General features: G+C 36.8%; 8 protein-coding genes and 1 pseudogene across 28 annotated transcripts; 2 read left to right on the plus strand and 7 right to left on the minus strand.

The window, feature by feature from the left end:
• Positions 1 to 7,838: 7,838 nt before the first annotated feature.
• Positions 7,839 to 8,896, minus strand: LOC140802860 (uncharacterized). Its single transcript, XM_073158477.1, has 2 exons — positions 8,370 to 8,896; positions 7,839 to 7,956 (listed from the first exon to the last, which is right to left on the minus strand). Exons 1-2 carry the CDS (start codon positions 8,894 to 8,896, stop codon positions 7,839 to 7,841), a joined length of 645 nt encoding a protein of 214 aa, XP_073014578.1.
• A 16,068-nt stretch (positions 8,897 to 24,964) lies between these two features.
• On the plus strand, positions 24,965 to 45,600 carry LOC140802861 (uncharacterized). Its single transcript, XM_073158478.1, has 2 exons — positions 24,965 to 28,297; positions 44,899 to 45,600. Exons 1-2 carry the CDS (start codon positions 25,004 to 25,006, stop codon positions 45,598 to 45,600), a joined length of 3,996 nt encoding a protein of 1,331 aa, XP_073014579.1. The 5' UTR covers positions 24,965 to 25,003.
• Positions 45,601 to 54,929: 9,329 nt separating this feature from the next.
• On the plus strand, positions 54,930 to 58,364 carry LOC140803308 (hexosyltransferase GAUT11-like). 4 transcript variants are annotated; one of them, XM_073159126.1, is made up of 4 exons: positions 55,362 to 55,489; positions 55,648 to 55,794; positions 55,888 to 55,974; positions 56,777 to 58,364. In XM_073159126.1, exons 3-4 carry the CDS (start codon positions 55,972 to 55,974, stop codon positions 58,196 to 58,198), a joined length of 1,425 nt encoding a protein of 474 aa, XP_073015227.1. In that variant the 5' UTR covers positions 55,362 to 55,489; positions 55,648 to 55,794; positions 55,888 to 55,971; the 3' UTR covers positions 58,199 to 58,364. The 4 variants fall into 4 exon arrangements, with proteins under 4 accessions (XP_073015226.1, XP_073015224.1, XP_073015227.1 ...); XM_073159125.1 differs by lacking the exons at positions 55,648 to 55,794; positions 55,888 to 55,974 and adding an exon at positions 54,930 to 55,163 and having other exon boundaries at positions 55,327 to 55,489; XM_073159127.1 differs by having other exon boundaries at positions 55,648 to 55,974.
• Positions 58,365 to 58,985: 621 nt separating this feature from the next.
• Positions 58,986 to 60,493, minus strand: LOC140803907 (large ribosomal subunit protein eL42). Of its 2 annotated transcripts, none has more exons than XM_073159750.1 (4): positions 60,367 to 60,493; positions 59,567 to 59,746; positions 59,269 to 59,343; positions 58,986 to 59,201 (listed from the first exon to the last, which is right to left on the minus strand). In XM_073159750.1, exons 1-4 carry the CDS (start codon positions 60,367 to 60,369, stop codon positions 59,142 to 59,144), a joined length of 318 nt encoding a protein of 105 aa, XP_073015851.1. In that variant the 5' UTR covers positions 60,370 to 60,493; the 3' UTR covers positions 58,986 to 59,141. The 2 variants fall into 2 exon arrangements, with proteins under 2 accessions (XP_073015851.1, XP_073015850.1); XM_073159749.1 differs by lacking the exon at positions 60,367 to 60,493 and adding an exon at positions 60,282 to 60,314.
• A 731-nt stretch (positions 60,494 to 61,224) lies between these two features.
• LOC140803309 (transcription initiation factor TFIID subunit 11-like) lies at positions 61,225 to 104,378 on the minus strand. 13 transcript variants are annotated; one of them, XM_073159132.1, is made up of 8 exons: positions 71,126 to 71,235; positions 70,488 to 70,518; positions 70,298 to 70,372; positions 63,340 to 63,476; positions 62,519 to 62,838; positions 62,255 to 62,342; positions 61,994 to 62,093; positions 61,225 to 61,701 (listed from the first exon to the last, which is right to left on the minus strand). In XM_073159132.1, exons 5-8 carry the CDS (start codon positions 62,827 to 62,829, stop codon positions 61,574 to 61,576), a joined length of 627 nt encoding a protein of 208 aa, XP_073015233.1. In that variant the 5' UTR covers positions 62,830 to 62,838; positions 63,340 to 63,476; positions 70,298 to 70,372; positions 70,488 to 70,518; positions 71,126 to 71,235; the 3' UTR covers positions 61,225 to 61,573. The 13 variants fall into 13 exon arrangements, with proteins under 13 accessions (XP_073015233.1, XP_073015230.1, XP_073015232.1 ...); XM_073159129.1 differs by lacking the exon at positions 63,340 to 63,476 and having other exon boundaries at positions 70,450 to 70,518; positions 71,126 to 71,254; XM_073159131.1 differs by lacking the exon at positions 63,340 to 63,476 and having other exon boundaries at positions 71,126 to 71,236.
• On the minus strand, positions 74,665 to 104,359 carry LOC140803311 (transcription initiation factor TFIID subunit 11-like). Of its 3 annotated transcripts, none has more exons than XM_073159144.1 (6): positions 104,250 to 104,359; positions 78,139 to 78,458; positions 77,874 to 77,961; positions 77,613 to 77,712; positions 76,380 to 77,326; positions 74,665 to 76,283 (listed from the first exon to the last, which is right to left on the minus strand). In XM_073159144.1, exons 2-5 carry the CDS (start codon positions 78,447 to 78,449, stop codon positions 77,199 to 77,201), a joined length of 627 nt encoding a protein of 208 aa, XP_073015245.1. In that variant the 5' UTR covers positions 78,450 to 78,458; positions 104,250 to 104,359; the 3' UTR covers positions 74,665 to 76,283; positions 76,380 to 77,198. The 3 variants fall into 3 exon arrangements, with proteins under 3 accessions (XP_073015245.1, XP_073015244.1, XP_073015243.1); XM_073159143.1 differs by lacking the exon at positions 104,250 to 104,359 and adding an exon at positions 80,944 to 81,028; XM_073159142.1 differs by lacking the exon at positions 104,250 to 104,359 and having other exon boundaries at positions 74,665 to 75,102; positions 76,159 to 76,283.
• On the minus strand, positions 81,824 to 104,388 carry LOC140803312 (transcription initiation factor TFIID subunit 11-like). Of its 3 annotated transcripts, XM_073159146.1 has the most exons (6): positions 104,250 to 104,370; positions 103,421 to 103,804; positions 102,730 to 103,049; positions 102,472 to 102,559; positions 102,211 to 102,310; positions 81,824 to 82,326 (listed from the first exon to the last, which is right to left on the minus strand). In XM_073159146.1, the coding sequence occupies exons 3-6, from the start codon at positions 103,038 to 103,040 to the stop codon at positions 82,199 to 82,201; spliced, it is 627 nt and encodes a 208-aa protein (XP_073015247.1). In that variant the 5' UTR covers positions 103,041 to 103,049; positions 103,421 to 103,804; positions 104,250 to 104,370; the 3' UTR covers positions 81,824 to 82,198. The 3 variants fall into 3 exon arrangements, with proteins under 3 accessions (XP_073015247.1, XP_073015248.1, XP_073015246.1); XM_073159147.1 differs by lacking the exon at positions 103,421 to 103,804 and having other exon boundaries at positions 104,250 to 104,388; XM_073159145.1 differs by lacking the exon at positions 103,421 to 103,804 and having other exon boundaries at positions 104,246 to 104,386.
• A 3,596-nt stretch (positions 104,389 to 107,984) lies between these two features.
• On the minus strand, positions 107,985 to 112,224 carry LOC140803313 (cysteine desulfurase 1, chloroplastic). The gene is made up of 10 exons (XM_073159148.1): positions 111,987 to 112,224; positions 111,763 to 111,896; positions 111,499 to 111,658; positions 111,084 to 111,270; positions 109,980 to 110,125; positions 109,805 to 109,877; positions 109,594 to 109,657; positions 108,918 to 109,017; positions 108,523 to 108,681; positions 107,985 to 108,304 (listed from the first exon to the last, which is right to left on the minus strand). The coding sequence occupies exons 1-10, from the start codon at positions 112,170 to 112,172 to the stop codon at positions 108,134 to 108,136; spliced, it is 1,380 nt and encodes a 459-aa protein (XP_073015249.1). The 5' UTR covers positions 112,173 to 112,224; the 3' UTR covers positions 107,985 to 108,133.
• A 547-nt stretch (positions 112,225 to 112,771) lies between these two features.
• LOC140803315 (phosphoserine phosphatase, chloroplastic-like) lies at positions 112,772 to 115,614 on the minus strand (annotated as a pseudogene).
• Between the last annotated feature and the right edge of the window lie 28,565 nt (positions 115,615 to 144,179).

Consider the following 144,179-nt stretch of genomic DNA (forward strand, 5'->3'; position numbering starts at 1 on the left):
TGAGAAATTTGAAATATTTTCTGATCATAAGAGCCTGGAGTATCTGTTTTCGCAGCCCGAGTTGAATATGAGGCAGCGAAGATGGCTTGATTTATTGAAGGATTTCGATTGTGAAATCAAATACTATCCTGGAAAATCCAATGCAGCAGCTGATGCACTTAGTCGAAAGGTATGTTCTTTATCCTTATCGACGATTGGTGTTTCGAATTTGATAGAAGATTGTTGTTTGTCTGGATTAGCCTTTGAAACAGATTGTCATCCTCTGAGATTATGTGCTATTCGGGTCAAACCAGAACTGATATTGAGAATCAAAGAAGCACAGAAAGTTGATCAGAATGTACAGAATTCGATGCCTATGGTCAGAGCTGGACATCAATTGGAATATCAGGTTCATGATAGTGTTTTGTATGAGAATAACCGTATTGTTTTGCCGAATGTTTCATAATTGAGACAGCGGATACTTACAGAAGCGCACAACAGTCGTTTTAGCATTCATCCTGGTGGCAGGAAGATGTACAATGATTTGAAGACACAATATTGGTGGAAATAGATGAAAGCTGATATTGCTACATTTGTATCCAAATGTCTGAATTGCCAACAGGTGAAAGCCGAGAGAAATAAATCAGGAGGTCTACTGCACAGTTTATCTATTCCTGAATGGAAATGGGATCATATTTCCATGGATTTTGTGACGCAGTTACCGCATTTCTCCAGAGGTTGTGATGCGATTTGGGTTGTGATTGACAAATTGAACAAATCCGCATGTTTTATTCCATACAAGATGACGTACAGACATGATCAGATGGCCGATATTTATGTCAGAGAAGTGGTCAGATTGCACGGAGTGCCGAAGTTGATTGTATCAGACCGTGATCCTCAGTTTACTTCGCACTTTTGGCAGAGTTTACAGCAGGCTCTAGGTACGAAGTTACATCTGAGTACCGCATATCATCCACAGACTGAAGGACAGTCAGAACGGACGATCCAGACACTGGAGGATATGCTGAGAGCAGTAGTGCTTGATTTTAGTACTAGTTGGCAGGATGCATTGCCACTTTGTGAGTTCTTGTACAACAACAGCTATCAGACGAGTATTGAGATGACACCATTTGAAGCGTTGTACGGGAAAAAGTGCCGATCCCCTCTGTATTGGGATGATATCTCAGAAGTTCCTGAGATTGGACCTGATATGATCAGAGATATGACCGAAAAAGTGAAGAGGATTCAGAAGAAAATGAAGGCAGCTCAAGACAGACAGGCCAACTATGCCAAAATCAGACGACGACCGTTGGTATTTGAGGCAGGATTTCGGGTATTTTTGAATATTTCACCTTTCAGAGGAGTTGTCATATTTGGCAAGAAAGGAAATTTTTCTACTCGATATATTGGTCCGTATGAGATTCTCGATAAGATAGGAGATCGTGCCTATCGACTTGCCTTACCACCTTCTCTATCTGGGATACATGATGTCTTTCATGTATCATTATTGTGGAAATATGTGCCTGATGCTTCACATGTTATTCAGCCAGTAGAGGCCGAACTTTACGAGACATTGAGCTACTTTGAAAAACCGATTCAGATTCTCGATCGGAAGGAAAAGAAGCTCAAAACGAAGACTATTCCGCTTGTGAAGATTCAGTGGAGTCGTCATGGCATCGAAGAAGGTACCTGGGAGACTGAATCAGATATGAGACAGAGATTTCCCGAGATATTTCATTTATGTGAGTTTCTATTTAGCTTCTGTTATACATTTCTTTCTGATATGATTTGATTTCCTGTGATTTCAGGGACGAAATCGTATCTTGGGGGGGGGGGGGGGGGGGTGGGGGGGAATGTAATGCCCGAGATTTGCATTCTGTTAATCTGAGATTATTGATTTTGAATTGATATGATTATATACGGATCACTCCGAGACCAGATTGGGTGAAACATGCGAATTGCGTAAAATTTGGGAAAAAAAGTTTGGTGCCCGAGCGGTAGTTTTTGATCGCCCGAGCACCAAAGTTGTATAAGATGAACTCTTGGACAGAAGGTTCGACGCCCGGGCGGTAGTTTGTGACCGCCTGAGTGCCAGTGCACAAATATACATATATATATATATATATATATATATATATATATATACTACAAGATTCATTCTCCTCAGAAAAAGAAAAGGAAGAAACGGAAATATAGAGGAAAGCTTGACTTCTCGATACTAGAATTTGATTTACGAGATATCCGCCCGTTAGATTTTCAATCTGACTTCAGTACCGTGTTCCTATCGACAAGAGCTTCAACTGGACGTAAGTTTACTACGTTTTGTTATGTTTTGAAAATATGATGTTGAAGGAATTAGATATGGTTCATATATGGTGTTTCTGATATGTTAAACATCGTATAATCGAAACCGGATTGAAGAACGGATACCGTATGAAATTGTTATGAATTTTTTATTAGATATGATTGAGATTTGATATCAGATTTGTGTTGTTATCGATTGAGAGTTGCAGGAATTGATATGTACTGATTTGTATTGCTGGGTATATTCATATTGTTCCGTTATGCCGTTGATTTTGAGTTAGATTCAGATTGATCAGATTTAGTATTGACTTGAACATTATATTGATATTGTACTTCTTGATATTGTCATTGTCAGATTGAGTATTGACAGACTTCGACTTCCAGACTTGAATGTTTTCAGAACTGCAACTAAAGAAAGGTATAAGTCAATGTCGAACCAGGAGAATGACTCGAGTGTGATATACTTGATGTAGTGCCCAAATTTAATACACGTATAACCCATGCATTCATTTAATTATTAAATCATTTAAATTAATTTTAAATGAGTTTTGGCGATGCATGATTTATTTAAATGCATTATTTTAAATTATTTATGTTTATGTGATGCACGTTAAAATGTCTTTCGAGTTTCATGTTTCAGGCGATCATTCGAGGCGGGATTGAGGAAAAGACCCGGTGACGATTTTTGGCAATTTTAGAGATGGTATTTTATTTTAAGTTGAGTTTGGGGACATTTTAAATAATTTAGTGAGATGTTAGCATTTTGAATCCTAAAATAACTATTTTGTGAGTTTATGATTTTAGAACTTTTAAAGTCTAGTATGGTGTGTTATATTTTAATTGAAGAGTTTTATTTAAAAGTTGAGTGTGAGTTAGTGTTTTAATTAGTAGACAATTATTTTAGTAAACCAAAAGTTAGTCTCCCAAATATTTAAAACACACGCACACACACAAACACACTTTTACACACACCGATGCACGCACAAAACACACACACAACAATTCATTCAAGTTTTATTATTATTTTTTTGAGAGAAAGGTTAGGGTTCTTATTTCCCTAGAGTAGCCGCCCCCTTCCCTTCAAATTCCAGCAAGATTTCGGTCGGTTTTATTCAAGAGTAACGGTGCCACGTTCGTCCCGGATCAACCTCGCTCCTATCTCCGCTTCGGTGTCGTCTTTCGGTAACGTTATCATCAAAAAGGCACGTATATTCTGTTCTTGCTGTGTCGATCAAGTCATATTATGCGTTGCGTTGATTTTTATGCGTAAAAGTTAGGTATCATGATAGTAGTTTGAGCGGATCATGAATCGGATCAATTGCGAAGGAAAAATTTTAGATCTAAAACTCGTTTTTACTGTTCATGTCAAAACTGCGATTTTTCTGTTCATATTTTGGGAAAACTTTCAACGGAAAAAATGTAGAACTCTTCGATACCTTCGATTTGATATATGATTCGAAATTTTTGGACGAAAAATGAGTGAGTTATGATATTTTCCGTGCGACTGCGCAAACTGAAATTTTCAGAAAATTATGTTATTGATACATTTCTTGAAGTTTTAAGTTGCAGGCTTCGTTGGAAATCGACGGGCGATTGTTGGTGCGTACGGGTATGTTAGTAATGATGTTAAGAGTGTTTTTGAGGTTACGTTTCATGTCGATAGGCACTCGAACTAATGAGAAGTCGTAGGAAACAGTTTGATGTCAATTGCCGTATTTTGGGTCGTGGGTGTCGTAGAGCGAACATTGTTGTGTTGAAACGTTTGTACAATTTGGATTTATGTTATGGTATGCTAGGATGAGTCTCGAGGGGTCGGTGCTTGGCCCGTATAATCGAGTCTAGAAGAATAAGCATTGGGTGTTCAGAATTTTCGTAAGTTCGCGATCACAGTGGGTACACGGACCCGTACACGGACCCTGACACGGGGTCCGTGCCTTTGTTTTCTCCTCGGCGTCTTTTTCCAGTATCTACACGGACCCCTACACGGATGAGGGCACGGGGTCCGTGCCTTTGGGTTTCACTTAATGTCTTTTTCCAGTACCTACACGGACCCTCACCCGGACCCTGACACGGGGTCCGTGCCTTTGCTTCCTTTCGGTGTCTACTTCCAGTACCTACACGGACCCTCACCCGGACCCTGACACGGGGTCCGTGCCTTTTCTTCCTTTCGGTGTCTACTTCCAGTACCTACACGGACCCTCACCCGGACCCTGACACGGGGTCCGTGCCTTTGCTTCCTTTCGGTGTCTACTTCCAGTACCTACACGGACCCATGCACGGATGTAGGTACGGGGTTGTCCTTCTATTTTTTTGGGAAAAATAATATAGTTTGTTTTGAGGTTGATGTCATGATTTAGTGCAAGGGTTATCAAGGTCGTGTCATGGAAAATTTTAGAACGTCCTAAGTATCGATTGAACTTGAGAGTAAGGATGATATTTATGTCTAAGTTATGCAAGTTACGTATGTGAACTCACGTTAGTATGTGCAGCAACGACCCCCGATCGAAGTCCAACGAATCCCTCAACGCCAAGTAAGTATGTATGACGTGCAATAAAATATTTTAAGTTTTCGAGGTATGCTAAATGTCTTGTGACCAAATTATGTTAGGATTGGAAAGCGTTAAATTATGAACGGGGACCAATCCGCCCATTAAATTATGAACGGGTTAGATCGTGGTTGTGAAGCGTTAAATTATGAACGTGGATCAACTGGCCTGTTAAATTATGAACAGGGATCTTATGTATGCGGCAGTGGACACGTCCCTGTCAGCCCAGTACTGTGGTATGGTCTGATCAGGCTCTTTTACGTTATGGGTCACTTGCTTTGAAACATCCTCTACGCAAAATGATGAAGTTATGTATGTTTACGTATGCAGTATGTTTATGAAAGTTTATGTTATGGCACGTCGAAGTATGTATGTACGTATGTTCAAGTTTTAATGCGCAAGTTCAAGTTTCAAATTATGTATGTCCTATTTTAAAGTTGCAGGCGACCTTAATATGTAGTACTCGTTATTCCAGTTTATACGTGTTGAGTCTTTAGACTCACTAGACTTGATCGATGCAGGTGACTATGTTGAGGATACAGGAGGTGATGACCAAGGGGCAGGCTTGGGCTGAGTGGCAGGCTAAACCCGAGGACCGCAAGTTTATGTTTATGCAAATTGTTAAAATACTCTGATGTTTTGATTTGAACGTGAGACGTTTTGAGACAGTTTCTTTTAGCAAAATTTTATTGGTGACGGATGATTGTGAGATTTATTTTTATGAATGTTGAGTGACGACCGTATGAATGTTTTTATTTAAGAAAATTTTTAATTTTTCCGCAAATTTTAAGTAGTGTAAAATACGGTTCGTTACACTTGAGTTTCCCCAAACCACATAATTATTGTTATTGTGTGCATTGATTTGGATTGATATGCTTGTTCTATTGATTTATAGAAAGCATGTATTAGACAATTGGTCTTGTGACAGAAGGGTCAGATGGTGATGGAATCGTCACTGGCCCATTGCACATTGTCACAGAATAGTGATTGGCGGAGGTGCCAAAGTCTTTGACAGATAGGTCAAGACACTGGATGTTTGGTTCATATCGATGTTTGATTAGAAGTGGATTTACTTCTATTACTGAGATTCGATATAGTATGCCAACGTCTGGAAACCGGGATCCCTAGACTAGGAATGAGTCTAGTCTGAGATATAGAGTCATGAGTTGATCAACAGATTTATATTGAATTATGTTTTCAGATTTTGATACATATTACTGTTATCTGTTTCATGCTTTATATTGATTATATGATTTCATGTATCGTAGATTTATACTGGGATGTATTTCTCATCGGTGTTATCCGGCTCTTGTCGTGTTTGTATGTGTGCATGGCAACAGGTGGGACAGGATCAGGGTCGAGGAGATGAGGACAGATCGTGATTAGAGTGGAGACTACGGACTTGGATTGTAGATAGGGTTTGAACACTTGATATGTAGTTGTTAAACCTTAGTTTTAAATGTCTAGATATGGTACAAGATTTGTACTTTGTTTCGATGTAGATATTCGAATGAATTTGATTACGTTCCGCATTTGACACTTGTATTAAAAAAAATTAGACCTTATTTATTATAATTGATTTAATTAATCCCACAGACGATTAAGAAATGAATTAGCATCTGGGTCCCCACAGTTGCCCTCACGATATCTCTAACATTATCGAATTAGTCACGATTACTTCTTTTCTTTCAACATTTTACATTCTCATTACTTCATAAAAATTATGCATTTAATATCCTTTTCCTTTTAAAAACAAGCATGCCCATAAACATTTACAATGACATTTTAACCTCAAAACATTTAAAATAACATTTTGACATATTAAATCATGAACATATAAAATTCACTAAACTTTTAAAAATAATCGTTTTAACTTGTAAAATTTCATAAACATTTAAAATAATCATTTTAACATATAAAATTTCATAAACATTCATAATCATTGAAAATAATCATGTTACCACATAAAACAGCATTCAGGGCACTGCTATGACTTTTACTAATTTCTAGGTGTAAAATGACTGTTTACCCCTGGACGTAAAATTTCCGATTTTTGACTTTTTCTTAATTTCATTGACTCTAACATGTCCCAAATAATTATTAAGTCAACATGAATTTTCTCATAATTTTATTTAGCTTAAATCGAGGATTTTTAAATTAATCTTTAAATGTGACGTATTAATGCGTTTTAATCTCGAATTAAACCAAACCTTAATATAAATTTTCAAATTAAAAACTTAGACTTATAATAATTATTATTTGAGCTTAAATATAATTTTTCATAATTTTATAAAGCATAAAACTAGGTGTTTCAATTAATTCGTTAATTAGTGTTTCGTGCGGCGATTAAATCCCGTATAAATCCAAAACTCGTTATTTTGATCCCAAATTTTAAACATAACATTTTAAATATGTATTCTAACCTTCCAAGTCATGAGCCACACCCGTGGACCCCTGGATTCAATTTTAGTTCTTTAATTTTTGAAATTGACACATAATCGAACCACCCGAGCCATCTCCCACAATACTCGAGCCACGCCCGAGACACCTCGAGCCAAACCCTAGCCAAGCCACCTAGGGACCCTCCTGACCAAGCCCAAGCACCTAAACCTAGCCCTGGCTCGCGCAAAACCTGCTGGACAATAGACCCATTTGCATGAGTGTGTGTGTCCCATTTGCATGAGTGTGTGTGCGTGAGTCTCCTTTTAGTGTTAGGACTCCTACCTTGTCTAGGACACTTCCAGCTGGTTAACCATCGACCCCTCTCGACCCTTACTGACCCTAGACCAGTCCCATACCCGAGCCACCCCAAGCCCGAGCACCTGAGCCACACACGAAACTCCTGAACCAGGCAGCAGCCTCACGCGTACACTTGCTGCCCTGCCTTTTCCTCACGTTTTGCTCGAGCCACAGCGCACCCACTTGCACCAAACCCTAGCCCGACCCCTTCCCATGACCCTAGGACCCTTATGGATCAGCCTGGCTCGCGCCCAGGCCAGTCGCAAGCCGCTACTTCCTGCTGTCAAACCTAGCTACAGCTCGCGTGAAGACTCCAAGCTCTTCGGGACTCCTCCAATCAGGGGCGGAGCCAGGATTCAAAATTACCTGGGGCTGACTCCGTCTCATGCTGTATTTAATAAATAAATAATTAACTAAAAAATTCAAAATAAAAATATGTAAACATTGAATTCATGAAAACATAGAACAAGAGTATTTAATATTTCAAAAACATGGAGATAAAACACTACTGAAGTTGTGCTCTTCGATTCTTCTTAGAATAAAACTCATTAATTATTAAATCGTTATCAATTTGTTCAACCAAATCTCGTTCGATGTAGATTAACATAGAATCTCCGAAAAACTCTACTTCCATCTTGTTACGAAGAGCTGTTTTAACAAGTTTCATTGCTGAAAATGCTCGTTCCATTGTTGATGTAGAAACGGAGAGAGTTAAAACAAGACGAATCAACCTTTCATTTAAATAAATATATCCAATTCGATAAATAAGTAAACGACGTAGATAAAAATATATAAAATCACCTGTCAATCAAATCGTAGGTTCCTGACTTATTTGTCTCAACTGGTCTTCGACATAATTCAGAAATAGTTGATAAATTCTGAAATCTTTCATGTCCAGCAACATCAAGTTTATAGTGATCCAATTGCATTCTCAAGTGATGCAAATCTTGTGAATCAAAATCAAGATAATAGAATTTCTCAGCAAGTCGATAGATATGATCAACATTAAAAAGCTTAAAATTTTCTTTAGGTTCCAAAGCACAACTAAGTTTAAGAAGTTCAACTGCCTCATCTTTGAATCTATTATTAAGCTCTTCAACTTGAAAATCTATTGCAGCTGTAAATATATCAAATCGATAGTTGTGCTCAACTGTGATTGAATCAATATGTTGACAAGAACGGCATGTACCAGATTTATAACGAGCTTCCATGTGAGGCATCTCAATGTCATACTTGACACAAACTTCTTTCACATGACTAAGTAGGAGATCAAATCCTTCTTCTCTCAAAGTACGAAGCAAAGTTTTAGTCGTTGAAACATAATCCATTGCACTTAAAATATCTAGTGATTTCTCTTGCAATGCTCAACAAAGCAGATTTGTTATCCCCATTATCTTATGCATTAAGTGTAATATGAATATGAAATCAAAAGACTTCATCGCAATCAATGCACCACTAGCTTCACCACGAATGGAATTAGAAGCTCCATCATTCACCATATTTTCTAACACGGTAGTAATAGAGCTATCCATATCAATCATGCTACAAAGTGAGTCGAAATTAGAACTCCAACGAGTATTTCCAGGGCGTAATAAATTTCCAATTTGGTTACATCCTCTACCTGTATCACGTTCACCAGCAGCTACCATATGTGCAACTTCAATTCTTTCAGCAGAATGTAACTCGTTGTGCCGTTTAGGAGATGCATTGATGATATTTCAAATGGAATTCAATTTCTAAAAGAATAACCGAATGGATACCTCTTTTTCAGCAGCTGCAGTTAATGCTAGTTGTAGTCGATGAGCAAAACAATGTACATAATATGTACACGAGCAATCTTTCAAGAAAAGAGCCTGCAATCCATTCCAAGAACCGCGCATATTGCTAGCACCATCATATCCCTGTCCACGCATGTTGCATATCCAAGTCATAACGACCAAGTGCATCAGATATTTCTTTCTTAAGTGTTGCAGCAGTTTTATCTGTCACGTGTACAACGACAAAAAACCGCTCACGTAAAAAGCCTTCAGTATCCACAAATCTTAGTACAATAGTCATATGCTCCTTATTAGATGCATCTCTCGCTTCATCAACTAAAATGCAGAATTTTGCATCCCCAATTTCTTTACGGATCTTGGCTCTCACTTGGTTGGAAATGATATTCAAGACATCTTTCTGAATAACTGGTAAAATATACTTTGCATTCTTAGGAGCTTTCTCTAAGACAATGTAGTGACCCGTTCCAGAATCACCTACTAATCAAGAACTAAGCATGCACTTAACTTAATTAATAATAATCAGAGATAACAGCGGAAATATGGCCGACGACAATAGTTATACAACCCAATCGAAATCAGAACAACTCAAAATATATTCGGTACAACCATATCGAATCAAAAAGATACCAAAGAACTAAACCAACCAGCTACTCAACGTCCTCCTCCTCCTCCTCCTGAGCTGTCCAACCTGAGGCCTGCCCCGCGGGAATGGGGTGTCCAAGATAAACAAAACCGAGGACGTGAGCGATAAGAACGCCCAGTACAAAAGCATGAGTATACAAACCTATATGAAATGCACATGCTATGATATGATACCAGGGTAGGTCAAGAAACAGGAGTAACAAAGGATCTCAATATGCTCAGTCTAGAGGCGCCAAGTGGATAGTGCCGCGCGGTACTCCTCTGGGTCACTGCATCCACTACAAGAACAGACGTGGACCAAAAATGTCCCGGATCACCGAAGCCCTCCCGACCCGTCGGCCACTGTGTACTCTCGGTGTCCATGCGTCCACAAGACAAGACAGGGCTGAGCGGCCCCACAAGATATAGCTTATCTCGAAAGAGATACAGCTCAACAATAAAGGCTATCTCGAAGGAGATACGGCTCAACATGAAATGCAACATGCATCATAAAGCGTGACATAATAGCATGCATCATATGACATATATCAATGCACCACATAATCATGCAACACATATAAGAATGTATACTCGACCAGGATATCTCGGATAGTACTTTCGTACCTCTATCACAGCAAGCCTAGCCTTATGCAACACCGCTAATCAGGTCTAGAACAAGCCTACGCATCAAAAGCATACCCAATGAACAATACTACCATGCTCGACTAGCAAAACCAGTACTACCAAAGGTTTAGGGTTTACCTGCGTCCGTCGACAGCCCTTTGATGTCGATTGCCTCGTAACTCAGGCGTCGCTACGCTACCAATCCTGGCAGCTCTTGGCTATCGCTCGACCGACAACTAACCCTAGAAACCTTCCAAACCTCTCAAATATGAGACACAACTCAAGAACTTGCCATCCAAAATGAGGAATTTCGAGCACTATTTATAGGCTATGTTCGGATCCACCGAACCCACTTCGGAACGTCCGAACTCCCACGTGTCCATCGGCTCTTGACACCTCATGATCGGATCCACCGAACTTACACTTCGGATCATCCGAACTTGCATGTAAACCGACGTGTCGATCGACTCTTGACACCTCATGATCGGATCCACCGAACTTACTTCGGATCGTCCGAACTCTTCGGTGCTACCGAACCATCTTCGGTCCGTCCGATCATGACCACGGTCAAAATTACACATTAAACCTTCTTAATCACCATTAATCCGTTAATTACCCAATTTGGAATTCGGGCTACTACATTCTCCCCCCCTTAAAAGATTTCGTCCTCAAAATCAGGCTTAGAGGATGAACAAAACGAAATAACAACATCGTTATTACATCTCAATTGTTGTTGAACACAACTGATCTTTCGATTACTACTGAAAACACAAACATATACAAAGCACAACTTAAAAGAGCTCTGGATGCTCTGAACGCATACGACCCTCTAACTCCCAAGTGGCTTCTTCAGTGCCTCTGCGCTGCCACTGAACTAAAACAAGAGGAATTATCTTATTCCGCAACACCTTGTCTTTGCGATCGAGAATCCGCACTGGTCGTTCCACGTAAGACAAATCCGAATCTAGTTGAACTTCAGAGGGATGCAAGATGTGAGACTCATCTGCTACGTATCGTCTCAACAAAGATACGTGGAACACATCATGAATACTTGATAGGTACGGCGGTAATGCAAGTCTGTAAGCCAAATCCCCCACGCTTTCCAATATTTCAAATGGACCAATAAATCTCGGAGACAGCTTACCCTTGAGACCAAATCTCAAAATCCTGCGAAAAGGCGAAACTCGGAGAAACACTTTCTCACCTGGCTGAAAATAAAGAGGTCGCCGCTTGGTGTTCGCATAACTAGCCTGTCGATCCTGAGCAGTCTTAATCCGCTTCTTGATTACTGCAACCTTATCAATAGCCTGCTGGACTAACTCCGGTCCTTCAACATGTCGTTCCCCAACTTCGTCCCAGAATAATGGAGTACGACAACGTCGCCCATACAACGCCTCAAATGGTGCCATACCAATACTACGATGATAGCTGTTGTTGTACGCGAACTCAATCAAAGGCAAATGATCCTGCCAAGCGGGTCCGAAATCCATAACACAAGCTCGCATCATATCCTCAAGTGTACGGATAGTCCTCTCTGTCTGACCGTCGGTCTCTGGATGATAAGCCGTACTCAAACTTAGTGAAGTGCCCAATGCTGACTGGAAACTACCCCAAAATCGTGAGGTAAAACGAGGATTTCTGTCACTAACAATACTGACTGGCACTCCATGCAGACGTAAAATCTCTTGAATATACAAGCGAGCCATACGATCGAAAGTGAAATCACGGTTATATGGCAGAAAATGAGCAGACTTGGTGAGTCGATCCACCACTACCCAAATAGCATCACTGTTCCTCGAAGACAATGGCAAGTGCGTAATGAAATCCATCGCGATATGCTCCCACTTCCATTCGGGAATAGGTAAGTTCAGCAATAATCCTCCCGGTCGACGGTGCTCTGTCTTAACCTGCTGACAAACAAGACACTTGGAAACAAACTGATAAACGCTGCGCTTCATCCCTTTCCACCAAAATCGTGTTCTCAAATCTTTATACATCTTATTGCTTCCCGGATGAACACTTAACTTGCTTCGATGGGCCTGAGATAAGATCTCTTCCCTCAAAGTATCATCCTCTGGTACTACAACCCGATTAGACAAACACAGAAGACCATTAGACTGATAATGGAAATTACTATCTCCACCAGCCAACCGAGCTAATCTCTGAGTCTTGAGGTCAGACATCTGAGCATCTCGAATCCGAGCGAACAAAATTGGCTCAGATAAAATGGTAGCAACACGAATGCTCTCCATACCTTTCCGATGTTTGAAATTAAATCCCAACGAACAACAATCCTGGATAGTACTAATCATAGCACTGGTTTGAAGTGCAGAGGCTCTCACCTTGCGACTAAGAGCATCGGCTGTGAGATTCGCAGAACCTGGATGGTACTTAATCTCGCAGTCATAATCTTTAAGTAGATCCATCCAACGACGTTGCCTCATGTTCAACTCAGCCTGAGTGAACAGATACTTCAGACTCTTATGATCAGTAAAAATTTTCAAACTTAACCCCGTACAAGTAATGACGCCAGATCTTCAGTGCAAACACAATAGCTGCCAACTCTAGATCATGAATAGGGTACTTCTCCTCGTGAGACTTTAACTGTCTAGAAGCATAAGCGATCACATGACCATTCTGCGTCAACACACACCCTAAGCCTTGAAAAGAGGCATCGGTGTAAACACTGAAACCATCAGATCCTGACGGTAACGCCAAAACAGGTGCAGAAGTCAGAAGTCGACGAAGCTCTCTGAAACTATCTTCGCACTCAGATGACCACTCGAATGGAACATCCTTCCGAGTAAGTTGCGTCAATGGTCTAGCTACCTGAGAGAAATTCACGATGAAGCGACGATAATACCCTGCCAGACCTAGGAAACTACGGATCTCAGCCACCGTCGTAGGACGTGACCAATTCAGTACTGCCTCAATCTTGCTGGGATCCACAGAAATTCCTTCCTTGGAAATCACATGACCAAGAAATAATACACGATCAATCCAGAACTCGCACTTACTCAGCTTAGCATACAATTGCTTCTCGCGAAGAATCTGCAACACAATCCTCAAGTGCTGGATATGCTCTTCCACACTGTGAGAATAAATCAAGATATCGTCGATGAACACCACAACAAACTGATCTAGAAAATCCCGAAAGATTCGGTTCATCAGATCCATGAACACTGCTGGCGCATTTGTCAATCCGAATGGCATAACTAGAAACTCGTAATGCCCATATCGAGTACGAAATGCAGTCTTGGAAATATCATCATCTCTGACTCTCATCTGATGATAACCCGATCGCAAGTCAATCTTGGAGTAAACAGAGGTACCCTGAAGCTGATCGAACAAGTCATCTATACGAGGTAATGGATACTTGTTTTTGATCGTCATACGATTCAGCTGGCGATAATCAATACACAATCGCATCGATCCATCCTTTTTCTTGACAAACAAGACTGGAGCTCCCCAAGGTGAAACACTCGGGCGAATATAACCTTTATCAAGAAGATCTTGTAATTGCTGCTTCAATTCTCTCATCTCTGATGGAGCGAGACGATAAGGGGTACGAGAAATCGGTGCAGTCCCTGGCACTAACTCGATGCCAAATTCCACCTCTCTAATCGGAGGAAAACCAGGAATCTCATCTGGGAAAACATCAGGAAACTCACAAACCACTGGAATATCATCTATACCAACACTACCTGTGGATGAATCAATCGCATAGATGAGGTAGCCTTCCCCGCCCGACTCTAAAGCACGACAGGCTTTTAGAGCAGATACCACTGGCATCGGAGGTCGCGCTCCCTCACCATAGAAAAACCAACTAGAGCTCTCAGTCGTACGAAACTGAACAAGCTTCTGGTAACAATCCACGGTAGCTCGGTATGTAGTCAATAGGTCTATACCTAGAATACAATCAAAATCTTCCATCTCCAGGATCATAAGATTCGCAATTAATTCGTTACCCTCAAAATCTAAGGAACAACCCATCACTAGACGCTTCGCTAACACCGAATGGCCCATCGGAGTAGAAACGGAAAGAATGACGTCTAGAGAAACATACGGTAACTTATGACGCTTAACAAATCGTGCAGAAATGAATGAATGTGATGCTCCGGTATCAATAAGAACAAAAGCAGGAATACCGCATAAACAAAAAGTACCTGCTATGACTCTCCCTGTCTCATCTGCAGCCTGATCCTGGTTCAACGCAAAAACCTGACCTTGGGCACGAGGTCGAAGATTTGAACTACCCACTGCCTGACCCTGCCTCCTCTGCTGAACAGTCGTCTGAGATCCGGAACCAGATCCTGCTCCACCTCGCAACTGAGGACAATTCTTCTTGAGATGACCCATCTCTCCGCACTGAAAACAAGCTCCCGCGGCTGATCGGCATTGCTCCGATGGATGGTTCTTCCAGCAATGCACACAAGAAACCTTCTTCTTACCAAAGCGAAAAACACCGCTAGACCGAGATCCAGATCCAGAAGAAGAAGAACCAGATTTCTTGAAAGACTGAGATCGAGGGCTCAAAGTACTCGGAGGTCTAGAAGAAAGAATAGCCCTACCACGCTGGAGACTGATCTCTGCCTGGCGACACCGGTTCACTAACCCATCATAAGAAGTAGGATTATCACAGACAGTGACTCGATCAAAAATCTCCTGGTTAAGACCCTGGAGGAAATGGTCATACTTGGCCTCAGAACTGCCACTGATATGAGGGGCAAAGGGTAACAACTCGAAGAACTTCTACTGATATTCATCAACAGACATACTCCCCTGCTTAAGATTCAGGAGCTCAATCGTCTTTGCCTGACGAAGGGCTGGAGGAAAATATAGCTGCATGAAAGCTGCACGGAAATCGGCCCAAGTCACCCTACCCTGAGACTGGACTATCGGCGCAGAAGTCGATCGCCACCACTTGCGCGCACGGCCCTCGAGAAGAAAACTAAGGGTCTCCATCCTCTGCTCCTCGGTGCACTGGAATGCACGGAAACAACTCTCCATGCACTCTAACCAATCCTCAGCATCATCGGGAGTCTCACCACCGACTAAAGGCTTAGGCCCCATCTGAATGAAACGATGCAGCTCAAAACGCCTAGGACCATCCCGACGATGACGATGTTCACGATGACGCCTACGATCGTCCTGGTCACCCCAACGACCTACACTCCCCTGACTACTCTCGTCACCAAAGTGGTCAGCCATCGCTACAAGATAGAATGGGGAAAAATGGTAAAATGGTCAACGAAAATCCCAAAACAGAATCTATATCCCAAAATCGTAAGCATGCTCTGATACCATAAATGTAGTGACCCGTTCCAGAATCACCTACTAATCAAGAACTAAGCATGCACTTAACTTAATTAATAATAATCAGAGATAACAGCGGAAATATGGCCGACGACAATAGTTATACAACCCAATCGAAATCAGAACAACTCAAAATATATTCGGTACAACCATATCGAATCAAAAAGATACCAAAGAACTAAACCAACCAGCTACTCAACGTCCTCCTCCTCCTCCTCCTGAGCTGTCCAACCTGAGGCCTGCCCCGCGGGAATGGGGTGTCCAAGATAAACAAAACCGAGGACGTGAGCGATAAGAACGCCCAGTACAAAAGCATGAGTATACAAACCTATATGAAATGCACATGCTATGATATGATACCAGGGTAGGTCAAGAAACAGGAGTAACAAAGGATCTCAATATGCTCAGTCTAGAGGCGCCAAGTGGATAGTGCCGCGCGGTACTCCTCTGGGTCACTGCATCCACTACAAGAACAGACGTGGACCAAAAATGTCCCGGATCACCGAAGCCCTCCCGACCCGTCGGCCACTGTGTACTCTCGGTGTCCATGCGTCCACAAGACAAGACAGGGCTGAGCGGCCCCAAAAGATATAGCTTATCTCGAAAGAGATACAGCTCAACAATAAAGGCTATCTCGAAGGAGATACGGCTCAACATGAAATGCAACATGCATCATAAAGCGTGACATAATAGCATGCATCATATGACATATATCAATGCACCACATAATCATGCAACACATATAAGAATGTATACTCGACCAGGATATCTCGGATAGTACTTTCGTACCTCTATCACAGCAAGCCTAGCCTTATGCAACACCGCTAATCAGGTCTAGAACAAGCCTACGCATCAAAAGCATACCCAATGAACAATACTACCATGCTCGACTAGCAAAACCAGTACTACCAAAGGTTTAGGGTTTACCTGCGTCCGTCGACAGCCCTTTGATGTCGATTGCCTCGTAACTCAGGCGTCGCTACGCTACCAATCCTGGCAGCTCTTGGCTATCGCTCGACCGACAACTAACCCTAGAAACCTTCCAAACCTCTCAAATATGAGACACAACTCAAGAACTTGCCATCCAAAATGAGGAATTTCGAGCACTATTTATAGGCTATGTTCGGATCCACCGAACCCACTTCGGAACGTCCGAACTCCCACGTGTCCATCGGCTCTTGACACCTCATGATCGGATCCACCGAACTTACACTTCGGATCATCCGAACTTGCATGTAAACCGACGTGTCGATCGACTCTTGACACCTCATGATCGGATCCACCGAACTTACTTCGGATCGTCCGAACTCTTCGGTGCTACCGAACCATCTTCGGTCCGTCCGATCATGACCACGGTCAAAATTACACATTAAACCTTCTTAATCACCATTAATCCGTTAATTACCCAATTTGGAATTCGGGCTACTACAGACAATGTCCCCAATACTCTTATTCATTTTTCCTATAAAATTTATCATCTCGATAAAATTTCCACGATTATTAGAAGATGGAGATTCATCATGCCCTCTAAATGCGCATGCTTGCAAAGTGAGCCATTGAATGCTTTCAATAGTTGATGTAAGCCGCAATCTGTTCTTCTGTTTTTCTTCTGAAGATTGTGCATTTATCACTTTGTCAATATGACGAGGTATATACATCAAATTAGCAAGATATTCCACAGCATTGTTATGTAGTGAAGTACTGCATCCTATATGCATAAAAAATGCAATCGCCATCATTAACTCGCTTCCAATATTTGAATCCATCCATTGTAAATGCAGGATTACGAGGATGTTTATGTTCAAACAAGAAGCATAGAAAACAAAATTCAGCATCTTTCGAAGGAGAGTACTCTAACCAAGTAAATTTTGTAAACCAGTGACTTTGGAATCGTCGATTTTGACTTCCAAATTTGGTTGGTGGATACTCTTTCTTAATTGGTTGATATGGCCCCATCTTGATATAAGCTCGTCTAATTTCATCCATTTGATTAACAGGATATTTCTATATCGGAGTACGTAATGTCGGATCAGGTTCAAGAGAACTCACATCAACATCAATTCTATGAGATTTGTTAAGCTGTTGATCACTGGGATTTGGGACATCAATATTGGATGGAGAATGGTCCTGACTTGCCGATATCTGCTCTTTTTGTTTAAAAAATGAGTCAATGGTTTTTCTTTTCTTCATTCTTGAGTTTCTTTTTTCCTTGGTGCCGTCTACACCATAAAATATCACTTTAGTTTAACTTATTATGGCTAACTGAATCAAATCAACATTACCAACACTAAATAATTATTATTTTAATTCAATAAACCTCGAACAATTATAATTATTCCAAAACAATTCCGAAGTTAGGGATGGCAATGGGTCGGGGCGAGGGCGGGTTTGCCATCCCCATCCCCGCCCCCGATTTATGTCCCCTCCCCCATCCCCGGCCCCATACCCGATTCTACCAATTGCCTAACTACAAGTGTGCCCCAAAAATTTCACTTGCTCAATCTTTAGTAAACTATATATATATATATATATATACACACGATAACTATTTAAAATGTAAGTTCATCAGTTAGTGTATATGGATTAATGCATAATATTTAAAGGATGCATTATTGACAATTAATTCGTTAACTGGCGCATATACAATTATGACTCTTAAACAAAATCTCACCAAACACTATAAACAAAAGATAGTATCCATTGAGTATTGGGAAACACAAACATCGGACATAATTTGCATTATCATGAGTTGAGTGGCAGAAATTTTGTATTTTCGATTTAAATTAGCATATTTAATATATAGTGTAAAAGCTTAATCATTGATAATACCTTTCTTGTGTTGGTTGGCCCTTGAGAATCGAGAGTGGAACTGGATACTGGATTATCAGACCACTGGAGCCTGGAGGCGTGAATTGTGAATGGGAGAACCGAGAATGGGATTTGGGAATTGAGGGGTTAGGACGTTAGGTTAGATATATTTTTTTATTTTGTATATTATTATTATTATTAGTAATATTATTAATATTATTTTATTTTGTATATTATTATTATTATTATTATTATTATTAGTATTATTATTATTATTATTCCAACCATTTACCATGTTCGTTCTCTTTCTTTTTGATAACTGTGTAGCCAAAAATGAAAAACAGATAAAAATGTAATGGGGCTAATCAACAAATTTTTAAAATAAAACATATTTATTTTTAAAAAAAAATTAGGTGGGGCTGGAGCCCAACCCAGCCCCACATATACCTCCGCCCCTGCATCCAATGCCGCGAGCAAGGGGTCCTAGCATGACCCTAACCCGCGTCCCTCAGGACCCAACCCCCATACCAGGTCGAGCCCAATACCCCATGCATAGTGATCGAGTCTTATGAAATTTGCACAATTCTTACAAACTCACGGCTTTCTTCTTTTCTTACCACGGTGGTTCTAGCTTTTTATTTTCATGTTGTGCAGTGTTTTCATGTGTTCTAGGAACCTTTAAAAACATGTACAAAGATCCCATAACAATTCCTAATCATGGCAGCCCCTTATGCACATAAAAATCATGCTTTTTGGATCAACAACATACTTTAAAAATTCACCTTTGATGCATAAACGAAATTATTTGAAAGCTTCACTTGTTTTCATGCAAAACATAATTAAATACATAATATGGTGTGATGATGTGTGAATGAAGAATATGACGTGCTTTTACGTAATTACGCACGAATAAACGTTGACGGTTGCGAAGAACGATGACGAGAAAAAGACGGCTTGAAACCCTTGAAAACTTTCAACTTTTTCTTCAAAATCGTGGTGTGTGTGTGTCGTGTATATTGGCTGATGGGGAGTGTTTGAATTTCTTGTGGGTATGTGGCCGTGAGTATGTAGGGTTAAGGGTGGGGTTTAACATATTTTATAGTCTAATCAATCCTTAATTAGGCTTTAGTCCATTAAGTAGGTAATTTAGGTCCATTAGTGCTTAATTAGAATTTTAAAAATAGTTTTGTTTAAGTTGTGAATTTATTAGCCCGTTTGCCAAAACGTTTGCATTTTTAATAAAATTCCAATACCGATAAAATTTATGTCTCGGCGTATAAAATCACCTCAAAACCCCTTATTTTCAAAAATAATAAAAAGCATCGCCCATATTTTAAATAATTAAAAATAATTATTTAATAAAATCATTTTCCACTTTCAGCCATCGGTCTTCGTTCCTCGATAGCAACTCGAATAACCTTTTAAAAATACATTTTAATGCAACCATGTAGAAATGTATATTTAAACATGTCAATATGCACAACATAATTAATTAATGCAATTAAACCATTTAATTAAAATACAGGATCATTTAATAATTCAAATGCATGTGGTTCGCGTGCACCTTTAAATTTTCGGGGCGTTACATTTTTAGTTTGGGAAACCCAGATCAAGTTTGTTTATTAAAGAGGTCACTCTATGGCTTAAAGCAATCATCAAGACAGTGGTATATTCGGTTTGATCAATTCATGACAAAGATAGGCTATTCAAAATCAAAATATGATAGATGTCTGTATTTTAATTTGCTGGAAACCTCAGCCAAGTGTACCTGATGTTGTATGTGGATGATATGCTCCTAGCTAGCAAGGATACAAAGGAAATACACCAGTTGAAGCAACAACTCAGTGAGAAATTTGAAATGAAAGATATGGGAGCAGCTAGTAAGATCTTGGGCATTGATATTCTGTGTGACAGGAAACAAAGGAAAATGGTGCTGTCTCAAGAAGATTACATAAACAAGATCTTAAGCAAGTTTGGGATGTTAACCTCCAAGTGTGTGAGCATTCCTCTGGCACTACACTTCAAGCTCACGGCCTCACAGTCACCACAAGAAGCTGAAGAGATTCAATACATGGAGAGAGTTCCCTATGCCAATGCTATTGGAAGAATCATGTGTTGTATGGTTTTCACTCGTCCTAACTTGGCATATGCAATTAGTGTAACCAGCAGGTTCATGGCTAACCTTGGGAAAGAGCATTGGACTGCTCTAAAGTCGGTTCTCCGATATCTGAAAGGACCAAAAATGTTGGAATTAGTTACATGGTAGAAATAAGTCCATCTAGATTGGTTGAAGGCTATGTGGACTCAAATTTTGCAGGTTGTATGGACACCAGAAAATCTCTATCTGGTTACATCTTTACAGCATTCGGTGGAGCTATCAGCTGGAAGGCCACTTTACAAAAGGTAGTTGCCTTGTCGACAACTGAAGCGGAACATATCGCAGCGACAGAGGCAATAAAAGAAGGAACATGGCTTTTTGGTTTCATAAAGGAAGTGGGAATACAACAAGGAAACATAGTTGTATATTTTGACAACCAATGTGCTATACATCTCATGAAAAATCCAATGTATCATGAGAGGTCCAAGCAAATTGATGTAAAAGTCCATTTGATATGAGAAATCATTTCAAGAGGTGAAATCCATATTGAAAAAGTTGCTCCAGAAGACAACCCTGTAGATGCTTTAACTAAGGTGCTATCTGTCTCCGAGTTTAAGAAATGTCTAAACCTGGTCATGGTTGGAAAGACTTAGCAAAAAGGACTGGAGCAGCCAGGAGCAATAGGAATAACATAAGACAAGGGGGATACAATAAGCACAAACTGAGCCAAGGTGGAGAATTGTTAAAAAGTTGGCCCTTTGTGTGTGGTAGGCCTTGGAAAGGATTATCAAGAAAAGGGAACAAAGAATAGAAGAAAATATCCCTGGCTCAACTAGTTGATAACGACTTTGACAGTTAGCTTTTCATATATATAAGAAAGTCACACTTGTAGATATATGAGTTAGTGAGTGTTCGTAAGTGAGAGATGATTTATTCTGTAAAATACTTTACTTGATTTTCATAGTGGAATCATATTGTTTCCGGATGTCGTGGATGTAGGTTGAAAAATCGAATCACGTAAATTCTTGACTCGTTATTTTGTGAACGATTCTTGTTGCTTGGTTGCGGTGAATAATATCATCAAGTGCGTAAAAACAAAAGTGTCAAATAGATTGAGATATAAAAGCTTCGGTCAATTGTTCAATCCATACTAGAAAGAGTGTTTTGATTGTGCGATCATGAGTCAATAATCACTACAGTGTAATTGCTGCAAATATATCCTGCAAACAAGCAAATGAACTCATAAATGGGTGCCGGAGGGATGTCCGATGTGAGGACCGGATTTTATCCACATTATAATTAAATAATTGTAAGAAAATGTTAGCATGAGATTTTATTTTGTGCATGGGAGAATATTTTATGGGATATGTGGAGATACTATTGGACATGCAATATTATAGTGATATATTGTGATTAAGCATACAATTTTCGAAAATTAGGAAGGAGATTTTCTTGCAAGAGTTGAATATTACATAAGTTGAAGAATTAAGGTATAATATGATACAAGAATTTCGAAAATTTCCCTAGGATAAATGCCAAGATTGGTGAGGATTATATGCTTGGTTAACTTGGACAAGAATCATCAAGACATTGCACCACAGCCGTTGGATCGGGTAACCTAGATTTTTCGAATTAACCTAGACCATTGGATTAGAGTGTGAATCTCCTAACTTAAGTAGATATATTTTCGAAATATGGAAGATGAATCAACATCTATGGCAAGGGAATGAGAGTCAAATATTGAGAGATTATGCAAATTATGGTATGATTTGAACACCATATTTAACACCCTTCCCTCCACCTATAAATACCCCATCACCCCACTCATTCCCCACCCTTCAAATTCTCGAAATTTGAGCTGAAAACCAAGGCGAAACCCTGCTGAAAAATCGTCTCTAAACAGTCCAAAAATTTAAGCCGAGGCACCGCCCGATCGAAGAACGAGTAGCGATCCAAATCCTGAAGCCGAGTACCCACGTTTTAGCAATCAATATATACAGTAAGTGGGCTATTTTCAAACTTTGAAATTTCAGATTCGAGTATGCATGTTTTCGATTTTAAAAGAAAATAAATAGTCGAGTACAATCTTCTTTCTACCTTTCTTGTATTGTCATACGATTTTTTAAACGCACTGTGAGGAGTCAACCGTATATGGGTGGGAATCCCAACCATGACGTACCCTTACGCGGTGGGGGATATAACCGCTATACGGCCTCGCCCCCTTAGAGGAGTAAAAATGAGGGACTGACGTCAGTAAACCATAGAAGGTCGATAAATTGCAGTGCTTGATATATGTTTATGCATGTGGTACGAAAATGTTATGCAAGTCATATGATTAATTCGAAATTTTACATGTTGATTTATATTGTGCTCGATATCCCCCACTTGCTGAGTATTCCCAAATACTCACCCCTTACAACCTTCCCAGATAAGTCGTCCGAAGAACAGGTTGAGGACGAAGAGTCCGAACAGTTTTGGGGATGGTGATCCACGCGACCAGTACTAGCAGTAGTATATTTCGAATTTTATGATTTAATAAGCTGTAAGACGTTTCCGCACTTAATTCTGTCATTTGTTGATTTTCGGATGTAAAAGACAATTGTTTATTTCGTTTGAAATTATGATATAAACTGGTTTGGTTTATACTGTGCTACGAGAAGGCTTGTCGTTTTAAATTGTGTGATTGTAAACGACGCCGGTGTCAACTCCGAGTTTCGGGGCGTGACATTTAAGTGGTATCAGAGCCGCCAGGTTCATAGTCCGGTTGGGAAAAATCGATTTTCAAAAAAAAAAAAAAAAAAAAAAAAAAAACCCTAAAAATTTTCGGTGGAATTTTAACTCGAGGCCGATGCTACCCCCTCCGAAACGGCCCAACGATCAAGACTCCCGACCCTAATCGGGAGCCCCAGCGAAAAATCGCGAAATTCCTTCGTTTAGGCCTCCGAAACCTCGATTTTGCCGTTTTAGGAAAGTTTGGTAACCCCTAGGACTTTTCGTAGGAAACTCCAAATTCGATTCCGTCAACTGTTCTGGAATCCTCTCGACATATGCTTCGAACCCATATGTCTAATTCCAAACTTTCCATTTTTGGAAAAAAAAAAAAAAATTTTTTTTTTTATATATTCATTTAAATTTCGAAAATTTCATATGTATTGCATATTTTCACTTGTTATATACTGTCTATTTCGGATTCTGAGCATTTCCGTTTTTGATTTCAGGAAATGGCTCCATCTACTCCCCTGCGACCCCGTACTCGTTTCCAAGCTGCCCTTCGTCTGAAGGAGCTTGCCCTTCACTACCAGTCACGCCAGATTCGGCGACTTAGAGCCCGATTAAGCGAGAGGAGGAGTGAGGTCGAAGCCTTAACCGCCGAGAAAGAAGAGATTCAAGTCCGCCTTAATCAGTCTATCTATCAGGGGGAACTAGTTAGGGGAGATAACATGGATCTACGGGATGTCATAGAACAGTGTAAGTATCAAAATGGGAAGCTACAAGAGGATGCGGATCGCTATCGCAAGGAACTTGAAGAGGAGAAGCAGCAGAATGCCAGAGGTAAGAGAAGGCTAGAAAATTCTTGTGAGGCCATGAACAGTCTAGCATATGTGAACCAGCGCTTGGTCCAGCAAGCTGAAGCTCTAAAGAATAAGATCAAGGAAAATAAGGAGGGTTACGAGCTACGCTACCAGAGTACCGTAGATCTGTTGGACGAGGCAGAGGCAAATGCTCATGAGTGGAAGATGCAGGTGGCCCAGCTCAACGCAGCAAACGCACAGCTCAGTACAGAAAACGCTAATCTTACTCACATGGTTGAGGTACTGCAGGAGGAAGAGCCGGAGGAAGAGCCGGAGGAAGAGGAGCCTATTGAGATAGATGAGCCGATAGCTGCAGTAGGAGATGGAGAGTTAGACGATTAGATCATCTTAGTGACTTTTCCTTATTACTAGGAGTTTATCCTTCCATTGTTGCTATTTTATTTTCAGTCAGCAGTACTTATTTCCATTCAGTACAATTTGTTCAGTCAGTTGTTTCTTCGAATTCAAAAATTAATAAAGTATGATTATTATTTATCTCAGTCGTGCATTGATATTCAAATTATGTTTGCTTATTTACTCAGTTGTTCCAGCATAACTTATCTATTCAATCTTGTTGATTTATACAACAAATTCTTAGAAGCGTTTAACTTGTAGGAAATGGCCGGTAGACCACCGAGACAGAACCGCAACCCCCGTTATGCTAACAACAACAACAACAACGACAACACTAATGAAGAAGGCAACGGGCCTCCACCCCAGTTCAACCTCAACCAGGCAGACTTAATGGCTATAGCCACGATCGTGGCAACTACACTTCAGGGGTTGGTGAACCCCAATGCTAATCAGCAGCCCCCACCTCCACCACAGCATGGGGTCAAGTTTCATTACGAGTCTCTGCGCAAGAACAGGTGCCCAACCTTCAGTGGCGCTGCTGACCCGGAAATTAGCCAGAGTTGGCTAAAGAGTGTGGAAACTCAGTTAAGACTGTTGGAAGTCCCAGATGCACTAAAAGTGGACGTAATAGTGCCTTTCCTGGAAGACAAGGCAGCTAAATGGTGGGAAGCAGTCTCTCCAGCCATGACCGCTGCTGGACCAATCACATGGCGAATCTTCCGGGAAACATTTCTGAAACAGTACTACCCGGCGGAAGTCAGACTACAGAAGTTAAGTGAGTTTGAGAGTCTCAGTCAGGCCCCGGATATGTCAGTAGTGGAATACACCTCTCAATTCAATGCCCTTGGTTCTTATGCTCCTGCAATTATGGCAGATGAAGTTCTGAAATTGCACCGATTTAAAAAGGGGTTGAACAGCAGAATCCAATCCGCTCTGGCAGTCTACCAACCTACCAACTTTTCAGACTTGATGGGTGCGGCTATCCGAGCCGAAGCTGATATTCGTCGGAGAGAAGGGGAAAACAGGAACAAGCGACCCCCTGTCGGCCAGCCCTCCCAGGGAAAACCAATGTTCAAGAGGCCCAATCAGTCAGGTGGACCTCCCTCAGGGAAATTCCCCGTCAATAACTACCAAGGACTCAAGCCATGCTCAACATGTGGCTTCAAGCACTCTGGGGAATGCCGAAGGGCAAGCGGTGTGTGTTTTGGATGTGGGAAAGCGGGGCACCGAATTGCAGAATGTCCTACAGCTACCAACCGACCAGCAGGGCCAAACAGAGGAACTGGGCCAAATCCGGGAGCAGGCCCGAGTAAACCAAAAGAGGATAAGCCCAATGCTAGGATCTTTGCCATGACACAGGAAGAGGCTGATGACGCAACTGAAGTCGTGTCAGGTACCATTCTAATTCAATCAGTACCTGCCTATGCATTATTTGACTGCGGTGCTACCCATTCCTTTATGTCTAAGAGATTTGCTAAGAAGTTAGGACGTAGGCCTGACAAGCTAACTGAACCTTTCCGAATAGCCACACCTACGAGTAGAGCTATAGAAACTGAGGAGATTTACAGAGACTGTGAAATCAGTATCAATAATCAGACTTTTAGCGCCGACTTGATACAGTTGATCATGGTCGATTTCGACATCATCTTAGGGATGGATTGGTTAGCGAGAAACAATGCAGTAGTAGACTGTAAGGGAAAGGAAGTCAAACTCCGAACCCCGAATCAGGAAGAAGTCGTGTTTCACGGGAAATCCAAGGGGCGGAAATCACTATTGTCCGCATCTCAAGCTTGGAAAGCCATGAAATCCGGAGGAGATATCTACCTAGCAATGATCAGTGAGGTAACAGAAGAAGTCGAACTGAAACTGGAAGACATCCCGATAGTGAGAGAGTTCCCCGATGTTTTTCCAGAAGAACTCTCAGGGACAGTCCCGGACCGCGAGGTGGAGTTCGAGATCAACCTGGTTCCCGGTGCGGCACCAATCTCTAAGGCACCATACAGAATGGCACCAGCCGAACTCAAGGAGCTGAAGGAACAACTCCAAGAATTGCTAGATAAAAGGCAGATTCGACCAAGTGTGTCCCCGTGGGGAGCTCCAGTACTCTTCGTAAAGAAGAAGGACGGTAGTATGAGATTATGCATCGACTACAGGGAATTGAACAAGATCACAATCAAGAACAGGTACCCTCTACCTCGGATAGACGATCTGTTCGATCAGCTTAAAGGAGCCGCCGTCTTTTCTAAACTGGACCTGAGGACCGGTTATCATCAGTTAAAGGTCAGGGCTGAAGATATTCCCAAGACAGCCTTTCGAACCAGATACGGGCACTACGAATTCACAGTGATGCCCTTTGGTCTGACCAACGCACCAGCAGCATTCATGGACCTTATGAACAGAGTATTCAAGCCATTTCTGGATCAGTTCATAGTGGTATTCATCGACGACATTCTCGTCTATTCTCCTGACGAGGCAAGCCACGAAGAGCACCTTCACCTTGCTCTGCAAATCTTAAGAGAGAATAAGCTCTATGCTAAGTTTAGCAAGTGTGAATTCTGGCTAAGAAGTGTGTCATTTCTAGGACACGTGATCTCGAGAACAGGAGTGTCAGTGGATCCAAGGAAAGTAGAGGCAATTACAGAGTGGCCGAGACCGAAGAACGCCACTGATATCAGAAGCTTTCTTGGATTGGCAGGATATTACCGAAAATTCGTCGAAGGGTTCTCCTCGATAGCCGTGCCACTGACGAAGCTCACACAGAAAAATTCAAAATTCACCTGGAGTGAGGATTGCGAGAAAAGTTTCCAGACGCTGAAAGAGAAACTCGCATCCACACCAGTGCTGATCTTGCCCGCAGAGAATAAGGATTTCACGATTTACAGTGACGCCTCTAAGGACGGTCTAGGATGCGTACTAATGCAAGAAGGAAGAGTGATCGCCTATGCGTCTAGACAGTTGAAACCGCACGAGCAGAATTATCCTACTCATGACCTGGAACTAGCAGCGGTTGTCTTCGCCTTAAAGATTTGGAGGCACTATCTCTATGGTGCTAAATGTGAAATCTTCACAGACCATCAGAGCCTCAAGTACTTGTTCACCCAAAAGGAACTTAATATGAGGCAAAGGCGATGGATCGAACTTCTGAAAGATTATGACTTGACCATAAGTTACCATCCGGGTAAAGCAAACAAAGTGGCTGATGCGCTAAGTCGGAAGGGCCCAGGAAAAATGACTCTAGCTTCCCTCTCGGCCCGGCCATGTCTGCAGGAGACCGTCAAGTTAAACCAAGATCAAGACCCGGTACTGACTAAAATTAAGGAGCAGGTCAGAGAAGGGAAGTCTCAGGATCATCAAATTGATGACAAGGGAATCTTATGGATGAAAGGAAGACTGTGTGTGCCAGACAGTGATAACCTTCGCCGAGAGATAATGACAGAAGCGCACAAGTCAAAATTCTCAGTCCATCTAGGCAGTACGAAGATGTACAGGGATCTCAAGAATAGCTTCTGGTGGAATGGCATGAAGAGAGATGTAGCTGAATTCGTCTCTAGATGTCAGGTATGCCAGCAGGTCAAAGCAGAACATCAGCGACCTGGAGGATTACTGCAACCTTTGGAAATCCCCGAGTGGAAATGGGAGCATATCTCCATGGATTTCGTGGTAGGATTGCCAAAGTCTAGGCAAAGCCACGACGGTATATGGTTAATCGTGGACAGACTCACCAAGACTGCACACTTCCTACCCGTCCGCATGAATTACAATCTCGACAAGTTGGCTTCACTGTACATGGACAACATTGTCAGACTTCATGGAGTACCAGTGAGCATCTTATCTGATAGAGATCCGAGGTTCGTCTCGCGCTTTTGGAAGAGCTTTCAAGAGGCCATGGGGACGAAAGTAACCCTAAGTACTGCCTATCACCCCCAAACCGATGGGCAAACGGAGAGGACCATACAAACTTTAGAGGATATGCTGCGAGCATGCGCTCTGGAATTCAATAGCAACTGGAGCACTCATTTACCCCTAATTGAGTTTGCTTACAACAACAGCTATCACAGCAGCATCGGAATGGCTCCATACGAAGCCCTGTATGGCAGAAAATGTCGATCACCACTTTACTGGGATGAAGTGGGAGAGAAAGCTGTAGTGGGACCCGAGCTAGTACAGATGACAGTAGACAAGGTTAAAATTGTCCGAGAGAAACTCAAAGCAGCTCAGGACCGACAAAAGAGCTGGGCAGATCTGAAAAGAAGGCCGGTAGAGTTCAACGTGGGCGAGAAGGCGTATGTGAAAGTCTCGCCTATGAGAGGAGTTGTCCGATTCAGTAAGGCCGGAAAACTGAACCCTCGCTATGTTGGACCCTTTGAAATCTTGGAAAAAGTGGGCACACTAGCATGCAGACTGGCATTGCCACCAAACATGTCAAGGATCCACAACGTATTCCATGTTTCTCAACTAAGGAGATACGTCCCAGACCCAAGCCACATCCTGGAAGTAGAACCACTCATAATGGAAGGAAACTTGGGAAAAGAACTGAAATACGAAGAAGTTCCTATCAGAATTGTGGACACCAAGGAACAAGTGCTTAGGCGACGTATCATTCCCTACGTCAAAGTGCAGTGGTCTAACCACACAGAGAGAGAAGCAACTTGGGAAGTTGAAGAGAAGATGCGAAAGGAATATCCTTATCTGTTTGGAGACCAAGCCGACTCAAGTTTCGAGGACGAAACTTCTCATAAGGAGGGAGGGATGTGAGGACCGGATTTTATCCACATTATAATTAAATAATTGTAAGAAAATGTTAGCATGAGATTTTATTTTGTGCATGGGAGAATATTTTATGGGATATGTGGAGATACTATTGGACATGCAATATTATAGTGATATATTGTGATTAAGCATACAATTTTCGAAAATTAGGAAGGAGATTTTCTTGCAAGAGTTGAATATTACATAAGTTGAAGAATTAAGGTATAATATGATACAAGAATTTCGAAAATTTCCCTAGGATAAATGCCAAGATTGGTGAGGATTATATGCTTGGTTAACTTGGACAAGAATCATCAAGACATTGCACCACAGCCGTTGGATCGGGTAACCTAGATTTTTCGAATTAACCTAGACCATTGGATTAGAGTGTGAATCTCCTAACTTAAGTAGATATATTTTCGAAATATGGAAGATGAATCAACATCTATGGCAAGGGAATGAGAGTCAAATATTGAGAGATTATGCAAATTATGGTATGATTTGAACACCATATTTAACACCCTTCCCTCCACCTATAAATACCCCATCACCCCACTCATTCCCCACCCTTCAAATTCTCGAAATTTGAGCTGAAAACCAAGGCGAAACCCTGCTGAAAAATCGTCTCTAAACAGTCCAAAAATTTAAGCCGAGGCACCGCCCGATCGAAGAACGAGTAGCGATCCAAATCCTGAAGCCGAGTACCCACGTTTTAGCAATCAATATATACAGTAAGTGGGCTATTTTCAAACTTTGAAATTTCAGATTCGAGTATGCATGTTTTCGATTTTAAAAGAAAATAAATAGTCGAGTACAATCTTCTTTCTACCTTTCTTGTATTGTCATACGATTTTTTAAACGCACTGTGAGGAGTCAACCGTATATGGGTGGGAATCCCAACCATGACGTACCCTTACGCGGTGGGGGATATAACCGCTATACGGCCTCGCCCCCTTAGAGGAGTAAAAATGAGGGACTGACGTCAGTAAACCATAGAAGGTCGATAAATTGCAGTGCTTGATATATGTTTATGCATGTGGTACGAAAATGTTATGCAAGTCATATGATTAATTCGAAATTTTACATGTTGATTTATATTGTGCTCGATATCCCCCACTTGCTGAGTATTCCCAAATACTCACCCCTTACAACCTTCCCAGATAAGTCGTCCGAAGAACAGGTTGAGGACGAAGAGTCCGAACAGTTTTGGGGATGGTGATCCACGCGACCAGTACTAGCAGTAGTATATTTCGAATTTTATGATTTAATAAGCTGTAAGACGTTTCCGCACTTAATTCTGTCATTTGTTGATTTTCGGATGTAAAAGACAATTGTTTATTTCGTTTGAAATTATGATATAAACTGGTTTGGTTTATACTGTGCTACGAGAAGGCTTGTCGTTTTAAATTGTGTGATTGTAAACGACGCCGGTGTCAACTCCGAGTTTCGGGGCGTGACATCCGACGTGATCACTTCGATACTTAAGTCAGCAGGTGAAAAAGAGTTTGAGAAAGGAAATGGTGAATATATGTGTGAAAATATATGGATCAAGATCCTTTGTTGTGGGTTGTGGGAAACCCACCGCGAAGGACGCTATGCACCTAGTTTTAGTCCACAACACTATTAAAAAAAAAACTTATTTTTTTTTTAAAAAAATTGATATTTTTATATTTTATTTATTTCAAAATCAAAATTATATTTTTACATTAAAATTTGTGATTAATAATCCAATTTAAAGTTACAATTTTATTTTTGGTTACAAACATATATGTGCGGTAAAATGACATCTCTCTTATTATTTTTTCTTTTATAATTTTTAAACTTTTTTTAAAAAAATGTTAATAAAAATTTATTTCTTTTGTTACAAATATGTGATTCTGAACGAAAAAAAAAACGACGGTACATTCAATTTTTTTAATATTATAGTTCATTTTTTTAAAAAAAATTCTCTTTTTTTATCTTGTTAATTTTTTATTTAAAAATTAAAAAATTTTATCAATCACATATTTGTAACAAAAATAATAATCTTGTTGGCTTTTTTATATTCTAATTCTTTTGAAAAACTATTTTCTCTTTTTTTGTATTGTTAATTTATCTCATTCTTTTTTAAAGTTTTAAATACAAAAAATATTTTTTCCTTTCTTAGAGATTTAAGAAATAATCCAATTTTAAAAAAAATGTAAAAAATTTTAAAAAAACTAAGCGTTCGAACAGGAAAAAATTATATAAGATAATTTTCTTTTTATATCGTGTCAATTTTTGGGTATTATTTTTGTAAGATCGAGACTTGCCGCTTTACCAAAAGCTATAGGTTGTGGTAATGGTGCAACTCAAATCTTTTAAATCACACATCAACTCAAGCACCACGGTTCTATCGCTCTACTAAACAGGGACAATTATTGCACCCAACAATCTCCCTCCCAATAATTGCGCTCCTTGCCATCAATGGGTCGAACCCGTGACCTTGGCTCTGATATTAATTGTAGGATCGAACGCTTGCCGCTTTACCAAAAGTTATAGCTTAAAGTAATGGTGCAACTCAAATATTTTAAACTGCACAGCAGCTCAAACACCACGATTCGATCGCTTTACAAAGCATGGACAATTATTGCACTCAACAATTTTTTATTGTTCGATAGATTCAATCTTTTCTAAATTTTTTGTACATTTACAAATATGTGTTTAATAAAAATTTTACTTCTAAATAAAAAATTAACAAGATAAAAAAAAGAGAAAATAGATTTTTAAAAAAGAACTATAATATTAAAAAAAAATTGAAGGTACCGTCGTTTTTTCTTGTTCATTCGGAATCACATTTTTGTAACAAAAGAATTAAATTTTTATAAACATTATTTTAAAAAAGGAGTTGAAAAAATTATTAAAAAAATAATAAGAAAAACGTCATTTTATTCTTACAATATATATTTCTAATCAAAAATAAAATTTAAATTTAAATTGGACTATTCACATATTTTAATATAAAAAATATAATTTTGATTTTGAAATAACTAAATACCAATTTTTTTTAAAAAATTTTTTTTTTAATAGTGTTGGATTAAAACAAGGTGCATAGCATCCTTTGTCGTGGGTTTCCCACATCAGAGGATCTTGATATATATGAATCCAATACCCTAATGTAAAAGCAAACCTGCTATTTAAAGGAAGAAAGTCAACTTGGTAACCTTGTTTTCAGTGTCTACTTACTAATTATAGCAATGTGATTGCTCATACCCTACTTTCTGATAGCTTCTTTATCACGCCAAATCCTTATAGCGCTGGCAGATAGAGTATATCATACTTACACACTTGAATGCAGTGCTAGTATCGAGGTAACCCGGGTATAGAGTCAATCACCCGAGAACTCGTCTAGAAGCTCGGGTTGCTGGTAGCTCGAGGTATATGCCCGGATGTTAATAGACCGGAGAAATGATGTCTCAGGCACTTACCTGCCCGACTGCTAATGAGTTCATGATACAGCCCTATCACGATCTTAGCTATCCATTTAATATTCCGAATCATCCATGACCCGAGCTCTTCCAAGGATATCACTAATTCAACTTCATATAAAAACAAATATAAATCACCGCATTGCAAAACCAAACAAAAACTATAATTTACTATGCAAACCATAGCCAAAAGGATATCTGTTGTTGAAAACAGTACTCCAAAAGGAAAAGTAACCCAAAAAGTTTCAAAACGAAGCAATTAAGAATACTGGATCAGGACACAAAATCCCCTGACACAAAAGGCGTTAAAAATCAGAGCCAACAAAAAATTATAAACTCAAAACGGGCCAATGAATCTTACAAAGCAATCATCATCAATAGAATAATTCCATAATTTTTATTCCGAGAGTATGATATTTTTTTGTTATGATATAATTTTTAAATAATTATAAATTTATTCTTATACTTTTTAACTCATAAAATAATCTCGTCAACGTAGTATCATTCTTCAACACCGAGAGTTTAGATTTTTGTTATCTTCAACATCGAGACATAAAAGAAGCATTTTCTACATGTTATCAAAACCACCAATGAAGAATAAGAGGATAGTAAAGCGCCAATTGCACGCCAAGCGCATGCAGAATCGTGGACCAAGGTCCTATTGGGGGAGGAATCTCCACGCACAATCCATTGCTTCGATCATCCGGTCCGCCATACTAGTTCTAGGGGGCCTCAGGTCCCTCAGCAGAAAAAAGTCATTACACATGCATGCTCCCAAAAGTTTCAGTACGCTCTTGCTTTACTAAAAATGTGTATTTAGTTGAATTTAATAGCCGCGTTTAAACTTCGGATAAAATCGAAAAAATCAAAAATCCAAACTTAAAAACCGAACACTGAATCAAACCGAAAACCAAATTTTATAATTCGGATATAAATGTTAAAATCGAAATTTATTTGGTTCGGTTTCGGATTATATATGTCAAAACCGAATCGACTGAAAAACCGAAATTTTATTATATATTTTTTGATATGATATCAGTGAATAATGAATTAGTTTGAATAATATTTAGTTGATTGTTGTTTATGTAATTCATTTAGACTTTGTATTTAAATGTTTTACTAAGAAATAGTGTAAAAAGATAATATATTATATTTTACAATATATTTATCTTATTAATTTAAATACTTTTATCAAAACCGAAATAACTGAATTATTTGGTAGAAAACCGAACAGAACCGCAGAAAAATGGTTCGGATATCGGATTATATATTTATAAAACCGAAAATCGAAAAAATCGAAATAAAAACCGAAAACCAAACCGAACCGACCGATGAACACCCCCAGAATTTAATATATCGAGATTTTAAAATTTTTAATTAAAGATATAATAGACGGATTACGTACTATTTAAGATATTTATAATACTTCATCTATCAATTGTCAATTTATCAATACTTTGTATACCAAAATTTATTTTTATTCAATTATTGAAACCCAATTAAATTTTTGTTATTCCCGAAAAAATATATCATATTAAATTTTTAATTATTCTAACGAATTACTAAATTTTAACATACATTCCCCTAGAAATGAACAAACGGTAATAAAAAATAAATAAAAAAAGGGGACAAAAGGCAACACAAAGGCGGAAGAATCCTCTTTAAATGTCACTCCTAAACAAAACTTCAAAAAATTCGACGTCAATTATTTTGGCTAGTTTTCATATCAAATTTAAGCATAATTCTTCAACATTGTAGGGATTGGTGGGTTGAAAATCAACTTCTGCCATTGCTTTTGTGCGAGATAATCCAGGTTTCCAACTCCATCCATTCCTATGGGTTTTGTGAATTTCACCCTTTTCAGCCCATATATTTTGTTATAAAATTTAATTATGAGGTATTTTTTTTAATTATTTTTTGGTATAAAATTTAGAGTGTGATACCGTCTCACGGATCATAATCTGTGAGACGGATTAACCCTACCCATATTCACAATAAAAAGTAATACTCTTAGCATAAAAAGTAATACTTTTTCATGGGTGACCCAAATAAGAGATTCGTCTCACAAATATGACCCGAGAGACTGGCACACACAAGTTTTTGCCTAAAATTTAATTATGAGGTATGTTATTTAATTTATTGGTTCTGGTTCTACTACTAAAATCGGAATTTTTTATTTATACGGTGGGTTATAGTTAAACCGAAGTTGACTTTCATGTGATTGGGCCAAGAAGGTGGAATCCCCACCCCATGCGCCTTCCACTGCCGCCCATTTATCCCACAGGACTCGAATCTTGGTTAATATTGGGCCATATATTGATATGTGTTGACTATCTTATTATAGCTTGCAAAAACGTGTTTAAGTCATCTACAATCCATTGCACCATATTTTGCATTATATTCTGCATTTCTTTAGTGCTATACCAAAATCATCATCAACCCATTGCATTATATTTTGCAATACAGTATAATATTCTCATAATATTCTTTTTTTTAAACATTAATATTTATGTTTTCTAATAACTATTTATAGTGTGATAATATAATAATAATTAAATCTTATAATTTGTATATTAAAATTTGAATTAATTATTTCGTATAAAAAAATAATCATTTGATCTATAGGCAAATTTTTAATAAAATACTCTTTTAATAAAATAAATATATCATTGGAATTAAAAAAAAAAAAAACACACAATCATTTGATATTAATTAATAATACAACACAAACACAACATTAAATATTCAAATTACAATATTTCTCCCACAAAGGCTCAAGTAATGCATTTCGTAGTTCATAGTGAGTATATTTATTTTTCAAGTTTTTTACAACGAACAAGAAATTCTTAAAATCTTGTATTTTCGTCAATGGCCATCATTTCAACGTCTCGATTCGGTGCTTTTATTACATCCTAAATTGGTGTCGTGAGGTCACGTTCATCTTCAATAATCATGTTGTGTATGATAATGCAAGCTTTCATAATGTAATGTACATCATTTGTACACCAAGACCATGCTAGATATGCCACAATCGCAAATCGAGATTGAAGAACACCAAATGCACGCTCCACGTCTTTTCTATATGACTTTTGTTCCATAGCAAAATATCTTTTTTTGGGCCCAAGTAGGTCATGAATAGTTTGCACAATAGTTGATCTGTAACGTCCCGAAAATTTGCACAAATGGGCTTGATGAGTTTGTTTTAGAGAATAATGGCCTCAAAAACCTTTTTAAACAATTTAATTATAATTAGAGGATGCATTTTTAATTAAACTAAACTACATTTAAAATTAACCTAAACATAATTAGCTCACAAAAACCGCCCCTCCCCTCCATTCAGCAGCCATCCTCGTGAGAATACCAAAAACAACATTTTCCTCCATTATTTTTCAAGAAAAACTCCTCTCCGCTTCTCTGGTGCCTCCCCGACGCGCGTTTCTTCAAGTTTTTGAGCATCTACACATCAAGGCACGCCTTGTATCATTATTTTCCTCATCAGTCATGCTATGTATGCTGATATTTATGTATTTGCATGAGAACTCTTTTGATTTATCACGTGGTGCCATTTTTGCAAAGGTTTGACACGAAATACACTTTCTATTGTTTTCCACTCACGTTTTTGTGATTCATGTGCAAGGGGCTGGCGGTTTCAGATGTTAGGGGGCTGAATATGTTGGGAGTTAAGGTGTCAAGGGACTGGAGTCACGAGTTAGTCACGTTTTGGTGAGGGCCGATCGGTCTTCTTGAGGGAGATATGATTTTTATCGTAAAACCGCACAAGCTGTGAAATTTCTGTGTCACAAAATCTGTCACCCTATGCTATTTTGAATTCTGCAACTTATAGGTTGGTTTTCTAGAAATGTGTTCAACATATGATTTGTAGCACTCTTTTTTATCTTCGATTCGATAGCAAATTCGTAATTTGCTGATAAGAAACGAGGGAGATATGATTTTTATCGTAATACCGCACAAGCTGCGAAATTTCTGTGTCACAAAACCCGTCACCCTTTGTTATTTCGAATTCTGCAACTTATTGGTTGGTTTCTAGAAATGTATTCAACATATGATTTTTATCACTCTTTGTTATCTTCTATTCTATAGCAAATTCGTAATTGTCTGATAATAAACAAGGGATATATGATTTTTATCGTAAAACCGAACAAGCTGTGAAATTTCCGTGTCATAAAACTCGTCACCCTCTGTTATTTCAAATTCTGCGACTTATAGATTGGTGTTCTGGAAATGTGTTCAGCATATGATTTGTAGCACTCTTTGTTATCTTCGCTTTGATAGAAAATTTGTAATTTTCTGATAAGAAAAAATGGAGATATGATTTTTATCGTAAAACCGCACAAGCTGTGAAATTTTTGTGTCATAAAATCCGTCACCCTCTATTATTTCGGATTCTGCGACTTATAAGTTGGTTTTTTGGAAATGTGAACAACATATGATTTGTATCACTCTCTGTTATCTTCGATTCAATAGCAAACTCATAATTTTATGATATGAAACGAGGGAGATATGATTTTTATCGTTCAAGCTGTGAAAATTTGTGCATGTTTTTCACGTTTTCTCAAGTTGCAAAGTTAGGATCGGCCAAGGAGGGTTGAACCAGGCCATGGTGTGGTCCAAGAGGGTCCAGAGATGGGCTTGGAAGAGTTGGTTCATGTAGTGACCCGTTCCAGAATCACCTACTAATCAAAAACTAAGCATGCAATTAACCTAATTAACAATAATCAGAGATAACAGCGGAAATAGTCAACAAAAATAATGGTTATACAACCCAGTCGAAGTCTAGAATAAAATATCCAATACAACCATATCGAATCAAAACAATACCGATAAACTAAACCAACCAGCTACTCAACGTCCTCCTCCTGCTCCTCCTGAGCTGTCCAACCTGAGGTCTGCCCCGTGGGAATGGGGTGTCCAAGAATAAACAAAACCGAGGACGTGAGCGATAATAACGCCCAGTACAAAAGTATGAGTATACAGACCTATATGAAATGCACATGCTATGATCATGATACCGGGGTAGTCAAGAAACAGGAGTCACAAAAGGATCTCAACAATGCTCAGTCTAGAGGCGCCAAGTGGATAGTGCCGCGCGGTCCAACCTCTGGGTCACTGCATCCACTACAAGACAGACGTGGACCTAAAATGTCCCGGACCACCGAAGCCCTCCCGACCCGTCGGCCACTGTGTACTCTCGGTGTCCATGCGTCCACAAGACAGGGCTGAGCGGCCCCAAGATATAGCTTATCTCGAAAGAGATACAGCTCAACAGTAAAGGCTATCTCGAAGAAGATACGGCTCAACATGAAATGCAACGTGCAGTAATAAACGTGACATAATAGCATGCATCATATGACATATATCAATGCACCACATAATCATGCAACACATATAAGAATGTATACTCAACCAGGATATCTCGGATAGTACTTTCGTACCTCTATCACAGTAATCCTAATCCACTGGAACCACCAGACAACAGGTCTAATCCAAGCCTATTCATCAAGTGAAAACCATCACTAAACTTATCTACCAGACTTAACTAGATAATCCTGAGATAAATACTGATAAAATTCCAAACCTTCGTCCGTCGCTAGCCCGCTGATGCCGCTAGCTCCCAACTAGAGCACAGCTCTGCTACAAGACCAGCAGCTCCCCGCTAGTGCCCAAATCTCGGAACAAGACTAGAACCTGTCAGAAACGACTGAAATGCTATGGAATTCTCTGAATTGGCGAGTCAAAATGAGGAAATCCGACCACTATTTATAGGCCATGTTCGGATCCTCCGAACACCACTTCGGAACGTCCGAACGCTACGTGTCCATTGGCTCTTGACAGCTCATGATCGGATCCTCCGATCATACACTTCGGACCGTCCGAACATGCACGTGTCCAGCTGCTCTTGACACCTCATGATCGGATCCACCGAACCTACACTTCGGAACGTCCGAACTCCCACGTGTCGATCAACTCTTGACACCTACTGGTCGGATCCACCGAACCCACTTCGGACCTTACGAACTCTTCGGTGCTTCCGAACCATCTTCGGTCCGTCCGATCATGACTCGGTCAAAATTACACCTTAAACCTTCTTAATCACCATTACTCCGTTAATTACCCAATTTGGAATTCGGGCTACTACATTCTCCCCCCCTTAAAATGATTTCGTCCTCGAAATCTAGGCAAGAGAATAAAACACCATTGTAATACACTGCAAATATTCTTCATTACAACTGTATAACAATTACATCCCAGGCTGATCCTGGTTCAGCGCAAAAACCTGACCTTGGGCACGAGGTCGAAGATTCGAACTACCCACTGCCTGACCCTGTCTCCTCTGCTGAACAGTCGTCTGGGATCCAGAACCAGATCCTGCTCCACCTCGCAGCTGAGGACAATTCTTCTTGATATGACCCATCTCTCCGCACTGAAAACAAGCTCCTGCTGCTAATCGGCATTGCTCCGATGGATGGTTCTTCCCACAATGCGCACAAGAATCCTTCTTCTCACCAAAGCGAACAACACCGCTAGACCTTGATCCAGATCCAGAAGAAGAAGAACCAGATTTCTTGAAAGACTGAGGTCGAGGGCTCAAAACACTCGGAGGTCTAGAAGAAAAAATAGCCCTACCACGCTGGAGACTGATCTCTGCTTGACGACACCGGTTCACCAACCCATCGTACGAAGTAGGATTATCACAGACAGTGACTCGATCAAAGATCTCCTGGTTAAGGCCCTGAAGGAAATGATCGTACTTGGCTTCAGAACTGCCACTGATATGAGGCGCAAAGGGTAACAACTCGAAGAATTTCTGCTGATACTCATCAACAGACATACTCCCCTGCTTAAGGTTCAGGAGCTCAATCGTCTTGGCCTGGCGAAGGGCTGGAGGAAAGTACAGCTGCATGAACGCTGCACGGAAATCGACCCAAGTCGCTCTACCCTGCGACTGAACTATCGGCGCAGAAGTTGATCGCCACCACTTGCGAGCACGGCCCTCGAGGAGAAAACTAAGAGTCTCTATCTTCTGCTCCTCGGTGTACTGGAATGCACGGAAACAACTCTCCATGCGCTCTATCCAATCCTCAGCATCATCGGGAGTCTCACCGCCAATTAAAGGCTTAGGCCCCATCTGCATGAAACGATGCATATCGAAACGCCTAGGACCATCCCGACGATGACGATGCTCACGATGACGTCTATGATCGTCCTGATCACCCCATCGACCTACACTCCCCTGACTACTCCCGTCACCAAAGTGGTCAGCCATCGCTACAACATAGAATGGGGAAACTAGTAAATTGGTCAACGGAAATCCTAAAACAGAAATCTATATCCCAAAATCGTACGCATGCTCTGATACCATAAATGTAGTGACCCGTTCCAGAATCACCTACTAATCAAAAACTAAGCATGCAATTAACCTAATTAACAATAATCAGAGATAACAGCGGAAATAGTCAACAAAAATAATGGTTATACAACCCAGTCGAAGTCTAGAATAAAATATCCAATACAACCATATCGAATCAAAACAATACCGATAAACTAAACCAACCAGCTACTCAACGTCCTCCTCCTGCTCCTCCTGAGCTGTCCAACCTGAGGTCTGCCCCGTGGGAATGGGGTGTCCAAGAATAAACAAAACCGAGGACGTGAGCGATAATAACGCCCAGTACAAAAGTATGAGTATACAGACCTATATGAAATGCACAGGCTATGATCATGATACCGGGGTAGTCAAGAAACAGGAGTCACAAAAGGATCTCAACAATGCTCAGTCTAGAGGCGCCAAGTGGATAGTGCCGCGCGGTCCAACCTCTGGGTCACTGCATCCACTACAAGACAGACGTGGACCTAAAATGTCCCGGACCACCGAAGCCCTCCCGACCCGTCGGCCACTGTGTACTCTCGGTGTCCATGCGTCCACAAGACAGGGCTGAGCGGCCCCAAGATATAGCTTATCTCGAAAGAGATACAGCTCAACAGTAAAGGCTATCTCGAAGAAGATACGGCTCAACATGAAATGCAACGTGCAGTAATAAACGTGACATAATAGCATGCATCATATGACATATATCAATGCACCACATAATCATGCAACACATATAAGAATGTATACTCAACCAGAATATCTCGGATAGTACTTTCGTACCTCTATCACAGTAATCCTAATCCACTGGAACCACCAGACAACAGGTCTAATCCAAGCCTATTCATCAAGTGAAAACCATCACTAAACTTATCTACCAGACTTAACTAGATAATCCTGAGATAAATACTGATAAAATTCCAAACCTTCGTCCGTCGCTAGCCCGCTGATGCCGCTAGCTCCCAACTAGAGCACAGCTCTGCTACAAGACCAGCAGCTCCCCGCTAGTGCCCAAATCTCGGAACAAGACTAGAACCTGTCAGAAACGACTGAAATGCTATGGAATTCTCTGAATTGGCGAGTCAAAATGAGGAAATCCGACCACTATTTATAGGCCATGTTCGGATCCTCCGAACACCACTTCGGAACGTCCGAACGCTACGTGTCCATTGGCTCTTGACAGCTCATGATCGGATCCTCCGATCATACACTTCGGACCGTCCGAACATGCACGTGTCCAGCTGCTCTTGACACCTCATGATCGGATCCACCGAACCTACACTTCGGAACGTCCGAACTCCCACGTGTCGATCAACTCTTGACACCTACTGGTCGGATCCACCGAACCCACTTCGGACCTTACGAACTCTTCGGTGCTTCCGAACCATCTTCGGTCCGTCCGATCATGACTCGGTCAAAATTACACCTTAAACCTTCTTAATCACCATTACTCCGTTAATTACCCAATTTGGAATTCGGGCTACTACAGTTCAGGTCTGGTCCCCGTTGGTTTGGTCTAGGGTCGAGAATTCGAGGGTTTAGTGCAATAGGGTTCGGCTCGATTTGGTGCAGAAAAATCCAGCAACTTTCAGGTGATGTTCAAAGGTCTTAAGTGGGTTGGTCTAGATGGTTTAAGGGCTGGTAGGGTATGGTTGAGGAATGGTTTAAACTTGGAGAGATATGATTAAGTTTTGGGTTGATTCGGGTTAAAACCGAGACCCCGGTCCAAGTTTTAAAACGAATCATGTAAGTTGTGAAACAAGCTCGAGTTTACGTCTATGAAATGTTTATAATATGTTTTGAGGTGTTTTAAGGAATTTGGTAAGCTTCGGGTCGAAATGTTGAGGTCCAGGGGTAAAACGGTCATTTTGGGTTTCCAAGGGCAAAATGGTCATTTGTATCCGAGTCGAGATTTTTGTATTGGCAACGCCATGAACACAAAATTATCATGTTTTTAAATGTTATGTATCACGTATATGATTTTTATGAAATTATGAAAATACATTGTGAAACGTCCGCTACTCGTTTTGATTTTCCCTTCAAAACCCTTGATGAATTTGATGATTTTCCTTCTTGCTTTGGTGTGTGCCGTGTCTTATATAAAAGAAAGGAGTTTTGAGTGTTTAGGGGAGGTGGAAGTGAGTTTGTGATTTTGTAGGGTAGGATTTTGTATATTATATACTTAATTAAATTATTAACAAGGCTTAGGCCCATTAGGAAAATTAGTTAGGCTCAATAGCCTATTAGTGCCTTTAAAAATTATTTAAAATTATTTTGCTAAATTAAGTTTGTAAAATTATTTTAATTGCTTAATTGTTTTATTTAATTGATTTTAAATGCTGATATTTATTATATGATTAAATATATAATTTCATGATTAAATGATAATGTGACATGATTACATAAAATTAAAGAATTTACCCGAATATTCGATAATAGGCAGGGAAAAAGAGACCGGAGACGACCAAGACAAGAATATGTATTTTTCATTAATTAATGGCAAGGCTTCCTAATATGATTTAATTTTCCTAAAAATGTTGGAGCTCGAATTATTTTACGAGTCGAGCTCGATTTTTCCGGGAAGCCAATTTTGGGCAAACAAGGAGTTTTCAAAGATCAAAAATATTATTTTGAGAAACTTATTTTATAAAATTTTTATTTAATTAATTAAGTGTTATTGGGCCCAATTTAATTATTTAAAGTATGTCCAATTACCCTTAAGCTTGCAAACCCAAAACCAAAGCCCATTAATATGTTAATTAAAATATAAATAACTAAACCTAGGTCATTGAACACCACAATTCATACCCATCTCCAGTCGTGTAACACCTTGCACACACAATTCAGATTTTTGAAAAATAGGAGGAAAGAAAAGGGTTTGTGTTCTTCGTCGTTCGGTCGTCCAACGTCGCACCCTCGCCGAAGATTGAATAATCGAGCGTTATAAACGCAAAGGCACGTTTTCTAAACCCTTTTAAACATCATACAAATCATAATATGTGTGTTTTATTTGATTATACATGAAAAATACATGGGTTCGATTATTTTACGGTACGTTACGTATTTTCAAAGTTTTAACGATTTCGCACTTGTTTTGAAAATGTTTTGAATCCAACGAGTATGCTGCAAAATTAGGATGTTATATGAATGAAAATTGGTTGAAACATGATAAATTTAAAGGAAGAACAAGCTGGTACAACCATAGGAATCTATCACAGAAGAACAGTGAGTTATGGGTGGTGCAAATTCAAAGGGTTCGATTCTTATGCATGGGGCAAGAGGGCTCAACCAAGTCTGGAGGTTGGGTCCTAGAGGTCATGGTTAGATCCTAGGTAGAGTTCTAGGAGGGCTAGGGCTCGCGCTAGGTGGGCTGGAAGAGTCCTAGCGGGAGGGGAGTCTTCGTGTAGGTCCAAAAGGGGTGGCCGAGAGTTCCAGGGGTTGTGGCTCGGTTTGGGGCTAGGCTAGTGGTCCATCAGGGTCCTAGGGTGATGGGCAGGGGTCGGGCCAAGGGCTGGAGTGGTGTGGTTCGCTGCTGGCTCGAGCAGAAGTGGTGACCGTGAGACAGCAAGGGAACGCGTATGCAGTTTTTTTGAATCAGGTGCTTCGTAACTTGGGTTCTGGTGGCTGGGCTGGGTCTGGGCATGGTCCGGGGTTGGTTAGGGTCATGGTGGTTCGGTGGTGGCTCGGCTTGGAGGGTTCTAGACTAAATAGGAGTCCTTTTTCAACATGGAGACTCATGCACAGCACATGTAGAATCTAGGCCAAGTTTCAGGTGAGTTTGAGCGAGTTAGGGTCATGTTGTTTGGTCTGGGCTTGGTCAGGAGGTTGCCTAGGTGGGTTGTATAGGGTTTGGATCTATGTGGCTCGGGCGTGGCTCGAGTAAATTGGGAGATGGCTCGGGTTGAGCAATTAAGGGTCAAAAACGAGATTTTAATAACTAAAATTGAATCCATGGGTCCATGGGTGTGGCTCATGAATTGAAAGGGTAGAATAAATATTAAAAATGTTATGTTTAAAATTTGGGATCAAAATAATGAGTTTTGATTTATCCGGGATTTAATCGACGCACGAAACGTTAATTAAAGAATTAATTGAAAAGCCCAGTTTTATCCTTTATAAAATTATGGAAAATTATATTTAAGCTTAAATAATTATTTTAGGTAAGCCCATGTCATTAAAAGTGGTAAAAAGATAAATTCGAGAATGTATATATGTTATTTGCTATCCATGTTTAGAACGTGTTGAGTCTTTAGACTCACTAGGTTTGTATGATGCTGGATTAGATGATTTTTGGGAGGTGCTGACGCTTGAGTGGATCGAGTGCAGTAGTACACTCGAGGGCCTTTATGTTTCCGCACTAGCTAGATAGATTTATGATTTTAAAGATTATATTGATGATTTTTATTATAGATATTTTTATGCTTAATTTTATTGTTAGCCGATCTTTTTAAAGGTCGATTTAGGATTTTTGGTTAGTCGATGTTTTGGATTTTATTTTATGCACTTGAGGTTTCATATGTTAATATATTATGATTCATTATTATGTTAAATTATTTTATTAGAATTTATGATTTAAGGAGGAAATAAATAGAGGTCGTTTCAAGAAGACTTTTTCTCTTGTATCTAAGAAAGATTCTCTTCGTACCATTCTAGAATTAGTTGCACATTTTGACTTAGATTTACAACAAATGGATGTGAAAACATCTTTTCTCAATGGAGAACTAGAAGAAGAGGTTAATATGGAAAAACCTGAAGGATTCTTCTCTAGTAATGGTGAGCAATTGGTTTGTAAGCTTAAGAAATATATATATGGATTGAAACAAGCTTCCTGTCAATGGTATTTAAAATTTCATGATGTTATCTCTTCATTCGTATTCGTTGAGAACCCCATGGATCAATGTATATACCAGAAGGTCAGTGAGAGCAACATTTGTTTCTTTATTCTATATGTGGATGATATATTACTTGCAACCAATGATAAGGGTCTGTTATATGAGGTGAAAAAATTCCTCTCTAAAAACTTTGATATGAAGGATATGGGCGATGCATCTTATGTTATTGACATTAAGATACATAGAGACCGAATTAGAGGTATTCTAGGTGTGTCTCAAGAAACCTATATCAACAAAGTTTTAGATAGATATCGGATGAAAGATTGTTCACCAAGTATAGCTCCCGTTGTGAAGGGCGATAAATTCAATTTGAGCCAATGCCCAAAGAATGATCTAGAGCGGGAACAAATGAAAACATTCCTTATGCTTCTGCTGTCGGAAGCTTGATGTATGCTCAGGTTTGCACTAGACCTGACATTGCATTTATTATTGGGATGTTGGGAAGATATCAGAGTAATCCATGTTTAGATCATTGGAAAGCTGCAAAGAAAGTAATGAGGTACCTTCAATGGAAGATTATATGCTTATGTTCAGACGAACTTAGAATTTGGAAGTAATTGGCTACTCTGATTCAGACGACACTGGCTGTATTGATTCACGAAAATCCACTTCAGTATATATTTTCATGCTAGCTGGTGGAGCTGTATCTTGGAGGAGTGCAAAGCAGACATTGACTGTTACTTCCACTATGGAAGCTGAGTTCGTAGCTTGTTTTGAGGCAACCTCACATGGTGTATGGTTGAAGAGTTTCATTTCGAGGTTTAGAATCATGGATTCTATATATTCTAGTGCTATTTGGAAGAGAAACAAACGATCTAATCGTGGACTTGATAGAAATGAGATTTTAAGAAAGTTCGTAGGGAATTCATCAAGAGCTATCTCCGCTAACCACGGAATAGTTGGAGCCGTGTGAATCTTTTACCAAATTTATAAAGTTTAAACTCCCTATGAATGTTTGATAATAAAATGATACGAGTGTCCATATACATCTTGAATGTCAAGATCTAAAATTTTTAAAACTTCCACTGCATTTGGGCACGAGAAAACCGAGATCCAATATTATTAGCATTGTTTCTAACATGAATACCATCGTTGACCATAGCATGGTTTATGATACTTCTTGAAACCGAATCAGGAAGACTTGGAATCCACGAAATAGCCATTTTACCATAATTTGTGAAGAATTTTATTTAGTGAACATATATGTGTTTCGATAGTCTGATGGGTGTAACGAGGCATAACATAATGCGTAGTCTTGTTTTGGTTCGAAATGACCGTTTTATTTAACTAGCATGATGTACGTGCAATATCTATTATATTATAAAAATTTAAAAAAAATGATTTTCTAAAAAATAATTTGAATCATTTTATTATTTATCTGGGCTTAATTTTTTTATCATATTAGACGATTTATAAGAACTTATATAACGTACTTTCAAAATTTTTCCTAAATTAAATTTCAAGCTGTTGATTTTATGTTATATAATAAATTGTAATTAATATAATATATAGAACAAAATGAACAGAAACAATTTTTTTTAAAAAAAAATTATATATTCAAACTATAATAACCTAAAAATCAACTAAATTATGAATTTTATCAATGTATAAATCTAATCTACAAAAGCGAAGCATACTAAAGACAAATAATTATTAATTTAAGATCACTGTGACTAACTCATAAAAACAACATTAAAACATATGAAATAGTAATATTGATAGTAAAATATAATTCATAATATAATATTTAATTCAACCTCATAAAGAATTTTTTTACTTTCTATTTTTACAATTCTATATCATGGGTAATAACTTCTATATATAGATCTTTCGTAGACTAACATTGATGACTATTAATTTTTTGTTAAATAAGTTTTAAAATAATAAATAAATCAACATATGTAAAGAAATGCACATTCAAATAAGATCATATGTTAAATTTAAATAAACAAATATATTAATTATTAAATATAGATTTTAAACTATTGGTATGATTTTCACCATTAAAATTTGAAATATAATAAAAGAAATAAACTTTCATAAAAAAGTTATTTTGTATCTATTGAATTAATTAGTTTGATTTCAAAATAATTAAATAAAGATATTAAATATCATATGTAAAAATTATGATACTTTGACAAATGTTAATCAATGATCATTATAATTATATTTATCATAAGGATTATATCATATATTGTTTTTACACTAGAACATAACTTAGTTTCTTTTTATTTCTCATTCAATCTATTTTCATGAATTACATATTCAAAATTTTGATTGATGATTGATTTTACAAGCAATACATGTAATTTTTTAGTTATATAATTTAATAAAATAATTATGCCTATAACATATATATTCGTTGTGTTTTTACATTAGAAAATAACTTAGAGTCTTTTTATTTCTCATAATCTCTTTTCATGATTTACATATTCAAAATTTTGATTGATGATTGATTTTACAAATAATACATGTACTTTTTTAGTTATACAAAATAAAATAATTATGCCTATAACATATATATTCGTTATGTTTTTATACTAGAAAATAACTTAGAGTCTTTTTATTTCTCATGAAAAGAGAACATATTCAAAATTTTGATTGATGATTGATTTTACAAGCAATACATGTAATTTTTAGTTATACAATTTAATAAAATAATTATGCCTATAACATATATATTCGTTATAGATTATTTTTTCATATTTTTTTGAAATCGTATTATCTTTTAAAATCAAAATTAAACTCTTTACTTTCAATTATTTGTTAAAAAACCCATAAAATATGTTAGTTATTTATTCTATTATTGCACATATAGTTATAAATTATTCATAATCTTTTTGTAACACTATAATTTATTGCTTAATTAAAAATTGCAATAAAAATATAATAACAAAATTGCAATAAAATCATTGGAAAAAATGTAGAGAGAAAAATATTAAAAGGATAAAAATTTAAATGTAGTATAAAGAGGAGTTATTTGATAAAATTAATATAGGAGATACATTATATTCTTGAAATGTGTATAAAAGATTAATTTTGTCATTGCACAATTATCAAGATTTTCTAATTGCATATACCAAGGCACCACAAAACGGGGTTTTTATACCTGGTTTATTTACTGTTATCTTGAAGGCTTGCTGACATTCTTACAGTTCAAAGTTGCAATGTTCCACAGAAACTCTCGACTATATATGATTTTTCAAACGAGAAAACATTCTCTTTGTCATTCAACTCTATACCTTTACCCAATCTGCACGCATGTATTAAATAATTCTGATTTTTTTGGTTCTGGCTGGAGATCAGTTGCCATTTTCTTATAGTTGTGTCTATATTTTACACATGCACACGTGCTTACATTGTTTACTAGTTTGAGTATCTATTTAATGATTGATTTTTATCTGGTAATCCCACAGCACGAGCACAATTGAATTCATCGCGCAAGCTCCAAATTACAATCGACATGCTCTTAGTGCAATATGTATTGGAAATGGTATATGAATGAAACATTTGTTGGTCTCACGTGCGGAATTTGAGATAGTAAAAACTCGAAAATAAAGAATAAACTGGACACCGAGATTTACGTGAAAAATCCCTAAAAATTATTAGGATAAAAACCACGGGCAAGATGAAAAGAATTCCACTATAATATTTTGTGGTGTACAACTAACTCACTCACTGTGTTTCCAAAGAGAACACACACTCTCTTAATACAGGAGAACAAAACACCTCACAAATATTATAGAACTAAGCACTCAAATGCTTATAAGATGAGAGAAAACTCGAAGAAAGGATGATTTCATAATGAAGGTGGGAGCTCTATTTATAGAGCTTCTTGACCGTGTGAATACGCGTTAAAAACGCGTATTCAAACTTTCTACGAAATTGCATAGCCAACCACGCATCATCTGAATTTTCAACGTGCCTTATCATCACAGGAAATGCATTTAAGGCATTTCCTATTTGCCTATTTGCCGACATTTCTCCCACTTGGAGATTTGATTGAAAATCAAACACATCTCCACACATCCTTTCAATCTTACCATTACCTGCTGCTTACGTTTCTGCTAGGCCATTTGAGAATCTACACCACTCAAACTTATCAGTGTTCACTGGCTTGGTCAGAAAATCAGCTGTGTTATCTTTCGTATGGATCTTCTGCATATCCACGCTTCCTTCTTCTACTACTTCTCGAACAAAATGAAATTGTACTCCAATGTGTTTCGTCCTGGAATGAAAGGCTGGATTCCTTGCGATGTGCAAGGCACTCTGACTATCACAAAACAAAGGAACATTCTCTTGTTTGTGCCTGATCTCCTCCAATAACCTTTTAATCCATATTGCCTCCTTGCAAGCTTGAGTAGCTGCCATATATTCTGCCTCCGTTGTATATAACGCCACAACTGTTTGCAATTTTGAAACCCAGCTTACTGCTCCCTCTGCAGTGTAAACACATAACCAGTAGTAGATTTTCTTTTATCAGGATCACCTGCATAATCTGAATCGACATAGCCCCTGAGTATAAAATCCGATCATCCATAACATAATGCAACATTCGAGGTACCTTTAATGCATCTAAGGATCCTCTTAACAGTGCTCCAATACTCTCTTCCATGATTCGCCATATATCGACTAACTGCTCCCACTGCTTGAGCAATGTCCGGTATCGTACAGATCATGGCGAACATCAAACTTCCCACTGCTGATGCATACGGTACTCGAGACATCTCCATCCTCTCTGCTTCACTGCTAGGACACATCTCGGAGGATAACTTGAAGTTAACAGGAAGAGGGGTCGAGACTGGCTTACTATCTTGCATGTTGAAGCGTTGCAAGACTTTCTTCAAATAATTTCTCTGTGAAAGCCAAATCTTTCTGTTACTTCTATCTCGGTGAACTTGCATCCCTAGAATCTTGTTTGTTGGTCCCAAGTCCTTCATATCAAATTCCCTAGCCAACTGTGCCTTCAATCCTTGGACCTGATCTTTGTTGGGGCCTGCTACCAAAATGTCGTCCACATACAACAGCAAAATAATATAATCATCACCAGACCTCTTGAAATACGTACAAGGGTCTGCACTCAGTCTGTTGTATCCAAGGCTCATGATATAGGAATCAAATCTCTTGTACCAACACCTCGGCGCCTGTTTGAGACCATACAGAGATTTGTTCAACCTGCAAACCAAGTTCTCTTTGCCTTTTTCCGCAAAACCTTCTGGCTGGAGCATATAGAATTTTTCTTCAAGATCTCCATGAAGAAATGCTGTTTTCACATCTAGCTGTTCTAGATGTAGGTCAAACACTGTACACAATTCCAACACTACTCTGACTGTTGTAAGTCGACCACAGGAGAAAATATCTCATTGAACCCAATGTCTTCTTTCTGAGCATACCCTTTTACCACCAATCTAGCACGATACCGCTCCACTTGGTTATTGTCATCATGCTTGATCTTATAGACCCATCTGTTTCCAATGGCTTTCCTCCCTCGTGGTAGTGTAATAAGATCCCAAGTTTTATTCCTGTCTAATGCCTCCAACTCTTCTTGCATTTCTATCATCCACAAGGATACATCCGAGCTTTAAGTAGCCTCGTGGAAACTCGATGGCTCACCATCCTCTGATAATAGAATATATGCAATGTTGCTTTCAGTGACATAATCTGAAAGCCAACCTGGTGGTCTTCTGTCGAGTTGACTGCCTCACATTGGAAACCTCAGACTCAACATGTTCTTGTTCTTCGTGCTCTGGTACTGCTTCACAAGAAACTTGACCTTCGTCCGTTTATTTTCCACCTAAAAAATAGTAGTTTCTGAATTCGGTGTGCCTTTGTCTCCCTTTACTTTATCTTCCTCGAAGATAACATCCCTGCTGATGACAAGCTTGTGAACATTAGGATCCCACAAGCGAAACCCCTTTACTCCATCAGCATAACCCAAGAAGATACATTTTCTGGATTTCGAATCCAACTTTGATCTTTCTTGCTCATTGTACAGAACGTACACCGGACTTCCAAATGTATGCAAATGAGAATAATCTGTCGACTTCTCAGTCCACATCTCCATCGGAGTTTTAAGATCAATTATCACTGAAGGAGAACGATTGATAATATAACAAGCGGTTTTGACTTCTTCTGCCCAAAATGACTTTTCTAGACCTGCAGTCCGCAACATAGCTCTTGTTCTGTCCAACAAGGTCCTGTTCATCCGCTCCGCCACTCCATTTTGTTGAGGTGTGTAAGCCGTCGTGAACTGTCTCTTGATGCCCTCATGTTGACAATATGCATCAAACTCGTTACTGGTATATTCTCCTCCATTGTCAGTCCTCATACACTTGATTTTCTTTTCTGAATCAAGTTCAACCCGTGCTTTGAAATCTTTGAAGACCTGGAAAACATCTGATTTCTTCTTGATTGGATACACCCAACATCTCCTAGAGAAATCATCAATGAACGAGACAAAGTATCTCGCTCCTCCTAGGGATACGACCGGTGCTTGCCAAATATCCGAATGAATCAGCTCCAATATGCTTTTGCTCCTGGCAGTAAAAGTGCCAAACTTTAATCTGTGTTGTTTACTTGTAACACAGTGCTCACAAAAGGGTAGTGACACTTTTGTCAGTCCCGGCAGCAGCTTCCGTTCTGAGAAAATTTTCAACCCTCGTTCTGACATATGCCCGAGCTTTCTATGCCATAACACTGTTAATTCTTCTCCTGAACCAATTGATGCAACAGTTAGTTCTGCCTCTTTGTATATTTCTCCCAAAAATACATACAGATTTGCAGCAACTTTTTCCGCCTTCATAACCACAAGCGCTCCCTTCAAAATTTTCATGATCCCGTTCTCGATCCGAATTTTGCACCCGATGTCATCCAATTGCCCCAAGGACAAAAGATTTTTCATCAGTCCTTTCACATGTCGTACCTCCTGTATGGTGCGAATGGTGCTATCAAACATCTTTATTTTGATAGTACTGACCCCAGTGATTTCCAAGGTGATCATTTCCCATGAATACATATCCTCCTGAGACTGGTTCATAATGATCGAACCATTCTCTCCGAGACGTCATGTGCCACGTCGCTCCTGAATCCATAATCCATGTATCACAAAATTTGTGCCTACCTTCTGCAACAGTTGCTGCTTCGCTAAATAATATTTCACCACTGCCTAAAGTACTGGCCACATTTCCTTGAGAGCTTTTATCGATACTCGTACACTCTTTCTTGAAGTGCCCTTTACCGCCACATTTAAAGCAGTAAATATTTTTCTTCTTACTTCTTGACTTTGATCTACCTCGTCTTTGACTCCCACTGGAGTCACGGTCCATAACTCTTCCTCTTATCATCGGTAAAGCCTCTGCCTGCTTTGAAGTTACCAACCTGTCTTCTTTATTCTTGCGCCGGCTTTCTTCTCCGAGAACCGCAGTTAAGATAACCGCAGAATTTTAAGAAATTTTAAACCAAGGCTCTGATACCACTTGTTGGTCCCACGTGCGGAATTTGAGATATTAAAAACCCGAAAATAAAGAATAAACTGGACACCGAGATTTACGTGAAAAACCCCTAAAAATTATTGCGGTAAAAACCACGGGCAAGATGAAAAGAATTCCACTATAATATTTTGTGGTGTACAACTCACTCACTGTGTTTCTAAAGAGAACACACACTCTCTTAATACAGGAGAACAAAACACCTCACAAATATTATAGAACTAAGCACTCAAATGCTTATAAGATGAGAGAAAAATCGAAGAAGAGATGATTTCAGAATGAAGAGGAGAGCTCTATTTATAGAGCCTCTTGACCGTGAGAATACGCGTTTAACTTTCCACGAAATTGCATAGCCAACCACGCATCATCTGAAATTTCAACGTATCATCACAGAAATGCATTTAATGCATTTCCTATTTGCCTATTTGCCGACAACATTAATCTTTTTTGGATGTCTTAGATTGAGACTTGGATTCCCGGACTCTTAATTTCCTCGACAACATATGTACATGCAGGGAAGTTCTACACGTTGACAACAGGGGCGAACGAGAGGGGATGGGACAAGATTAAGGACAGGATGAAAACCGTCGTGGAATCCTTCCAAATTTTCAATGTGTAATGGTGAATCCTTTTTTGTTGATGGTCATTTTGATGGAAAAAACACTTGGTTTACACATTATCCAATTCTTCAATGTATTGGTGTAGATCAGGGCATATTTCTTTTTGGAAAACTTCAAATATACATATGTTATTATGAAATAAATATGGGGATAAACAACCAATCTGTTAATTATCACAGAATAATTACAGATGGATCATATGTAGGAATCCATCTTTCCCCGGGTTTTCGCTTCTCCCCGAGAGAAGATGAACTCATCAAGGACTATTTGAACAGGAAGATCATTAACCAGCCGGCCAAGTACATCTAAATCAGCGATGTTGATGTTTACAAACATAGTCCAGAGGAGTTGGCTGGTTTGTTTTCTTTATTTTCCCCATATGAGAATTAATGTTTACAAGTTAGTTTAATTTGCGTTAATGTATCTAAGTGTAAAAGATTTGATAGACTTTTTCAAGAATTTCAAAGTATTAGGCAGATTCGGAGACGATTCTTGAAGAAAGAATGACAGTTCAATGCGCAAGAAATTAATAAAGTGCAGGGATATTTTGAATCTTGAGTTCTTGATAGGATAAAGTCATTTCTATTGACTTTTTTTTTTTTTTTTGCTTTCTGATTGTTTCGAAATATTGAGGGATGTATTGGTGTTAGATTTTAATGACTTTAGTATATTTTAAAAGTTTACAAGTATTTAAAGATTTTTACATACTCTAATTTAGTTATATCCAAGATAAACTTTTTTAGAATTTTAAAAAATTATTATATTCAAACTTGACTTTTAAAAATTTTATAAAAATGTAAAAATATTAAAAATTGCAATAGATAACTCTACATAAAACGAGAACTAAAGCCTAAAATACAACTATAAAATGTCAAAAAAAGGTTCTTGATTCAACGTAAATAGTTGGATGCATATTTAAATGGAAATATATCAAATTCACACACTCACTTTCATTTTTATTAAAATAATGTCAATATAAACATTAATTTTCATTCTTTTCTTATCTATATGTTTTTCTTTTTATTTGAACTTTTTAAAACATATTTTTATTGCTAACAATAATTTATCAAAATTATTAATATCGATTATTTATTTTTCGGATTTCAGTCACAAAATCTCGTAAAATTTAAAATTATATTTATCAAAATTATTAACCTCATTTATTTTATTTTATCAACGGATATATAGATAATTATAATAAATTAAATATATTATAATCTTATAAGTTACATCAATCAAATATATTTTAACATACTTGTTCTTTATTTTCAGGTACAAATAATTGTTTTATTTAGTTTTTGTTAGACATATTGTCAAAAGAAAATTTTATATATTTTTATATAAAAAAATATTTAAAAGAAATTAAATTATTTTAAGTTTGATTATTTATTGATATTGGAAATCATTGTAATGTATTTTTAAAAAATATTAACTAATTAAATAAATATGTTGAATTAACTTAAATACTTGAAATTTAATATCACTAAATTTAGTACCAAATAAATAGTGTCTTTCATAAATAAAATTCATAAGTAATTTTTTTTATATTAATAAATAAATATATTTTAAATAAATAAAACTAGCACATGTTCATATCACACTCCAGCTTCCACTTTTGCCAAAAAACTGCCATGTTCTGCTTGATTATGAATGTTCTTGATATCAAAGCCAATATTCACTGTCGTCCTTAATCATCCCCACATTCGACACCGTTTATGCAACGCATGTGAGGCACGGGGCTTCTCTAGTTATTAGTTTCTCACATTTCAATCGCATGGGCAGACGCTTGGAGGCAACCAGATTTTTGTTCTGCCGCCTATCTTGATCGAGTCTCGTGCATGAGGTTTTCTTCGATTTCTTGATTCTGATATCGAATTGATAAAGGGTTTTTTTCAAGAATATTGATTTGAAGGTGAAGGATAAGTCTTCGTCTTTTTGTTGTTGGTTTGATTCAATATGATTCATGGGCTGTCTTGTTTTCTTGATGCGGCACTGAATTGTGGAAGATTCCGGTGAAGGATGCGGCGGCGGGTTGCCAGCTATCGCCGCCCTATACGGAGTAGGCTGTCATGGTGGGCACTTCTGTTGACCATTTTGTTTGCTGGTTTTCTTTTGTTCATTGTTCAGCATAACCATCGTGATGAAAATCACTTGGAACAGCCGGTTCTGGTAAGATTGGTCTAAAAATGCAATTTCCATGATAATTATTATGGGTCTTATTGTTTCTGGTTTTGTTATTTGGATTGTATGATTTGTATAGTTATTTTGATGTTGCATCCTTTTTATGATCCTCTATGTCGAATTCTTAATAATTAATGCGGTTTTAGACGAAGTGATTACTAGGACGAGCTTTGCGAGAATCAAGACTTGTTATCTGTAGATTTGGGAAGACTGTTTTATATGTGGATTCCATGGAGGCAGAATCCTTAAGAGAGCTGTGATTTTTGGTTGAAATAATAGTCAATTAAGGGAAGGTATTGTTAATTTCTAGACTGGAAAAGTAGGTTTTCAAATTATTTACAAGAGTATTCTAGTCTCATTCACCATATAAATAACTTTCAATGCAGCTTGTGTGCATATGAACCATTGTCGTCCGTGTAGCCAGGAATTTGGATCAGTCCCCTTTGCTATGTTAGATCGATCTCTCATAAATGGTTAGTTTTGTGGTTGTTAACATTGAGGCCAAAAATCATTTGTAGGTTAATGGAGCGTAGTACTTTTAGTCAAGATTTCACTCAATATGAAATTGAAAGCGTTGATTGGATACAAGTACACTTAGCCAACTAGCAAGAAACATCTTAAGTAAGAGGAACTGAACTAGTGCACATTTTTGCTGCTTAAGAATACACATTCTTATGTGACATAAGAAGCCAGTTTATTTGGTTTCTATTTGGTACCTGAATATGGCTAGAATTATGCAAATTTGCATCGCTAGGACAAGAAGGGAAGAGAACATTCGACACCTTATTTGTTATCTTGTTCAGCATGAATGAAATACTGCCTTATTTATCCTGTAACGACACATCATTATATTTTCATATTCTTATCACTTTTATGCTTCATGTGAGTATTTTTTGTTGGTCCTATTATTGCAAGCCCTTAATGTGTTCTGTATGAAATTTGGACCTTTATCAAGAAAAAGTTTTTTTTGCCTCCAAATAGAGCCTGAACCAGCCACTGAGTTTGCATATTTAACATATATATTTCCGAATTTGAGTCTCCATTATTAGGAAGAGAGCATTCAACATGCTTGCGTACCATGTCATTTGTCGGGTCAAACTTGCAGGCTGAGCCATTAATTTAATATTTTTTGTTCTTTAAAATCAATAATATGGTTATGCTTGAATTGGACCCTCTTGTTCTTAGCTTGTTTTACTTGTTTTTCGGAAATCAAATGGCACTGTCTATGATTTAAAGACTCGTAAGTTAATAAATACACACCTCCTTGTTTTTCAGGAGACAAATACTGTGAGTGGCCGCATGATTCATAAGAATCAAAATTTTACCGAAGAAATGACAAGTTCTAGATCATATGCCAGACAATTGGCAGAGCAAATGACCCTTGCCAAAGCTTATGTTATTATCGCAAAGGAGCATAATGACCTTCGTCTTGCTTGGGAGCTTAGTTCAAAAATAAGAAGTTGCCAATCTGTGCTGTCCGAGGCTGCAAAGAGAGATGAGCCTGTATCTCTGGAGGAAGCCGAACCAATCATCAAAAGTTTATCTTCCATCTTTTTTAAAGCACAGGATGCCCATTACGATATTGCAACTACAATAACGACAATGAAGTCTCATATTCAAGCCCTTGAAGAACATGCAAGTGCCGTGACTGTTCAGAGCTCAGTGTATGGACAACTGGCTGTCGAATCACTACCCAAGAATATTCATTGCATTGAGATTAGACTCACTGCTGATTGGCTTCAGATCAAGTCTATGCAGGTTCTTGCAGAGGAGAGCAAGAACTCGCCACGACTGACGGACATAAATCTTTACCACTTTTGTATATTTTCAGACAATCTGATGGCCGTTTCAGTCGTTGTCAATTCTACTGTTTCTAATGCCGAACATCCAAAACAACTTGTTTTTCATATTGTCACAAATGGAGTAACATACGGGGCGATTCAGGCTTGGTTCCTCAGTAATGATTTCAAAGGTGCTGCCATAGAAGTTCAGTCTCTCGAAGATTTCACTTGGTTGAATGCATCATATTCTCCTGTAGTAAAACAAATTCGTGATGCCGCTAGTCTTGAGCTGAAGTTTCATAGTCCAAAGAACCAGTCTTTACTGAACTACCTTCGGTTCTACATCCCAGAGATTTTTCCTCAGTTGGAGAAGGTGGTTTTCCTTGAAGACGACATTGTTGTTCAGAAGGATTTGGTACCTCTGTTTTCAGTAGATTTACACGGAAATGTAAATGGAGCGGTTGAAACTTGTCTCGAAGCTTTTCACCGATTCTTTAACTACCTAAATTTTTCAAACCCATTGATCAGCACGAAATTCGATCCTCAAGCATGTGGATGGGCGTTTGGCATGAACGTTTTTGATTTGATTTCTTGGAGAAAGGCGAATGTGACTTCAAGATACCATTATTGGCAAGAAGAAAATGCTGACAAGTCACTCTGGAAGGTTGGCACTCTTCCTCCTGGCCTTTTAGTTTTCTATGGAATGACAGAACAACTTGATCGGCGATGGCACATATTAGGATTGGGACATGACATGAATATTGATAACCGTTTGATCGAGACTGCTGCTGTGATTCACTTTAATGGCTACATTAAGCCTTGGCTAAAGTGGAGTATAGACAGGTACAGGCCCCTTTGGGAACAGTATCTGTATCAGGATCATCGCTATATCCAGGATTGTGCCACAAGTTCATGATGTTCTTTTAAGTTTGATGTGTATTGTTTAATTTTTGTGAAATGCGATGGCATCAGTGTAAAGTTAGAGCTGAAATTTTTGACATTTATGCAAAGGTTTTACCTTCACACATCCCATTTGAGGGAAATTTTCACATGATGGAAAGAAATTTTGCGGAGAATCACAATTGCTGCATTAATTTTTTTGGATAAAATGAAAATTGAATTCATTCCAAAGTTGATGAATAAATTCGATTCAATCTGTTCAGATTGTCTAAAAGTTTCGAAATAGGCAAAAACTTGTGTAAAACGATCTCACGGGTCGTATTTTGTGAGACAGATCTTTTATTTGAGTCATCCATGAAAAAGTAATATTTTTTATGTTAAGAGTATTACTTTTTATTGTGAATGTCAGTAGAATTGACCCGTCTCACAGATAAAGATTCGTGAGACCAACAAAAAAATTCTAAATTTATATTTTATGTATAATTTAAATTGTTATCTACTAAATCTCTATACAACTGCCACACATCCTGGATGTCGTCTCTATGTTTTCCCTTCTGTCACCATCTTCAGTTCCTATGCTCACATTGAGCATAAACTAGTTGAAGTCAAGGTTGAGGCAATTCATTACAGGGAAGTTCTTACGACATTAATCTTATTTATTCCTAGTTATTCAAACCAACTCGAGATCTTATTCGAAACGAATGAAACTCATCACTAACATGAAAGGACTGCAACTGTTAGGCTTCCCCATTTAATTAGCTTCACCCAAGTGAAAACTGAGAAGAGAATAAATTTGAATCAAATTTATCAGAAACTAAATCTTTTGCCAAAGCAAAAACTAAGTTACATGGCGAGTCAATTCCATTACTGATTAAGCCAAAAACAGCAAAAAGGCCATTGCAACAATAAATACGAAGATAAAAGCAAAAGCAAGGAGTCTCAAGTTCCATTTCACAGCATTAAAAGAGAGAAGTTCCTTTCCCCTTCTTATCTCCACCAATCTCAAAATGCTTGCACCTCTGCATGGTTAACTGCCTGTGAGTATACATGACAAACAAAAGTGAGCGCAAATAACAAGAAAATAACCTTAATCGGATGCTGAGAAACATGTTTGCAACCCTGGCATTGTAGCCTCAGCACAATCTTCTTAGTTGTTTTTGCCTGGATGGAATAGATAATAAACCAGTAACAAAAATGACACTAAAGAAGATATCAACCACTAGAACTCCAAATGAATCAAATTTGTTCGTATCCTAAAAACAATAGTTATCATGACTCAATGTACTTTTATAAATATTTGGTTATCACAAGCTATGTTGATAATATGGTCTTGTTTCCATTGTAAACAATATCTTAATGATAATATAGTGCGAGCATGTTTCACCTTCTTGTGGAAGACAGGCTTGGTCTGGCCACCATAACCTGACTGCTTACGATCATATCTGCGCTTCCCTTGAACAGCCAAGCTATCTTTTCCCTTTTTGTACTGGGTAACCTTGTGCAAGGTGTGCTTTTTGCACTCCTTTGACTTACAGAAAGTCTTCTTAGTCTTAGGAACGTTCACCTGCATATAGCAAATTACAAGTAAATAATACATATAATCAAGAAACAAACAAATTTGGCAAAACACGAACACTGAAAGTATATCGCTGAAACAAAAAAAATTCAAATCAATAAAGTCGTAATAAAAAAACCAAGCCTCCGAGATAGGAACCAGAGACATCCTTATTCATCTAACTAGATAAAATGAACAATATGTAGAAAATCCAAAGTTTTTTTCCACAAAATGGCCTGCCGGAACATGACCCATCTTTCAATTCATGATTCCAGATAGCAACAACCAAATATCTCTAATAAAAACAAGCCAGAGACGTCTAAAAAAACAACCGAATGAATAAAAATTAAGAACTATATAATACTGAGTAGGTAAAACCCACCGCTACAACACTTTATTCCATTTCAGGCCTGCTAAAAAACACTACCGATCAGATTGACTCAAGCTAAATCACCAACCAGCAATACTATACAAATGAATACCAAAGCTACTTACTACTTACGGTACATTAAACTTCGTGGATTTAAAAATAAAGTTCACATACACGTAAATCAACACGCATCCACCGATTAATCATTCCATTTACAAAAGAATAAGCATAGAAAAGGAAGCTAAAATGATAAAGCTACCATGGTCGGCGGCGGAGAAAAGGAGGCAGGAGAGGGGGCTCGGGTTTATGTTTAATGCCGTCTACCAACCCTAGCTTGAGTATTACTGGAGAGTCCACATTGCAAAGAACTATAACCCAATTTGGTCCTTAATCTTTTTATTTAGAACATTTGAGTCCCTTCATTAAGAAAATTACGAATTTCATCCTAAATAACTTTGTTAAAAAAATTGAGAAGCTTTGTTAAAAAAAATAAATAAATAAAGCATCGAGTGCGGTAGAATATCATTTTAGTTCAATAATTTTTTTCTTTTACTTAGGGAGAAGATCTCGATTTTCAAAATAGATATCGTATTTTGTTAGACAAATCTCTCATTTGGATCATCCATGAAAAAATATTACTTCTTATGCTAAGAGTATTACTTTTTATTATGAATATCGGTAGAGTTGATTCATCTCACAGATAAAATTTCGTGAGACTGTATCACAAGAAACATACTCCTATCAATAGTTCAATATTCGAGGTTTGTCATTATTCACATTTTATAAATTGTATTCTTCATAGATCTCTAATTTTTTATTTACTATATTTATATTGTGATTACTTATCGAATTTTAAAATAAGAGATATGATGCAAGTTTAAAATTGTGATTTAATCATTTGAAATCGAAATTATGTTATATATGTACACAAATGCCTCTGGATACCAAATTAATCATTTAAAATTGAAATTATGTTGCATACATGTATGCCTCTAGACACCAAACTTATCACAAACAAGCAAAATAACATTCTCTTTCCAGACCAAACAAGAATAGAGGGTGATTATTTGGAGATTTAGGATTGATCTATGATAAATATTTTTTGCAGGGTAGATGCAACTTTCAAAATCGCCTTCATAATTACTATCTAACATTCGGCCAACTTCCAACTTTCAATCTTGTTCAACAATCTTTGCTTTTAAATGTAAAATCAAAAAAAATTACAACTGTTCCAGAAAAATAAATCAGATTTATACAAAACACAGATTTCTCATGACAAGTTTTCTAGTCCCTTCAAAATAAGAAGCATAAGGAATTACCAGAAGTGAAAATTATGCTTGTGCTACAGAACACCAAACGAACATATAGATGCAAAATCTTGAGCTTTCATGCCGGATAAGAAATTTCACTGACGAGGAAATTGAAATTTAAAACGCTGTTTAGCGCAATGTACTTTCAAGATTCTGTCATCGGAAAAGCCTTGGAACTGATCTTTTTGGGATCTTGCCCTCAAGTTTTAATCTTCTATATGCTTCTCTAATGTGGCATGGCCTGATCGGTCCAGTCTCTTTTCTCTCTGACATTACCATTCTTGCTGCAATTCAATTGCGTTTCAGTACAACTTACAAGATAAATATTAACGTTCCATAACACATTACTACAATAACAATGTACATTTTAGCTTATAATTTCCCAAGGATGAGAAATAATTTCCAGGAGATTGAAAAAGAACCGAGGGGTATTAAGATTAACTTGGTATAGAAACATCACGTATGATTTGAATCTTCAATTAGAAAATGGGCACAATGAGAGGGATCCATGGCGACGATAAAGCTCCGGAATATTTCTATATCTTATATGGATAAGTGCAAGTTAAACTGACATACCTGTTTCAATAAGCTCCCCAACAAACATTTTTGCTATTCCAGATACAACAATAGTCATGGGTACTGAAATTTTTGCACTTCCAATTAAGCTTGTTAGCAGCTGCAAAATACGGACAAAAATGGTGCCACTAAAGAAATGAAACCAGAAGTTGGACACTTATTTCGAACACCAACAGCACAACTAAAAGCCCCTCAGTCCTCGTAACTGTTTTGCGATAAAAGTATTGGCTTGGATGGAAATAAGAAAAAGTTGATTCTTACCCGTTTCATATTAGATTTCTGAAATCCAGATCTTCTAAATGACTCGTACCGACTCATTTGCTCATCCGTAAACTTAGCTAAAAGAGCCCTAGAATGTCGGATGAAATTAAAAACAAGACAAGGAACGAAGTAATGCAAATAGTACATGTTATAAATAACAAACAATCAGCCAATTGAACCACTTGCAAGTGGCAATTAACTAACCCATCAAGAAAGCATCACTACAGAAAGGATATGACAAAAAAAAAGAATAATTCAACTCACTGCATCTTAGCCACTTTATCAGGATCGCCACTAGATGGCAGCTTTCCGAGCTCAACGTCCATGTTCTCTTCTTCCTCATCATCATCGTCTTCCTTAGGTTTTCCGACTGGACCGGCAGTGCCTATGGCTACTGTTACAGCTGAAGATGTTGACGCGTGTGAGGTATGAATATTAGCACTGGCATTAACATCTCCACGAATGTGACCCAATGAAGTTTGTGATTCATTCTCATCAAGACCAACAGGGGAATCTGGTGGTGATTCCTCTGGTTCCTCAAAAGCAATCTCAAATGGATCCTTTGATTTGTTCATGTCGGTGGCCTGTAAATGCCATCAACGGATATTCAAAATCAGGATGTAAGCAGTTTATGAAGTGCGAGATGCAATTACTATGATGTCAATTACATGATGATATTAAGGAATATGGAACATAAACATCACTTCACTTTTACACAATGTGGTACCTAAAACCAATGTTGTAAAAGGCGGGAGGCAGTCAAGCCAGTTACCGCCTCCCGCCTCTTCTTCCTAGACGGTTGAATTTTTTTTAGCAATTTTTAATAAGTAATTACATATAATCATGCAATATAGTTACAAAAAATTATCATTTTTTATGTAATATATATAATTAAATGATGTTTATGCATAAAAAACTTCATACAATATAATAAAATCTATACAAAGTGCAAATAAATATATAAATACAAACTAACAAGGTAATTAATGTGGCGCTGGCGTCGGCGGCGGGTGGTGGAATTGAATTTGACTAGTTGCTAAAATTATTTGACTTTGGCAGTTGACTAAGATTTTAAAATCATTTACCTCCTCGACCGCCTCCGCTGCCCGCTCGCCCGTCGGATAGCCTTGGACTGTCTATAGAGGCCGTCTTAGACAAAGGTGGAGCGGTCAAGGCTCAACCGGGTCGACCACCATTTAGAGCACAGTCTAAAACAACACCTCTGTATCAATATTAGAAGGTCGCCTATAAATATGTATCGACTTTATCCTGAGTTTTACATTACTCAATATGCTCAGAAGTTTAAAACTAATAATACTAAAATTATTCCATGAAATTCAAAACCCAGAGAAAGTAAAACGAGAGGGGTGAAATGAACTTCTCAAACACAGCCAATTTGTGAAAAGACGAAGAAAAACAAAAAAAACTGACCACGTTAATTGATAAAGTCGGTTGAATGAGATCAAACGTAATATGAAGAACAGAAAACACGTCAAAGTTAAGCAAAATATATCGTTTAAGCAACTTCTCGAACACCTAGGGTGCAATATAAAAGTGTTCATGTCAATTACAAAAAACATTTAAATTGAATCCTTCCAATAGATGCAATAGACACCGAGCATTAAGCAAAAACCATTTAACTTGAATTACTACGGTGATAAAGCAAAAAAGACCATTAGAACACGAAGTATGAGAGAGAATAACCAACAGTTGAGTTGCATATCGGGCTAAAAGCGTCAACGAAGAATTCGTTGAATCAAGGTCTGCAGCAATCCGCTGATGATCAAAGGCGTGGACGGTGGTAGCAGGCGACGGAGCAATGGAAGGTTAAATAATCAAGATTGGGGCTTTGGGCAATTTGAGGCTAGGCAAGATTTTGTTCACCCCACGGTTCCTAATAAGTTTTATGGACGTAATCATACAGGAGAAAGATTTGGGTTAATAACTTTGATCAATTTTTATTTTTAAAAATATCACGTCTATGGACTGTGTACTAGAAAGTCGTTTTTTAAAATAAAATTTTAAAAATATTTAATTAAAATTATTTTGTTAACTATTTCATAAAAATTTAAATAATTGAACCATACTAATTGCATAGTTTTTTTTTAACATTACTAATTGCATAGTTATTTTAACTAGACATGTCAAAACGGACTGACGGGACGAGCCAGCCCGCCACCCGCCATTAGGCGGGGCGGGCCTCTAAATGGCTGGATGGGTCGCGGGCTAGGCGAGCCGACCCGCTTATTTTTTAAAAAAAAAAAACACTACACAATATCACAGTAAACATAGAAAAAAATATATTTCAGTCAAATAGTTTCATAAAATACTTAAAAACATTGAAATAAGAAATTTAGAAATCATACAACATAATCCATAAAAAGTAAAGTGCTTAAAACAAACATGAAAAAATTAAACAAATATTATAAAGTCAATTTTCATTAAATTCCATTCAATCTTGATCTTCTACATTAGCACATAAATTTAGATTTTACCAAAGTGAGTGATGGAGGCGAGGCGCAGTAGAAAAATTAGGAAGAAATAAGATAAGAGAGTGATGGAGGCGCGGGAGACTTATTCTAATTTTATATAAAATTAATAATATAAAATTTTATCCTAATTTGGCGGGCCCGTTTAGGTCTGCCCCGTCTTGGCCCGCAACCCAAACAAACTCAACCCGTTTGGCCTGCCTCAAAGCGGTATGCTATTTTATCAACCCAACCCGCTCAATTTTTATAGCGGGCCTGACCCAATTTGACAAGTCTAATTTTAATTCGATTGTATTCGAAAATCGAGTCAAATAATAGAGGAAAGTAAAAAATAAATTTTTTTATTTCTCATTCCATATATCATGTGATAATTTAGATGTCACGTGCATATACATTGTAGTCGCTTTTTTGTTGATAAAATTTTCTGAAATCAAATAGGAAATTTTATTTTATTTTCATAGTTTATAATTAATTTAAGTAATGATGATTTTTTATTAAGATTTATTTACATAATTAGTTAGCCCGATTACAGTAATCATAAAGATAATTATTGAAATTTGAAGAAAATTATACTTTGTTTAAGTAGGGTGATTTGATATATTTTATTTTAAAAGTGACAAATTTTATAATATGTTATGAATGCGGGTGATTTGGTCATGGTCGATGTTCATACCAAGCGACCAAAATAAATGTTGAATATACTAAATGACAAAAACTTGTGTGAGACGGTCTCATGGGTCATATTTTGTGAGACGGATCTATTATTTAAGTCATCCATGAAAAAGTACTACTTTTTATGATAAAAATATTATTTTTTATTGGAATATCGGGAGAATTGACCGTCTCACAGATAAAGTTCGTGGGACCGTCTCACAAGAGACCTACTTATCCTAAATTAGATAAAGATGAGCATCTGAATTATTAGATAAATATTCATCTATTGTTTTGTGTTTTAAACTAAAGATTAAATTATGTTATCTATTGATTTGATTTGTACAAGTGTGGGTTGTATTTCTCGGTTCACTAAATGAATATTTAATTCATCGTATACTTTCTTATATAAAACTACATGGTATCTAAATTTGAATAGCTTGACGCCCTCTTCCAACAGTACCTCCTCATTGGTGACCACAAACCCGACCCTGGGTGATGTGTCTCCACTTTTCATCATGTGTCATAAACTCAATGGTCGTAACTTTTTGCTTTGTTCGCAATCTGTTTTGATGTTCATCTATAATCACGGCGAAGAAGACTTCCTTAGGTGTGTACAATGGGGGAGGAAGCCCACGTGTCGGGCCTCACATGGATTCCTTTGTCACGGTGAAGTCTGCCTGCAACATTTATATTTTGTTTTAATATTTTTTTAAAAAAAAGATCTAACCAATCTAACCGTTTTAAATTATTAAAATTAATAATAAAAAAATAAAAATTTAAAATTAATAACAAAATATTTTTAAAATATATAAAAGAGTAAATTAGATGATTTGTCTGCTGTATATAAATGACCAAGATCAACTAGCCTTTAAAAATAAAAAAAATAGGAAAAAAAAATTGCATAAAAATCTCCAACGGCTAATAATGGTTATATTCTTCAATCTCTTATGAATGGAAAAAACTTGTATGAGACGATTTCACAATTCGTATTTTGTGAGACGGTCGGTAGATTTGACTCGTCTCACAAATAAAGATTCGTGAGACCAACCTACTCCCAATGAATTCACTTAATTATAGTTTCAGAAAATCAAATTTCTCCCACTTTCGTTCTAAAAAAAATCCAATTTCTTTCAAATAATTAATAAAATTTCACTCACAATTTGTTTATTATGCGCACAAGAGTTCTACTTTTTCATCACGACCATCATCGAATGATAAGGCTAACTGAGCTAGAGTAGGAACCCATGGGTAAAATTTCCCATCTCATGGTCAATTTTTATTCACGACAAGATGACAACAAAGCTATCGATTTTTGGAGCACTCCACTTTTTTGCTTCAAATGGGAGAGTCAAGCTACAAATATGGTTACAAAAGGAAAAAAAGATCGAGAACGTATTGTCCGAACTGAGACGGATATCTTATTTGGGTCATCCATGAAAAAGTATTACTTTTTATAGTGAATATCGGTAGGGTTGACCCGTCTCACAGAAAAAGATGCTTGAGACTGTCTCACAACAGACCTACTCCCTATGAATTCACTTAATTATAGTTTCAGAAAATCAAATTTCTCCCACTTTCGTTCTAAAAACAATCCAATTTCTTTCAAATAATTAATAAAATTTCACTCACTATTTGCTTTTTATGCGCACAAGTGTTCTACTTTTTCATCATCACCATCATCGAATGATAAGGCTAACTGAGCTAGCGTAGGAACCCATGGGTGAAATTTCCAATCTCATTATCAATTTTTATTCACGACAAGATGACAACAAAGCTATCGATATTTGGAGCACTCCGCTTTTTTGCTTCAAATGGTTCTTGGTCAGAAGACAAATCATCCAATTTACTCTTTTATAAATTTTAAAAATGTTTTGTTATTAATTTTAAATTTTAATATTTTTTATTATTAATTTTAATAATTTAAAAAGGTTAGATTGATCAGAACTTTTTTTTAAAAAAAAAGTAAAAAAACTTTTTTTTAAAAAAAAAGTAAAAAAAATTGTTGCAAGCAGGCTTCACCGCGACGAAGGAATCCATGTGAGGCCCGTCACGTAGGCTTCCTCGCCCATTGTACACGCCTAAGAAAGTCTTCTTCGCCGTGACTATAAATGAACTTCAAAACAGATTGCGAACAAGACAGAAAGTTGCGACCATTGAGTTTATGACACGTGATGAAAAGTGGAGACACATCACCCAAGCTCGGGTTTGTGGTCACCAATGAGGAGGTACTGTCGGAAGAGGAAGTCAAGCTGTTCGTATCTAGATACCATGTAGTTTTACATAAAAAAGTATACGATGAATAAGATATTCATTTAGTGAACCGAGAAATACAACCCACACTTGTACGAATCAAATCAATAGATAACTACATAATTTAATATTTAGTTTAAAATACAAAACAATAGATGAATGTTTATCTAATAATTCAAATGCTCATCTTTATCTAATTTAGGATATTCAACATTTAATTTGGTCGCTTGGTATGAACATCGACCATGACCAAATCACCCCCATTCACAACATATTATAAAATACGTCACTTTTAAAATAAAATATATCATCCTACTTAAACAAAATAAAATTTTCTTCGAATTTCAATAATTATCTTTATGATTACTGTAATCAAGCTAACTAATTATATAAATAAATCTTAATAAAAAAGCATCATTACTGAAATTAATTATAAACTATGAAAATAAAATAAAATTTCTATTTAATTTCAGAAAATTCTATCAACAAAAAGCGACTACAATGTATATGCACGTGGCATCTAAATTATCAAATGATATATGGAATGAGAAATAAAAAATTTTATCTTTTACTTTTTTCTAATATTTGACTCGAGTTTCGAGTACAATCGAGTTAAAATAACTATGCAATTAATATGTTTCAATTATATAAATTTTGTATGAAATAGTTAACAAAATAACTTTAATTAAAATTTTTTAAAATTTTTATTTTCGAAAACGACTTTCTAGTACACATAGACGTAATATGTTTAAAAATAAAATTTGATCAAAGTTAAGTTATTAACCCAAATCTCTCTCTTGTGTGATTAGGAACCGTGGGCTGTACAAAATCCTACCTAGCCTCCAATTGCCCAAATCCCCAATCTTGATTATTTAACCTTCTATTGCTCCGTCGCCTGCTACCACCGTCCACACCTCTGATCAGCGACGGATTGCTCCCGACCTTGATTCAACAAATTCTTTGTTGATGCTGTTAGCCCGATATGCAACTCAACTGTTGGTTATTCTCTTTCATACTTCGTGTTCTAATGGTCTTTTTTGCTTTTTCACCGTAGTAATTCAAGTTAAATGGTTTTTGCTTAATGCTCGGTGTCTATTTCATCTATTGGAAGGATTCAATTTAAATGCTTTTTGTAATTGCCATGGCCACTTTTATATTGCACCCTAGGTGTTCGAGAAATTGCTTAAACGATATATTTTGCTTAACTTTGACGTGTTTTCTGTTCTTCATATTACTTTTGATCTCATTCAACTGACTTTCTCAATTAACATAGTCAGTGTTTTTGTTTTTCTTCGCCCTTTTATAAATTGGCTATGTTTGAGAAGTTTATTTCACCCCTCTCGCTTTACTTTCTCTGGGTTTCGATTGAATTTCATGGAATAATTTTATTATTACTAGTTTTAAACTTTTGAGCATATTGAGTAATGTAAAACTCAGGATAAAGTCGAGACATATTTATAAGCGACCTAATATTGAAACAAAAGTGTTGTTTTAGACCGTGTTCTAAATGGTGGTCGACCCGGTTGAGCCTTGACCGCTCCGCTCCACCTTTGTCTAAGACGGCCTCTATAGACGGTCCAAGGCTATCCGACGGGCAAGCAGGCGACGGAGGCAGCGGAGGCGGCCGAGGATGTAAATGATTTTAAAATCCTAGTTAACTGGCAAAGTCAAATAATTTTAGCAACCAGTCAAATTCAATTAATTTAAAAAACACTAGATATAATAAAAACATCTTTCACTCTCTTTGACATTTATTTTTGGTTTCGACTGTCCTCCACCACCTGCCGCGGCCATCAGCCACCACCTTAATTACCTTGTTAGTTTGTATTTATATATTTATTTGCACTTTGTCTAGATTTCATTATATTTTATGAAGTTTTTTTTTGCATAAACTGAAAGGAGATCGGTTACGGTGCTCGGATGCGCAACGGAATTTTCGAAAATCATATTTTCATAGCATGAAAAACAAGCACCCACTAGTATGTGTAGCAAATATGAAAAACACAAAATGACATTCATAGTGTGTTTAGTAATTTTATCTATCAATCATAAAGATTGATTATTGGCTCTCGAAGGGATGACCCAATCTACAAGCTTCCAAGAGCACACCTTGCTCAAATGGTTCTTTCCTTCAAAATTAGGTCCACCACTAACAATGTAGATCCACTCTAATTTGCACTAGAAAAAATTAGAGCATTTTTCTTTGAGAGTATAATGCTTTCCTCAACAATTGAAGAAGTCAAAATTGAGAGAATTGTGGTTCAAAATTTCGGCCATAGCATTGTGATGAAGAGAGAGGGTAACTTTTTCTTGGTTGTGTAAAAAATTAAAGTTGCATGTGCATGCCATGCCTTGTTTATTGAAAAAATTGTCTTCAACCCTTTACCTCCCAAACATGCAATTTTATTTGGGCATGTAACATTTACAAAGCCCATAGACTTTTATTTAAATATCTCAAACACATTTGAGACCATTTAAACTTTACTTGAATTTACTCAAGCCTACTAGTTGAATAATTATTTCCTATTGGGCTCTACAAGACCCAATACTATTTAATTAATTCAACCCTTGAATTAGTTTAATTATTTGGACTCTACTAGGCCAAATATACATGACAAACAAAAGTGAGCGCAAATAACAAGAAAATAACCTTAATCGGATGCTGAGAAACATGTTTGCAACCCTGGCATCGTAGCCTCGGCACAATCTTCTTAGTTGTTTTTGCCTGGATGGAATAGATAATAAACTAGTCACAAAAATGACACTAAAGAAGATATCTTTTCCCTTTTTGTACTGGGTAACCTTGTGCAAGGTGTGCTTTTTGCACTCCTTTGACTTACAGAAAGTCTTCTTAGTCTTAGGAACGTTCACCTGCATATAGCAAATTACAAGTAAATCAAGAAACAAACAAATTTGGCAAAACATAAACACTGAAAGTACATCACTGAAACAAAAAAAATTCAAATCAATAAAGTCATAATAAAAAAACCAAGCCTCCGAGATAGGAACCAGAGACATCCTTATTCATCTAACTAGATAAAATGAACAATATGTAGAAAATCCAAAGTTTTTTCCACAAAATGGCCTGCCGGAACATGACCCATCTTTCAATTCATGATTCCAGATAGCAACAACCAAATATCTCTAATAAAAACAAGCCAGAGACGTCTAAAAAAACAACCGAATGAATAAAAATTAAGAGCTATATAATACTGAGTAGGTAAAACCCACCGCTACAACACTTTATTCCATTTCAGGCCTGCTAAAAAACACTACCGATCAGATTGACTCAAGCTAAATCACCAACCAGCAATACTATACAAATGAATACCAAAGCTACTTACTACTTACGGTACATTAAACTTCGTGGATTTAAAAATAAAGTTCACATACATGTAAATCAACACGCATCCACCGATTAATCATTCCATTTACAAAAGAATAAGCATAGAAAAGGAAGCTAAAATGATAAAGCTACCATGGTCGGCGGCGGAGAAAAGGAGGCAGGAGAGGGGGCTCGGGTTTATGTTTAATGCCGTCTACAAACCCTAGCTTGAGTATTACTGGAGAGTCCACATTGCAAAGAACTATAACCCCATTTGGTCCTTAATCTTTTTATTTAGAACATTTGAGTCCCTTCATTAAGAAAATTACGAATTTCATCCTAAATAACTTTGTTAAAAAAATTGAGAAGCTTTGTTAAAAAATAAAAATAAAACATTTAAGTGCGGTAGAATAGCATTTTAGTTCAATAATTTTTTTCTTTTACTTAGGGAGAAGATCTCGATTTTCAAAATAGATATCGTATTTTGTGAGACATATCTCTCATTTGGGTCATCCATGAAAAATTATTACTTTTTATGTTAAGAGTATTACTTTTTATTATGAATATCGGTAGAGTTGATTCGTCTCACAGATAAAATTTCGTGAGACTGTATCACAAGAGACATACTCCTATCAACTAGTATTAGTTCAATATCCGAGGTTTGTTATTATTCACATTTTATAAATTGTATTCTACATAGATGTCTAATTTATTATTTACTATATTATATTCTTGTAGTAGATTGATTACTTATCGAATTTTAGATTGATTACTTATCGAATTTTAAAATAAGAGATATGATGCAAGAATAAAATTGTGATTTAATCATTTTAAATCGAAATTATGTTATACTAGGTAAGGGCACCTCAATTCTTGAGGTGTCTTACCCAGGTTTGTAGTCTAATATATGAGCATTTATATTTGTCTAGACCAATTAACCATGTGTTCATATTTGTATAAGTCTTATTTAATAATTTAATTTTAAAAGGCATAAGTATTTTGATTATATTAATTTTTATTTTCTTTTATATCCGTAGTCATACTATTAGTACTTCAAGTTGACATTGTGCTTAACAAAGTAAAAAAAATATGAAAAAAAATAAAGAATTTATAAAATTGAAAATAGTTAGAAAAAAGATTGAGTTGGTATTAAAAAGGAGAATTTTAATAACAAGTCTCGAATTGGACATAAAGTATTTGTTCATCTTAAAATTTAATCATATATCTACTCCATAAATATGTTATTATAAATTCCAAAATAGAGCATCCATATTTAAATCAGGGTAGTGGTTGTAGGGGTGTCACACTTAATGACATGGTTGACGCTGATGGATTTACGAAGTTTATATAGGGTAAGATGATGGGTGCTAAGTGGATTTTCATAACTCTCATTTACTAACCCAGACAGAACTAAGATTTAATAATTAACTCTTTCGAATTGTGGTGATATATAGCGAGTCACATTAGGTTGAGGTGTAAAAATTTACAATATTATTTAAAATTTTTGTAGCAAAAAATTTGCAAGATTGTCATTTTTGTGAAAGTTATAAATGAAAGAAAAGTTAGGAAATCGATCGAGTGTTGTGTTTTGTTTCCCTTGGATACAAAGGGAAAAAAATATTTGCTATGTTTTAATTTCTCAATACCCATCATTTGCTAATTACATGTTCAATATATAAACAAAATTCAATGGAAAACAATCTTTACTGCACATGTATCGACTCTGGATACTCAATTTTTGAATTTATAATAACTATTTACGAAGTAGATCCTTCGTTAGATTTTAAGATGAGCAAATATTTTGTATTCAATTTGAGATATGTTATTAAGATTCTCCCATTTGAACACCAATTCAATCTTTTTCGTAACTATTTTCACTTTCATAAATTCCTTGTTTTTCCATATTTTTTACTTTGTTAAACATAGTGCTAACTTGAAATACTAATCGTTTGAGTACGGATATAGAAGAACATAAAGTAAAATCTTCTTATTAGTTCTTCAATTTCTTTTTGAAATAGACAGTTGTATTGACATTGTACATAGTCAATACATGTACAATAAGGTTTGTTTTCCATTGAATTTTGTTGATATATTGAACATGTAGTTAGCAAAGGATGGGTATTGAGAAATTATAACATACCAAGTACGTTAAGCTTCAGGTAATTAAGCACATAAGTATATATAAAGTAAGATAGAGCGTGTCAAGTGAATTTTCATATATTTTATGAAATGTTGAGTCATAGATAATTTATATTAAATGTCTTAGTTGTTTTGTCAATTGCAATAAAAGCAAGTTAGTCATCTGTATCTGTTGATATGTGGTAAATTACAAGCTATAAATTTTACTTAGAGACCCGAGTCACCATAGCATTTGGTGTATTTTAGACACTTGTGATGTTCAAAAAAAAGCTAGTCATCATTTTTTCATGTCGCGTGTCAATGAAATGAACATTGTTATAAACAATAGAGTAGTTTTGGAAACACATGTATGTTTTTGTAATGAAATGAATTCATGTTCTTAACTAAGTTTAAAAATAACAATACTTGTGTGGTTAATAAGAAAGGGTAGGATAACAGCCTATGAACTTCGGAAGAAACAACAAATAATAGAATTATAAACTTTTTATATAAAGAGTGCCACACAACATATATATAATGCAACAAGGAAAAAAAACATTACTCGATCGATCTTTTAACTTTGTTTTCCTTTATAATGTTCAAAAAAATCTTGCAAAAATTTAATATAATATTGTAAATTTTTACACCTCAACTTAAAGTGACTCGTTATGTATCATCACAATTCGAAAGAGTTAATTATTAAATCTTAGTTTTGTCTGGGTTAGCAAATGGTAATAAAAACTCCACCAAAATATTATTGTCTGGTTTGCTAATATAAATTTTAACGTGTAAAAATTGTTATGTACAAATTTTATAATCAAGTCTAATCTTCTCATTACGTGGAAATAATTACATTTTCAATACTGTTATGTACAAATTTTTTATTTTTTGTTTTATTTTTTATTTTGTTAACGATCAATTACCATTTTAGTCTTTAACTTAAATATTTTTCAGTTCTAATAACTTCTTATTTAAATGTTATTGTAACACCGAAAAATACTGACTAACGACAAAATATATACAATATAACAAGTGTAAATATTCATTGTATTTATATGATTATTTGTCATTTAAGTAGAAGCTCAGATTTAAGATATTTTTGGTATTATATTTTTTTATCCAAAGAGTTTTTATGTACTCGTCATCTCATCCTATTTAATATTTGGTAGTAGATATATATGAATATTTGGTTTTGTTGAATTTAATAAATGGTGATTAATATTTTATACATTCATCAAGGTCATAAAATAATTGGATCGCCGGCACATAGTTCGGACATTTTACAGTGGATGGTTTTGAAAATAAGAAAAATGATTTTTTATAAAAAAAATCATATATTGCACTGCTACACAACAGAAACAAGGAACAAAATACCGTAAATTTGTACTTCATTTTTAAATATTTGGAAAAAATTGCTTGTTAGCCACACTGATGTAAATATGGAGGGTTTAATATTTTTTTTTCTGAAAATAATAAATTTAAAACATGGTTAAAATCATGTTTGCTTTCATTGGTTAACTTTAGGGAATCTCAAGAAATAATTCATTTTATGTATATATATATGTATATATATATGTTATATAAAGAAGTTAAAAAATAAGATGCTACCGTTAAGACATTACAGCGAGCTTGCATCTAAATAGTGTACATCTCTGCACCGAATATTTCACATTAATTGTCGATCAATTTCAGTTATTAAATCTTTGGCTCATATTTATATTTGACGCCAGTCACCTGCACAGTTGCGACAGCCACATCAGCAATGGCTGTCGCATCAGCAGCGGCTGCTCTTGTTTTGTTCCTTGTTTGTCTCAGCCATGCCGGGTTGGTGGCCGGATTAATAACCGGAATCTGACTCAGTCCACCCGAGACCTTGCTGGAATTTGCAGCGAAACTCCACCTTTTCTTCTCCTTTTTCTCAAACATAAATCGAGTTGTTCCCCACGTTTTCTTTGCCTTTCTTCATTCCAAGCAACCCCTGCAACCACTTTGCAGCCTTTCCCGTTGCAGGACTTCAAAATCAGAAGCAGAAAATGGTGTCACAATCTAATATTCTTACAGAAAATGTAATCAAGAACGTACCAACCGTAAATATGTTTTATTAAAAAAAACATGATCAACACATCAAGAGACCAAGCGGTTATTCTACACAACCACAATTAATATACTCGGAAATCATCAAGAATGTACCAACCATAAATAATGTTCCTATTATTTCTCATAGCATTTCTCAATAATTTTTTAAAAAAGAGTATCGATATATTTGGTCACTGCACCACAATCAACCTTGAGTCACCACAACGAAAGTGAATGTGAGAGCCTGGTCAATGTAAGCAACAATCTACCTGTCAAGTAGTGTTGTTTTCTTATTTGATAAAAACATATCTCATGTTGGCCAATTCGATCAAATTGGAGCAATTGATCCAACTTCATTGTAACGACATCCACATTTTAGACTCTCACAAACCTATTTCTCATTAATCTATTTACCCTCCAATTCACCTCATCGTGTGATGCAAGTCGCATGGAGTTCTACTGAGTACAGGAATTAGACTCGCTAATAAGAGTGGAAGAGCCCACTTTCATCATGCTCAAGCATTCTAGAGCGCAATCAAAGTTTTTTTTGCTTTATCTAGTCTAAACTGCATTTAGCTAGTGAGATCGATATCTCTAGGTTAAAGAAGTTAACAGTCAATAAGAGTAAAATAAAATTCCAATCCCGATGCGATGCGAGAAGGCCCTGCCCTTATAGTGGACATCTAAAGAAATCAAAAAACCCAAACAAGAACAAGGATTTTTTAAGCAAGACGGCAGTGATGAGACTGAAATTTTCGAATAATGAGGACAATAAAAGCAAAAAATCTCAAGAAATCAGAAACCCCAAACAAGAGCAAGACAGGAGCGCACACGAGAATGCTAGAGAAATCGAGAGAAACAAAAAAAAACAGTAGAAAAAAACCAACCCAACAAAAACAAAGCACCTCAAGAAATCGGGAACCCCAAACAAGAGCAAGATAATGAAGAAAAGTTGGAAAAAAGCAGAACAAAAGCAAGAGGGAAAAACTAACATGGTAGAAGCTTTCCAATGACAGCAAGGAGGAAAGCCGCGCACGAGGTTTGAGAGCGAAGAAACCGCAAGGGAAGTGGAGAACAAACCAAAACAACCTTCTTTCTTGCCCTTTGTTCGACGCCGCTGTGGGGAGAAGAAATCAGAAACTCGAAAGTCGAAACAGAAGCAAAGAATCTGGAAAAACAAAGAAAACAAACAAAAAAAAGAGAAAGCACCAACCAGTCGAAGTCTTCCAATCCCAAAAAAAGAACCCCGCGAGGAAGAGTCAAAGCCCAGGAGCCAATTAAAAAGTGAAGAAGATGCTAGAGACAAAAGAAAAGGCAAAAAAATGAGAGAGAAGATAATGACCGGTTCCACATCCTTGTTCTGGTTTTGTTTTGACGTGGATATCAAAAACATGTTACACATATTCATCTGTTTACCTCCTACCGTACCTAAACTGGCCATTTCAAACTTATTCATGCTTTCATATAAGTAGATATGTACACAAATGCCTCTGGATACCAAATTAATCATTTAAAATTGAAATTATGTTGTATGCATGTATGCCTATAGACACCAAACTTATCACAAACAAGTAATAACATTCTCTTTCTAGACCAAACAGGAATATAGGGTGATTATTTGGAGATTTAGGATTGATCTATGATAAATATTTTTTGCAGGGTAGATGCAACTTTCAAAATCGCCTTCATAATTACTGTCTAACATTCGACCAACTTCCAACTTTCAATCTTGTTCAACAATCTTTGCTTTTAAATGTAAAATCAAAAAAATTACAACTGTTCCAGAAAAATAAATCAGATTTATACAAAACACAGATTTCTCATGACAAGTTTTCTAGTCCCTTCAAAATAAGTGGACTTGTGATTAAGAAGCACAAGGAATTACCAGAAGTGAAAATTATGCTTGTGCTACAGAACACCAAACGAACATATAGATGCAAAATCTAGAGCTTTCATGCCGGATAAGAAATTTCACTGATGAGAAAATTGAAATTTAAAACGCTGTTTAGCACAATGTACTTTCAAGATTCTGTCATCGGAAAAGCCTTGGAACTGATCTTTTTGGGATTTTGCCCTCCAGCTTTAATCTTCTATATGCTTCTCTAATGTGGCATGGCCTGATCGGTCCAGTCTCTTTTCTCTCTGACATTACCATTCTTGCTGCAATTCAATTGCGCTTCAGTGCAACTTACAAGATAAATATTAGCGTTACATACACATTACTACAATAACAATGTACATTTTAGTTTTAATTTCCCAAGGATGAGAAATAATTTCCAGGAGATTGAAAAAGAACCGAGGGGTATTAAGATTAACTTGGTATAGAAGCATCATGTATGATTTGAATCTTCAATTAGAAAATGGGCACAATGAGAGGGATCCATGGCGACGATAAAGCTCCGGAATATTTCTATATCTTATATGGATAAGTGCAAGTTAAACATACCTGTTTCAATAAGCTCCCCAACAAACATTTTTGCTATTCCAGATACAACAATAGTCATGGGTACTGAAATTTTTGCACTTCCAGTTAAGCTTGTTAGCAGCTGCAAAATATGGACAAAAATGGTGCCACTAAAGAAATGAAACCCGAAGTTGGACACTTATTTCGAACACCAACAGCACAACTAAAGACCCCTCAGTCCTCGTAACTGTTTTGCGATACAAGTATTGGCTTGGATGGAAATACGAAAAAGTTGATTCTTACCCGTTTCATATTAGATTTCTGAAATCCAGATCTTCTAAATGACTCGTACCGACTCATTTGCTCATCCGTAAACTTAGCTAAAAGAGCCCTACAATGTCGAATGAAATTAAAAACAAGACAAGGAACAAAGTAATGCAAATAGTACATGTTATAAATAACAAACAATCAGCCAATTGAACCACTTGCAAGTTGCAATTAACTAACCCATCAAGAAAGCATCACTACAGAAAGGATATGAGCAAAAAAAAAGAATAATTCAACTCACTGCATCTTAGCCACTTTATCAGGATCGCCACTAGATGGCAGCTTTCCGAGCTCAACGTCCATGTTCTCTTCTTCCTCATCATCATCGTCTTCCTTAGGTTTTCCAACTGGACCGGCAGTGCCTATGGCTACTGTTACAGCTGAAGATGTTGACGCGTGTGAGGTATGAATATTAGCACTGACATTAACATCTCCACAAATGTGACCCAATGAAGTTTGTGATTCATTCTCATCAAGACCAACAGGGGAATCTGGTGGTGATTCCTCTGGTTCCTCAAAAGCAATCTCAAATGGATCCTTTGATTTGTTCATGTCGGTGGCCTGTAAATGCCATCAACGGATATTCAAAATCAGGATGTAAGCAGTTCATGAAGTGTAAGATGCAATTACTATGATGTCAATTACATGATGATATTAAGGAATATGGAACATAAATATCACTTAACTTTTACACAATGTGGTGTACCTAAAACCAATGTGGTAAATGGCGGGAGGCGGTAACGCCAGTGACCGCCTACCACCTCAGCTTCCTAGACGGTTGAATTTTTTTAGCAATTTTTAATAAGTAATTTTATATAATCATGCAATATAGTTAAAAAAAAGTATCATTTTTTATGTAATATATATAATTAAATGATGTTTATGTTAGAGTAGGTGCCCGTCGAGCCAAGTGTTGGCCGAGGGTTCACATTGAAACTCTATGTATAAACAATCTTTATTTTAATAATATTTGAAATTATTGTTTTGACGCATCTTTATCTGTATACACATGCTTGTTGCATAGATAAAGTCTTTGAATATACATATAGTAAAAAAAATATGAGATGCTCATACGATGAGTATCATGAAACTCGTATTTGGAATACTATATATTCTAAACAGTTCCTAGTCGATTCAACCGCCGCTAAGAAGGATAAAGACCACTCGAGTTTGCGACTAGTATCTGCGATGTGAGTACCATGTTTCATTGGTAGGGGACATTGTGATGTCCGAGCATGCAGATAGGTGCTCCTTGTAGAGTGCACTACACAAACCTCCATAAAGGACTTTCCAAGTGGTTCTCACTTATCGAGTGGAAACATCCTAGTTTATGGTTGTTCACCATTAGTCCTTATAACCCGGGACAACATTGAGACTCTATATGCTAACATTGCACTTTGACTTGTTTATCGACTAATATGGGGTCATCAGGTGGCAAGTTTTGGGTGTTTTGTCGAAACATATAGGAATCGATGCATTGTAGTCGGGGATTCACCGCTTACCTTCGGGTATGGATATCCTATGTGATCTCATTTGTATTTAGTTTGAAATCTCTGATCAGAGTGTTGGTGGTAATTAAGAAAGGGGTTTCTTAGATTACATCATCGATACAACTACGACATGACACATAGTATCGATTCTTTGACAGCTCTCGATATACCAATAGTTGTCGAATCGGTAGGGATATATGAGATGAAGGGGCCATAATGTACGCTAACCATAATAGATTGGTTCTTGCAGGCACTATCATTTGATACCTAAGGAATCATGTAAGCGATGCTGCTAGGCGTATAACATGATCGGTTGGGTACTATCAGACTTGAGTTCTGACGTTCTTATTATCAAGGAGTTGATCAGTAAGAATGAAGCAACTGGGGTATGCTCATATAAGGACATATTTAGTCCTGAATCACATTGAGATGTGATCCCACGGCTAGTTGTATCATTGAACCATTGAGGGTCACACAAGTGCTAACTTTCTAGATTCCGTTGAGAAGTAAAATAGTTCAATGTGTTGAACGGTTTATAAAGGAGTTTATAAGCGCAAAGAAAAATTGAAGTACGACCTCTATAAGAGGATTATGGGAAATGTAACTTTTAATTTGAGGAAGTGTTCCTAAATTAAAAGTTGTTCAAATAAATAATGTATTTGAAAATTGTGATTTTCATAAACATTGTTATGGACTAAATTAAATTAATTCAAGTGTTGAATTAATTAAACACTAGTTGGCCTAATAGAGTCCAAATAATTAAATTAATTCAAGTGTTGAATTAATTAAATAATATTAGGTCTTGTAGAGCCCAATAGGAAATAATTATTCAACTAGTAGGCTTGAGTAAATTCAAGTAAAATTTAAATGGTCTCAAATGTGTCTGAGATATTTAAATAAAAGTCTATGGGCTTTGTAAATGTTACATACCGAAATGAAATTGCATATTTGGGAGGTAAAGGGTTGGAGACAACTTTTTCAATAAACAAGGCATGGCATGCACATGCAACTTTAATTTTTTACACAACCAAGAAAAATTCAAATCAATAAAGTCATAATAAAATAACCAAGCCTCCGAGATATGAACCAGAGACATCCTTATTCATCTAACTAGATAAAATGAACAATATGTAGAAAATCCAAAGTTTTTTCCACAAAATGGCCTGCCGGAACATGACCCATCTTTCAATTCATGATTCCAGATAGCAACGACCAAATATCTCTAATAAAAACAAGCCAGAGACGTCTAAAAAAACAACCGAATGAATAAAAATTAAGAACTATATAATACTGAGTAGGTAAAACCCACCGCTACAACACTTTATTCCATTTCAGGCCTGCTAAAAAACACTACCGATCAGATTGACTCAAGCTAAATCACCAACCAGCAATACTATACAAATGAATACCAAAGCTACTTACTACTTACGGTACATTAAACTTCGTGGATTTGAAAATAAAGTTCACATACATGTAAATCAACACGCATCCACCGATTAATCATTCCATTTACAAAAGAATAAGCATAGAAAAGGAAGCTAAAATGATAAAGCTACCATGGTCGGCGGCGGAGAAAAGGAGGCAGGAGAGGGGGCTCGGGTTTATGTTTAATGCCGTCTACAAACCCTAGCTTGAGTATTACTGGAGAGTCCACATTGCAAAGAACTATAACCCAATTTGGTCCTTAATCTTTTTATTTAGAACATTTGAGTCCCTTAATTAAGAAAATTACGAATTTCATCCTAAATAACTTTGTTAAAAAAATTGAGAAGCTTTGTTAAAAAATAAAAATAAAACATTTAAGTGCGGTAGAATAGCATTTTAGTTCAATAATTTTTTTCTTTTACTTAGGGAGAAGATCTCGATTTTCAAATAGATATCGTATTTTGTGAGACGGATCTCTCATTTGGATCATCCATGAAAAAATATTACTTTATGCTAAGAGTATTACTTTTTATTATGAATATTGATAGAGTTGACTCGTCTCACATATAAAATTTCGTGTAACTGTATCACAAGAGACATATTCCTATCAACTAGTATTAGTTCAATATTCGAGGTTTGTCATTATTCACATTTTATAAATTGTATTCTACGTAGATGTCTAATTTTTTATTTACTATATTATATTCTTGTAGTAGATTGATTACTTATCGAAATTTAAAATAAGAGATATGATGCAAGAATAAAATTGTGATTTAATCATTTGAAATCGAAATTATGTTATATATGTACACAAATGTCTCTGGATACCAAATTAATCATTTAAAATTGAAATTATGTTGCATACATGTATGCCTCTAGCACCAAACTTATCACAAACAAGCAATAACATTCTCTTTCTAGACCAAACAAGAATAGAGGGTGATTATTTTGAGATATAGGATTTAATCTATGATAAATATTTTTTGAAAGGTAGATGCAACTTTCAAAATCGCCTTCATAATTACTGTCTAACATTCGACCAACTTCCAACTTTCAATCTTGTTCAACAATCTTTTCTTTTAAATGTAAAATCTAAAAAATTTACAACTGTGCCAGAAAAATAAATCAGATTATACAAAACACAGATTTCTCATGACAAGTTTTCTAGTCCCCCTTCAAAATAAGTGGACTTCTGATTAAGAAGCATAAGGAATTACCAGAAGTGAAAATTATGCTTGTGCTACAGAACACCAAACGAACATATAGATGCAAAATCTTGAGCTTTCATGCCGAATGCTAGGCCGTAAACTAAAGATAAGAAATTTCACTGAAGAGAAAAATTGAAATTTAAAACGCTGTTTGGCGCAATGTACTTCCAAGATTCTGTCATCGGAAAAGCCTTGGAACTGATCTTTTTGGGATTTTGCCCTCCAGCTTTAATCTTCTATATGCTTCTCTAATGTGGCATGGCCTGATCGGTCCAGTCTCTTTTCTCTCTGACATTACCATTCTTACTGCAATTCAATTGCGCTTCAGTGCAACTTACAAGATAAATATTAGCGTTACATACACATTACTACAATAACAATGTACATTTTAGCTTTTAATTTCCCAATGATGAGAAATAATTTCCAGGAGATTGAAAAAGAACCGAGGGGTATTAAGATTAACTTGGTATAGAAGCATCATGTATGATTTGAATCTTCAATTAGAAAATGGGCACAATGAGAGGGATCCATTGTTAGAGTAGATGTCCTGCAAGCCAACGGTTGGTTAGGGAATTTATTGACTCAAGTGAAATAAACAATCTTTATTTTAATATAATTTAACTTTTTATGGTCTTGTTATACTTTATCTGTATACCCATGCATACAGCATAGATAAAGTCCTTGATTATGCTTTAATACAAATGAATCGTAATTCGATGTTGAAACTCATTTGTAAACACTGCATATTCTAAATTCGTTCCTAGTCGATTTAGCCACCTAAAACAGGGATAAAAGCCGCTTGAGCTCGAGACTAGCATCTGTGATGTTGTGTACTGCGTTTCTTAGTAAGGGCATAGAGATGTCCAAACATGCAGATGGGTAGTCATATGATGATTATACCGAACAACCCTCCCTCGGACTTTCCAGTGGTTATCATTCATCGAGAGGATAAGTCCGTGGTTATGATTGTACACCATTAGTCCTTACGACCCGGGACAACACTGAGGCTCTATATGCTAGGGCTGTGCTTTGACTCGTTTACCGGCTCCAGGAGAGTCATCAGGTGGCGAGGTTGGGTACAGTTGCGACACATATAGGAGCCAGTGCATTGTAGTCGGGGATTCACCGCTCACCTACGGGTGTGGATATCCTATGTGATCTAATGAAATAATAGTGCATGGAATCTCTGGCCAGAGTACGAGATGTACGTTGGAGAAGGAGTTCTCCAAATAGTACACGCGATGCCACTATTATAGTTATCACATAGTTATCGAATTAATATGCAACCCTCGATGAACCAATGGTTGCAGATTCGATCGGGATATATGAGATGAAGGGATCGTACTGTACGTTAATCATAATCGACTGGTTCTTGCAGGCACTATCAGTAATACCTAGGGGATCATGGGGCGATGCTACTAGACGCTCTTACCATGATCCAATGGGTGCTATCAGAAATGAGTTCTGACATTCTTGATCAAGGTGTTGATAGAAAGAATGGGGCTAACTAGGGTAAGCCCGAATAAAGGATTCTGTCCTGAATCACAAAGAGTTGTGAACCCACGGCTAGCTGTATCCCTGAACCATTGAGGGTCACACAAGTACTGGATTGTTTGTTCCCGTTGAGAGAATAAATTCAAAAGTTGAATTTATATTATATAGTAAATTCAAGGAGTTGAATTCATGATAATTAAATTTTGAGAAAATAAATTCAAGGAGTTGAATTTATGAAATTTGAGAATTTAATTTATTAAACTCAATTGTTGGGTTTATTAAATATTAAATGTTGGAGGTGATAAAAATTCAAGGAGTTGAATTTATAATTTAAATAAAAAATTCAAATGTTGAATTTGTAATGTATTTAATTTATTAAGCTCAAAAGTTGAGTTGATTAATTAATAAATTAAATATGGTGGGTATTATGTTAATGGGCTTGTAGGAGTACAAGTCCAACATAATAAATAATTAAAGTTTTAATGGGCTTTGATTAAATTAATTAAACTAGTTGGACTAGCCCAATTAATTAAATCAAGCCCATTAATGTTAATTATGTAATTAAGTTATTATTTTATTATAAATAATAATTGAAAACACTAAACCTAGCCACCATAATAAACCACTTACGTGAGCCTCCACCAATTTTTCAAAAGAAAATCGGCCGACCCTTTTTCAAGAGAGAAAATATTGAGTCGTCTCTCAAAATTTTCTCCTACGCAAAATCTCTTTCTCATTCTCTAGTGCAATTTGAAAGAGGAACTGAAACAACCCACTCCCATGACAATAACATTAACTAATTACCATATGCGGAAGCTTTAGCATTTAAAAGGGAAAGAACAATATATCCTTTACATCATAAACATAATCTATACTAATATATATGAACATTCACAAAATATCCTCCAACACATAACTACAAGCCAACACATTCAACCAAATACATGATGTTTGTAAAACTTTATATATGTTCACTCCTCCCTAAAAAAAGACATGATAGAAAATCTTTCCCTTGGCCTCTTATATGACTTCCCCCGCCTTGAACAATTCATTTCAGTCCTTTTTATCACCTGCATCACATGACATAACTGGAATGAGAATAATCTCAGTAAGTAAGAAGCTGTACATAGCAATTACATATACATAGCTTGGCTTAGATCATGGCTGTGGCAATGGCTGTAAAGAATGAATCATAAATCTCCAATCAATTTAAAGAGTATAATATCATGAATTAAAGGAAGGAAATGACAGTACTGTGACCTGTGACCTGTGGCAAGTATCTCTTTGATATAAATATCAATATTGTGAGAGATACTTTAGAATCATGTGATTGGCCAATGACATGCATGAATTACTATCATTCCTTGACTTTAATCGTAGGAAAGTTCATTGAGACAATAGAACAAACACTTGGTAAGCACAATATAATCTTAGCTCCCTTGACAATGAATTCAATGAAAATCTTTGAACAATGAATATATAACAACTTATGTATCAAGAGCATATCAATGGAGGGAGCTATATATCAATAAACATGGCTTGGATACATATATTCATCATGTGAGCACAAGAGAAAAGCTTCTACTTACACTCCACAATCACTATGATGGCTATGATGAGTTTGAATGAATCCTACAACAATAGTAACAATCACAATCATAAATCATCTCCAATAATTCAATGAATCATGAACCCAACTTAACCCTCAATACTCCAAACCCTTATAAACTCCAAGAATAGTAAGTTCTTACCTTGAAGTTTGAAGATTTAGGTAGGAACAACTAAGAAATATGCTATGATCCTTAAATTTGGAGTGAAGAATTGAAGGGAAGAAAACTTGAGGGAGGAAGTGTTTGATCGAACAAGGAGAAGAGAGAATAAGAATATGCCCTATCCAAGGCAATATATAAACCTTTTATTGCGTAAAAACGTGTTTTTAATTTTTATACAGAGTGCTGGGCGCATATGCGCGACTTTCTGGGCGCACATGCGCGACCTGTACTGCCCACCGGGCGCATATGCGCGGGTTCTGGCACATATGCGCGCTGTATTCTGCCAAAAACTCATTTTTAAATTCAGAATTAGAAAAGTGGTCAACATGAAAGTTGTAGCCCTATGTGTTTTCTTGTGTCTCCCAAAATTTCAGGTCATTTGGATGTCTGAGTAAAAAGTTATGCCCATTCTCCCAACATGTGTCAGTGCAGGAACAACGAAACACACGACACACTTCGGGCCGCTTTTGGCTCGTCTTCCCTTAGGATTTGAACAAAACTCAAAATAAGAAAGTTATAGCCTTATATCTTATCTTTCTAATGGAAGCGGCCTCACATCAATTGGATCAATATACAAAACATTATACTAAAAACTACAACTACTGCCACGTTTGTCATACCATTTCTGCACTTCCATTTTCTATTTGGCTCAAGTCAACTTTCTATTCTACCCATTCATTTCCATAATCATCACCAACTATGAACATAATATTAAAACAATAACTATTTCAATAAAGATATCCATAACCAGTAACCATTCAACATAATCTCAACCAGTAGAGCATAAAACGTGATCATAACAATAATAAACCATAAGGATTAACATAATAAAAGGTTGGGCTATTACAATCTCCCCTCCTTATAAAAATTTCGTCCCCGAAATTTGCTTACCGTCGAATAAATTGGGATAACGATGTTTCATTTCTTCCTCGGGTTTCCAAGTCGCCTCTTCAATCATATGATTCCGCCATAAAACTTTTACTATACCAATCTCTTTGTTTCTTAATACTTTTACCTTGCGATCAAGAATTTGAATCGTTACTTCTTCGTAGCTTAGGTTAGGTAAAAGATCTAATGATTCATGTCGAAGAATATGAGATGGATTGGGAAGATATTTGCGTAGCATAGACACATGAAAGACATTGTGCATTCGATCCAAGTCTGGTGGCAATGCAAGACGATAGGCTCGGTCTCCAATCTTGTCAAGAATTTCAAACGGCCCAATGTATCGAGGACTTAGTTTACCTTTCTTGCCAAATCGCATAACTCCCTTGAGAGGAGCTATTTTAATAAACACGTGATCACCAACCTCGAATGCCAATGGCCGTCGTCGTACATCAGCGTAACTTTTCTGTCTAGACTGAGCGGTCTTCATTCTTTCTTGGATCAATGCCACAACATCTGCTGTTTGTTGAACCAATTCTGGGCCCAACATCTTCCTTTCACCTATCTCTTCCCAGTACAATGGAGATCGGCACTTTCTTCCATATAAAGCCTCGTAGGGTGCCATGCCGATTGAAGACTGGTAGCTGTTATTATACGTGAATTCCACCAAAGTTAACTTAGAATCCCAACTTCCCGTGAAATCAATCGTACATGCTCGTAACATATCTTCAAGAATTTGAATCACCCTATCTGACTGCCCATCACTTTGAGGATGATATGCTGTGCTAAAAGCCAACTTTGTGCCCAAGGCTCTATGCAAACTTTTCCAGAATTCAGAAGTAAACCTCGGGTCACGATCATATACAATTGATACAGAGATTCCATGAAGTCTTACAATCTCAGCCACATAGACTTCAGCATACTGGTTCATTGTAAACGTCGTTTTGACCGGCAGAAAATGAGCCGACTTGGTTAACCTATCAACAATTACCCAGATGGAGTTGTAACCCTTTGGTGTTCTTGGAAGTCCTATTACGAAGTCCATGGTGATATGCTCCCATTTCCACTGAGGTATTGGGAGAGATTGCAAAGTTCCAGCAGGTCTTTGATGTTCAATCTTAACCTGCTGACAGGTTAGACATTCAGAAATAAATAACATGATATCTTTCTTCATACCTGGCCACCAATAGAGATGTCGAAGATCATGATACATTTTGGTACTGCCAGGATGAACTGAATATGGCGCTGTATGAGCTTCAATAAGTATATCTTTCCGAATGTCATCACCCCTAGGAACACAAATTCTACCTCGAAAGGTTAATAAACCATCACGATTCAAACCAAATTCAGAAACTCCTGTTAAATCATTTTTATTCTTCAATTCTAATAACTGAATATCCAATTGTTGCTCCTTTAGAATACGATCAATCAAAGTACAGCGAAGAACTAGTGCAGATAACTGATCTACTGTACCTGGAGATACCATAGTTATTTCGTTCCTTTGCAAATCGAATAATAACGGTTTCTGAATCATGGAACCTAATAGATAACTGGATTTACGGCTTAAAGCATCTGCAACGACATTAGCTTTTCCAGGATGATAGCTAATGGTGCAATCATAGTCTTTTACCAGTTCCAACCACCTCCGCTGTCTCATATTTAATTCTTTCTGCGAAAACAGATAACTCAAACTTTTATGATCTGTAAAAATTTCACACTTCTCACCATATAAATAATGCCGCCATATCTTCAAGGCGAATACTACAGCTGCCAATTCCAAATCATGCGTGGGATAATTCTTCTCGTATTCTTTTAGCTGACGAGAAGCATAAGCGATTACTTTCCCACGTTGCATCAACACCGCACCTAATCCCTGCTTTGAAGCATCTGTATACACAACAAAATCCTGAGTGCCACAGGGAAGTACTAATACAGGGGCAGAAGTTAACTTATCTTTCAAGGTTTGGAAAGCTTGTTGGCATTCAATGGTCCATTCAAACTTGGTAGTTTTTCGTGTCAAACTTGTCAATGGCAATGCTATTTTCGAGAAGTCTGCTATGAATCGCCTGTAATACCCTGCCAAGCCAAGGAAACTTCGTACCTCTGAAACTGTCTTTGGAATAGACCATTGTTTAATAGATTCAATCTTGGACGGATCGACTGCTATTCCTTCTTTTGACACGATGTGGCCCAAAAACGCCACTTGCTCTAACCAAAACTCACATTTCTTTAACTTCGCATATAATTGCTTCTCTCTCAATGTCTTTAATACGATCCTCAAATGCTCCCTATGCAGTTCTCGTGTCTTTGAATATATCAGAATGTCGTCAATAAATACAATCACAAAAGCATCCAAATACGGCTTAAAGACACGATTCATCAAATCCATAAACACTGAAGGAGCATTAGTTAATCCAAACGACATCACCAAAAATTCATAATGGCCATACCTCGTTCTAAAAGCAGTCTTGGGTATGTCCTCCGTTCTCACTTTCAATTGATGATATCCGGATCGAAGATCGATTTTTGAAAATACAGTGGCCCCTTGCAATTGATCAAAAAGATCGTCGATTCGAGGTAAATGATATTTATTTTTAATAGTTACCTTGTTGAGTTCACGATAATCAATGCATAACCTCAACGATCCATCTTTCTTTTTCACGAACAAAACCGGGGCTCCCCATGGGGAGGAACTAGGACGGATAAACCCTTTATCTAATAGCTCCTGTAATTGATTCTTCAATTCTTTCATTTCAGTTGGAGCCATTCTGTATGGAGCTTTAGAAATTGGGGATGTACCTGGACTCAATTCAATAACAAACTCTACCTCTCGATCAGGAGGTAAGCCAGGCACATCATCAGCAAATACATCAGGATAATCCTGAACCACGTCAATATCCTGAATTTGCAAATTACTATCCCTATTCACATCTGATACTAAGGCAAGAAAACCAGTACAACCCTTATTCAATAATTTCGTAGCTTGGAGACAAGAAATAAGGGAAATACTTAACGAGGAACCTAGCCCAATAAATTCATCACCCTCATGACCATCAGTTACCAACCTCACGGTCTTTTCCACACAGTTGATCACACCATGATAAGCGTATAACCAATCCATACCCAAAATAACATCGAAAGCAACCATTGGAATTACAATAAAATCAGCATACAACAATCTCGAACCTATCTGTAATGGACATGCATTAAGAATACTTGTAGGACAAATCTCATCACCAGAAGGCAACATAATATTGAATTGTAAAGGCATGATAGTAGGCTCACGAGATAAGGAATGCATGAATACTTCAGACATAAAGGAATGAGTTGCACCAGTATCAATCAATGTAAGTGCTTCCTTGCCAGATATTAGAATATTACCTGATATGACTGAAGAATCAGGATTGGCTCCTTTTTTTGTCATCGTAAAGATTCTACCTCGAACTTTTCCTTTATCAGAGGATAGAGGACACTTTTGTGCCGTATGCCCCATTTCTTTACATCGATAACATCGGCCACTTCCCACTAAGCACTCACCCTTGTGTGGCTTTCCACACTTAGGACATAATGGTCGCTCCGTATCTGAAGAAAGCGCAGAAGGTTTATTGCGTTGTTCCATTTTACCTTTTCCTTCGTGACCACCTCGAGCACTAGTACTTGCCCCTTGCCCTCTCGCTTGGAAAGCTTGCCTTCTTAATTGCCGCTCCTTTTCAATTTCTTGTTCATCGTGCTCGGCAAGTAAGGCTCTTTCAACAATGTCTTGATAAGTGATCACCTTGGCCATATGAACATCCCTTCGAATTTCTGGTTTCAACCCACGAAGGAAGTGTTCTCCTTTGTCTTTATCATTTTCAGCAATAAATGGAACAAACACGCATCCTTCTTCAAATTTCAATGTATATTCAGCAACAGACAAGGAGTCTTGCCTCAACTCAAGAAATTCTTTGACCTTCTTTGCTTTAACTTCTCTTGAAAAGTACTTGGCATAAAATAACTCTTTGAACTCTTCCCATTTTAACTCGCGAACATTGACAGTCACTTTCGTAGCTTCCCACCAGATGCGAGCAGCTTTCACTAGCATAAACACATAACAGCTCACTCTATCTCGATCAGTGAACTTCAGATAGTCAAATATAGCCTCCAAAGATTTAACCCATTCCAAAGCTACGAGTGGATCGGCACCACCGACAAATTCGGGAGGGTTCATACGCCTGAACAATTCATAGGAACTACCTTCGGTGCTTTCCACTCTAATCTGTCCTCTTCCTTGACCATGACCTTGGGTTGAGGTATGCAGGCTCAACAAATGTTGAATTTGTTCACCATGAACTTTCGCCTGTTCTTGTATTAATTTACTGAATTCATCTACAACGTTGGTAGTCCTATCAGTAGTAGGGGTCCTATCATCCCCTTCAGTAACCTTTCGTTTAGGAGGCATTTCCTACATGTAAGCTCACTTTAACATAGATATGAAGAAAATACATAAATAACAATGGAATATGATCAACTCTCAATGTTAAAATCAATAGATGCAGGATCGAAAACATACCGGATTGTCCTAGGTAGAAGAAGTCATATACGGTCCAAGAAATTTCGCTCTGATACCAATTGAAACAACCCACTCCCATGACAATAACATTAACTAATTACCATATGCGGAAGCTTTAGCATTTAAAAGGGAAAGAACAATATATCCTTTACATCATAAACATAATCTATACTAATATATATGAACATTCACAAAATATCCTCCAACACATAACTACAAGCCAACACATTCAACCAAATACATGATGTTTGTAAAACTTTATATATGTTCACTCCTCCCTAAAAAAAGACATGATAGAAAATCTTTCCCTTGGCCTCTTATATGACTTCCCCCGCCTTGAACAATCTATTTCAGTCCTTTTTATCACCTGCATCACATGACATAACTGGAATGAGAATAATCTCAGTTAGTAAGAAGCTGTACATATCAATTACATATACATAGCTTGGCTTAGATCATGGCTGTGGCAATGGCGGTAAAGAATGAATCATAAATCTCCAATCAATTTAAAGGGTATAATATCATGAATTAAAGGAAGGAAATGACAGTACTGTGACCTGTGACCTGTGGCAAGTATCTCTTTGATATAAATATCAATACTGTGAGAGATACTTTAGAATCATGTGATTGGCCAATGACATGCATGAATTACTATCATTCCTTGACTTTAATCGTAGGAAAGTTCATTGAGACAATAGAACAAACACTTGGTAAGCACAATATAATCTTAGCTCCCTTGACAATGAATTCAATGAAAATCTTTGAACAATGAATATATAACAACTTATGTATCAAGAGCATATCAATGGAGGGAGCTATATATCAATAAACATGGCTTGGATACATATATTCATCATGTGAGCACAAGAGAAAAGCTTCTACTTACACTCCACAATCACTATGATGGCTATGATGAGTTTGAATGAATCCTACAACAATAGTAACAATCACAATCATAAATCATCTCCAATAATTCAATGAATCATGAACCCAACTTAACCCTCAATACTCCAAACCCTTATAAACTCCAAGAATAGTAAGTTCTTACCTTGAAGTTTGAAGATTTAGGTAGGAACAACTAAGAAATATGCTATGATCCTTAAATTTGGAGTGAAGAATTGAAGGGAAGAAAACTTGAGGGAGGAAGGGTTTGATCGAACAAGGAGAAGAGAGAATAAGAATATGCCCTATCCAAGGCAATATATAAACCTTTTATTGCGTAAAAACGTGTTTTTAATTTTTATACAGAGTGCTGGGCGCACATGCACGACTTTCTGGGCGCACATGCGCGACCTGTATTGCCCACCGGGCGCATATGCGCGGGTTCTGGCACATATGCGCGCTGTATTCTGCCAAAAACTCATTTTTAAATTCAGAATTAGAAAAGTGGTCAACATGAAAGTTGTAGCCCTATGTGTTTTCTTGTGTCTCCCAAAATTTCAGGTCATTTGGATGTCTGAGTAAAAAGTTATGCCCATTCTCCCAACATGTGTCAGTGCAGGAACAACGAAACACACGACACACTTCGGGCCGCTTTTGGCTCGTCTTCCCTTAGGATTTGAACAAAACTCAAAATAAGAAAGTTATAGCCTTATATCTTATCTTTCTAATGGAAGCGGCCTCACATCAATTGGATCAATATACAAAACATTATACTAAAAACCACAACTACTGCCACATTTGTCATACCATTTCTGCACTTCCATTTTCTATTTGGCTCAAGTCAAATTTCTATTCTACCCATTCATTTCCATAATCATCACCAACTATGAACATAATATTAAAACAATAACCATTTCAATAAAGATATCCATAACCAGTAACCATTCAACATAATCTCAAACAGTAAAGCATAAAACGTGATCATAACAATAATAAACCATAAGGATTAACATAATAAAAGGTTGGGCTATTACAGGAACACACTATTTAGTCGTGGACTTAATAGAAGGATTTCTTTGAAGAAAGTTCGTAGGGAATCATCAAGAGCAGGATCTGTAATACCGGATCGGTTGGTGTCCACGTGATTAATTCACAAAGGTATAATTTCTAACATCCTATGCATGTTGACTATGAAAAATCATACGAGCGCCCAAAGCAAAATATATTTTGATTGTCAAAATAAATAAATTTTTAAAACTTCCGCTGTGTTTGGGCGTGTAGAAAACCGAGATCCAACAATGGTATCAGAGCATGGTTTTTCTAAATCGTATGGTTTTGATATTGAATAATTTTTTTTTCCTAACCACACAAGAAAATTTTTCAGAAAATTTAGCACCACGAAAATTTATTTATTTTTCCAGATTTTCGAAATAAAAAAAGAAATTAATCTGCCCGGAACTGTTCCGGGCAGTCGTGTGCGCAGGGACGCGAACGGCAGCGCGCAGCGTGCGCGCGCGGCGTCGGACTCCCGCGCGCAGCACAACAGAGCGCTGCGCTCGCGCGGCGTAGGACGCCCGCGCGCAGCACGGCAGCGCGCGAGCGCGCGGCGTGGGGACGGCAGCGCGCAGCGCGCACGGCGTCCTGCCCGCCAGCGCGCCTGTGCGCGCCCTGCGCGCACAGGGGCTGCCGCCACTGCCCGAAACGTTCGGGCAGCGAGCGAGCAGCGCGGGCGGCTGCCCGGGATCGTCTCGGGAAGCGTGCTGGATGATGGGCCTGAATTGTTTGGGCCTAGAGTGCAATTTTCTGATTTTTCAAATTTTTGGGTAAAATTGATATTTTTGGAAAATTGGTTCAATTTTTATTTTGGAAATTAATTTTTGGAAAATTAATAATTTTCTTGTGAAATAAATAATTAGAATATGATTTTAATTATTTATGGTAAAAATGAGTTTTTTCAAGAAATCAATTATTATTGATTTAATTGAAAATTAAATAAAGGAGTTTATTTAATTTATTAAATCTTTTAATAATTGTGGTGGTTAGTGATAAAATTATTAGATATATGATTTATCAATTAATTAAATTGTTTAATTAAATTGATGTTAATATTTGATATTAAATGCATGAAGGATGATCGAGAGCCTTGACCAATGTGTTAGGTGTATGTTAGGATATTTTACTGTTTTATTCGTTTTTAATATTTGATATTATTAAAATGGGCCTGGTTTATGGCCCGTTCCCACCCCATGAGATGTATCCCTTATGTGCCATGGCTATTTAAATGTAATATTAGAAATAGTTGGAGATCAAGACTGGAAGATGGTGGACCCGATGAACGAGATGAAGACATGTAAAATATTGGAAGCTCTTGTAATAGTTGCATTTGCATCCCTGCATTCACCTAGGTTTTGGACCTGGATCCATGTCTGGCTCACATGGATCTAATAGTGTTGGCGATCGATCATCCTTATTTATTGTTGAATGTCATATTATGATATATGTGATATATAGTAGTATGCATGTATGTATATTATTATATAATATAGTTGTATGAATCCGGCAAACATACAAACTCGTGGCACGCGATTTTTAAATTAAAATGATGAGACAATTTTTAAAATTAAAATCCCTCATTTTGAATAAGATTCAAAATTTATATCAAACCGAAAAAGTAAAAATTAAAGGAGTTTAATTTTTCCTTGCCTTCCATCAACCGTGGTTGCATGTTGATCGCTACCCGCGGACAGTGTCTGGCTCATATTATTGGAGAGGCCTGTACGCCGGAAAGCTGTGACTTCCACCGGACATATGATGTGAATTGAGTGGAAATCCCATGACTTCGGCTCATATTATTGGGGGAACTCATGGCGACCATCTACTACAATTCAATATTGATGGGTTGGTTTGACACGCGAAAATAAACGACGTCATATTATTGGGTCCTTATTAAACGTGAGGCAAAACACGCGGAGGTTGCATAGGGATGCAATTGGACTCTACCTTTTAGAAATTATAATTGGCTGATATTATTCGGGATTATAATGGGCTAATTGGACTCTACGTGCCTACTAAGGAAATACGATTTCTCTTTTTCATCAGAGGGTGGTGGAAATGTCAAAATAGTAGGAGGGTAATTTATAAAATGAAATCCATATTTTATATCTTAAAATTATTTTAAAATAATCAGCAACAATTATTCTGTTTCCATATCAGTATATTTTTCGATTTCGTCACATAATCCAATTTTGTTATTAACAAGCTAACCGAATCTAATTTTCAAGACTGGTTGGGAAAATTGTTCTGAATTCGGAGAAAATGGCATACACACTAATGTCAGTCCTGCTGAACTGACAAAGCATGCAAGATGGTAGGACCATAGTATGCAAGCTAAAGTGTAACATGCTCGCTTTTACGTCAAATGAACTGTAGGGACAGTTTGAGGAAATTTTAAATGCTGCTCACATTCGAATACACATGCAAGAGTTGCATGGTGCATGAAACTTGTACAGTGATGCACACCACTTTTAAAAGCTCATGACTACACTAATGCAAGATGGGGCTTTGATCCATGAGCGTGGTGTACATATGATTGGGTTTAATGAGAAAGTGGTGAGCCTGAAATAGGTGATTCCTAACAAGTTACTTCATGACATCAATTTGTTGTCATTCTCTTTCTCATTTGACGGGGTTATGGTGAACTTCAATTTGAATAAGATAGATGATAGCCTTGAAGAGCTAGTCAATACGCTTATAACTTATGAGATCACCATAAAACTGGGAATTGTTGTTTTTCTAATGGGCCTCTCGTCAGACGAAAAATCGCCCACAAGGTAAGGGAAAGAAATGTTCCGTCCCTCACAAGAAAAGCAATCCCAATAAGAAGCAAACTCTGAAAGACACTTAAAAGGCCTACAAAGCTCGATAAGTTAGAACATATTTATTTCACTGCAAGAAGTCCGGACATAAGAAATTATATGCGCCAGAAATGTTCTGCAAATGATAAGTGAATGTCAAAGTAAACATTATTTCAACAGCAAACAAAAGAAAGTTAGATGATCCAAATCCCACACAAATATGGCACGCTAAACTATGTCATATTTCTCAAAGAAGGATGCACAAACCAGTGGGAGAAGGCATGTTTGACTTGTCAAACATAAATTCTCTACATACATGTAAATCCTGTCTAAAAGAAAAAATGACAAAGACTCCATTCGATGGAAACGTGGAACGTGCACATGGTCTACTGGATTTGATCCACACAGACATTTGTGGCCCGCTAAGTGTTAGCACAAAATATAGGCAATCCTACTTCATTACCTTTACTGATGACCATTTGAGGTTTGGGTATGTTTATTTGATGAAACACAAATCTGAAGCGTTTGAAAAGTTCAAAGAATTCAGATTTGAAGTAGAAAATCAGCTAGAAAGAAGTATTATGGCACTTCGATCTGATCGAGGTGGAGAATACTTAAATTCTGAATTTTTGGGTTATCTAAAAGAGAATGTGATTCTCTTACAGTGGACTCCATCAGCAACACCACAATTGAATGGTGTTTCTAAACATTGTAAGCGAACCTTGTTGGACATGGTTCGATCAATGATGAGATTCACTGAATTGCCTACATCGTTTTAGGGCTTTGCGCTTGAAACTGCGGCAATGTTGTTGAATAATGTCTATACTAAAGCAGTGGATAAAACACTATATGAGATATGGATGGGTAAAACTCCCAAATATTCTTACATGAGAATATGGGGATGTCTTGCTTACGTGAAGCAGACAGTGGGAGACAAATTGGATAGCAGATCCACTTTGTGCTACTTTGTAGGATATCCAAAGAATTCTGTTGGATATTATTTCTATCATCACAATGAAGCAAAATGTTTGTTTCAAGAAATGTCACCTTTTTGGAAAGGGAATTTCTATTAGATAGAAAATGCAATATGATAGAACTTGAAGAAATTCAAGATACTCTCTCAACTATAGTAGTTGAACCTAATCCCCAACAACCAGTAGTTGAAGTACAAGCTCCTAGAAGGTCTGATAAGATTATTAGACCACCTGCAAGATATACGCTTCTTCATGAACAAAGCCATGATGAGCATTGTGTTGGATGTGATCCAATGAATTTCAAAGAGGCAATATCTGATACTGATTCAACCAAATGGCTTGAAGCCATGCAGTCAAAAATGGACTCTATGTATTCAAACCAAGTCTGGACGTTGGTAGATCAACCTGAGAGAATCGTTCCTATAGGGTGCAAATGGATCTACAAAAGAAAGCTTGGGGCGAATGGGAAGGTAGTGACCTTCAAAGTAAGACTGCTTGGAAAAGATTATACTCAAAAGCAAGGAGTTGACTATGAGGAAATTTTTTCACCAGTTGCTATGTTTAAAGTCCATTAGATTACTATTAGCCATAGCATCGTGGTATGACTATGAGATATGGCAAATGGATGTAAAGACTGCATTCCTCAATGGAGACATCAGGAAATTTATATGTCTCAACCTGAGGGATACAAATCAGTAGAAAGTGAGCATAAGGTATGCAAACTTCAGAGATCAATATATGGTCTCAAGCAGGAGTCAAGGAGTTGGAACCTCAGATTTGATAGCACTATCAAAGAGTTTGTTTTTGCTAAGAATCATGAGGAACTGTGCGTGTACAAGAAGGTTAGTGGGAGTGTAGTGACATTCCTAGTACTTTATGTTGATGATATCCTGCTCATTGGGAATGAAGTAGGATTATTGCAATCAACTAAAGTATGGTTGGCAAGTAAATTCTCCATGAAAGACTGGGTGATGCATCCTATGTATCGGGAATACAAATCTATAGAGATAGATCAAAGAGGATGCTCGGACTCACCCAAGCCACCTATATCGATACCATTATAAAACGATTTTCTATGGAAGAGTCCAAGAGAAGATACTTACCAATGTGTCATGGTATTACTCTATCTAAAGCTACGTGTCCCAAAAATGATGAAGAGATAGAGATGATGACACGTATTCCATATGCATCAGCTATTGGTAGTATCATGTATGGTATGATATCGACACGTCCTGATGTTGCTTACACGTTGAGTGTTACAAGCAGTTATCTGGCGAACCCTGATCCAATGCATTGGAAGACCGTGAAAGACATTCTTAAGTACTTGAGAAGGACTAAGAACTTGTTCATGGTCTATAGGGGTGGAGAATTAAAATTGGAAGGCTACACTGATTCTAGCTTCCAATGTGATGTAGATGATTCGAAATCGACCTCTGGCTTTGAATTCATGCTATATGGTGCGGCTGTCTTTTGGAAAGGTTCCAAGCAAGACACCGTTGCGGATTCCACCACTGAAGCTGAATACATTGTTGCATCTGATGCAGCCAAAGAGGCAGTTTGGATGAGGAATTTTTCCCAAGAGTTGGGCTTTATTCCTAATAGAGTTGATCCAGTCCCGTCGTACTGTGACAACACTGGTACCATTGCGCAAGCAAGGGAACCAAGGTCTCATCAGCGATCCAAACATGTACTGAGGAAGTTCCACATCATACGGGAGATTGTGGGAAGAGGAGACATATCAGTCGAAAGACTCCCTTTTGCAGATAATGTTGCTGATCCACTTACAAAGCCCTTGCCAGGACCATTGTTTGAAAAGCATCGCGAAGCAATGGGATTAAGGGTAGTTGGCTCTAGGGCAAGTGGGAGATTGTTAGAGTAGATGCCCTGCAAGCCAACGGTTGGCTAGGGAATTTATTGACTCAAGTGAAATAAACAATCTTTATTTTAATATAATTTAATTTTTTATGGTCTTGTTATACTTTATCTGTATACCCATGCATACAGCATAGATAAAGTCCTTGATTATGCTTTAATACAAATGAATCGTAATTCGATGTTGAAACTCATTTGTAAACACTGCATATTCTATATTCGTTCCTAGTCGATTTAGCCGCCTAAAACAGGGATAAAGGCCGCTTGAGCTCGAGACTAGCATGTGTGATGTTGTGTACTGCGTTTCTTAGTAAAGGCATAGAGATGTCCAAACATGCAGATGGGTAGTCATATGATGATTATACCGAACAACCCTCCCTCGGACTTTCCAGTGGTTATCATTCATCGAGAGGATAAGTCCGTGGTTATGATTGTACACCATTAGTCCTTACGACCCGGGACAACACTGAGGCTCTATATGCTAGGGCTGTTGTAAGGACCGTGTATCGTATTATCGTAAATCCTGTGTGATTATCGGTAATTAATAAAATGGTCATGTGATTATGTATATGATGTATATTATGACAATGAATTGAGAAATGAATATTGTATATGAATTGATGTTGTAAGAATTTGATTTGAGAAGCCGGACGCCAAAATAGTACAAAACCAATATTTTGTACAGAACATGTGGCGCCCGAGCGGTAGGAAATTACCGCCCGAGCGCCAAGGAAGAAAAGGTGAATGTTCGCGGACAGAACATACCGCGCCCGAGCGGTAATGTTTGACCGCCCGAGCGCGGTGTATTCGAAACTCGGGGACAGAATGTCTCGCGCTCGGGCGCGAGAATTCTACCGCCCGAGCGCGAGAGGCGGTGGGATAAGAATAAATTCTTCTCCTTCTTTCCTCCGTCAGATAATTTCAACAACTTCGAGAGGAAAGTTCGAGATTTCAAAATTCTTCCGTCCGATTTGACTTTGAAACGCTGTCTAAACGCGAAACAAATTATATATTTGTAATCGTCGCGTCGAAGGCTTCTGACTGAGGTAATTTTCTTCGAGTTCCAGCAGCTTTAAATATCATAGTGCTGGAATAGCATGTATTTGAAGTTGAATTTCTGATATGTAGTAGAATAACCGACAAGAAACTAGTATTCGAAGTCGGAATTAAATTATGATATGATTATGATTTGATATGAATTTTTGAAGTTTCAATGATATTTGAAACTCATATTATTGATTTTGGAGTATGTTATTGATTGAAATGAATATGTAATTGATGTAGATAAAGTGTATCTTCAAGCTACATCAATTGGAACGAAGAATTGAGGTATGTTGCGACCGGGTAACATACGACAGGTATCTGTATTATATGATATATGATTGGATTGATTGGATTGGAATACGTGTCTATGTGCCTATTTGATGATTTGATGTGGCATACATGACATTGAGATTTGAGTATCGATGTATAAAATAAATATTTTGTTAACACACATCATTTATGCATACATCGATACATGACATGCACGTTGAGCTATGATCCTTGGATACCCTGATATGATTTGATTGGATTCCGGGGTTTGTGAACACAATGCTATGTTTGGTATTACATGACCCTTAAAACATAGACATTTGTGGCCCCATATGATTGGATATGAGATGTGGGATTGACGACGCTTCGTCGACGTTGTCATATGTGTATTCCCATATCGGTCGGTGTGCCAGCTCGAGCATTGATTTGATTTGATAGCGATTCGATTGATTCTGACATGTGCTCAGTGGATGGGCATTTGACCCTATACCTCCACGACATACATGCATTGCATACCATATATCATTGTTTAGATACTTGTGGTATATATTGTGGTTGTTCCATACGGAGCTTTGCTCACCCCCAAGGGGGGCTGTTGTTGTCTTTGTGTGTGGACAATGGCAGGTACTCCAGGATATCAGGAGACCAGAGAGGGTATTTCTGGTGGGAGCCACAGCTTGGGCTGAGGTTTATGTTTATGTCTTGTTCCCAGTATATATATGTATATGTATCTATATACCGGGGCATGTCCCGAGGATATGAGATGTTTGTATGTGATTGATTACGTGTGGGCGTGTTTATGATTTGAATTTAGATACTATTTTTAGTATTTAAATATCAGAAGAGATATTTTGGGCTCATTGTAAAGAAATTTTAAACCCGTTTTCCGCTGTGATTAATTAAACCCTAATCAGATTGCATTGTAATAACGATTAGGAGTTAAGGGCCCCACAGCTGTGCTTTGACTCGTTTACCGGCTCCAGGAAAGTCATCAGGTGGCGAGGTTGGGTACAGTTGCGACACATATAGGAGCCAGTGCATTGTAGTCGGGGATTCACCGCTCACCTACGGGTGTGGATATCCTATGTGATCTAATGAAATAATAGTGCATGGAATCTCTGGCCAGAGTACGAGATGTACGTTGGAGAAGGAGTTCTCCAAATAGTACACGCGATGCCACTATTATAGTTATCACATAGTTATCGAATTAATATGCAACCCTCGATGAACCAATGGTTGCAGATTCGATCGGGATATATGAGATGAAGGGATCGTACTGTACGTTAATCATAATCGACTGGTTCTTGCAGGCACTATCAGTGATACCTAGGGGATCATGGGGCGATGCTACTAGACGCTCTTACCATGATCCGATGGGTGCTATCAGAAATGAGTTCTGACATTCTTGATCAAGGTGTTGATAGAAAGAATGGAGCTAACTAGGGTAAGCCCGAATAAAGGATTCTGTCCTGAATCACAAAGAGTTGTGAACCCACGGCTAGCTGTATCCCTGAACCATTGAGGGTCACACAAGTACTGGATTGTTTGTTCCCGTTGAGAGAATAAATTCAAAAGTTGAATTTATATTATATAGTAAATTCAAGGAGTTGAATTCATGATAATTAAATTTTGAGAAAATAAATTCAAGGAGTTGAATTTATGAAATTTGAGAATTTAATTTATTAAACTCAATTGTTGGGTTTATTAAATATTAAATGTTGGAGGTGATAAAAATTCAAGGAGTTGAATTTATAATTTAAATAAAAAATTCAAATGTTGAATTTGTAATGTATTTAATTTATTAAGCTCAAAAGTTGAGTTGATTAATTAATAAATTAAATATGGTGGGTATTATGTTAATGGGCTTGTAGGAGTACAAGTCCAACATAATAAATAATTAAAGTTTTAATGGACTTTGATTAAATTAATTAAACTAGTTGGACTAGCCCAATTAATTAAATCAAGCCCATTAATGTTAATTATGTAATTAGGTTATTATTTTATTATAAATAATAATTGAAAACACTAAACCTAGCCACCATAATAAACCACTTACGTGAGCCTCCACCAATTTTTGAAAAGAAAATCGGCCAACCCTTTTTCAAGAGAGAAAATATTGAGCCGTCTCTCAAAATTTTCTCCTACGCAAAATCTCTTTCTCATTCTCTAGTGCAATTTGAAAGAGGAACACACTATAAAGTCGTGGACTTGATAGAAGGATTTCTTTGAAGAAAGTTCGTAGGGAATCATCAAGAGCCGGATCTGTAATACCGGATCGGTTGGTGTCCACGTGATTAATTCACAAAGGTATAATTTCTAACATCCTATGCATGTTGACTATGAAAAATCATACGAGCGCCCAAAGCAAAATATATTTTGATTGTCAAAATAAATAAATTTTTAAAACTTCCGCTGTGTTTGGGCGTGTAGAAAACCGAGATCCAACATCCATGGCGACAATAAAGCTCCGGAATATTTCTATATCTTATGAGGATAAGTGCAAGTTAAAAATACCTGTTTCAATAAGCTCCCCAACAAACATTTTCGCTATTCCAGATACAACAATAGTCATGGCTTATCCAAGTTAAACATACCTGTTTCAATAAGCTCCCCAACAAACATTTTTGCTATTCCAGATACAACAATAGTCATGGGTACTGAAATTTTTGCACTTCCAGTTAAGCTTGTTAGCAGCTGCAAAATATGGACAAAAATGGTGCCACTAAAGAAATGAAACCCGAAGTTGGACACTTATTTCGAACACCAACAGCACAACTAAAGACCCCTCAGTCCTCGTAACTGTTTTGCGATACAAGTATTGGCTTGGATGGAAATACGAAAAAGTTTATTCTTACCCGTTTCATATTAGATTTCTGAAATCCAGATCTTCTAAATGACTCGTACCGACTCATTTGCTTATCCGTAAACTTAGCTAAAAGAGCCCTAGAATGTCGGATGAAATTAAAAACAAGACAAGGAACGAAGTAATGCAAAAAGTGCATGTTATAAATAACAATCAGCCAATTGAACCACTTGCAAGTTGCAATTAACTAACCCATCAAGAAAGCATCACTACAGAAAGGATATGACAAAAAAAGAATAATTCAACTCACTGCATCTTAGCCACTTTATCAGGATCGCCACTAGATGGCAGCTTTCCGAGCTCAACGTCCATGTTCTCTTCTTCCTCATCATCATCGTCTTCCTTAGGTTTTCCGACTGGACCGGCAGTGCCTATGGCTACTGTTACAGTTGAAGATGTTGACGCGTGTGAGGTATGAATATTAGCACTGGCATTAACATCTCCACGAATGTGACGCAATGAAGTTTGTGATTCATTCTCATCAAGACCAACAGGGGAATCTGGTGGTGATTCCTCTGGTTCCTCAAAAGAAATCTCAAATGGATCCTTTGATTTGTTCATGTCGGTGGCCTGTAAATGCCATCAACGGATATTCAAAATCAGGATGCAGTTTATGAAGTGCAAGATGCAATGACTATGATGTCAATTAAATGATGATATTAAGGAATATGGAACATAAATATCACTTCACTTTTACACAATGTGATACCTAAAACCAATGTTGTAAGTGGCAGGAGGCGGTAGGCGGCCACCTTCCTAAACGGTTGAATTTTTTTTAGCAATTTTTAATAAGTAATTATATATAATCATGCAATATAGCTACAAAAAATTATCATTTTTTTATGTAATATATAATTAAATGATGTTTATGCATAAAAAAACTTCATACAATATAATAAAATCTAGACAAAGTGCAAATAAATATATAAATACAAACTAACAAGGTAATTAAGGTGGTGGCTGATGGCGGCGGCAGGTGGTGGAGGATAGTCGAAACCAAAAATAAATGTCAGAGAGTGAAAGATGTTTTTATTGTATATAGTGTTTTTTAAATTAATTGAATTTGATTGGTTGCTAAAATTATTTGACTTTGCCCGTTAATTAGGATTTTAAAATCATTTAACTCCTCGGCCGCCTCCGTTGCCTCCGTCGCCTGCCTGCTCGCCCATCGGACAGCCTTGGACCGTCTATAGAGGCCGGCTTATACAAAGGTGGAGCGGAGCGGTCAAGGCTCAACCGGGTCGACCACCATTTAGAACACGGTCTAAAACAGCACCTCTGTATCAATATTAGAAGGTCGCCTATAAATATGTCACGACTTTATCCTGAGTTTTACATTACTCAATACGCTCAGAAGTTTAAAACTAATAATAATAATAAAATCATTCCATGAAATTCAATTAAAACCCAGAGAAAGTAAAGCGAGAGGGGTGAAATGAACTTCTCAAACACAGCCAATTTATAAAAGGGCGAAGAAAAACAAAAAAAACTGACCACGTTAATTGAGCAAGTCAGTTGAATGAGATCAAAAGTAATATGAAGAACAGAAACACGTCAAAGTTAAGCAAAATATATCGTTTAAGCAATTTCTCGAACACCTAGGGTGCAATGTAAAAGTGGCCATGGCAGTTACCGAAAACGTTTAAATTGAATCCTTCCAATAGATACAATAGACACCGAGCATTAAGCAAAAACCATTTAACTTGAATTACTACGGTGAAAAAGCAAAAAAGACAATTAGAACACGAAGTATGAGAGAGAATAACCAACAGTTGAGTTGCAGATCGGGCTAACAGCATCAACGAAGAATTCGTTGAATCAAGGTCGGCAGCAATCCGCCGATGATCGAAGGCGTGGACGGTGGTAGCAGGCGACGGAGCAATGGAAGGTTAAATAATCAAGATTGGGCTTTGGGCAATTTGAGGCTAGGCAGGATTTTGTGCATCCCACGGTTCCTAATAAGTTTTATGGACGTAATCATACACGAGAAAGAGATTTGGGTTAATAATTGATCAAATTTTATTTTTTAAAATATCACGTCTATGTGTACTAGAAAGTCGTTTTTAAAAATAAAAATTTTAAAAATATTTAATTAAAATTATTTTGTTAACTATTTCATAAAAATTTATATAATTGAAACATACTAATTGCATAGTTATTTTAACTCGACATATCAAAACGGACTGGCAGGATCGGCCAGCCCGCCACCTGCCGCAACTCGCCATTAGGCGGGGCGGGTCTCTAAATAACCAACCCAGCGCAGCCCATCTTGGGCTGCAGGTTAGACGAACCGACCCGCTTATTTTTTAAAAAAAATGCTTCACAGTATCACAATAACCATAGGAAAAAAAATATTTCAGTCAAATAATTTCATAAAATACTTAAAAGCATTGAAATAAGAAATTGAGAAAACATACGACATAATCCATAAAAGGTAAAGTGCTTAAAACATACATGAAAAAATTAAAAAAATATTATAAAGTCAATTCTCATTAAATTTCATTTAATCTTGATCTTCTAAATTAGCACAGAGATTCAGATTTTACCAGAGTGAGTGATAGAGACGAGGCGCAGGAGAAAAATAAGAAATAAATAATATAAGAGAGTGATGAAGGCGCATGAGACTTATTCCAATTTTTATATAAAATTAAAAATATAAAATTATACCCTAATTTGGCGGGCCAGTCCGTCTTGGCCCGCAACCCAAACGGACTTAATCTGTTTGGCACGCCCGCCTCCAAACGGTATGTTATTTTTTTATCAACCCAACCCGCTCAATTTTTATAGCACGCCTGACCTAAGTTGACAAGTCTAATTTTAACTCTATTGTATTCGAAACTCGAGTCAAATATTAGAAGAAGTAAAAAATAAAATTTATTTCTCATTCCATATATCATATGATAATTTAGATGTCACGTGCATATACATTGTAGTCACTTTTTTGTTGATAAAATTTTCTGATATCAAATAGGAAATTTTATTTTATTTTCATAGTTTAAATTAATTTAAGTAATGATGATTTTTTATTAAGATTTATTTACATAATTAGTTAGCCTGATTACAGTAATCATAAAGATAATTATTGAAATTTGAAGAAAATTTTATTTTGTTTAAGTAGGGTGATACATTTTATTTTAAAAGTGACGTATTTTATAATATGTTGTGAATGGGGTGATTTGGTCAAGGTCGATGTTCATACCAAGCGACCAAAATAAATGTTGAATATACTAAGTGACAAAAATTTGTGTGAGAAGTCTCATGAGTCGTATTTTTGTGAGACGGATCTCTTATTTGGGTCATCCATGAAAAAGTATTACTTTTTATGCTAAGACTATTACTTTTTATTGTGAATATCGGTAGGGTTAATCCGTTTCACAGATAAAAATTTGTGAGACCGTCTCAGAACAGACTTAGTCATCATAAATTAGATAAAGACGAGCATTTGAATTATTAGATAAATATTCATCTATTGTTTTGTATTTTAAACTAAAGATTAAATTATGTTGTTATCTATTGATTTGATTTGTACAAGTGTGGGTTGTATTTCCCGGTTCACTAAATGAATATCTTATTCATCATATACTTTCTTATATAAAACTACATGGTATCTAGATTTGAATAGCTTGACGCCCTCTTCCAACAGTACCTCCTCATTGGGTGATGTGTCTCCACTTTTCATCACGTGTCATAAACTCGATGGTCGTAACTTTCTGCCTTGTTCGCAATCTGTTTTAATGTTCATCTATAGTCGAGGCAAAGAAGACTTCCTTAGGTGTGTACAATGGGCGAGGAAGCCCACATGACGGGCCTCACATGAATTCCTTCGTCGATTTACAGCTGACATAAATGATCTCTGACAACAAGATTTGCTACCTACGACCTAAAACAATCGAAGAGATATTTGATCGCAAGAAGCAGTACCGGCATGGCCCTTTTCAAAATGAAAGAAAATACTGGTACTGAGGTTGTTAAAGCGGTAGAAATGTGAGTCAAATTTTGCGGTGAAGCCTGCCTGCAACATTTATTTTATTTTTTTGTAAAAAAAAAAAAGATCTGACCAATCTAGCCTTTTTAAATTATGAAAATTAATAATAAAAATTTTAAAATTTTAATTAACAAAACATTTTTAAAATATATAAAAGAGTAAATTGGGTTATTTGTCTTGGAGATCAATGACCAACATCAACTTAGCTTTATTTTTTTTAAAAAAAAGAAAATAATTTAAAAATTAAAAATAGGAAAAAAAATAAAAAAAAATTGCATAAAAATCTCCAACGGCTAATAATGGTTATATTCTTCAATCTCCTATGAATTCACTTAATTATAGTTTCAGAAAATCAAATTTCTCGCACTTTCGTTCTAAAAACAATCCAATTTCTTTCAAATAATTAATAAAATTTCACTCACAATTTGTTTTTTATGCGCACAAGAGTTATACTTTTTCATCATCACCATCATCGAATGATGAAATTTCCAATCTTATGATCAATTTTTATTCACGACAAGATGACAACCAAGCTATCGATTTTTGGAGCACACAACTTTTTTGCTTCAAATGGGAGAGTTGAGCTACAAATGTGGCTACAAAAGGAAAAAAAGATCGAGAACGTATGGTCGGGCCTGAGAAATTATATAAATATTACTTCGTTGATAATCCTGTCTACAATGAGAAAGATTTTTTAAGACAATTTCGAATAAAGAGATATTTGTGTTTTAGATTTATTGAAGATTGGCAAACCAATGTACCTTGTTTTGTCTAATGGAGGGACGCAACCGGTATGCTTGAGTTGTCACCACTTCAGAAGGTTACAGCTGCAGTCCAACTGCTTGCATATGATGTAGTGGGCGATGTTGATGAATACTTCAGAACAAGTGCATCGACAATGTTGGAATGTTTGAAAACATTTTGCAGGGTGGTGTATGACATATTTGCTTAGCAGTATTTGAGGCAACCAACATATGAAGATGTTACTCGACTAACTATTGAAAATGCTCAAAGGGGATTTCCTAGGATGCTTGGAAGCATTGATTGTATGTATTGGGCTTGGAAAAATTGTTCAACAGTTTGAGCAGGACCATATCAAAGTAGACACCAAAAAGAACTTTCAATTATACTGCAGGCAGTTACATCGAAAGATTTATGGACATGCATACTTCTACATACCAGGATGCAAAACGAAATCAATGTGCTGGAGATATCCAATTTGTTCTTAAACCTTGTAAAGGGCGAATCCCCTCCGGTGCGGTTTGAGTTGAATGGGAACGAGTATAACATGGATATTTTCTTGTCAATGGTATTTATCCTGTCTTGCATCATTTTCGATAACATGATTGTGGAGAAAGATGATATATACTCGAAGATTGTGATTTTCCTGTTCCAGATGATGGTCACGAAATATAATAACAAGAAAATTCAAATTTAGCTTTCTATTCGATTAACAATTGAAAGAAACTAATGATAGTTTGAGAAGAAAAATAGAAATTAATTTACGTATTAAAAACAAAAATAAATGTTACAGACGAGGAACCGAGCTCTTCTGTGTATTACATTACCAGAGTCATATTCACAGGATAAAAATCTAATAATGTTGTATCGCAAAGCCTCCCTCTTTCCTCTCTAAACCCCTTTTTGATCATCTCATTTGGTTTGTTGCTTACTTGAAAGATGCAAAAAAGTTGATAGTATCAGTGAGAGCCCGAATAAAATCGTCTACATCCTCTTTAGTGTTGTAGAAATGGAGGCTCGCCCGTGCGCTTGCATTGACTCCCAAATAGCGATGAAGGGGCTGAGCACAATGGTGACCTGATCTAATAGCTACACTATGCTGAAAAAAGAACATGGTAGGAATCATAATTTGTTACGAAAAGCCGAATGGAGATATTGGAAAGACATGCTAAAGAAAACTGTGTAGTAGTGTATGTGATGGTTATGTGCACACTACACAGCAGAGATTTTCTTTTACTTATAAATTGGTTCTGATTCTTGTTGCTGATGTTCAAAGAATCTGAGATAATTTGCAAGAAAAGGATGCTGAATATGTACCTGTTGGTCAAGAAAAGTGGCAATATCTGTTGGGTGAACATCTTCCACGTTGAAAGAACAAAGTGCTGCTCTGTAATTGGATTTTGAAGGTGCTGGACCATAGACACGAACATTGGGTACCGAATGTAAGCTATCATACAGATAGCCTGCAAGCTCTACCTGAAACAAAAAAAATAGAACAAACAAACAAACCTCTGTAAGCGTAGACAAACTAGATGTTCATTATCCTATAAAATATAAATTAGTTATCATTTTAAAACAAATTCATATTTCTTGGAGAGAACAAAATCGTCATAAAGGAATGAGATTGTATCCTTAAGTAGACATGAGCAAGGTTATCAAAACCAAAAAAGATTCATTCGCGTAAAATTAGTGACATTTTTATCATAACATACCTCATAATCATGAATGTTCTGCATTCCAATGCCAGATAAATAGTCAATTGCAGCTCCTAATCCAATGGCTTCACCAATAGCAGGAGTCCCAGCCTCAAACCTGATTTCCATAGCAAAAAAATTTATGAGAGAATAATACATCATTACGTACAGTAATTCAGAACAACATACAACCATACAGAAACTAGCTAAAATCATATATATATATCACTCAATCAACGGAATATTTCTGTACTGCAGATTCCCACATACCAAATAGTTGAGTTGGTTTGACTTGAAATACATTCTCGAACTATGATGGGTTTGCCGAATTTAAAAGTGGGTTTCTAAAAACATACTCTTTTCGACAAATCCAAGAGTGGCTTTTCAAATATGAGAGGTAGAATTGGAAACTAGTACCTCATAAGAAACAAAGTCTCAATCAAAAATAAATTTAATGGTTAGCATCAGCTTTCCTTTCAACGTGCGAATGTATTTTATGTCAGGGCGGTGGAACTTTAAACTAATTGCAGGAATCACAAATAAGACTTCTGATTACATTTGCCAAGCAACAAACAATAATTTTAGTTGAAACAATATTCTACATTCATTTTCCAAAAGTACACTGAATCCAACAATCTCTCTTTCCACTAACTTTTACAGCTAATATAAGCCATTTTGAAAGTAAACATCTAACCTGGACGGCGGTTCAGCGTACGTGGAGTGATCTAAATAAACATCTGAAATCATTTCACCACCACCTGAGAAGAGTGTCAAGGATTTAGAGGGGACAATCTAAATTACTGAACAGCGAGTATTCTCACTTTAGCAATTGGAATAAGAACTTTAGAGATGCTCATAATAGGAAAAACAAGATTGTTGTGCGTGGTTAATCCTAAGAGGCTCACCTAAGAAAGGAGGCATGGCAGACAAGAGATTGCTTTTACCATACAAAAATCCAACGCCTGTAGGTCCACACATCTGAAGCACTTTTAATGCTTAACTTCAAATAATCACTGATATGTTTCGAAGAAAAATCCACTTGTGAAACTCATGTGTTAACATGTAAAGAAAGGCCTTCACCTTATGAGAAGAAGCAACTAAAAAATCAGCATCAAGGCTCCTCACATCAACCACCATGTGCGGAACACTTTGACATGCGTCAACGAGAACTTTCGCTCCAACATCATGTGCCCAAGTCACAACTTGATCAATCGGAAGAACAGATGCTATGGGAGAAGAAAAGGAGAAAGAGGTGTAACTACAGTATACGTGAGGAATCAAAAGTTAGCTTCTTAACAGAACAAAAGTTCTTATTGTCAAGAATAAGGGTAAGGGAAATTCAGAAATCAATTCTAACAAGAAAGCTATAAAATCAATTTTCTTCTTTTGTTTTGATAGGAAACAAAATTTGCTAAATTAAATTGAAATAGCAACACTCTCTAAACAACAGCAGAGACATGAATTTAGGTATTTACTAGAATCTTCTAGAATATGTAAAGTTGAAGGAAAGACCGTGTTTCAACATCAAAATAATTTCTTTGAAGATATGATATGACCCATAGACAGAGCACAGAATTCAAAAAAATAACTTACAAATACATATCCTTAGAAAATGACTTCACAAAGACTTTATGGGGTTGTGATGAATGAAGAATAAGCTATAGGTCTCAAGACAGCAAAATTGTCCCCATCGAAAAATCAAAGTGGCAGGAACGCCGACTTATTCTTTAGGTAAAATGATATTTTGAAATTTTGGGCCACTGTTTCCAGTGCCTGTTGAGTATAAGACTATAGAGTGCTAGTTTCTGTGCAACAATTTCCATAGCTTATCTTCAACGTTTTACTTTCTGATGCAGACCCTCTCAATATATTTAGGCCTTACTGTGAAGAACCGCAATAACAAGCAGACTGAATAGAGCCTAATAACATTAAATGTCACAAACCCACTGAAAATGAAAAAGGAAGTGCATTTACATCATTTGGACTCTAAAACATGAATTGGTCAACAAAGGAATGAAATTAACTTTTTCACATATAAATCAATACGAACAAACTTGAAAAAAACGAACCACAAACTCAGATTTTTGTTCATAAAAAGCAAGTTCTTTGGTTTAACTAAACTGTGCTTTCTGCAGACAGGCTACTCGGGTACTTGGATCATCATCACAAGAGATTTTCACTCACCTAGCACGTTTGAGACATGGTGGACAACGACGAGCTTTGTCCTCCTAGAAAGCATTTCCCTTAGTTTCTCTACATCCGGAACTTCATCTTCTGTTAAACTCACAAATCTTAAAACTGCACCAGTCTTTTGAGCAACAAATTGCCAAGGTACAATAGCACTGTGATGTTCTGCAACTGTAAGTACAACCTGAAATAACAAATCAATCACCCTTTACTAATGTAACATGAAACAAGAAGTAAAAACAGCATAGATTAAACACAAATACACAGATTAAAACGTAGTCTAAATAGAAAGAAATACACATACGAAGTATTAACTAATAGATACTCAATGTAGCCCTCCTACATTGCATGATTATGCACATAAATCTAAGATTTTCGTTCTATCACCGATATCAAGGTTGACAGGTTATACCTCGTCTCCCTGCTTCAAGTTCGCAAGGCCCCAAGTGTAAGCCACTAAATTTATGGCCTCCGTAGCATTTCTTGTAAACACAATCTCTCTACAATCACCAGCATTTAAAAAATTTGCTATCTTTGCCCTTGCTAATTCATATTCATCCGTAGCTTTTGCACTGCACGTACAAACAATACAACTTTTAAAAAGCAAAAAAAAAAAAAAAAACCCGGAAACAGATTAACCAGCCGCAATAGCATCGTATTCCAAAAAGAACTTCACCTTAAATAATGAATTCCTCGATGAACATTCGAATTATAACCTTCGTAATAGTTCTGCAAAGCCTTCAAGACATGCGTCGGCTTCTGCGACGTGGCGGCGTTGTCCAAATACACAAGCCTTTTCCCGTTCAACTCCTGCAAGTAAATCAATTCTCCAAAAATGATATCACTTCATCAAATGAAGAAAAACAGACAAGAAAACGAAAATCACGCAGCAGAACTTGCCTGGTGAAGAATGGGGAAATCGGGGCGGGTGCGTTGCCCGAGGGACCCGGGCCCGAGTTTTGGGTCAGTAGTAGCAGAGGCGACCGAAGCTAAGGGTACTGTGCGGAAGGTGCGGTTCGTACGATGTAGGCTAGGTTTCATTGTTCGAAGAGAAACTACGGCTTCCATTGTTATTACCATCGGCATTCACTTGACCGCAAAGAAAGAAGCCACGGGCTGTGATTTGTGGACTGCCTGCCAGTATAATTTTATTTTATGCTCAAAATTCAATTTTAATTTTTAAAAAATATAAATGAATTAGAAAATTTTATTTCGGATTGAACCGGCATAGTATAGTTGCGGAAAAAATTAAGTCGGTTCTTGAGTTTTTCGAGTTAATTCAAAACATATAAAATTTATATTGAAACTTTTGAACACGAGTAAAGTTTGAATTTTCTTTAATAGAATAAGTCTAATAAACTTTGTTCGATAGCTCTCGGATTTTAATATTTTGTTGACATAATATAATTATTTTTAATAAATTGTTTGAGCTTCGAATCAAACTCAACAAGTAGATGATCACTTTGTTTATCTGTTGTGTACATATATAACTCGAAATTTATCTTAATTATTTTTTAATTGTTAATACGTAAATAAAATGGTTATTCATACTACTGTAGTTAACTTTATAATTAATTTTAATTTGAAATCAACCATTAATAAAATCAAGCCCCGACTCCTTATTTTCTCCCTTGAACATTAGATGGAGGGAAAAAGATAAATCATGTAAATTGACTCCTCAAATATTCTTTAAAATGTAAATACTAATTTTTTAGCATATTATGATGGTTGAAAGTAAGAGAAACTGGTGTGCTTGTGGATCTTGCAAGCGAAAAAATATGCAAAAGAACCCATACAAATCAAGTGGGCAAAAAATAACTTTTCAGTTGGTTCATCGTTCTTATTCAAGCAAACATTTTTCGACTATAGTCGAACACCGTCCCAACAAAAAATGATGATTTTACTTGGTGCGAGATAGATCTGCAAGTTTTCCAGAGAGCTTTACCAGACAGTGGATTTCGGCAGAAAAATTAAGGAAAACATAGGGTGCAAGAAACTAGTCCAAACAGTTGATCAAGTCTTTGAAATTGAAAACCAGCCAATCGGCCTTGCCAGCAACTGCTTGTCGAAGCTTAACTCCCCCGTAGCAAATGAACAAGTCAGTGCCTCCTGGCTTACGAGCCTGGAGCAAGAGATACAAGAGAATCTAGTTGGCAAGATCTTATACCGTGACATCAATAAGAACTCGATGTCCGCAGGAGGTTGATGTGCAAGAGAGATCAGGATTTTTAACACAATCATATGATTTAGGCCAAGAACTTGAGTGACAGAGCGTGAGGGAGATAATTGTTGGCACCAACACTCAAAACATATACGTGCCCGAAATATCTTGGACATAAATACTACGTCACTATATAACTAGGCCGTCATTTCAACTTTTGAAATAAAACTATCTGGAAGGAGATCATGAGTACTGTACTAAAAAGAAACAGAATTTTCTCACCTCTAGATCGGTTGCACCATCTCCAATCATGACTAATGACGAGTGTCCACGAACCTGGAACCCAATTTTTTTTTAAAAAAAATGTAATTAGGCTTTTCGACAGATCTATTGACATAAAGATACACCAACAATGAAACCAACCTTCCTCACATTTGCAACAGCAGTGGCTTTCCCTCCGCTGAAGTTGGCTCATTAGCATCAAATCCTAAAACTCACCAGAGCTTCCAAACAGAAGTTGGTTTGCATACATATTTTCCTGGGCTATACCGAGGATGGATGCAACGGACTTCAAAGAAATATTCAAGATTAGAGAATCAAATCGTGCGATACATTTCCATAGCTACATGTTTATACAAGTAAATCAACTGAGTCCATAGACTCAAATTACAGTGCTTACATTTATCATTTGACGAAATCCACCAGAAATAAGATAAACATCTTTATTTTTGTCCTTCGGTTTCTTCACCAATGCATCAATTCCAGGAGAAAGTCTAAACAACCGCATGAATCAATCAATACTTTTGGTTAAGAAATATATAATTTATTCTTCTCATCATGAACCTAGATTGTTATATTGTGACTTTAAGATATACAGAGCATATAAAATATCTATTTGCTTCTAATGTATTGACAAATGAGAAAGGCAATATTTCTCGCGCCAAATGCATGTGAATAAGCAGTCATTTTAAATCCAACTCGTTATTTTCAAGATATTCCAACAATAACTTGTTTTAAAAAAAAACAAAAAACAAAACAAAACAGAATGCAAGGTTCGTACTTTTGGAGGTCTCTTCTCAAGGAAATCTTGCACCTGAGAGAGTGACGGATTGAAAATAGATAATCTGGCAGCCAATGCCTCCTCAAAAGGAACGGAGCCACTAATTGCCCTAGCAAAACCAAACTATAACATACTCAATTCCATAGAAAGGTTAGGGTAACAGAAAGGACGAGAAAGAAAAATGCAAGCAAAAATTTAAAAGAGAACTGCAACACAAATAATGTCGTTTAACCTGGCAGTCCAATCAGCAACAGCCTTTCCAGCTCCACAGAACTCGGCAAGCTCATCAATACCTCATCCAAGCAAACAGTGCTATCCACGTCAAAGCATACAGCATTTGCAGCTCTCCATACCTCAAGGATTTCTTACAAAGAAAAGACCCATCCATAAGCAATAACATATGATAGGCATTCATCAGCATAAATCTTATGCATCCATGATCAATAATATGCAAGATAAATGTATCAAAATACAACGCACGTGAGCAACTCCCAATTCATGCTATAGATGCCAGCAAAGGTTACAATAGTTCTGGTCAGAGTTATCAAACTTTTTGGCAAAATATATAGAACTAAAACACAATCTTGCATTCTTTTGTCACCGTATTGAATAATTGTTGATCACATAATGTGCATGTTGCATGCTAAAAACAGAATTATAAACCAAAGCAAAGTTGTACCTTTGGAGGGAACGGTGTTGTCGAAATGCTCCATCGTCGAGGCCTCTTGTGATTGAACAGAAACAGAAACCAGACAAAAGGATCTGGGATTTCTTATCAGCCTGGTAGGGGTAATAAATACCCTCCTGGCAGCTCTTGGATTTAATGCCGGAAAAAATGTAGAATTTCGTCTCCGATCACTAAAAGAGTATGTCGGGTTCAATCTTATCTGAGCACTCGTCAAGCTCTCCATTAAAACTACCTGCTCGTAAACCAGGTGTGCGTGGTCATAGACATGGGAAGAACGTAACATAAAATGAATAAACAAAAAATCCAGAGAAGCATAGATGTTGGGTTCAACGGATACAATGATGATATGTGTGTTATCGTAATGCAGTGTGAATAAACTTGGAAATACAAATCTGAACTCATAAAGCACAAACTTTTGTTCATTTTCATCATAATCGCTAATCAAGAAGCAATCATAAGATCATATAACCAGTTCAACCCACAAAGATTGCACAAAATCAAACGATTCGACGGCAACTGAGGCACCCACATTTCCAAAAGAAAAAAACGCAAAAGGGTGATCTTACAAGATTGTAAGCGCAGAGACGATGATTCTAAAAACAAAAAAGTTTAAAAGAGATAGTACCTCGGTTCCCTTCCGTGCGAAAAAGTGAAATTACAGGATTTCCCGTAATCGGAAATGGGGAGATGGGTCTACCCACCGCATTTGAAAGCGATGCACACTCATTCACCCAATGCCAGATTCTTTTATTGTTAACAAAAATTTGTATGACATTGTTTTATGATGATATTTTGTGAGATAAATATTTTATTTGAGTTTTTTTTATGAAAAATATTATATTTTAGATTATGAATATTATTTTTTATTATGAATATCAATAGGGTTGACTCATCTCACATATAAAGATTCATGAGTCTGTCTCACAAGAGACCTACTCATTCTTGTTATAGCATGATTTTTTTCCCATAATATATTATCTAAATTTATTTTTATTTATATGATTACGACAGGAGTAATCTGAAATTTTCATGAATCGAGATCAAGTTAGAAATTAAAAATTCAATGAGTTTGAAAACAAAATTTAAATCTAATCAAACTCGAGCATTATAATATTCGAACTATATCGAGAATTGAGTCACGTAGAAATTAATATATTAGTTCAAATATCAGTATGCTTAGAATACCAAAAAGACTTATTCATGTTCAAATAAGTTTCAATATTATGATTGTCATATTTCGACTAGACTATATGCACCTTTAATCCTGTCACATGAGTTGCTCCTTTGATTGAATTGATAAATAAGTTTTTGCTAAAAAGTTATTTATTTTAGGGCTTAACTTTAATTTATTATAATAATAATATAAATAATACATGAAAATAAAGCTATTATTGAAATTTAATGTGAACTATATTGCATTTAAGATTTTTTTTATTACTTGATTATAATACTTGATTACAAGTCAATTACAATTACTAATTGCACAAAGCATTCGGCGAAATTTTTATATTAAACTCAATTAATATAATTCTTTTTAATTAAAATTCTTGTTTTAAGATAATTATCAACTTAATGTTCTTGAAAAACAAAATCAGCATAATATGAAGGCAAAAACTTGTGTGAGACGGTCTCACGGGTCAAATTTTGTGAGACGGATCTTTATTTGGATAATCCATGAAATAGTATTGCTTTTTATGCTAAGAGTACTACTTTTTTTGGTGAATATGAGTAGGGTTGACCCGTCTCACAGATTGATATCCGTGAGACGGTCTCACATGAGACCTACTCTAATATGAATTAACGAAGTATTATAATTAATTGATATATTGTTCTAGGTCAATTCGCGATCTTACTGTACTACTCATAATTTATTTTTCAATTTGAATCCATATCCATCAAAATATTGACGTATAGTCGAAAAATATTAACGTGTGCACAAAATGATGATATAGTACAAAATATTTGCGATTTGTGATTTTTTTTAAAAAAAAAATCAAATAAATGCACAAAGATTGTGAATGGAATAACAATACTAAGAATGAAAAACATAGGAACTATAAAAACAAAAATATTATTTCCCCAAACATGATACAACATTCAAAGATTATTAACACCATCTTTGGCAAATAACCCCTCTATTTTCCTATTTATAGTAAATGGGCAGTCTCTTTGTTTATGGCATTGAAGTTAACAAATTAATGCCGTGTAAATTAACCAACTAAGATATAATAAATCAATGAATAAAGTTCACCCGTGCATAACATTGCCACATCCTAAAACATAATTGATGAGATCCGGGTGAATAGGATGAGCTTGGTTGAGCAATCTACCGAATCTTGATATGAAGTTGATGAAGGAAAAATGAGTTGTAAGATATATCCCAAATCAAGATTATCTCCCAAGAATATAGCTGCAATGATGTTCTGAAAACATGAAAACAAACACGTGCATGGGTGCCGGAGGGGAATCTGTCGTGACCACTCTGATGTTTAAGTTAGCAGATGAAGATGAACAAAACCAGAGAAATAAATTTCACTGATGTGTATATGTGTCAATCCGCTTAATATAAAACAAACCTGCTATTTATAGGAAGGAAGATAATGATTTTTCCTTGTTTTCAGTGCTTACTTACCACTTATAATCACCTACTATGAAGTTCATGTCACGCCGATCTGTCATGTTCATCACGTCAAATCAGTATGATTCTGTCAGATACGCTTAACGAGATAAAATATCACCTGCTCTCGCTGATAAGTGCAAGATTTGCACTTAATTTACCTTTGAATCCATTTTGAATTATGCTTGTTTCGAACATAATTACGCGTTTTTGGTTTGTTTATGTTGTCATTTCAGGAATGGAGAAAATAGCGGACACGAAGCCAAGTGAACCAAGAAATGCAAGACCACGAGCACGCCATGGGACAGAAGTGCGCGCGCCATCGCGCCACTTCACGCGCAGTCGCGCGCACATACACTCAAGCCTCGGACAGAGCCTCACGCGCGCCCGCGCGTGATCCCCGCGCGAGATCACGCGCAGCCGCGCGCAATGATGTGCAGGATGATCGACAGTGGCTGGCGCGCCACCGCGCCAGTTCATGCGCACCCGCGCGTACAGACCCGAGAGCAACGCGCGCCAGCGCGACTTCATGCGCGACCGCGCGCAAACATGCACGGGCAGATGAACAGCAACTCGCGTGCGCCGCATCCAGAATATTATAAATTGCGCGAACTAGGTCAAACTCGGGGTTAGCAGCCGTCACTGGAGAAACACAGGAGATCTTCAGCCGTCCAGGGAGAAAAAGACGCAAGAAACGGAGCGCCTAAACAAGATAGAGATTCAGAGTGCGGAGAACCATCACAAATACGAAGAACGACGGATCTGGGGACAGAGACGACACTTCGAATTTGTTATCTTTTCCTTTGTTTCTTTATTTTATTGCGTAGCAATGTCTAGAATCACAAACATGTCTTGTTTTCTCTTGAATTTCGTGATGAACTAACTTTCCAGTCTAGAGAATGACGTAGCTTTGTGGACACGATGATTTGACGTGGTTATTTTATAAGATTGAATTCCATTTCATGTTTACTTGTGTTTCTATGTGTTTATTTTACTGCAATTTACTGGCCATAAATTGTTGTTGTTTGATTAATTCTACAACTCGGGAGAGGGACTAGGATTATAGATCATTAGAACATATCGTTAAATGTTTATAGCGTTCGGAAGGCGTATAACTTTAGCGAGGCTTAGTAAGAACATTGTTTGCATTTATCTATGAAATTTAGATTCTAATTAGGAGTAATTGAATCGAAGTTGATAGATACAGTTATTCGTCACTTGGGAAAGAGGGAATAAAATAATCTAAGTGTTCTTGGTCATTAAATAATTGGAATTCAGGAATATAAACTCAACAATGAATAATTATCGTGGAAACTTTGTGAAATCATTTCTCTAGATATTTTCTCTCATTGATATTTCTCAATTCGGTGATCTAATTAATTCATTGTTTTCAATTAATTCGTTTAAACAAACAAATCTGATTATTGATTTTTCTAGATAAAGTCTTGGCTATTTTAATTACAAGAATTGATATACATTTTTATACACACTCCTCGTGGGATCGACACTTGTACTCAAAAGTACATTTTACTATAACTTGACATCGTGCGCTTGCGAGCAGTTAAGAAAACTCGAGCCTCTGGTTGCCTGGGTAAATGACGTTTTGGGCACTCACCTACCCGGTTACTTATTAGCTCCATCTGCAAATTTATCACGATCTGGGCTATCCTTTTAATGTACTGGGTTACCCATGACCCGGACTCTTCCGGGGTATCACCACCCCTTCCTTAAATATTCGGGCTAGAGTCTTACTTGTCGTCCCGATTAGTGAGGCTTGGACTTCTTCGGAAAGATAATCAATTTTTGCTATAAAAACATTGGGGCCTCATGCCTCTCAGACATAAGATAAGATGATGGGGCCTCATACCTCCCGGGCTAAAGATAAGATGTTGGGGCCTCATGCCTCCCCGGCTTAGAAGATTTTTTTCGTTTTGTATTCTCGGGCAGTAGGGCAGATGTCATGATGATGTGTGCCCTAGAATTTGAACAGCCATAACATTCTGAATTCCGAGGAAGGGATCAGTCTGAGACGCCTTGATTTCTGAAACCGTCTTTTCATATCCCTGCACAATTTCCAAGATGCATCCTGATCGCCCAATTTATCTTTAGGCCAACGGTTGAGATCACTCACCTTCGCTCATACAAAATGATGAACCCTCCTCATTTTACATTATTTTTTTGTTTGTCGGATGGGAGATAATGCTTTCTCGTTATCTGCCTGACTGAAAGCTCGCTTCCTTGACGATATTACTTCGTCTCAGAAGGAATGGAAAGGACACTTCTTCTATATTTGCCTCCCGACTCCTCTTTATTGCTTGACTGGTTTCCTTCCTACTCTTCCTTCACAACTCCCTCTTCCTTGGTCTTACAAGTTTGAGGAGCGTTACACCCGAAGCCAAGAGTTGGTAGAGGGGAAAAAGTTTTCTTCTTCCTCCCTGTTGACCGAGGAGAATCTAGTAGCTTACGGGTTGAGTGTCCGGTCTGAGGACCCTATAGACAAGGTAATTGATGAAGTGACAGGCTCAGGCGCTCAACCCGGTAACTTCTTCCCTTACATTTCCCTTCTATTATTTTTGTCCTTATCTTCTTTTCCTTTTTGGTGCATATAATTCTGAAAAGCAGGAGGCCTTTCCAAGAAGGTGGGCAGCCAAGAAGGCGGCCAAGGATAAAAAATAGGTAGCCCAGAAAGCTGCAGCTGAGAAGAAAAAATTGGCCCATCCAACGCTTTCCGGGGCTCGATCATCTACTGCGGCCGAGGAAAAGATGGCCAGGCTAGATAGCTCCACCGGGCTGAAGACCAACAGGAGAGAGAAATGGTTCGGGCTGATTCCTCGGAAGATTCAGAGGATCGCGTTCCTCTCATCTAGAGGAAAATGAAGGAGGTTGCAATCCTGGAGCTTGTCATCCTTGAGGGCAATAAAGTAGGAGACTGAGGCACCTCCCGATCAATCCAATCTACTCCTCCACTCACCGAGCCCCTCCACCTCGGCTTTCAAGAAGTCCGGGGCAATATTTTCTTGGAGGGAGCTACCCCTCAGGAGTCAAGCTCCTTAAGCAGATGCTTCTTCCTGCTGAGGAGGCACATCTGAAGAATTCTCTCCCCACCCCCAAGCTCTTCGAGAGATCAAACATTTTTTGTAAGTTCTGCTCTCTTTTCTTTTCTTTTTTTTTTTCTCTTTTTTTTTGCCAACTCCTTCTGAACACGATGTTCAAATGTTGTCTCGGCTTTCGAAGAGGTAGCAGCGGTGGCTACAAAGGAAGGTGGTCGGGCCCGAGCAACCCAAGAGCTTTATGAGCAACTCCAAGGAGAGCTGTCCCGGGTTCGATCAGCTCATGAAGAAATAGTCACCGGCCTTCTAGCTGCCCTAGACACGTCCAACCAGCAATTGGCAACGACTCAAGAAGATCTGGGCAAAGGCCCGAGATGATGTTGAAGCCGGCCTTCCTGGGAGGAAGCATTTCAGGGGCTTATCTCTGCCTTAGAGTCAAAGAGTCATTATTTGACCGAGGAGTTAGAGAACCAAATGTCCCGGGCAACTTCTGATGAGACTGCCCTGGCTGCCTACATTCACTATCAAGATAAATGGCGAGCTTCCTTCCTTCAGTCTCCTGAATTAAAGACGGAGGTTGAGGATCTGGCTTACTCTTTCTTCTGAACCGGCTTTGACAATTGCTCCGAGAAATTTGAAGAGGCCGGGCTTATCCCAGAGGATAGAGAAAACTTTTCCAACTTTGAGAGAGCCACGACATCACTTCCCAAGGATTCTGAGGAGGAGGAAGACACCAAAGAAGAGGAGCAGCCGGGCTCGAGTCAAATAGTTTTAGAATAGGATTGTAAATTTTTTCCTTCCAATTTCTTTTATTGTAATCTTGGCCTTCAATCTTTTTTTTTAATGAAATATTTTTCTTTCACATGTCTTCATTTCGTAAATAGATCGAGGATACTTTAGATTTTCAAAATACCTGTCTTAAAAATAATCGGATTCTTTTCATACACTATTTTTTGTGGAATGTTAGATCTCAAAATTTTTTCTAAGTGTTGGAAAATAATCGTGACTTTTAGGAAGTGATCGAGGACTCCTGCCCTTCGAGCCAAGGTATGATTCCTTGGTTTTAATAAACGTCTGGGGTAGGGAATCTCGAGCCATGGTACGGGTCCTTGGACTTTGTAAATGATCGGGGTACGGGTCCCTAGACTTTGTAAATGATTGGGGTACGGAGCCGCGATCCAGGGTACAGGTCCCTGGACTTATAGAATATCTGGGGCCTCATGCCTCCCGGGTTTTAATAGATTACCGGGGCCTCATGCCTCTCGGTTTAGATATAACGTTTCACAAGCTTTTTTTAGAAGAAAAGAACTTCATTTTACTTCAAGTAATGAGTACATTTCAAGCATAATATTTTTTCAAGTGAAAGATATTTCACGGTCTCTTAAGTGAGGGTCCTGAGCATCTTCCATGTAAAAGGCTCTCGAGCTAACTTTCCGAGTAATTTTGAAGGTTCCTTCCCATCGAGCTCCTAGCTTGCCCACATCTCTAGCTGGATTTACTATATTCATTACTAGATATCCTATCTGAAAGTACCGAATCCAGACCCACTTATTATATGATTTCATTACCCGTCCTCGATAACTTTCCATATGAACCATCACTCGTTCTCTCTTCTCTTCCACCAAATCTAGTTCCATTGCCCATCTCTGATCATTATCAACCGGGTAAGATTCTACCAGGGCGAAAGATTGCCCAATTTCCACAGGTAGTATTGCTTCAGAACCATAAACCAGATTGAAAGAAGTTTCTTGAGTAGGCGCGCGTGGTGTAGTTTTGTATGCCCAGAGAACACTAGGCAGCTCATCCACCCAGTCTTTTCCTTTGCCTTACAGTCGAGTTTTTAAGGCCTGCACAATAATTCTATTTATTACCTCTGTCTGCCCATTTGCTTGCGAGTAAGCAACTGAGGTGAAAGACTGAGCGATCTTCATTTCTTGGCACCAGAACGTTATCTTATTTCCTTGAAACTGCCTTCCATTATCTGAAATTAATCTTCTGGGGATCCCGAACTGGCATACGAAGTTTTTCCATAGAAACTTCAACACTTCTTCCACGGTGATTTTTTAGCCAAAGGTTCAGCCTCGACCCATTTGGAGAAGTAGTCTACTGCTACCAAGAGAAACTTCTTTTGAGCTCGAGTGACTGGAAAGGGTCCAACAATGTACATTCCCCACTGGTCGAAAGGACAAGATGCCCAAATAAGCTTCATATGAGTGGTCGGGCTGTGCTGAAATTTAGAATGATGTTGACATCTTTCACATGCTCGGACCACCCGGAAAGAGTCTTGGCTTATGCTAGGCCACCAGAATCCAACCAACATTTCTTTTCGGGCCAACATTGTGTCCCCCAATATGCTCCACGCAACATCCCCCATGTATTTCCTGGAGGACATATCATACCTCTTCCATAGCTAAGCATTTCAACAAAAGGTCTCTGGCATGATATCATGTATAAAATTTTATTCAAAAAAACGAACCCGGGAGCTTTTTTTATCTTCTAGGCTTGAGCTCGATCCTCGGGTAATATATCACGGGCAATGAATTTGATCAGATGTGTCATCCATGAGCTCTCTTGCCTTGGTAGCATTTCCTCCTCGGTAAAAAGAATCAGCCGAGTGACATGTAATACTTCTCGAGTATTGACTTCTGATAAGGAGGCAGCCATTTTATCCAAGGCATCTGCTTCACCGTTCTCACTTCGAGGGATCTACTCAATGCTCCAATCCACAAAAGATTGTACCTGGATTTTAATGAGTTTTAAGTACTTGAGCATTTTTTCATCCTTGGCTTAATAAACTCCCTTTATTTGTTGAGTAACGAATTGTGAATCGGAGTAAAGAATGACTCGGGAGGCTCCTATTTCCCAGGCAGCACGTATGCCAGCGAGAAAGCATCGTATTATGCTTTGTTGCTGTTGACCTGGGAGTCAATTCTTAGGGCCAACTTATTTTTTTCTCCCGGGGGCGCTATTATCACTACTCCGACTCAACATCCGAATAAACTTGCTGCTCCATCTAGAAATACTCTCCATACTTTTTCCTCATTTGGCTGAATCACTTCTGAAAGGAATCCGACAGGGCTTGTGCTTTGATGGCAACCTGGGGCTTGTATTCAATATCATATTCTACCATCTCTACTGTCCATTTTATCATTCTTCCAAAAACTTCTGGATGAGTCATAATCCTCCCAAGAGGAATGTTGGTGAGCACAATGATTGGATGTGAGAAAATAAGGTCGTAATTTTCGACTAATCATGACCAGGGCCAAAGCTATCATCACCATTTCATTGTACAGGAGCTCAGATCCCCTGAGAGCGTGGTTGACATAATACACAAGCTTCTGGTCAGATACCTCTTCCCGTATAAGCATCGAGATGACTTTATACTCAGTATTAGATAAGTAGATAAACAATTTTTCCCCTGGCTCTGGCTTTACCAAGACTGGCAGCTCTGGTAGGTGACTCTTGAGTTCTTTAAATGCTTATTCATACTTTTCATTCCAACCAAATTTTTGCGCCTTCCGGAGGATTTGAAAGAATGGATATAGATCAGCTAAACTAAACTAAAATGACCTAACTGAACTAGAACGCTCAAACTGAAAGGACATCAGTTAGAACTGATATATACGAGCTAAACTGATCAGTCGACTAGTTTAACTCCTGATCAGTTAGTCACGTCATCAGTTGCAATTTAAATCTCAATAGACAAAACTGACAGTCTATGGCAAAGGAGAACATATAAAGCATAACAGTCTGATACATCGTACATATTTCAGAAAAAGTCATCTACATGGACTAAAAGACGATTCAACAGATATTAATCATTTACTATATTCAGTGTGACTGTTAGAATCGAAGACTATATATAGCTGATGAATTCAGTCGAAGAAGAATGATACACGGTTAAAGAACATTCACGTATAACTACATCAAGAATAAATCAGTCAGTTGCGAGTCACACTCGAGATTATTCAACTTACAAATCGCAACATTTAGCTTTCACTTCAGTGATTTATTCGTAGCATTCAGGCTATTTATTAAAGCTATTCAGTTATCAACTGATAAGTAAGAAAGAAAAGCTAAGAGTTTCAGTTTGACATTGTGTAAGTCCAACTGAAATGGGTTATTACAATTCTTTGTAATCAGTCAAATTCTTTCAGTGAATTCCTATTCTTACGATAGAAGAAGTAATGTAGGAGTAACTGAAGTTTCCAAACATCTATAAAACTCTTTGTTCTATCATTTTATTCATTATGTTATCGATATTTTAGCAAAAAATATTCAATCTATCATTCAGTTTGTTTCTGCACTAATATTCTTAGTTAACTGGTCGATATTGACACACAATATCTTAGAACTAGTTCATTAAATTAAATAATTCATATTTGAAAAGATTTCAAAAACCGAAGTGTTTATTCATCCTTTTTCTAAACACATCATCTTCATTAACCGATCCTAACAACATGAGTGGGAAAATTTAGTAAAATATTATTCTATTGATGTTTGTGTTTTTTCTTAAAATTTAGATTAAATTTAGTTGAAATTCATTTTCATTTTTTCATTGAATCTCAAAGCTCCGACATAGCAGTCCAAATTGCAACAAAAAATTGTGAGTGTGAGTATTACCACTCTTTTTGTGTATAATTAGTTTAATAGGTACTTGTATTCACAATATCGTTGAATTTTATTTGATCAGTGAGTACAATAAATATTTTTAAATTACTAAAAACAATTAATGTTGTTGAAAATAAAGAATTATTGAATGTTGAAAAATAAGAGTTGAAATATCTGAATGTTGAAAATAAGAGTTGTAAATATTGAAAATTAGCGTGTGATTGTGTATATAATGATGAATTTATTTTTGGATTATTTCCAAATAAATTCTATAAATATGTCTCTCAATTTGTGAATAAAATCACAATTGAGAGAGAAAATTTTATAAAGTCTGTAGTTTGAGATTTTTACTTTTACCGTAATTTTCACTTTTAATAAGTTATCAGCACGATACTCGAAAGTTCGTTTCTTCATTTTTTCCAAGCTAAAAAACACAAGAAAAAATGTAACAATATTCAAAAGTAAGAGTATTTACTTTACTGTTTATTTATTTTTATTGTATATATATTTAATGTATAATATCATGTCATTATATAAAAGGAGTCTATGACACCTCATTATAATAACGTGATGTGATTACACTGCTTATATAATTTTATTGTGTTACTGTTTAATTATTGTATATATATATATATTTGAATACTATCACGTTATTATATAAAAGGAGTCTATGACACCTCGTTATAATAATGTGATGTGATTATTTCACTATTTATATATTTTTACTGTATTATATAATAATTATACATATATTTGTTTAATGTCACAATATTATATATGAGTCCCTGACACCTCATTATAATATTTTGATGTGATATACATAATTATTTAAACATGATTAACATTATATACATCATATTATTACCATAAAATTTACATATACATACATTTATTTTTTTAAGATTTTGTAACGGTCATAAATAGTCATAAACAGCTAGTTTTTATCCTATAAATATGATTTTATAAACACGTTCAACCATTCCAAACTTATTCTTCCTCCCTAAAAATTTTCTCCATCAAAATTTTCGAAGAAGAAGAAGATGACTCTATCAAGGATATTTTGTATAATTATTTTGGTTATTATTCTCACTAGTCTTGTATTTATCGGATAATATATGCCTCATGTTTTTCTTTATTTTTAAGAATGTTTTTGTTTATAATTTAGCCGTTACTTTTTATTGTCATATTGATAAAACTTAACAAATAAAATGCATTGTTATTTTTCTAATACCACCATGTCAAATTTGACAAAACTCGAATTTGTTGCGCTCGACATTATAGGAAAAAATTATATGTCATTGACTCTTGATGTAGAAATACATCTTGAGTCATTGGATCTAAGCGAGACCATTAAAGAAAATGGTATCTCTTCATCACAAGAAAAATCAAAAGCTGTAATATTTTTGCATCGACATTTTGATAAAGGTTTAAAATGTGAATATCTCCTCGAAAAAGATCACATGGTTTCGTGGAAAGGATTAAAAGAAATATTTGAACATATAAGGGAAGTTATAATTTCGACCGCCCGTGATGAATGAAATATGTTCCGATTCCAAGATTTAAAGATTTAGTGATTACAATTCGGCGATGTATCGAATAATCTTGCAATTAAAATTTTGTGGACATGAGGTTACAGAATCGGAATTGCTTGAAAAAATATTTTCTATGTTTCACGCATCAAATATAACTCTACAACAATAATATAGAGTGCATGGATTTGCAAGATATTTTGAACTTATCGCTTTTCTTCTTGTGACGGAAAAGAACAACGAGCTGCTAATGAGAAATCATCAGTCTCAACCAACTGGATCAAAAACATTTCCAAAAATAAATGTTGTAAATAAAAATGAATTTAAACCTGGAAACCAAAATCAAATTCAGAGACAAGGTTTTGGTCGAGGTCGTGGTCGTGGACGTGGACGTGGAAGTGGTCGTGGTCACGGCCGTGGTTTTGAAACAATCGAGAGAGTTACTTCTATAACTCATCACAAAAGGTGTCACGAACCACCCACTGAAAATCACTCAAAACGATTAGAAAGTTCTTGTTTTAGATTTCTTGCACTCCAGGACATTGGTCTCGTATTTGTCGAGCCACTGAGTATCTTTGCAAGCTCTATAAAGAATCGATAAAGGGGAAAGAAAAAAAGACCAACTTCACTGAACGCAGTTACTGTTTGAGTGATTCGACTCATTTTGATGGTACATATTTTCTGAATGATTTCTTTGTAAAATAATCAATATGCTGGTGGAATATAAATGAAAAATATTGATGCTGCAGATTTTCTCAACGATTCTCTGAAAATGAACAATATATTGGTGGAATATAAATGTAAAATAATTTATTTTTCATGTACTCATATGATAATGTCTTATTGTATAATTATGATATGCCTTATCTTTTTCAATAAATTACATATATATTGTCAGCAATTTTTTTTCATTGCATATTTTTGTTTTATGAATTTTAAATATGGAAACTGCTATGAACAAAGCTAAACAAGGAACTAATCCTATAGAAGTTTGCATACATGATAGTGGTACGACACACTATTCTTCGAGATAAAAGATATCTCTTAGAACTAAAATCAACAAAAACAATGGTGAATATAATATCAGGTCTTGTAGACTTGATAAAAGGTTGTGGTAAAGCACATTTTTTGTTACCTAATGGTACACAATTTCTGATAAATAATGCTTTGTGTTCACCACAATCGAAAAAAAAATTTGTTGATTTTTAATGACATATATTCCCATGGGTATGATACTCAGACAATAAATGAAGAAAATAAGAAATATATGTGTTTTACCACATATAAATCAGGAAAAAAATATGTAGTTGAAAAACTACCAATGCTCCCTATTGGATTGCATTATACATATATAAGTCCAATTGAATCAAACATGGTAGTTGATAATTCTTTGATACTGATCAATTGACATGATCGATTAGGACATCCTGGTTCAATAATGATACGAAGAATTATAGAAAATACACATGGTCATCCGTTAAAAGACCTGAAGATCTTTCAAAACAATAAGTTTCAATGCAAAGCATGTTCTATTGGAAAACTTATTATAAGACCATCACCAGCTAAAATCCAAACGGAATCACTCATGTTTCTTGAACGTATTCAGGGTGATATTTGTGGACCAATTCATCCATCCTGTGGACCATTTAGATATTTTATGATATGGATCGATGTCTCCAACAGATGGTCACATGTATGTTTATTATAATGGCCCGAAAATTCGCGTTTGAAAATTTGCGGAAAAATTAAAAAATTTCTTTTTTGAGATTTATGCGATATTGCTTGTGGCTACTTCACTATCATGGTTTCACCTGGTGGTCACTTACCGGTTCAGTTCAGTTCATCCCGGTGGTCACTTACCGGTCACACCCAGTATACTGTGGCATTAGTCTGATCAGACGATTATTACTTCACCCGGTGATCACTTACAGATCAGTTCAATGCAGGGGCCACTTGCGTAGACTATAAACTCACGAGAAGATTTTTACATGCTATTTCATTATAGGGCTCCAAGGAGCAAACATTTTCATTATTATTCTCAGTTCAGTTACGCACATATTATAATTGCTCATGATAAGTTATTTTAACGTTATGCCTCATGACATGATATTTTTACTCCCATGAAATTTTATTATATTATTTACTCGTTATTTACGATATATGCATGCTGAGTCTTTAGACTCACTAGACTTGATTGTTGTAGGTACTGATGAGGTGGGGACCGAGGGCAGGCACCAGTGAGCTAGCTTGGGTCAGCAGTAGTGGGACCCAAGGACCTCATTTTTCAGCATTTATTATTTTATGATCAAACATTTTTATCTGTCGTTGGATTATTTTTAAACGGTTGTGTCGCAAACATTAAATTCTTCCGCTGTCATTTTGAATATTAAACTTTACTTATCAGTTTAACTTATGAATGAGACATTTTAATATTTAAAAAGAAATTTTTTAATTTTTTCGTAAATTTTCAAACGCTAATTTTCGGGCCATTATATTTATTATCAACCCGAAATGTGACATTTGCAAGATTACTTGCTCAAATAATAAATTACGGAATCAATTTCTTGATCATACAATCAAGAAAATTAGACTTGATAATGCTGGTGAATTTACTTCCCATACTTTTAATTATTACTGTATTTCAATGGGAATCATTGTTGAGCATCATGTTACTCATGTACATACACAAAATTGATTAGATGAATCATTGATTAAACGTCTACAACTGATTTCTATACCAATAAATATGAAAACAAAAAACTCCTTGTTTCTATATGGGACATGCAATTTTACATGCTACTGCATTAATTCACATCAGACTAAGTGCATATCATAAATACTCCCCATTGCAGCTTGCGTTTGATAAAACACCAAATATTTATCATATCAGAATTCTTGGATGTATGGTATATGTGCCTATTGCACAGGCTCAACGAACAAAAATTGGACCTCAAAGAAAAATCGGAATTTATGTTGGTTATGATAGCCCATCAATCATTCGATATCTTGAGCCTCAGGCAGGCGGCATGTTTACAGTACGTTTTGTTGATTGTCATTTTAATGAGGAAATATTCTTAATGTTAGAGGGAGAAAAGAAACATATTGAAAAGTAAATTACATGTTATACATCATCATTGTTACATCTTGATCCAAGAACTAAACAATGTGAAAAAAATGTACATCAAATTGTGCATTTACAAAGAATAGCAAATCAAATACCTGATACATTTGCGGACACAAAAGGTTAACCAAATCATATATACATGTTGTAAATGCCCCTACTCGAATTGAAATCTCAAAGAAACAAATTGAAGACACTCATGATGTCATTAAACACTTGAAGCATGGAAAGTCAATCGGTTCCAAGGATAAAAATCCTCGAAAAAGAAAAAACATGGAGAACACAATGATCACAAAATAGAGAATGATATTCCTACATAAATACATGATGATGAAAAGGTTCTGTTAGAACAACAAATTGATGAGAATCGTGAAATCTCTATCAATTATATTAAAACTGGAAAAATATGGAACCAAGAAGATATAAAAGAAATTGATAATATATTTTCTTACAATGTGGCATTTGACATCATAAATGACAATGAAGATCATGAACCAAAATCTTTTGGTGAATATAAAATTCGACAGGACTGGATAAAATGGAAAAATGTCATCCAAGTTGAATTGGATTCGCTAAATAAACGTAACGTTTTTGGACCTATAGTTCTTACAACTGAAGGTGTAAAATCTGTTGGGTACAAATGAGTTTTTATTCGAAAGCGAAATGCGAAAAATGAAATAGTAAGATATAAAGCTAGACTTGTTGCATAAGGTTTTTCTCAAAGGCCTGGAATTGATTATAAAGAAATGTATTCTCCTGTTATGGATGCAATTGCATTTCGGTATTTGATTAGTTTGGTGGTATCTGAAATTTTAGAAATGTGACTTTTGGATGTTTTCACAGCTTAATTATATGGATCACTCGATAATAATATATATATTTATATATATATATATATATATATATATATATATATATATATATATATATATATATATATATATCTCTCCGAAGGATTTAATATGCATGAAACACAAAGTTCAAAATACAGAGAATGTTAAATTGCAAAGATCGTTATATGGGTTAAAGCAATCGGGACGAATGTGGTATAATCTGCTAAGTGAACACTTAATGAAAAAGGGATGTGTAAACAATTCAACATGCCATTGCGTTTTCATTAAGAAAACAATATCTGGATGTGTAATTATTGCTGTATATGTTGATGATTTAAACATCATTGGAGCAAATAAGGAAATTCAAGAAGTTGTGTCGTACTTGAAGGAAGAATTTGAAATGAAGGATCTTAGAAAAACAAAGTATTGTCTGGGTTTGCAAATTGAATACAGAGAACGTGAAATATCTGTTCACCAGTCAAATTATACAGAAAAGGTCTTAAACTTTTTAATATGGATAAATCAGATCCTTTAAGTACTTCAATGGTTGTTAGATCATTAAACGTAGAAAAGGATCCATTCCGTCCATGTGAAGATGATGAAGTTATTCTTAGTCCAAAAGTACCATATCTAAGTGCTATCGTTGCTCTTATGTATCTTGCAAATTGTACAAGACCTGATATATCTTTTGTTGTAAATTTAGTTGTAAGATTTAGCTCATATCCAATAAAGAGAAACTGGAACAGAATTAAATACATATTCTGTTAACTACGAGGAACGACATACTTGAAACTTTTGTATTCAAAAGATACCAATCAAAGTATAATTGGTTATGCTGATGCTGGGTACTTATCTGATAAACACAAGTCACGTTCTCAAACCAGATATGTATTTACTCGTAGAGGCACTGCAATTTCTTTGTGTTCACATAAACAAACACTTGTAACTACTTCATCAAATCATGCCGAGATTATTGCACTACATGAAGAAAGTCGTGAATGTGTGTGGCTAAAATCAATGACCGAACATATTCAAATCTCATGTGGAGTATCATTTGACAAAAAGCATGTGATACTATACGATGATAATGCTGCATGTGTTGCTCAAATGAAATAAGGATACATAAAAAGCGATAGAACTAAACATATTTCCTCTAAGTTCTTCGCATTCACCCAAGAACTTGAGAAGAATAAAGATATTGATATTTGTTACATTCAATCAAGTAAAAACTCATCTGATCTCTTCACAAAGGCACTTCCTACGACAATATTCAGAAAGCATATATATAACATTCGGATGCACAATCTACGAAATTTGTGAAGAATCTTTTGTGTTAACATGAAGGGGAGTTTACGTGACTGTACTTTTTTTCCCCCTTACTATGTTTTTATCCCAATGGGTTTTTCCTAGTAAGGTTTTAGCCGAGACAGTATAAAAACACGTAATGAAGACAATCATTGTGTAAGGTCCAAAATTAAGAAAACGTAATCCAACTGCATGCGAATCTAGGAAACATGAAAAACGAGTAATTAATTGGTTTTATTTGCTAATCGATTATGTGGCATACACGCTTATGTGTTAAATATGATTTTATTATCATCATGCACAAAACTTTATTTTTAAGGAATATTCAAATGACGATCGAGGAACGGGGACCGAGGGCTGAAAAACGTAAAATGTTTTTATAAATAATTGTTTGTAATTATTTAAAATATGAGTGTTGCTTTTTCATATTTTTTAAAATAAAGGGTTTTGAGGTGATTTTATACGACGGGACGTAAATTTTATCGGTGTTGGTTTTTCAATAAAAATGCGAGCTTTTTGGCAACCCGGCTAATAAATCCACAAATTTATTTAAACAAAAACCTTGTTACTATATTATTAAATCCTAATTAAGACTAATGGACTTAATTTAGTGGCTTAATAGGCCTAAGCATAGATAGAAGTTTAATTATTATTTAAAAGGTTAAAACCCTACTCCTTGTAACACTAACTCACGGCCACACACTCCACAAATTCTGAAACGCTCCCCATCACCCCTTACACGATATACACTTGCACACCACATAGTAGAAGGGTTTTCGTGAGGCTCAAGGGGATTCAAAGCCAAGATTCTTGCCCGTTCTTCGTCGTCAACGTTATTTCGTGCATATAAAATGCAAAGGCACGCCATACATCTCATTTTCTCATCCATCATATCATAATATTGTTTTAATTATTGTATGCATGAAGAACATGAACTTATTTTCTGTATTTTCGGATTTATGGCATGCACAAGAGGTAAAATCTTGATTCTATGATTTAAATTCATGTTTTATATTGTGAAGAGGCTGCCATGATCATAGGTGATGAACAAGTGATGATATACATGATTTTAATAGGTCCTAACTCAAGACAAAACCATGTACCTCAAGCAACTAACCAAATCGTTTTTTTTCCTGTCATGAAGCTTAGGGGTTCGGCTTTCATGTTCTAAAGGGAGGGCAGGCCTGGGCTTGGGTTCATGGATGGCCTAAGGTCCGGTTGTGTCAAGGGGATAGTCCTAGCCAAGCTAGGACTCGGGTTAGAAGGGCTCGGAGGAGTCCTTGTAAACAAGAACTCATACTCGAGAACTTGTGCAGGTTGGTGCGGGTTGTTGCGCGGCTTGCAGGGGAGGGAAGGCTCGGTCCAGGGCTCGTGGGCTGGGCTAGGGTGACTCATTAGGGTCCTGTGAAGGTGCACTGGGGGTTGGTTTGGGTGCTGGGTAGACGGATAGGTCCCTAGGTGCACAAAGCTAGAGTCCACTCAAAGTGCAACTCTCGGCCAATGTATGGGTGTGGTCTAAGGGTCATGTTTTTGGGGTTTGGGATGGTTTCTAAGTGGTCTAAGGTTCCAGTAGGGTACTTTAGTATGTTGATCAGGGTTTGGGTCAACTTGGTTTGGGGGTGACTCGAGAAAAACGAAAGATGGCTCGGGGTTGAAGTTTATGTGTCATGTTAGGTTTTTTTCAAAGCAAAAATGTTTGAAACATGGCTCATGGGGGGTCGAGCCATGGTTCATAAGGGCTAAAATAATGTAAAAAGTCTAAGTTTTAAGTTTAGGAATTTTATTTTAAAGTTTTGGATTTTTCGGGATTAAAACACCGTCAAAACGACTAATTAATGATTAATTGAAAAGCCTAATTTTTAAGCTAAATAAAATTATGGAATTTTAATTTAAGCTTAAATAACTCTTCGGGACATGTTAGAGTCAATGAATTCAAGAAAACGTCAAAATCGAGGAGTTTTACGTCTAGGGGTAAAACGGTCTTTTACACCTAAAAAAATTAGTTAACGTCATGGCAGTTCTCTAAATGTTGTTTTTATGATATTATGATTATTTTTAAATATTTATGAAATGTTCATGATTAAATTAGGATTTCTAAATGTCTATGAGATTTTTATGATTTAAGGAAGACATTTAAAAGATATGTTGCATGCTTGGTTTCAAAAACAAAAATGTTATGTTATGCATGAGTTTATAAAGTGATGAGAATGTAAAACGTTGAAAAAAGTTAAGTAAATGTGACTAATTCGATAATGTTGGAGATATCGGTCCTAGTGGGAGCCCGACGATCGTATGTCCATTATTACGAATATGAGGATATGAGGTAAAGGTAAGAATGAGAATATCGTGAGTGGAAAAGGCCCCAGAGGGAGCCCATTTATGGGAAAAGGCCCCAGAAGGAGCCTCGACGGTCGTATTCTATTCGAAAGAAGATAGGTCATGGCCCAGTTGACCGATGAGAGCGTTGCTGGTGTCCCCCGCCGCCCAGTACTGTGGTTTTATGTAGATGGATCCATCGACTTTTGAGGTTTGAGGAAAGTCACAATTAACGATTTGAATTCAACCAAGGAAAAAGAAAAAGGAAAAATATTTATGATCATGTTAAAAGGTTTTATGTTATGTTATGTCATGTTGAGGAAAAAAAGAAAGGAAAAAGTTAAGGTTTATTTATGCATGTCATGAAAAAGTTATTTTTACGTAAAAGTATTTTCACTTTTGTATGTGATTTTATACGTATTAGTTGTTATAAATATTATGTTGTGTTGAATCTTTAGACTCACTAGGTGTGATGGATGCAGGTGAGTTTGAGGGAGGTCTTGACGTATGAACTGACTGGACTGAAGGTGCACACAACCCGAGGACCAGCGCTTCTATTTTTTCCGCATTTACGATTTTTGATTCATGATTTATGTTAAAGATTTTAAGACTATTTATTTATGTTTTTGAGAGATTTTTGAGAGGTTTTGTATGGGCTATACTTTTCAAATTTATTGTTTTTTTAGGTTTGATAAAACATGCGACGATTTCATTTTTATGACTATTTCACTTGATTTTTAAAATGCTAGTGGGTTGATGTTTTATTTTAAAAGGTAAAATATTTTCTGAAAATATTTTCATGAGATTTATGTATATGGCCGAAAATTGAGTGTTTAAAAAAAATTCTAATACTTTTTAAGCAATAAAAAGGGCAGACATTTCAGTTAGTATCAGAGCCAAGGGTCCGTCCTGTAAAGTGTTGTGTCACCATCAGCGCCGGAAAGATCAGTCGTAAAGCCTCAAAGTTGTAAGTTTTTACATGCTTTATATGATTCAGTAAGATGTTATCTGCATGATTACATGAATAATACGTCTACATTGTATGTTTACTCGATTTTTGGGTATATATGCTTTGCATGCTGAAATTGCCAAATGAATTAGAATATGTCATATGATTAGAAAAATTAGATTTAAGTGCATGTTAGTTACGTTAGAATTTGGAAAACGTTCAGATAAAATACCTCATAGACGTTCCCCTGTTAATGAAAACCAAGCAGAAAACTGTGTGAATCATCAAGGAAATGCACCACCACCACCAGGGGATGCTGCTACTCGTGATTTAGAGAGGATGGCTCGTCTCTTCGAGCAGCATTTACAGCAGCAACAGTTGCAGCAGCAGTTACAGAAAATGCAACAACAGAGCTGCAGCAGGCACATAGGCCACAACATGACATTTATGATCATTTCCGGAGGCTAGGGCCGAAGGAATTTTCTGGCACCACCGATCCTTTTTTGCTGAGATTTGGATCCATTCACTTGAGGTACATTTTCGTTATCTGGATATGGGGGATGCAGATCGGGTGAGGTGTACTACCTATCTATTCAAGGATGATGCTTCTTTATGGTGGGAAGGAGTCGAGCACAGTGTTAATCTTGCTACCATCACTTGGGCTCGTTTCAAGGAATATTCTATGAAATGTACTTTACTGTCGATGTTAGAGGGCGAATGATGAGGGAGTTTATGACCCTCTGCCAGGGAGACTCGACTGTTGCCGAGTTTGTGAAGAAGTTTTATAGAGGTTGTCATTTCGTACCCCTTATTGCTGGGGATCCTGCAGTGAAGCTTAGGCATTTCATGGATGGCTTACGACCTACCCTTCGAAACAATGTTATGATGATGTGTGCATTTGATTATACCACTGCTACTACTTATGCCTTCCAGTCTGAGCAGTCTTTGAGGGACATTGATATTGAGATTCAGCGCAAAAGGCAGCACTTTCAGAATAATAATCAACAGAATAAAAAGCCATATACGGGTCCTCCTAGACCTCAAGGGCCTCAAAAGCCCCAAGGTCCAGTCAAGAAGCCAGCACCACCAAAGCCACAAAATCCTGGAGCACCTAAGCCTGTTGAGAGGCAACCATGCAAAGAGTGTGTGAGACCCCGAGACTAAAATAGTTTTGATGGAATTTTGGTTAATAAATTGAAAAATATTCAATTTATTTTGATGGTATTTTTCGTAAATAAGTTGAAAAATAATGAATTAATTTTAAAGGCAAAATGGTAAATAGTGACATATCTTTGTTATATGAAGTCCAAATGATTTGAGATTTGAATATGACATAGAAAACTCAAAGATAGAGAAGTTTCATGTTTTGAGTTTTGGAAAATTTGATCGTTTGACTGGTCCAAATAGATATACCGATGTTAAAATGTTAAATAATATATAAAATATAATATTAAAAAAATAAAAAAAAACAATTGATATATATGAAACTTACGTAAGTTTCATTTCTCAAGAACTTACAGAAGAAGAAAAGTAGAGAGAGGAATAAGGGTTTTCCATTTTTCTTTTCGATCGTGCGATTTATCGGTTTATCTAATCGACGAACCGATTTCAGTTCTGAGATCGTTGACACGAGGTCTTCGATTTGAGGTATAAATTTTATGTTTTTGGTGATGTTTGAAATTCATCGATTTTTAGATTAAATCCGATAAATTGTTAAATCATACAGAAACTGAATATTGTTGAATAGTGTATGATTTTAACGAAGAAGAGATGATTATAGTGATGTTATTTTGAATTATTCTCAATTTATTATAATTAGGGAATTTAACAATTGAGATTGAAGAATTATTTGTCAGTGGTTATTAATTCTGATTATATATGCAGTAGAGTAATCGACAAGAAACTAAATTTTGAAGTAGAAATTGAATTATGTTATGATTTGAATTTGATATGAATTTTCAAAGTTTCAAAATATATTTGAAACTTATATTATTGAATTTGAATATATTATTGAATGAAATGAATGTGTTATTGATGTAGATAGAGTAATATATTGATATCTTCAAGCTGCATCAATTGGAAACGAAGAATTGAGATATGTTGCGACCGGGTAACATACGACAGGTGTCTGTATTATATGATATATGTTGGATTGATTTGATTGATTTGGATGAGATTATGTGTCTATATGCCTTATATGTTGATTTTTGATGTGGCATACATGACATTATGATTGGAATATCGATGTATAAAATAAATGTTTTGTTAACACACATCGTTTGATGCATACATCGATACATGACATGCACGTTGAGCTATGATCCTTGGATACCCTGATTTGATTTGATTGGATTCTGGGGTTTGTGAACACAATTGCTATGTTGGTATTATATGACCCGTAAAGCATAGAAAATTGTTGCCCCGATGATTGGATATGAGATTTGGGATTTGATGGCACTTTGTCGACGCTATCATACGAGTATCCCTTATTGAGGCCGGTGTGCCAGCTCGAGCATTGATTTGATAGCGATTCGTTTGATTCTAACATGTGCTCAGTGGATGGACATATTACCTGATACCTCCACGACATACATGCATTACATACCATGTATCATTGTTTAGATACTTGTGGTATATATGATGGTTGTTCCATATGGAGCTTTGCTCACCCCCAAGGGGGGCTGTTGTTGTTATTGTGTGTGGACAATGGCAGGTACTCCAAGATATCATGAGACTGGAGAGGGTGCTTCTGGAGGGAGCCACAGTTTGAGTTGAGGTTTATATTTTGTTCCCAGTATATATGCGTATATATGTATCTATATACCGGGGCATGTCCCGAGGATATGAGTTGTTTGTATATGATTGACTTTGATTATGTGTGGGCATGTTTATGATGTGAGATGAAATACTATTTTTAGTATTTAAATAAAATGATTTGGGCTCATTGTAAAGAAAATTTAAACTCGTTTTCCGCTGTAATTAAATAACTCTAATCAGATTTCATTGTAATAACGATTAGGAGCTAAGGGCCCCACACTAGATGGTATCAGAGCATAGCTGGGAATGCTCGATTGAGTCTTGTGTACACTTGAATAGGCACAAATGAATTGTGCGTATGTGTTTGACTTATTTGTATTACTTGCTCTTATGTGAGTTGATTTGAGTAAGTATCTGATGAGATTGATGATATGAGATGATGATGTTATGAAATTGATATTGATTTGTGATATTCATCATTGATTTGTAGATGGATCACACAAATGAAACTGCGAGTAGCAGTACTGAGAGGATAGTTGGGCAATTTGAAGGATTGTCCATGGATTCAGTGATGGCTCGATTCCAGGATCTGAAACCACCGAAGTTCTTTGGCACTGAGAGTGCAGAAAGAGCTGAGGCCTGGTTGAAGGATATCGAGCATCTGTTTAATATTGTTGAATATTTTAAGGCTCGGAGAATGAAACTTGCTCTATATCAGTTGAAAGACCGAGCAAAATCTTGGTGGGAAGCCGCTGAGATTGGAATGAAAGAGGCCGGGATTGAAGTCACTTGGGATGTCTTCAAGGCCCAGTTTTTGGAGCAGTATTCCCCTTCTTCTTATTATACTGCTCAGGAGAATGAATTCAATAATCTGAAGCAGGGAACGATGTCTGTTGCGGAGTATGCTTCGAAGTTTTCTACTCTGTTGAAGTATGCACCTCACGTGGCTGGGAATGCGAGGGCAAAATATAACAGGTTTGTAAATGGTTTACATCCTGCTTTGTATACATATATTGTTTTCTGGATTGCCTACCAGCTACGCAGAGGCAGTTGAACGAACCAAGGCAGCCGAGGCTGGACTTAGGCGGGGAGGTCCACAGTACAATCCTCCACCACCGGTGTCAGCTCAGCAGCCTACTTTGCGACCGAGGGGTAAGAAGTTCAAGAAGACTGGCTCTGCTTCTTCGTCTTCTTCGAGTTCTAGTGGATCACAGAGAGGGAGTCCTGTGATTGCTCCCTATTGCAGCCATTGTGGAGGCAAACGTACTATCGAGCAGTGTCGAGGTATGTTTGGTATTTGTTATCGGTGTGGGCAGGAATGCCATTTCTCTCGAGTATGTCCAAACAGGGGTACGACTTTTGTTCAAACCCAGCCAGGATTTATATGTGGCCCTGGTATGATGAGACCTGTTGTTCCTGTTCCTTCTTTTCAACAGTCAAGTGTTCCACGATATCGAGGACCGGGTGGTCAGAGTGCCCAAGTTCATCCTCAAGTGAGAGTATACGCCATGACTGAGGATCAGGCGAGAGAAGCTCTTGGTGGCGTAATTGAAGGTATTTGCACGCTTTGCGATAATCCTGCACGTGTTTTATTTGATACAGGAGCATCTCATTCATTCATATCTCATGCATTTGTTGCATTTCACGATATCGAGTGTATCCCGTTGTATGATACTTTGTCGATAGCCACGCCAGCAGGGAAGATTATTTTGTCTGAGAAAGTTGTGCATAATTGTGTATTGATATATGAGGATAATGTGGTATTTCTGAATTCGATTGTCCTCCCAATGAACGACTTTGATTGTATTGTTGGCATGGATATCTTGACGACAAATCGAGCTACTGTTGATTGTCGTCATGGAGTGGTTCGATTTCGACCGATTGATGGACCCAAGTGGAATTTTTATGGCAAGGGTTCCCAAGCCAAAATTCCATTGGTATCTTCCTTGGAAATTTCTCGACTTTTGACTAGCGGAGATGAAGGTTATCTTATCTACGATATTGATGTATCTAAGAAGAAGCCTTCTTTATCGAAGATTCCTGTTGCGAAAGAATTTCCAGATGTATTTTCCGATGAGATTCCTGATTTTCCTACTCATCGAGAAGTTGAGTTTAGTATTGATCTTATGCCAGGGACTGCTCCCATATCTAAAGCTCCCTATCGCATGGCACCATTGGAATTGAAAGAATTGAAAGAACAATTACAGGATCTTCTCGATAAGAGATATATTCGACCGAGTGTATCACCTTGGGGAGCTCCAGTTTTATTTGTTCAAAAGAAAGATGGTACTATGCGAATGTGTATCGACTGTAGGCAATTGAATCGGGCTACTGTGAAAAATAATTACCCACTTCCTCATATTGATGATTTATTTGATCAGCTTCAGGGTACTTCTGTATACTCTAAGATTGATCTTCATTCTGGGTATCATCAAGTACGAATTCGAGACGAAGATGTGCCCAAAACTGCTTTTCGTACGAGGTATGGCCACTATGAATTCTTGGTTATGCCTTTTGGTCTTACGAATGCTCCTGCTATCTTTATGGACTTGATGAATCGCGTCTTCCGATATTATCTTGACCGATTCGTTATTGTGTTTATTGATGATATTCTTGTGTATTCGAAATCGAAGAAGGAGCATGCTGAACATCTGAGACTGATACTTCAAACTCTTTGTACTAGTCATTTATATGCTAAATTGTCCAAATGTGAATTCTGGATGGACAAAGTGATATTTCTGGGCCACGTCATTTCGAGACATGGCATATCTGTTGATCCTGCGAAGGTCGAAGCTGTATTGAATTGGCCAAGACCTACAAATATTCCTGAGATCCGTAGCTTCATGGGTTTAGCTGGCTATTATCGTCGTTTTATTGAAGGATTTTCGAAGATAGCTAAACTTGTTACTCAACTGACACAGAAGAATCAGAGATTCATTTGGTCAGATGAATATGAAGCTAGTTTTCTTGAATTGAAGACGAGATTGACCACAGCACCTGTGCTTACTATTCCCTCAGGTACCGGAGGATTTGTGGTATGTACAGATGCGTCGGGTAAAGGTTTGGGCTGTGTTCTGATGCAACGTGGCAAAGTGGTTGCTTATGCGTCTCGTCAATTGAAATATCATGAAACACGTTATCATGTTCATGATTTTGAATTGGCTGTCATTGTGTTTGCTTTGAAGATCTGGCTCCATTACTTGTACGGAGAAAAATTTGTTATCTATTCGGACCATAAGAGTCTGAAATATCTCTTTTCTCAATCTGATTTGAATATGAGGCAACACAGGTGGATGGATCTCCTGAAGTATTTTGATTGTGAGATTCAATATCACCCTGGATCGGTGAATGTTACTGCGGATGCCCTGAGTCGTAAAATTCATGATTTTGTGTTAGCTTCTGCCAATGTCGCCAAAGTACACGAGGATATTTGTACTTCTGGTTGGACTTTTTACTCGAATTGGAATTATGTCACTGTCTCAGCATTGCAAATTGAGCCGAATTTGATATCAAAAATACGAAAGGCCCAACGAAGCGATGCTCAGATCCAAAAGTCGAAAGAACTTGTATCTGCTGGACATCATTCTGGATTACAGATTTCTTCTGATGGTTCTTTACGACTTAATGGTCGGCTGGTAGTTCCTGATAATTCTGATTTGAAATCTGCCCTTCTTCGAGAAGCACATTGTAGCAAATACAGTATTCACCCTGGAGGCCGAAAGATGTATTTGACATTGAGACCTCAATTCTGGTGGAAACGTATGAAGAAGGACATTGCTGAGTTTATTTCTAAATTTTTTGTCTGCCAGCAAGTGAAATCCGAGAGAATGAAACCAGGAGGATTACGCCATAGTCTTGAAATCCCGAAATAGAATTGGTAACATATTGCTATGGATTTCGTGACTCATTTACCTCGTTCGCCCAAGAGCTGTGATGCTATTTGGGTCATTATTGATCGGCTTTTGAAATCTGCACATTTTATTCCGTATGAGCGAACTTATCCTTATAAAAGAATGGCCCGTTTATACATCGAGAATGTAGTGAGACTGCATGGTGTGCCAGTCTCAATTGTATCTGATCGTGATCCCAGATTTGCTTCTAAATTCTGGGGTAGTTTCCATGAAGCGATGGGTACGCGTTTGGCTATGAGTACTGCTTATCATCCTCAAACTGATGGCCAGACCGAGCATACGATTCAAACGTTGGAGGATATGTTGCGTGCTGTTGTGATGGACTTCAGAATGGGATGGAAAGATGCCTTACCATTGGTTGAATTTTCTTATAATAATAGCTTTCAGACGAGTATCGGTATGGCACCGTTTGAAGCTCTATATTGGAGACGATGTAGATCACCGTTATTCTTGGATGAGATTGGTGAGAGACAATTGATTGGGCCTGAAATGATACAGGAAATGAATGATAAGGTTCAGTTGTTACGACAGCAGATGAAAGCTGCTCAGGATCGTCAAACGAGTTATGCGAATAAACAAAGACGACCCTTAGAATTCCAGAAAGGAAAATATCTCTTTTTAGAGGCAATGCTCGATTTGGCATGCGAGGGAAATTATCTCCTCGATATGTTAGTCCATACGAGATTCTAGATCGAGTTGGTGATCTTGCGTATCGATTGGCATTGCCACCAGCTCTATCTGCTATTCACGATGTGTGTCATGTTTCTATGTTGAGGAAATATAAACCGGATCCATCACATGTACTTGCACCTGACGAGGTTGAACTGGATCCTTCTCTTTCCTATGTCGAACAACCTGTTCGTATTATGGATCGAAAGGAAAAGATATTGCGAAATAAATCGATTATTTTGTTCGAGTAAAATGGACACGACATGGGGTGGAAGAGTCGACGTAGGAGTTGGAAAGCAAAATGCGAGATTCATATCCGCATTTATTTGATGCTAATCCATATGTTCCATTGTATTCAATGTATACTGATCCGTTTACTGATTTTAGTTTTGATATGTACTATAACTGGTGACATATATATATATATATATATATATATATATATATATATATATATATATATATATATATATATATACAGTTTTGTTATCCTGCACACCCACCGTGCACACCTCCGTAAGCACCTATGAGGTGTCACTCACCTATTGGATGTGATGGAATATAGAAAAATTGCGCATCCAATGGGTGAGTGACACCTCCTAGGTGCTCACGGAGGTGTGCACGGTGGGTGTGCAGGATAACAAAACTGTATATATATATATATATATATATATATATATATATATATATATATATATATATATATATATATATATATATATGTTTGCCAATGTTATGTATATAGAGATGTTTGAGATTTCGATGACGAAATCTTTTAAGAGGGGGAGAAATGTGAGAACCCGAGACTAAAATAGTTTTGATGGCATTTTGGTTAATAAATTGAAATATTTTCAATTTATTTTGATGGTACTTTCGTAAATAAGTTGAAAAATAATGAATTAATTTTAAGGACAAAGTGGTAAATAGTGACATATTTTTGTCATATGAAGTCCAAATGATTTGAGATTTGGATATGACATAGAAAACTCAAAGATAGAGAAGTTTCATGTTTTGAGTTTTGGAAAATTTGATCGTTTAACTGGTCCAAATAGATATACCGATGTTAAAATGTTAAATAATATATATTATATTATTTTATTAATATAATATAATATAATATTAAAAAAACAAAAAAAAAACAATTGATATATATGAAACTTACGTAAGTTTCATTTCTCAAGAACTTACAGAAGAAGAAAAGGAGAGAGAGGAATAAGGGTTTTCGATTTTCTTTTCGATCGTGCGATTTATCTGTTTATCTAATCAACGAACCGATTTCAGTTCTGGGATCGTTGTCACGAGGTCTTCGATTTGAGGTATAAATTTTATGTTTTTGGTTATGTTTGAAATTCATCGATTTTTAGATTAAATCCGATAAATTGTTAAATCATACAGAAACTGAATATTGTTGAATAGTGTATGATTTTAACGAAGAATAGATGATTATAGTGATGTTATTTTGAATTATTCCCAATTTATTATAATTAGGGAATTTAACAATTGAGATTGAAGTGTT

The sequence above is a fragment of the Primulina eburnea genome, chromosome 10, assembly GCF_022965805.1.
Source record: "Primulina eburnea isolate SZY01 chromosome 10, ASM2296580v1, whole genome shotgun sequence".
NCBI lineage: Eukaryota > Viridiplantae > Streptophyta > Magnoliopsida > Lamiales > Gesneriaceae > Primulina > Primulina eburnea.

Bases quoted from the DNA above. Each gene is read 5' to 3' on its own strand.
- LOC140802860 (XM_073158477.1), bottom strand. From the start codon at position 8,896: ATGGATTATGTTTCAACGACTAAAACTTTGCTTCGTACTTTGAGAGAA. The intron at 7,957-8,369 runs GTGATTTTATAT...TATTAAATACAG, and splicing joins ACCTACGATTTGATTGACAG to CATGAGACGGAGTCAGCCCC.
- LOC140802861 (XM_073158478.1), top strand. From the start codon at position 25,004: ATGGCCGGTAGACCACCGAGACAGAACCGCAACCCCCGTTATGCTAAC. The intron at 28,298-44,898 runs GTATGCCAGCAG...TTATGATTTAAG, and splicing joins AATTCGTCTCTAGATGTCAG to GAGGAAATAAATAGAGGTCG.
- LOC140803308 (XM_073159123.1), top strand. From the start codon at position 55,340: ATGCGGCGGCGGGTTGCCAGCTATCGCCGCCCTATACGGAGTAGGCTG. The intron at 55,490-56,776 runs GTAAGATTGGTC...CTTGTTTTTCAG, and splicing joins ACTTGGAACAGCCGGTTCTG to GAGACAAATACTGTGAGTGG.
- LOC140803907 (XM_073159749.1), bottom strand. From the start codon at position 60,314: ATGATTAATCGGTGGATGCGTGTTGATTTACGT. The intron at 59,344-59,566 runs GTGAAACATGCT...TATTCCATCCAG, and splicing joins AGCCTGTCTTCCACAAGAAG to GCAAAAACAACTAAGAAGAT. The intron at 59,202-59,268 runs GTTATTTTCTTG...TTAACCATGCAG, and splicing joins TTTCTCAGCATCCGATTAAG to AGGTGCAAGCATTTTGAGAT.
- LOC140803309 (XM_073159128.1), bottom strand. From the start codon at position 71,073: ATGATTAATCGGTGGATGCGTGTTGATTTACAT. The intron at 62,839-70,297 runs GTTATTTTCTTG...TGGCATTTACAG, and splicing joins TTTCTCAGCATCCGATTAAG to GCCACCGACATGAACAAATC. The intron at 62,094-62,254 runs GTAAGAATCAAC...CGTATTTTGCAG, and splicing joins AGAAATCTAATATGAAACGG to CTGCTAACAAGCTTAATTGG.
- LOC140803311 (XM_073159143.1), bottom strand. The intron at 77,713-77,873 runs GTAAGAATCAAC...CATATTTTGCAG, and splicing joins AGAAATCTAATATGAAACGG to CTGCTAACAAGCTTAACTGG. The intron at 77,327-77,612 runs GTATGTTTAACT...ATTGAATTGCAG, and splicing joins TGGGGAGCTTATTGAAACAG to CAAGAATGGTAATGTCAGAG.
- LOC140803312 (XM_073159145.1), bottom strand. From the start codon at position 104,278: ATGCTGTTAGCCCGATCTGCAACTCAACTGTTG. The intron at 103,050-104,245 runs GTTATTCTCTCT...TGGCATTTACAG, and splicing joins GATCTGCAACTCAACTGTTG to GCCACCGACATGAACAAATC. The intron at 82,327-102,210 runs GTATGTTTAACT...ATTGAATTGCAG, and splicing joins TGGGGAGCTTATTGAAACAG to TAAGAATGGTAATGTCAGAG.
- LOC140803313 (XM_073159148.1), bottom strand. From the start codon at position 112,172: ATGCCGATGGTAATAACAATGGAAGCCGTAGTTTCTCTTCGAACAATG. The intron at 109,018-109,593 runs GTTAGATGTTTA...TATGGAAATCAG, and splicing joins TACGCTGAACCGCCGTCCAG to GTTTGAGGCTGGGACTCCTG. The intron at 108,305-108,522 runs GTACATATTCAG...TTCTTTTTTCAG, and splicing joins CCACTTTTCTTGACCAACAG to CATAGTGTAGCTATTAGATC.